Source organism: Perissodus microlepis, chromosome 23, assembly GCF_051167445.1.
Source record: "Perissodus microlepis isolate ML-2025 ecotype Zambia chromosome 23, ASM5116744v1, whole genome shotgun sequence".
Lineage (NCBI taxonomy): Eukaryota > Metazoa > Chordata > Actinopteri > Cichliformes > Cichlidae > Perissodus > Perissodus microlepis.
In genome coordinates this window covers 39,061,062-39,203,047 of record NC_140482.1, presented here as the reverse complement: position 1 = coordinate 39,203,047, position 141,986 = coordinate 39,061,062, and the positions used below count along the sequence as shown (strand labels likewise).

Sequence of the window (141,986 nt, the reverse complement as noted above, 5' to 3'; positions counted from 1 at the left end):
TTCTTGAATTTTGAAACTGGGTTTTTTGGAGACTTGGATCTATCTCTAAAGTACTCCCACTCAACTTCTGTTGTTTAAATGCTAAAGGCTATAAATAAAATACTGACAGTCAACACAAAAAGGTTCAGACTCAACTCATTGGTCTTCATACTGAATCTAAAGGATAGAAATAAAATATTGATCCTGTCTCGCTCGTATCAATCCAGTACCAACACCAGCTTTGGTATTCATGCTATCAATATTTGGATCAATCCGCCCACCTCTACTGATTAGAAAACAAGATGCAGGTGAAGCTAATAGACTGGCAGGTGGGAAAAAGACAGGATGTCAAACAAAAGAAGGCACACAAGAAAAATAATCTTCAAAATAAGACAAACTAAATGCAACAGAAAAACCAAGAACATTTCTTTAAACAGAAATTTTATAAATAAGAAAAAGCACAGCATGCTGCCTTAATTGCAAAACAGATACAATCAGTAAACTAAACATTGCTCTGGAATATTGTGTGTGAGTCTGTGTGTGAGAGAGACCCGGCTCGAATTTGAAGTTCTCTTTATTCTTGCCCGACATTCTTTTATCTTCTACATTTGACATGTGAGCTCACCTGGCTGTGTCATTTGTTGTTGTTTGTTCTGGGAGTTTCTCATTTGGTGCTGTAGATAGTGCATCAAACATACCACGGAGGTCACAAATATATTGAGTAAAACCTTTATTATCTTTGACATAAAGTAAACAAGGACTGAAGTGTGTTGTGTACCCTCTTTTCTGACTTTAATAACTGAGGGTAAGGCTGTTCCAGAAATATATCGAGGAAATGTATTGTTGTTATTTTTGCTCAGAAAATCTTTGTTATTGCATTTGTTTAGCCCATTCCCATGAGATGCAGTCATATCCAACTACAAGCAAATAGTCACACTACTGCCCAGTGATGCGCCGATAATAGTCCAGTTGTTCTTGCTGTTTGTGCACTTGCACTCATTATCACAGGGCTTCTGATGCAATACCCCTGATACACACCCAATCAAGAAGAAATGTCAGCAGGTGGTAGATTTTTCAAGAGAATCACAAGGAATGAAAAACAGCTTGGCAAAACATCTAAAGACCAAAGACATTGCCGTCCGGGGAGTTTGCTGAAACTGTGTGAGATGGTTTAACAAAATAAACAGAAATGACCCATGACGGGCAAAAAAACAAAAAAAACAAAAAAACAAAGCTCGTACCCCTGCAGTGCACTGATAGCCACTGGGTAGCTGGTGATAAAACGGTGTTGTTGCCTTCTTGGCATGCTGGAGACCAAGTATGAGATTCTCAGCCATCATCACATGAAATCAGCTCTCTTACCAAGCATTCAGCTTCAGTGCAGATACTTGGACCAGCAATTTATCACCCCAGTGTTCTCATCAGTTGAACCACAAGGAAGAAAGGCACACTAGCCAATAAAAAGTGATTTATATTGTGAGTTAAAAACGGTTAGATGGTCCCCTATTAACAAACACTTGGAGACAGGGGGGGAGGAAGAACGCCCTTTTAACAGGAAGTGACCTTGACATCTTGAAGATGGGCAGCCCTGTGTGTCATAAGGCCAAACATGCTGTTTTTCAGTATTACAAATTAATTTAATGCACAGAGAATCAGTAGGATCAACAATGTATGATGTGTAGGGTGAGGAAACGTGTGTTTTGTAAGTGCAGAAAGTAACACAGGAAAACCAAAGGGAGACTAAAAAGATGCAGAGCATGGTGGCAGGCAGGCTGGAGAGCAAAGGGTAGAACGAAGTGCCATCGGTAGCTTTGTAGTCTGGGAACACGTGGCCCAGGTGTTCACATCTGGCACTCGTCCATCGAGAGCCTGAAACACACGCAGAGGATAAATGAGAGGATTGTGTCAGGGCATCTGATCCATACGGGCAGATTCATCCACTGTGGTGATTCCTTGAAAAATAAACAACCAGTCCAAAAAGCTTTGTCATCAGTATGGTTCACTGCATTTTCAAAAACAGCCACACAACATCAGCAGACCTTACTGGAATAGGAGTGCTAAAAATCAACCACTGCTTATGTTGTACTGCTTTGCAAACTAGAACAGAAAGATGGGCAAATGGCAGAAAAAAGTGCGCACGGATATCTATGATTGTACAATCCCCATGGTGCATCAATGTGAGCAGAGGGTTATGTCCATGAAGGTTATGTGATAACATTATCTGAAATGTCAAGCAACTCAAAGCCAGAGGTATTAAAAATGAAGTTCTTACTCTATTGACCAAAAACATATCAATAGTCAAGTTTGATATCTCCTCAGTTTGGCATTTTAGAAAACTGACTCTAAAATCAATAAAGTTTCATTAACATTTAAGGTGACACTATAAAGTTGGCTTTTTGAAACAGTACTCATCTTATCAGAATCAGGTCCTCAATATTTAATATTTTGTCTTGTTGACATAATAGCAGGCTAATAGTACACAGTCCCTCACGCACATGCAAACAAGCTACATACATTAGCCCCTTTATGTCATTCATTCATATAGGTAAATGCTTTTAAATGCTGAATTAACTCTCTCCATAGTGAGAAACTTTTTACACTCTATCATCTAACTAATTAAACTTATTAGTTGTTTAATTAGTGTTTTGTTTCTCTTGTTGTTTTTAAATATCAAACATTTTCTTTCCATGAACGACTAAACTTTTTTAAATTTTGTTTCCTGGCATCAATTTCCTGAGCACATATTACTTGAAAAACATTGTTCAGTTTGACCATCTGTTGGTTTTGTAACATTTTAATAAATATAGGCTTTAAATGATTTTCAAATCATTGTTGTTGTTGTTTTTAATTAAAATTTGGTTTCAGAGCACTCTCTTGGAGATTATCCATCACCCTTAGACATTTGAGACAGCTGCTGTAGTGTGGCAGAGCAAAAGTGGCAGATTTATTAAGCCGGGTTGCAAAAGAAATCCATATTCCTCCGTCTGTCGGCTTTATAGGAGCACATGGCCCTCAGCCCTGCCGAGGAAAAGCAAACTAAATCTAAAGGTAATTCTCTCATCACTCTGGTAAATCTGCACCCAGAGACCATGACCAGACGCTGCTGGAGGAGAGGGCAAGGACAGGAAAGGAAGAAAAATGTGGAGGTAATGGAAAAGGTGGGGTAGAGATGAGATGACAAAAAATGGGGTGTAGAAGGTAATGTCACGGTGAAAGCACTGGTGGGTGTTTATAGGTCTCGAAATATTAGCTTTAACAGAGTTCTTCCTATTCGAGAGTGAGAGCTTAATGATGAGATTGATACTCTTACACATAACTCCATGTATACATGGGTATTTCAGTAAATGTATTTGTGCTTATGGGTTGTGGCCTTTCATCCACATGTAAACAGCATTTCAAATCACTGAAAACTCACCTTTGGAAAACTATCAGAGGTGATACATTTACATGTAGACAAAGAAAACCAAGATTTTGTTTTGCATTGTCAGTGGTGTTTGCCTTTCTCTCCTTTTTTGACATCAGACATCCATCAGAAGCTTTTTGCTGTAGCCTTCTGATGGATATCGCTCAGTATGAGCCTTGATTTAATGTGTGTAGCCCTCCTTCTGTGCCTCTTGTTTGAAATGCGCAGTTTGTCTGTGAATCATCCTTGTTGTGGGACGGGAGTGTTCTGCTGAAATAGTCTATAAGGTTGTGCAGTACTCTGTGTCTGGGGTTCTTGCAATTTCCTTGGGCTAGGCCATGTTTAGACATTCACCCCCACTCACACTGTGCACACATTAGTGGTTGTTTTGTTTAGGTACATTAGTTGCCATGGTGTTACTGCTCTGTATTTTGGATTAGTTGCATTTGTTTTTTTCAATTTCTTTTATGGTTAGGACACTTGTGAACTACGTAACACCGCAATTGTGCTTCTGTGGTGCATCTATATAGAGCCTATGATGGCGCCAGTGCTGCTGCCAGCAATATGTCTGCGTTGTTGACTTTGTTGCTACAGCAGAGGTTTTCCAGAAAGGTTTAGGGTATAGATTTAACACAGAAGTGTAAATGCACTCTTAGGTCCGAGTCGCACAGGCTCAGAGATCCGTTGGTGATTGTGTGGCACCATCCAGTCTCAATGGGCGAGATGGTTGGTGGCTGTCACTCTGAAATTGATCACAAAGGGGGTTCTGCTTCAAAAACTTCACTGTGGTCATCTGCAATTTGGATGGAAGACACTAACTAACAACCGAGCGATAGTGAACCATGAAAAAGTGCAACGCACACCTAAACGAATGTTCGCCTCCAAAGTAAAAGTTGAAACCAACAAGATTCAAAAGGTGGCACTTTCACCTTGAAGGTGAATGCTCTCTGTTCCTGGTCTGCATTGAACCTTTTACAGTTTCTTTACCTCTTGGTGGATAGTTGGCAAGTGTTTGCGGACAAGTTGGCATCTTGCATACAAACTACGGGTGACTGCAGCAACCTGCTAGCAATCAAAGTAATCTTTAGTCATTTTTAATCAAAGCAACCACTCGCCAACAGGATGAGGAATATACATTTTCAAGATATTTTTCTGAACCAACTGTTGCATTCTTCAGGCACCGACGGACACAGATGAACCCAGAACATGAAGCCATTTGTTTTTGTTCATGTGTGCATGTGTTCATAAATTTGGGGGACATTAAAATCTTCCAGTTTCAAACAGGCAAATGCTATACTAACAGCAACAGACAATTAGACCAGAGAATACCTACTGAAGCCTGAAATAAACATGCCAAACCTGAAATAGAAACAGTGATTAATTTGTGCAGTGATTCATTTGATTGAGTGCAGACAGGGAAAGACCTTGGGCTCGGATTGCAAGCGCACTGTAAAAAATAGACGGCGTTTATCAAAAAACATGAAGCCGTGCCATGCTATTGTAATCAAAGAAGAAAAATTAGAAACAGCGAGCTTGCAACAAGCACTCTCATCTCCATCACATTCAATCCCCAAATGCAGCTGGAGGTCTGATTTCTATCTGTGCCTCTCTCAGCTCTGTGACCAATCAATACATTTAAGCTCCTCTGCTCTCAGCCCGACGTGAATGAACAAATATACTTGGAGCAAGACGACTTCTCGTTTTCTTGATGAAAGTCATGAAATTGTCCCAGCTGGAGGTAGACAGGGTGGAGTCGTCTGTCTCTCTGTCTACTGGGGCACAGTTCATTAAGCCGCATGCTACTTAAGATGAAGATGAATATTTTTAGATCATTTTAAGCTGCAGTAACGACTTTTTAGTGCATACTAACAGAAAATAATTATAAACAGACCACTAAACTGGATTTTGTCTGTTTTAAGCAGCCAGATGTCAGACTGCCAGCATCACCCAGTCCATGTTACCCCTCAGGTGAGGTGTTTAAGGTGTTTCCAATCGGGACATGTTGTGGTTCGAGACAAGGTGGTTTGGACATCTATTATTAGACTCCTGCCCCCATGACCCTGGACAAGGATAAGAGACAGAATGTAAATGAATCAATGGATAATATGTCTTTTTTGTTCTTACCATGAAGTTTCTGGCTGTTAGTATGAGGTTTGACTCCCTTAATTTTTTTGTGGCATAGATTCAGCAAGGTGCTGGAAACAGTCCGCAGAGATTTTGGTCCAGATCTCGTGAATAAAGAGAGAGCATATTGTGATATTAAAGAATCCTGTTTAAGATTATTTGAGGTTCATTACATTGTGTGTTATCCTACTAGAAGCAGCCATGAGAAGATGGGTACACTGTCATAAAAGGGATAGACATGGTCGTCAGTAATGAGTGTTGGCAGAGTTACTTGAAAAAACTAATTAGTTACTAATTACTGATCCAAAAAAGTAATTGTTTGTGAGACAATAAGTAATCAGTTACTTACTTACTTTTCAAAAAGACGATACACAACCTTAATATATAATAAAGCAATAGACCTTTAATGCATAATCCATTATATAAAATTGAATCAAATGAAAAGCCGCTTTTTAAAATGTGTTTTAATAGTTTTAATTTTATGCACATTGCATTAAGCAAAAATTTAATTATATCCAACAGTGTTTGACTTGAAGAAATTCTTTAACATTTAAACCTATTTTCTGCATATTCCAGCATATAAAATAAAATAATGTTTTGTGTTTACACTCACTCTTTCAAATAGATGCAAGTAAAACACAACAAAAAATAAATAAAATCAAAGATTCAACGGCACTGAGTCCTGTCGCTCTTAAATCTATTGTCACCTATTTAGCAGGAGTGGGGCGGGTGGAGGTTTGCCCGAAAGAAGTTTTCTTCCGACGCAGAGTGTACAGCGGACGCTAATGTTTTTGTCACTTTTTACGGAATAAAACTTAAAGTAATGCAAGTAAGTCGTTGCTTTAAATGCTGCATGGTCGTACTCTCTCCCACACTCCATGTTATCCATTGTTGATCTGCACACGTCTGTTGCTGCTACAGACGTCGCACGCGATTACGTCATTGTCATGAGACACTCTCACAAACAAAATCACGACGGTTCAGTAACGCAGCGTGCTTACAGGAAAGTAACAGTAATCTAATTACTTTTTTGCAATAGTAATCCCTTACATTACTTGTTACTTGAAAAAAGTAACACATTACTGTAATCCGCATTACTCCACATTACTGCCCATCTCTGTCAGTAATACTCGTGTAGACTGTGGGGTTTAAATAATGCTCAAGAGCCCAAAGTGTACCACAAAAATATATCTCCCACACCATTACTCCACCAGCACCAGTTTGAACCGCTGACACGAGTCAGGATGGATCCACGCTTTCATGTTTTTTACGCCAAATTCTGCCCCTACCAGCCAAATATTGCAGGAGAAACTCATCAGACCAGGAAACATTTTTTCAATCTTCTATTATCCAAATTTGGTGAACTTGTGTGAATTGTAGCCTCAGTTTGCTGTTCTCAGCTGACAGGTGTGACACCTGGTCTGGTCTTCTGCTCCTGCTCTAAAGGCGGCAGGGCTTCCTCCATCGCTGCTCCGAGATTCTGGAAAGTCTTCCCTCGTGTATAAAGTCCTCCTCCTCTTTGGAAATCTTCAAATCAAACTTAAAGAAATATTTTCACAGGGTCTTTGGGTCATTTTGGGTCTACTTCAAGGTTCAACATGTTGCTCTTCTGCATACCTTGATTATAACGAGTAGTTATTTTATTAGCGGGCTAAAATAGAAGTTTGTTGAAACAGAAAAGGAAAAAGTTTCTACCAAAGGTTTTGTGCTCTTTAAAAGACGTTTACATTTTTTTATGACGCTTGCTTTGTTTCCCCGTCACAATAGAGGGAACAAATATAAAGGAAATAAATAAAGCAAAAGATCTGCTCCTATCAGTCGAAATGTTATTTTAAATGGTAAAAGATGGAAAGTCAGCCCAGAAAAATGCCATTATCTAATTCATCACACCCAGAAATGAATCTTTGTATTTGCACTTTTTCCATTAAACAATTAGTGCCTATCAGTCTTTTCCCTGCTTGCGTTCAAAATTATAATTTAATTGGATATCTACATATCCATGCATAGCTGTATGGGATGCCTTTATATTGAAATATTTGTCAAATTTATGTTGCTGTCCCTGTGCAAACAGCTTTGCTGATAACAGAAACTTTATTTTACATTTCATGGATGAATGGAAGCTAATTCTCACATGTACCTGTCACACACACACACACACACTGTAACAGAGCGCGAGGTCAGAAGCTACATTTTATTTTTCATTTCTCTCTGAAATGAACTGAAAACATACATGAAACAGACGAGGAGGCTTGGCGTCCTCTGTTATGTAACTCTTAGGCAGGATCAATAGAGAGCAGTCCATCTTACTCTCTGTTCACCTACTGATTATTAGCCGCTGGAACAGGCTCAAGCAGCGCTGTATTAAAGAAAAAATTAAGCTTCCTCTGCTTCTTGTGAAGTTACCATGACATGTACACTTCAGGAACACCCACACAGCGGTGATCATAATTGACTCCTACTGGATGAAACCACGATGAATATGGAGGAGGGATTTTTTTCTTTCATCCTCTTGACAGGAACCCATTGTGCAACTTGAAAGGAGCAATGAGCTTAAAACAGTGCCTCTGGAAATCTGTGGGTGACGTCACAGACTTTACACCTATGATGTTTTAAGAGCTGACACAGAAAAGCATGTCACAGATCTCTGAGATGATCTCATGCTTCTCTTTAGGACAAAAGTCAGGTGAGGTTACGAAAGCACTCCAGGTATGCTGTGGTGGCTTTACTGTAGGATACAGACTGAAAACAGTGTTGTTTATGGTACAGCTGTAACGTGAGTCCATCCAGTTTCATTAGGTTTAGCTGAATACTGGATAAAGTTTCTAACACTGTCAGTCAGGATTTGAAAACAATCGTGAGCTAAGCTCTAAAGATGCAACGTTCAGGTTCAAAAAGTGTTTTGCATAACTTGCAGTGATGCTGCCAAAAGAGTTAAAAGTCCTTTTAAATCCAGACGTCCATTATTCTCCTTCCCTTTTTGGGGCTGATCCACAACAGTTTCACATTTCATATCAATCCTTCTTGAATGAGTTTAAGAAGAAAGCCATGTTTCTGGATATTGGCGGGGGTTTAACTAGAAGTGTACTGACTGCAGTTTCCCAACTGACTACTGACTTCCAGTTTTTTGACATTGTGACAATCCCGATACTGCTTTATTTTATTAAATTTTATTTTTGTAATTAAAGAAATTATTCGACTTTACAATTTCCCCCCAAACTCCACTGAGTTAAGTCAGTAAAATAAAATGCTCTGCTATCAGCAAATAATTAAATGAAAGTGAGTACTTTACACCCACCCACCGTTACGTGACACACTCGCCCGGATAGATTTGAAAACAGCGTTTTTGTCTGAAAACGCTCCGTGTCCACACTAGCGTTTTCTGTTGTTTTCACAGAGTTGTGAGTCCATATTGAAACTGCCAAAAACGCTCACCTTCTAGTACTGTGTATGCCGCTTATTTACTTTCCAGCTCTTTGAAACGTCGCAGCAAAATGTTGAGGAAAAGCACAGAGTTTTTTTTTAATGGACTAACAATAACAAGAAAAGCTATCTGGAGGATGTACAAACTGATATTAATCTTTAATAAGGTTGTCAAAATTGAGAGTAATCAAAACAACTGCTGTATAATGCCCTCCGCTATCTTAGTTTAATTGGTCACATGACTGCATCATATGACTAGCATGCGTCATGTTTTAGAAAGTGTCCGTTTTCGCTGTCCACACTGCAACGCGAAAGCACCGTTTTGAAATGTATGTGTTTTCGACAGCATTTTGCAAAACGCTGCACACACTCTTGTACACAGAGGGAAACAGGAAACTGCACACAGGAGGGAGACACAGCTGAACCTAAGACACTGACCTTCACAATAAAACAGGAAGCTCAACACACATCCAGAGACACGGGCTTTACACGGAGACCTGACTGAACTAGAACAGAGGGAATATGGGAACCAAAACCTAGGAACTAGAAATCTTAGCAGATGACATAACCAAAATAAACTAAAACATAAGATAATATTAATTAACACAAAACACCGAGTCAACAGACTCAGGACCATGACAGGAGGTGTGTTGTGACAAACGTTTTCATAGAGGTCCATCTGGGCTTACCTTGGTGAACTTTGTGCTTAGTCACAGTGAAAATCATCTACACAAAAACATGTTAGCTTTTGGCTGCGAGTGTGCGCATCACTATCTAGCTGTACCGCTGTGCCTGTGTTAATGCATGGATGAAGCAGACTGTCTCGTGAAGCTGAGTCACAGGTTCAGCCTGAGCACTCTGGTCTGGAAATTGTCCAACACCAGTCCTTGGCCAGTCGGTGAGTGCATCCCCAGTTTTAACTTTAAGTCCTGGTTTTCCTCCTTCTTCCTTGTGTAGAGAAATTTCCCCAGTTTGTCTGAGTCTTTCGATGATAGCATGTACCGAGGTGATGAAGCCCGCAATTTTTTGCACATTAAACCCTAATCTTAAATAATTTATTGCTAAATTGTTCAACTATTAGTCAGCACCATCTTTCACAGAGTAGTGAACTCTCATATCTCCATACTTACTCCAGAAAGAGTCAGCCTCTCTGGATGCTTGTTTCAACCCCAGCTACACTATCACCATTGGTAAATTACCTGATAGTCAATCATTGGGATGAAATCTGAGGAGCGATACTCTTGTTACTTTGCTTAAGCTGTTGTCTTTAAGGAATGCAGCCTTGTTGGTAACCTGTACTGTGGGACATGAGTTGCTACAGAAAAAAGTGACACGAGTAGCACATCGCAGCGACTAGTGTTGAGTGCAAGCACAGATGGATAGTTGTAGTCAGCCTTTCTTTGCAAGATCACACACACACGTGCACGCACACACTCGGGACAATGAAGACAATACCGCGGTCACTGTCACTGGGGGTAAATGTGTCAGAGTTACACTGAAGCACCTGTCCGCCTGATGGAGATAATTTAATCTGGAAGGAACTCCCATCTGTCAACAGACAAGTAGGTGTGCGGTTAAGCTGATGATGACTACATCCTTCTTATAACAGCTCAGAGATGACATGCAACGAGGGAGGAGACGCATAACATCCAGGAAATGGTTGACAATGAGTCTCAGCTGTTTTATTCACCCGTTGTTTCTGTGTCATACTGAGTGGGACAATTTTAAATAAATACTTCTGTCCATTTGAGTGTTCACAGCACCCGCCTATGCCAGAAGCCTGTGTCTATGTCCATTTTAATGATACATCGTGTGTATCGTCTGCACATGATTGTGGTATCTCATCCAAAGAATCTATTCAGCATTGCTCCCTCCATTAGGGTCTCTGTCGTGGTCACTTTCATGACCTCCGGGCTTATCTTTAGTTACAAGTTAGTTATGAGATCAAGGAGGTATCAGTGCTGATGTGTAAGATCTTTTTTTGCTTTTCTGGTGATGTCAGTCACAGGAAATCTCAAAATGGAAACCACTTTGTTTCTTTCCTCCGACTCCTCATTTGAAGCCTTGAGTGAAGCTTTTTGTCTGTCACCATGTTGATTTGTTTAAACCGGGCGTCATGAGTGAGGGGTGAATCTCACTGAGAAACTGAGGAAACTGGATGCTCATATGCAGAGTTGGGTGTAACAGCGTTACAAAGAAACACTTCACTGTAATCACTTTACACTTCTCAGCAACATAGCATTGCTTGCATGTTTTTCCAGTGGCGAAAGAAGATGGATCTCCCGCACACAGACGGGCCCTGCCTGAACCCAGGACGCTCTAGCTGTGAGGCAACAGTATCACTGTGTATCATGTGCAGCTGAAGGCGATGTAGCAGATTTTCTACTTAGCTGTCAATCCTACCTGTAGTGTTTCATAGTTTTGACTAGAAACACACACCGTCACTTACCTTCGAAAGTAATGCATTTAAAAACCAACTGAGTGTGAGTCATGACTGCAGCTAGTCTTTAAACACAGTTATTTAAATTCTACAGTGCGCGCAGCACAAGCCACAAAATGCACAAAGGTGTGTGTCTCTTGTTTTTGCTGTGTCAACAGATCGGCTCTTGTTCACTAGCTTGTGTCAACAGTCCCTATCCTTATTTGAACTGCGATAACATCACTAACCTGCACTGCCATGCCAACCACACAGAACAGTTAAAGCAAACACAATAAAACAGTTAACGGCACGCTTCCCAGAAATGTATGCAGACGGGACAGGCGACTGTGGAACAGGCAAAAGGGAAAAGACTGAATGCTGTACAATGGACAAATACTACTCTGTACTCACACTATGCATCTGACACCAACCTCGATGTGCAATGCATCGACTAGTGCTGAGAGTGCCGCTTCCTGCATCTGCAGATACTGCTTATCAATAACAAGTGATTCTGGCAATGCAGTGAAAACAAGTCAGATGCTGAAGAGCCTCTGAAATTGATGTCTGTGTTTTCATTTGTCTGCTTTAATAAAGGTTACATTCTGTATTTTGATTGCTCACTTTGCACATCATTTAACTGGTAGTTGCACTCAAGATATAGAGAGGGGGAAGTTCTGATCCAGACTTCTTCTATTAACAACCTCAATCCACAGGATGGCAACATTAATTTCTATTTTTGGTGCACGAATTAAACAGATTCACAGCTCTGCCTGAGTAAAGAATGATTGTTGTACAAGAGGTTTGGATAGTAAGTGCTGCCTTTTCATTATTTCTGATGTACCACGTTAGCTTCAATAACACTGAAGTGCCATCAAAGGCAGACGTGCAAAAACCACATAAAGGAGCCTTTCAAGCTGTGTGAAACTGTTAACCTGAAACCAGAAAAGCACTTGAGCTTTTAAAAACTCCCCATATTTTTAAAAAGCACTATACTGAACATTATTTTAGAGACAAATACATTCCCGTGTATCGTCCTGATTGTAAAACAGAGCTTTCTACTTTGTCTGGAACACAGAGTGTCTTAATAAGCACCCTTCATGTCGATTTAAAAACCCTCCCTTACTTGCTCATTAAATGAGGTGACAGGCAGAATAAGGGGCACCGATCTGACATTTTCTGCATCACAAGTAATTAATAAGGCAATAATGGAAAAAGTATAAGACAATTATTTGTTCCAGCAGCTGACTTCATTCTCACTGCCTTTAGCTCTTCCTGTTTATCTGCATTAAGAGAAAGCAGAGCGAGTGTGCTCTAACAACTCTGACTGCTAACACCCGCTCACCTGTTGCTCCTGTGCACCTCCCTGCAACTAACACTGGATCAGAGGATGTCATGGTCTGTCAACTCCACCTGACAGAAAAGTCATAAAGTTCAATCAAATACTAACAGTAATAAAAACAATTTCATCAGGGGTGAGATGAGTCGTTTATGTCGAATGTAGTTGAAAATAACACCGAAACAAGTGACGCTATAGTTTTTGTTTTTTTCTCCGTGTTTCTCTGAAGCTGCGCGGTCGACAAACGAATCAACGACTGTGAAGTAAACGGATAAACAAGCTCCTCGTGACATGACTCACAAATTACTCAGGATTCAAGTCAATTAAACGAGGCATTATTAAAGCATCTGAAAGTGAATTATCATAATCAAAAAACAAGTGGAGACCAGGTTCAGGGGGAAATAGACAGAGTAGATAATTATTATTTTAACAAGAAAATTACACACCCTGCAAGCACCGCACTGAAATGGTGCGCCTGATATCCCCATGTTGGTTTTCCTCTACATCACTATATTCATACCCCTCCAGCACCCTCATTGCTACAGACCAATAACACTGTTGTGATGTCATAGCTTGGCTTGTAGGGGTAGACACGTGATGAAGTTGTGGTGGATGAAACACAAAACATTCACCCACATGTAAAGCATGAAACTAAATTCTAATGTTTGGACACTTAATGGGCATTTTCTTATTATACATTTAAATATATAGGTTTAGGCAATTAAAATTACTTGGTGGGTTTTTACAAAAAACTATGTGCGCCTTAGCATATGCTGCTTCCGGTGGGGAAACTCCTGTAGGGCGCTTCGTTTCCGGTGTGATATTTGCTCCTTGTTTACGGTCGAGTTTTCCAAAACAAGTCAACCAAATGGATGAATCAAGCGGCGATTTACATTACTCAAGATGTCTTGGGCATTTACCGAATGTATCTGTAGATGATGTTCATCGACTTGTTGATTTAAACCAAGTTTAGGTGTAGTTTATTTTTGTTGTGCTGACTTTTTACAGTCAGTTACAATAACTCGTACTGCGTACTAGCTAGCATGACGGAGTTTCTATACAGCTGGGTGGGTGCTATGATGTTACTGACAGTGAACTTTGTTTTATTCATAAAGTTAGTAGAGTTGCCAACTGATCCTTAAAAAATGGAATCGTCCCTCATTCAGAGAAAATATTACGCGTTTCGTATTGAGGTGAGAAGGAACACAGTTTGTCCCGTACTTCAGCTAGAACGGAAAAAGACACAAAGCTGGAGTTATTCTGCGTCCTTACGCTGCAGCTGCCTCTTCTCCTCCCATTCTCTCCCCTCCCTCTCTCTCTCCTGTTGCTACTTCAATCATGAAACTCATCAGTGATCAGCTGATCAGCTTTTCTCTCTTGTTTATTTATCGCCCACTTTGCACCAGAAAGAGGAAACCAGCGGATGTCGCGCTAAACAACAGCAGCATGTTTAAGCTTGATCAGCTGTTGTTAGAATTTATTTAATATTAATTTCTAGTATCAGCTGATGTTTGCTGGAGCCACAGCTGTAAAAGCTGCTGGTCATGATATCGGTTTGGATATGTGGTGAGAGGGAAACATGAAGATGAAACCAGGAGATGTCCTTACTGAATCATCAGAGCTGAACAGGTGATGGAGAAGCAGGTTTACCTTTTAGGTGACATGAATGATTTGAAGGGAAGTTATGAACTGTTTCTGAGAGACAAATAACACCAGGATCCTTTTCTAAGCAGCTGACAGCTGGTAACTGTGCAGGGGCGGATCTAGCAAAGTTTTGCCAGGGGGCCAGGTAGGGCATTAACAGGGAAAGGGGGGCACAAAGATATACTTTTCTTTCTTATTCTCATTTAAAATGTCTCGCTTTTAATAAATAATTATCTGAATCTTACAACCAAAGTTTTTATCTGATGTAAAATGTATAGAAATCATACTGTCAAAGGATTTTTGCTTTTAAAGGTTTTATTATTCATATAATAATCAGCTAAGAGTGTTTATATTTCTGTTTGTACTCAACCAGCTGCATAGTTAACCGCTGGCTCTCTGCTCTATAACGGAAACTGTGTGCCGTCATATTATCTGTCAGCAACAGGAAACCGCCACCCAAGAGTAAGAAACGACCTTGTAGAGAACACAACGTTTTGAGAAGTCACACCTGCATGCTTGACTAGATAAGCATAGTATTTCCTTTTATGTATGCTTCATGCTGTGTATAAATAAAGGCAGAGAGCTGCTGCAGGGTGTGAGTCTCCGTTGAGTTCTCACCTGTGCACGTTAAACTGCTGAAGTGTCTGAGTGTTATTTCATTATATCTGAGTGTTTGATAAAAGATTATCTCTAACACATACATATACCAACAGGACAGACATCACTGTCACAACAGCGTTTGTTTTCATTCAAAGGCTTTATGGCTTTTCCTAGAATACCTGGTGGGCCGGTCTCTAGTCAAAATGCCTGGGCCGATTTTTTGTCCCAGTCCAGCCCTGTCCTTTGTGCTAAATGGAGGAACTCTAAGCCTTCTTTCCCTGGCTTTATTAATGATTTGAATTTTTTTTCGTCACTTAAAAAAACAAAGAGCAAATATGCCAAAAGAATTTACCAGGGTATTGCCCATTTATTTTAATGTTTTGTTTCACTGCTCCCTTTTATGCACAATTTAAATGCCTGATTGATATATATATAGATATATATATAGATATATATATATATCTTTTCTGTTTTTTTATTGTATTTTTATTCATTTATTTAATTTTCTTTTATTCCCCTAATGCTGTATTTCTTGTAGTGTTGTACTGTTCCTAACTTTCATTTGTATTATTATCCTCTTTGAGAGTTTGCATTTTGCAATTGCTTAATTAAAAAAAAATATATTGTGGTTTATCTTAAAATCGCCTGTCTTTGTTTTTTTTAACGTTCAAAATGTCAATTTTGAAGCATTCAACACTGTCACAGTCAGTGTAGCTAACCTGAAATGTTTGTGTGGGCTGCCATGACAACACCAGAAGCGCATCTGAGATCGTTATATTGTTTTCCTTTATTTGGTACTCATGTTTGTGTACACTTACAGTGGAAAGAGATAATCTATGCATCCAGTGATAGATTTTTCTTACAAAGAACGTTTCCGTCAAAATGATTGTGAAGTAGTCAATTCCTCCGTGAGTTGCGGGAAACGGAAGAGTAATTTGGGAGAGACGAGACAGAAGGATAACACAGCGTTCTTGGGATCTGCAACTTTTCTGCTGCTGGTTTTACAAGGCGTACATGGTAAAAACATTATGGTGGTTAAATTGTTAAGCACTTGTGCACTTTGTGAAAAGAAATAAGTGTTTGAGATGGATGTCATATGTACTATTGTTATTATTTTACTTGTTTCTACTTTTCACGGTGCTCCATGATTGTGAGAGGAATAAAAAAAAGAATTGCAGACATCAGTGCGAAGCATGGATTCTTTTGACCAGAGTAGATACAGTCAGGCTGCGAAGCTGACTGTGTGGAGCGAGGAGGTGAACCCAAGTGCAGACAATCTAAAACAAAACTCAAACTAGAAAGAAAACATGACACATCCTAAACCCGTTTAAAACAACAAAACAAAAACCTTAAACATGGCTACTTGGCATGATTACATAAAGACGTGGGAACATGGCAGGATAGCAGGCAATCTGACAAAGACTGAATGAACACACGGGAGGTGATCAGGGGAAGTGGAAACACATGGGGAAACAGCTGACACTAATCTGATATAAGGAGACAAAGGAAGCCAAGCCGACTACACTGGCATAGGACACAGACTTTCAAAATAAAACAGGAAACATAAGACGCAGACATGACAATACAAACCTGACAACCTGAATTTACAGACAGAAATACATGAGACTAACCAGAAGACGTAAGTGAAACATAAATAGATTAAACTTGTGGCAACTAAATAATGAACCTAGAACTTAACATTATCTTCAAATTATAACAAAAGAGATCAAAAACCAAATGAAATCGACCTAGCCCCTGACAAAGACGAGCTTCTCTTTTTCCATTCGTGGTTTTTTCCACAAGGTGCAAAGTTACCGCATCAAAAAAATGCCATTTACTCTGTTCCTGTAGCGGTTTTGATCACAACTCCAGTTCTGATCCAGACGTTTCTATAGCTAATAAGCTGCTTTTCAATGGCATCACTTTTTTTCAGCAGAAACGTGAATAGATCAGATGTGGTTCAGAAGCTCCTCTCCATAAAATGTCCTGAGGACCAGATTACGCTTAAATTGATTAGTTTTTTTTGTAAATGCAAAAACCTGCCCTCACTCATCCCTCTCTTCCAGTGCCTGACACCTGTTCATTTGAAAGCTAATTCTCTTTGATTTTATGGAAGCAGCACGCTGATAAAGCACCCAGATAACGCTCTGAATCGCACGGCCATCCTGCTCTTTCCCTGCGTCTCTAATTAAGATCCTGGTGCTGCAGCACTAATGTTAATTCACAGGTGTCTGCTGCCTACCAGTCACCATGGCAACTTCAAGGTATGCCGCCTAATCCGTAACACACACACACACACACACACACACATCATTTTATTCTTTTCCTCTTATCAGAACTGATTAATCTGGACAGCAAACAATGTTCACGGCAGCGTGGGCAACCTACCGCTGATTTCTCCAGAACAGGAAATCGAGGCTGTCTGTTAAAAGACGGATCTTAAAGTGCATTCTGGATGGCAAATAAACCATTAAGATTTGTTCTTGAAAGAACACTAAAGCCTCTCAGCTGCCTAACTCCCCTGGATGTTTACTCAGGCCATGAAGAGTAGATCAACATAACTGCGAGCGCTAAGAGTCTCAGAACGGGCAGCTTAAAAACCTGCTGATGGCAGATCAATGCCCACACCTTCAAAGGAATTCAGGTTTCACTCGTGGCATTTCTGCACTTCATCTCAAAACACCATCCCTTTCTTTCATCACTCAATAGTCTGCAGTCTTTTATAGCATTTCTACTTCCCCTCTGTGCTCTGTCTCAGTAATAGGCCTCCTGCATATCTGCATATTGTTACATCTGGGAGTGTAACTGCACATGTATTCAGTCTGCAGGCGTTTGGTTTAGTATGAAATTTTAACCGTTCTGGAAGCCTTGTGAATTAAATAGAAGCCTACACAAGTTCCAGAGCACTACGGTTTGCTCTTCCAATTCCTGTTTTTACTTTAAGGTCACCTCCTTCGTGTAATGTTTGCACAGGAGTATTATTACAACCTGATGTCTGCGTCTTTCCTGCCTCATTCCGGGAAGAAGAAAGGAGGAGGAGGTGGAGAACACAAAACCACTTTGGAGGAAAAAAAAGGTTGAAGGTGCTCATTGTCATTATCACATTATCATCACAGTACTTCTGTGTTTTTTGCAAAATATGACAGGTTTGTGGTGAAATGTTAACTTCACAAATTACAGGCACGGCGTGATGGCATGGGATTAAGATTGCAGAAAACCTGATAAATTACTAGAGATCCCCAGATAAGAGTAGTCCTGTGTGAAGAGCTTTTATCTCCACATCTCCTCTTGTTTTATTTGTGTGCAGCAGACGTTTGGAGAGATTTGAAGTGTGCTTGCAGCAGTCGATAGATGTTTCTGGGTTGGGCACAGTTTGAATTTTACTGTCACAATTTAGTGGTTTCAAGAAAAATAAAATACAAAAGAAATTCTTATAGAGTGCTGTGCAAAAGTTTTGAGCCACTCCTTATTTCTTTCTTTTTCTGGAGCTCTTTTTCTTTGGACATTGGCTGCTTTTTCACTCATTTTAAGTCCAGTCTTTGCACCTGAACATTTTTATTTTTTGTTTCTTAAGCTACTTAAGACTGACCCATGAATCATTCAAGTATAAAAGAAAAGCACCATCTGCTGTTCACTGAAGCGTCATCAGAAATAATCTCACAGAAAGGTTGCCTGTCAAGTAGTCGTTCCTAAGGAGGGTGTAGCGGTCGCAGGGTAATGTGAAGGGGACCAGAGGGCAAAAAATAACTACACGAGCCCTCAGTCGTTTTTCAGAGCTCTGATTATATTTCTCTTACAGGTACACACGGTTTCACACGCTCAGCAGCAACACATCTAAACATAAAGAACCCAGCCCCCCGCCAAACCCCTCCTCCTTAAATAGGCACCGGTCATACCACCTCCAATAAAATGTAAACAATTTCCCCCAACACACTCCAGCTACAAATAAACATATACAGTCAAACACTACAGTCATTTTAACACACCTCACATACATCTGACTACAAACAAACCCCAGTTAAATAATACACAAACTAACTAAATCAAATCAAACTAAAGATTCACCCCACTCCCACCCTCAGCCCTCATCTGATGGTTTACCCCACTAACAGTGGATAATTAGGGAACTCCTTTCAGGTGAACATCATTAGCCTGTAATCATGGGTGAACTCAATGAATTAGACCTTCAGGAAGTTGACCTCAAAAGAGAGAGAGGACTTCAAAACAAAAGCATAACAAAACCAAAACTTCATGTTAGACATTGCAGGTGTGTGCTTCACCTTAGTGAGGGAGATGCTTCCCAGCACCCTCACACTGGGGAAACTGGGAGAAAAGGCTGGGGTATAACAAATTACAACTGGACTGAAAATCAGTGGCAATGGGATCAAGTAATGAGTTAAAATTTGCATGGAGGAAGTCAGGAGAAAGATACAACAGCCATCTGTAAAATAAGCTGGAGGCTCTGTCACCAGTTTGGGGCCAGTGCTGCTGGGAGTCTTGTCAGACTTGATGAAACGCCAAATTGATGGTACCATCCGGTTTTTAATCGACCATATTTTGTGGAAATTGTCTGACTGGCAGTGGCTTCAGTCATCCTAAACTGTCAGGGATCACAGGTCTAGAGACGCCCAGGGTAAGACTCCAAAAGTCACAGTTGATTGTGTTTATTTACTGTGAAATGTGCAACACAATATGATCAACAGTAGTGACCGTCCCCTCGAGGCAGGGTTTTCCACAGATCCATTTGATTCGACAGACACAAAACAGCTCACTGCTCTCCAGCACATGCTTCGCCTGGGGGATCTGTACACAGCGAAAAGGCTGGTGAGCAGCGACATCACAAAAACAGAAGCTGGACTTTACCAACTGCAGCGATTCAATGATTCAGCAAGGACTGAAGGTCTGAGAAGTGGCAACAACAAGTTTGGAGGCAGAGTCCTGCTTCTGCACTAAAACCGAACCGCACACATACAGACACGCATGAGTCAACCGGTGAGGACAGAGGGACCGTGACACAAACTCACTACCATGGTCTGTGGGAGTGTCTGGGAGGTTTTCCACCTGTGGCAGCTGGTCCTCCCCTTTTTGCATGGGACCTCCAGCACCTCACCTGCACTTCATCTCCAAGCAATCAGCAGGAGAGCTTCTTAAACCTGTGCAACCTCCTTTCCCTTGCCAGTAACTAGGCTGACCTCCTGAAAGTCTTTCTAGTTGTCTTTCTCTGTGTTTCCCTGTGTTCAGAGGTGGTTGCTTCCACGGTTTTAACTCACCTGGATATCTGTTTCGTCTCCCTGCCTGCTTGCCTACCCGTCAGCCTTCCATTAAACCTCGGACTCTTTGAAAATTCCCTGGAACCTCCCCTCCTCAGAGCTTGCAAACCTGGACCTGCAAAGTAAGGATAATCACTCACCAGTAAATGTCTCCTGCAATAACTCCCTCTCCGTCTGTTTCAGAATCCCTCCCGTTGCTCTGTCTCTCGCTGTGACCACTTCAGTGACCCAGTTTGTTTGGACAATCCTTCCCCCGCTCCAGTAGTTGATTCCCTGTGGCCCTTATTAACCTGACTCTCAACCTGTTAAGCATTTTCTGTTATCAAAATAAACTTTCTTGTAAATAGTTATTTTACGTGTGTTGGTGTCTGCATTTTGGTCCATTCCTTGGGTGAACCTTGAGTTCATGACAGGAACACTAACAGATGTGGATTGGGGCTCCAAAGGTACTTGACAGAGAACTGTTGCTCAAGAAGCCTGGAGAACTTTCCCAAAGACTTCTTTAAGAAATTATAAGAAAGCTTGCTTAAGAGAGTTCAAAGTTCAATTCATTGACTTTTAAGTTCGTTTTAAATATACAAACTTTTTCTTTCCCGTTTTCTGAGTAAACTAGAAACAATTGAGGAGTGGCTTGAAACCTTTGCACAGTATTGTTTAATATTATGTTTCCAGAATACTGTGCACATGTAATATCTTTAGAGTAATCAGTTAATTTACACTAAAAACCAGAGCTGGTGTCCCATTGAAAGCAGACAGCCAGTTAAACAGGCGATGAAGCTGAGAGTCTGTATAGACCTGTAGTTTTTCCACAAAGAAAACTGATCTGTTATCCATATACCAATGGACCCATAAGCAGAATAAATAACGACACTGGTATGAGTAATATGTTATCCATTTCCATTCACAGTAAAGGGCAGCATTTTTCCTTCTGCTTCCACTTTCTCTAACTGTAGCATCACTGCAGCAGCAGCACCAATGTCTATGCAGACACCACACAAAGGCCTGCTGCAGCAGTTCTGCAGGGTGACCATCACACACACACACACACACACACACACACACACACACACACACACACACACACACACACAGGTAGGTGGAGTGACCCTGATATTGTTCTGTGCGTTTCCCCTCCAATCATCATTTCCACTTTGTGTCCTACATACCTTCGCTATCTGGCTTTTTTTCATTATCGTGAATACTTAAGTTTGTCTACTTTTACTCCAGTGTTTAAGTTTCCGCCTCGACTCGACTGTTTTATCAGCTTAAAATTAAAGCTTTTTAATATGTACTTTGATGGTTAAGGGATATTTACACAGGAAAAGATAAAGAGTAATGTGGTGACAATGCCATGGAAGGTCAGTGAAATTCAGTGACGTGTAAGAAGTGAGCATAAGGTAAACTTTTCTAGGCTGTGTTTGCCCAACATTCACTCTGCAGTAAATCACAGGTTGGCAGGTCATTATATATCAACTGTACTGACTTCAGCAACCCTACAAAACCTCCATGGATCCCTAGAAGGAATGCTTTTTATTAAACACCCAGGGAGAAAAGCTAAACCCTCAGCGCTGCCACAGTGTTCACTTTTGCAATCTGAAGGAACATTTGGACTCCAAAAACAGCTTTTACATCAGATTTGACAAGCAGATGGACTCTATCACACAATTTAAAAAAAAAACAAAAGCTACCTTTTATCTGGATTGCACAATTTTGTCTGTGCAGCAGCTTTTGTCTTTGAATATTCTGTGCAATCAAATGCGCAAAAGGAGCCTCTTATATCTCAGCTTGTGCGGACATGCACACAGCTTACAGACCGGCCTCAAAGTGTTAATTGGAAAGCTGTCGTTCTACACGGTGAGAAGAAATAGAGGTTTAGAAGAGGATGCATCGTAAAAGGTTGAGGGAACAAGAGTTGCAGAGATGAAACTGTGTAGTGTGCTTTTGTTTCTAAGGACATCGCGTCAGGAAGAGGTGAATAATGTGCTGCTTTATGGGAGAACAAATGCTACAGCACTCCCCTTGATATCATCCTAATATGATGAGAGATTAAGGAGGAAAATAGCCCTCGCCTTGTCTCCAGGGTGTTGATGACTATTTAATGTAACTGCCTTCATTTCCTTCCATCCAGTTCATTGTGTTTTCTTAGTGAAAGGGGAAGCTTCGGCAGTTTTGTTCCCTTAATAAAAATCAATACTGGCTGTCAAAGAGGTGGGCATTTCCTGTCTTTTATGACAAATAAAGGAAGATAAATGCAAACATTGTTTTTCATCACTGCACCACTTTTATCCCCACAGCGATGTTGGTAAATACAGGAGTGGGATGGATGCAGGAATACTGATTGCGCTTTCTTAAAAGTTGTAGCCCTCAATCGTCAGATTTCACACATGCACCTTATTAAGTTTCATAATTTTACGAAACCTAAACATCAACATTAAAAATTCCGTGTCCAGCTTCTCAAATGTGAATATTTAGATTTTTTTTAAACTTGCACCGGACATTTTCCATTTTAAGAATTATTAATAAAAACACTGATTTTTATTTTCTTTATAGATACCAGATGCAAAACCTGCTACTACAAACTAATCACTCACACTGACCGTATGTCAGTGTCGTATGGGTTTTCTCTTGTTCTTTTTTTTTTTTTTGAACAATCTTCATTTCCCTCTCACCTGTGACAAACGCTCCCCGTGTTGCCATGGAAACAGTGACATGGTAGGTTTGGTTTGACAGCACATTTTCTCCAGTTTTCACCCTAACAGAGTGTTCAGCTAAAGTGCCTCTTGAGTTCACGGCTGCTGAGCCACAGCGCTTTTGGATCAGGCTTACCCGATCTCATTGGTTCGGTTCAGAGCGTGCTCGCCGGCAGGGTCAGCGGGGGCCACGCCGACAAAGGAGCAGCAGCTGATCACTAATGCTGCTGGCTGCTCGGTGATAAACAAAGCACAAACACCCTTCGTGGACAGCCTGCCTTTGACTTTATACACTTATGAGACCTTCCCCTCCGTGTGCTTTCTCCCGTTTTCAACAGTCAGTTGACAAAGGCCGGAACTGAACCAGTGCTCAGGTTTAAACTTACCTGGTAAAACAGAACAGAGCAAACTGAGCTGCTATATCTCTACCAAATAATATGACGTTGATAACTTTTGGAGCTATTGCAGGTCTGCATGATCAGTCATTGCTATAAAAAGACATGGTCTGTTGGAGTGAACGAAGATCACATGACTCTTTGTGATTCTGGGTTTTATTGGTTGTAGCTATCTGAAAAATTATGGTTATTTTCACACTTTATAGACAGGTTCTAATCTTTTATCAGCTGTATGACCAGCTTGTAGAACCACCTTTAGCAGAAATAACTAGAAGTCATCAGTCTCTGATATTATTGGGTTGAGGTCTGAATTTGTCCGAGTCCTTGAAAAGCATTCATTCTTTTCCTTTTCAGCCAGTGTTGTAGATTTGCTAGCTTGCTCGGGCTCATTGTGCTGCATGACCACATTTCAGCCAAGCTTTTTTGGTCAAACTGCCAAAACCTCTGCCGTTAAAGAGGTGGTCACGCTTGCTGATGATCAAGTTAATCGAGTGCATTTGATTAGCAGCACCTGTCAGCACCAGTACCTGTACTGGTCCTTGCTCCTAGCTTTTGTTGTTACTGAATTATTATAATTGAACTGATAAAACATGGCAGAATGAGGAGCTTCTTCTTATCCAGCTTTGATTGAATAACAGCTCCAAAATGAGATGGAACAATGTCACAGAGGTAACCTCACTCTGGCTTCTTCTGTCACGGTTGGAGACGTGAGAGTGTGGACCCAAGCGCAGACAAATAGATGGAGGAGAATGTTTAAACTGAAAATGAGACTTTATTTGGTGGCAAATACTTCAAAGCAATGAATGAAGGGAGGAACTGAAAAACACTAACGAAACCTAAACTGGGAGAAGCTAACCAAAAGAACATGAGAAACATAGAAAACATGCAAAAACCTGAAAACCAGGAACGAGGAAGCTGAGACATGGAAACACAGAGGAAACGCAGACGAACTGACAAGGAACAGAGGAAAATACACACAGAGGGAAACGAGGAAATGGTAAACAGGCAGGGAACACAGCTGAACATAATCAGACGAGACGAGACAGTGAGGAAGCAAAACAGAATACACTGACGCAGGGGACTGTCAAAATAAAACAGGAAATACACGAACATGGAAGCCAGGACGCAAGGAACACAAGGTAGGCAGAGTGACAAAACCTAAGGACTGGAAAATCTCTAAAATACTAAAGAATAACTAAGGAAACCATGAAAAACCACTAAATCACAGAACAATAAGAAAACACAACATAAACACAGAGTCACCTGATGCATTTTCAATACCATTTGGATACCTTTGATTTTTCTATCAACAGTTGGTTTGCGTACATGAAGTGTTTTATATTAACCTTTTATTAAATAGAATAAAATTCAATAAAAAAAAAAAAAATCAATCAAGAAAAGAATAAGAAAATATCTAGTAAGGTTAAATGAAGTGCTTGCGCTTGTCTCTATTTCTTATTTTACTTTGCTTAACTGGTTCAGTAACCAGTTCCACCACACCCGTCCAGACAAATAAGCTCACAATGCAAGTAAGTAGTTCAGATTTTAAATGCATGCAGTGTTGTCTGAACTGAGAAACAAAGGCTTTAGTAATACTTGTCTGTGTATTTGGAGTGGGTCTGTCTATCAAATTGATTGATCCATTTTCTAAGCAGAGAAGCCCAGACCTTCCTCTACCCGTCCACCTCCTCCAGCTTATCCAGGGACAGCCACGACATGTAATATCTCCAGCGTGACCTAAGTCTGGCCCGATCACCCAGGAGACGCCCATCTTTGTCAGATGCCCGAATCCTCTCAACCGGTTTCTTTCATCCTTAGGGGGAGAAATAGCTGTTTACTCTGAGCTCCTCGAATGACCTATGTCCATATCTCTGAGAGAGAGACCAGCCAGATGATGATGGTACACATCATGATGTTGGATTAAAAAAAGACGCATGCATTTGTTTTCTCTATTGTGATGATATGAACAATATTTCTTGCTTCGTATGAGACAGTCTGACTGGAGTCTGTGGAAAACATGGAAACATCACCAAGATCTGTCGATCTGCGGTGCCGTATTTGCCCTGAAAGCGATATAACTGCTTCAACCAAGTTTGTTGAGTTAGTTTTTAGAGACCTGTTCTCATTGGCTGCCACTTTTAAATCTAGTTTGAATCAATAAAAGATAAATAAAGAAAAATGTGCACACGCACACACACACACACACACACACACACACACCTATAAACAAGCAGCTAATCAAGACAAAGCAGACTTTTATTACAGATCCACCTACAGTAGTGTTGGTGGATCTGTAATAAAAGTCTGCTTTGTCTTGATTAGCTGCTTGTTTGCTTCCAAGACTTTGTGCCGGTTAAAGAGACGATAAAGGAGCAACGTTAAGGCCAGATTTATTGTGCATACAGTAGCCAACAGTTTGCTCATTCACAGGCCAATCAGGGTAAAGTTGTAAGAGAATCACGGCAACAATCAGTAAGACCTGATAAAGGCTGCGATTTATGATGCAGTTTTACAGCATGATGACTTAAATAACAGAAAGATCCTAATAGCTTTTCACTGGCACATGGTCTAAAAAGAAGCTTTTTTAAAAAAAAATAACTGACTAATAACCAGGCATTTTACTGGAAGTGAGAACTAAATGATACTCAGAACATTTTAAAATAGGATACAGTAATGGGTAACCATACAGAAACTTGGGGGAAATGATGTTAACAGGATTGACATTCTGCAGAAAATCATAGGAGCAATATAATGTTTTTCTATGGTAAAATTGCTGTAATTACACATGTCGGAAGTCGTTTTTGACTTTTGTTTTTCCAAACCAGAATGCCGGTGACGTAGCAGCTCAATCGACTCATCATCCATCACAATTCACAGGTTCCTGTCATGTGAGAAGTACAGGAAAAACAAGTGTTCTTGTCGTTGGCTGGCTGTATTTCACAAACGGCTCACCACCACACTGAGATTTAAATAAACACAGCAGCCAAAAACGCCCCATTTAAGTGCTACTATAAGCACTTTTATTAATTATATCAATAAGTAAAAAGTGCAACTTGATTAATAAAATTCATTTGAAAAAAATCCACAGGTTCTGCTAAAGTTAGAAAACAAGACGAAAGGTAAAAAAAAAAATGCAGCACTGTGTGAAGCACCATTACGATTAGTTTTATGAATACTTGCATTAATCTGTGTACATGAAAAATAAACAGCAAGCCCATTAGCACTAGTGTTTAAAACTACATTTCATAGCATACCTCTGGGGAACATTCAGCCACAAGTTATCAGTTAATCAACTATAACGGCTCATGCAAGAGATGCATTTGTTTGGCTTTTGAGGACAAAATGTAATTTTCCAATGGTACATTTACCGCACACATACAGCTTGGAGGACCGTGTTGAATCAGCTTCCTTCATTTAACAAGACAAAGAGGCCTACTACACCTGGTGCTTCGTCTGTTATTACCTGAACAACCACTAATCCCAGTACTGCTGAACCTCGTAGAAACCTAAGAAATCCCATACACTACATAATGAGAATGAAAATCCCCTGGTAGGTCAAGAAGGCTTATTCAGTTAGAACAAATGAATCTTGTTCACCACCAGATGGAAATGCGAAAAAGCGTGAAAATTTGGGAAATCATCAGCATTGACCGTATTACTGATATTAGCATAACCGTGATAGAAAGGACCCAATCACATCTTCCTAATACTCCCTCCAGCATCCTGATCAATAAGATCTTGATCAGGACTGTCTAACAGGATGTAAGTGTGTGGCGAAGTGATATTTCAAGCTATCACATCATTTGGTATCTTATGGAGTTCTTTCCTCGTCATTTTGTGCATTTAAAATTTATCAAGAATCTCATATTAGCGACTCTGATGTTGCTCAGTGCTTTAGGAACGAGAATTTGTTGTCATGTGTATAAAGATGTGTCAGATGGATGGATGACAGACACCTTATCATGGCATATCTCATGAATCAATAAGTTGTTACAATAAGCTTTTTTCTGATGTATTTGTGAGTTTGAGAGCAAACAAATGCAGTGAGCCTGTAGTGTGATTTAACTTGGGAAACACACGTATAGGCCAGCTGTGTGCAAACTATTCTGTGATGAACTACAACATGTTGCACATCCTGAACGTGTCTCGGTTTTGGAGCTTTAATCCAGTGTTTAGAGGTCATTATTTTGTTGTTGTTGTTGTTTTATGGACCGCTTATGTCTCAGTTTGGTTCTTTAAAATACTAGTAACATAGTTATGTCATTATTATAACCTCTTTTTTTTTTTAGTCCAGTGTGTTTTCTTTTGTATGCCATTCTGTCCTGTCCCCTTGTCTGTCTGGTCTCTGTAGTTAGTCTTGTTTCCCCGGTCTGGTTATCTTCATGTCTGAGTCAAGATCACATCTTAGTTTCTGTTCCTGTGTTTCCTGTTTTATTTTGCAAAGTTTCTTGTCGTGGGTGTGTGATGTTCACTGTTACTCGCTCTGTCTCATTGTCCCTCATTTGTTCCTGTGGTGTTTCCCACCTGTTATTCCTTAGCCTCATCACCAGCTGTGTCTCCCCTTGTTCTCTATCACGTCCTTCTTCTGCCTGTGTGCTTCCTCGTTCCATGTCTTTTCTTAGATTATGATTTGTTTTGGGGTTTTTTTGGCTCCATGACACAGGTCATTTTTGTATTTTATTTCCCCTGAGTGTGCCAGCATTAAAGCTAAAGGTAAAAGGTCTGTTTTCCATGCTCTGCATTTGGGTTCACACTCTGCCTGCCACACAGCAACACACAACAGAGTGGCTGATAAATATTTGTCCTTTACGTTGTACATTCAATATCAGACATAAAGGACATTTTGGAGCAAAGTGTGTAGAGCAGTCGGTCTTGATTACGAGATCAAAAATTACAGCCTTTATTTAAGGTTACTGATTTTTGCACTTTGTCTTAAAATTCTGGGAGTGTCCAGCTATCACTCCCAGAATGAGAACCAGGAGGTGTAAGCATCTCTGCTTAGACTGCTGCACCCAGGAAGTCAAAGACCTTCTCGATGCTCCATCTATCCATCCATTGATGAGGGATCTATTATTATGCCTGCTCATCCTTTACTCTTTAATTATCACTATAATAGCACATTATGTATTGGTGAATGCCTAAGAGTATTTTCCTACAACATGGTCGGATCATATTGCATCCTTACAGCTTTTTTTTTTTTTTTTTTGAGAAATTCTGGAGTTGATTGACGGGTTATGGATTAAATATGAATTACCAGTTTTGTGTCCTGTCACTTTACCTCACACAAGTACTATAGGCCTATGTGAGGTACAATAATTAACAGAAAATAAAGTAAAAAAAATGTCTCTTTTCTCTTTTCCATGTTGCTTATATATTTCTCTTCCTATTTACCTAGAAACCAGTCATAACTCCTAACAGACCCCTCCCTTATCAGATAAAATGGCACAAAGCAGTGTGAGAGCCCTTAATACATTCTGCACATGGTCACAGTAGTTTCCTCATAGTTTTGTCATAATTCTAACAGAGCAGAAACAGGAAGAGTAGGGCAGTTGATGACAACTCGACAGCCTGCAAAAAGGCTTGCAAACAAGCGCTGAGACATAAAAAAATGCTGTTTTCTTTTGCACAGCATAAAACAATGAAACTAAATTTACTGTTAGCCTGAAATCAAGTCTAACAGTAAAAGAAGCAGTACTTACAGGACAGTGCTTTTGTGTTACCTAACAGCACTGGATCTGTGGCCTTTAGTTTATGTTGCTTGTAACTTTTGTAGGCTTGTGCAGTAATCTGAATCTCCACCGAAACCCTACTGTGCATGTGGAAACTGAATCCAAACGAAAAGTTATTTTATCTGCACACAAGCAGCTGCAGAAACCAAGGATAGCATGTTGTTCTCATGATACTTTTTTTTGTAATTCACCTGGAAGAGACAAGCATAGTCGTCGCAGTGTCCTGAGGTGAAGGCCATGCATTCAGGCTCATCACTAAATGGGAAAATCTTCCACAAACCTGTTTAACTGTTGGGCATCATGAGAAGTCATTGGCAGAAGAAATTAATGATCCTTTTTAATTGTGGCTCGTTCAAAAGTCCATATATGACAAACCACAAGGAGGAACACAAAACAGGGATCTGTGACAAAAACAAGGAGCACGAGGGATGCTGGGAAAACACAACCAGACAGAGAAGAGGTTCAACAAACTCTAACCATAAAGTCCAAGTGCTGAGATGAGCCAGTCTGAATTTCCAAGAAGGCTGACCAAAGTTAGTTCAATCAACTCTGAACACCGTCACCTCGAGTTAAAGCCATCATCGGTAGAGCTCCAATACCCCGATCCACCATGGCAACAGGTACATAAAAAGCGGAGCCTCCATTTAATCTAATGGAGCAAGGAATATGAATGTGTGCGCGTTTATCTTTAAAAAATAAAAACAGTGGCGTGGAGAAAAGAGTCATTTCAGTCCGCTCTGTCATTCACAGTATAAGATTTCCTTATTCTGTCTGTGCTCGTCAGTTCATTAGATAAAGCTGTAATCCTAATTTTACACTCGATTTTTAAATGTAATTATTCAGCTGTAACCTGACAGGGTGACAGAAACTGAAGAGAAAATATGGAGAAGCAGATGAGACACGGTTTACTGATGGACCCGTGATATTAGTCAGACCAAGTAAACAACATGAAAACACGGATCCATTCTGCCTTGTATCAAAGGTTCAGGCTGCTGGTGGTGTGATGGTGTGGGGGAAACTTTGGGCCTCTTAGTACAAACTGAGCTTCGTTTAAATGCTACGCTCTACCTGAGGATCAAACTGGCTTCTTGCACGATGAGTTTACTACTCAAACGGCCTCCACGGTCACCAGACCTCCATCCGACGCAGCACTTTTGGGATGTGGTCGTGGAACTGGAGATTTACATCACTGCTGTAGAGTCATAAATCTGCAGAAACTGTGTGTTACCATGTTAACATGTTAAAAAAATGAAGAAAAGGGCGCACAGAAGCTCAAGGAACACGGTTTCATGTTGTTTGGCACTTAAACTACAACATTGTGCAAACAGGTCACAGTGACTTGTGGGGAAATTTATTGCAAAAGAAGTTCTGCTATTTGATTTTTATACTAGAATGACACAATTATAATCATTTTTTAAAAAGTGACCAAAAATGAATAAACTTTAATCTGTTAAATGCCAAAAAACTAACAGCTTTGTTTTGACACAACAACAGAAAAAGGCTAAAAGCATTGGAAACAGCAAATGATGCCAAACCGTCCACTAAAAAGAATAATGTATGTACTAAAGCACAAACAAAAAGATTCAAAAAGCTTTGGTGACCCCACAGTGCTCGAATCCAATATTTAGTTTGATATATCCTTTGAACTGACACTGGAATTTTTTTAAATGCAAATATAGATCACGCATTGTGGATCAAGAGGAACAAATAGTTTTTTGTGTCTGTTGTTAAAAATAAAACAAAATCTGATTTAAATCAGTGAAATTCGGCAGGTTTTTTAAATGTCCTGTGAGTATTTTCTTACTTTCAGACAGGTCCAGCTGTCTTTGTTTTTTCCTTTCATTTAACTGGCCAGGAAATCGATATTTGGGTATAGAAGTGTAATCGCACATCATGCACCTCTTCCAGATACAGAAACTACACAAAAGTAGCCAGACAGACGCAAATTTAAGACTTCACTAAATCTTTCATTTTAATGTGGAAATGAAAAACAGAAATACTAAAATCCCCCCCCCACACACACCCACCCACACCCATTTCATTCCTTCACTCAAAGAGGGCTCTCCTCTGTGGTTGCCATAGTAATCCCAAAGCCAATAACAGCCCTAACCCTTTCCTCCTTCCAGCGAAGAAAGCCAGAGATGAAAATTGCCCCAATCAAATTTGCCCCAGCAAGCGTAGGTTCTCATTTCTGACGCCATGTCACACCCTGAACCTTGCACCCAATCCCAGACCTTTAGCCTGCACTGTGTCTCCGCCATCATACCCCCACCCACCTCCACCCTTATTCAGGAGAGGACAGCATTATAAATCAATTTACAGGCTGGGAGAGACATTGGGCAGACGATGGAAACGAACAATGGCAGATGAAGCATATTGGAAAACATTTTCTTTCCCCTCACTGTGAGCGGGTGAATGCGTTGGTACCACCTCATGTGCAGCTGGCCAAGAGAAACCTAATCGTATTTTTGCGTATGCACGTGCGCTGAATTAGAGGAAGGATGGGAATAATAAGGAGAAAGGAAGGGTTAGTGTGAGTCTGCTGCTTCTGTGGATTTCTGAATAATAAATAGTGGAAATGTGCAATCATAGCTGGCAGAGCTGTTTGCGCTAACTCGATTTCTGAATGAGGTGGTGGAGGAGAGGATACAGAAAGTGCTTACACTTGAGATTCTCCATCAGTCACTCTGACACCAGCTTACATGAGTGGATATGTGTATGTCAGCTTGGTGTGCTGTAGCTTCTGTGAATCTCTCCTGAAATCATGAGCAGATGTTCTAGAGCCGAAAGGAGAGATGCCAAAAATCAGACCTGTGACCACCGAGACGTACCGCTCCACTGATACATGCATGAAGGGATCGACCATTAAACAGTATAAAAGGCGGGCGTAGCCACCATGCGATCACCCACTTATTTTAGACTTTTTGGAAATCACCATGTTTGTTTTTGAGGTGTGAAGTTGGCTTATATGGATAAAAGGGTGCTAATTTATCAGCAAGCTTCATTAGCAAACTGCATTTATAAACCATATGGGTGCAATAGACAGACAGACGTGCTAATTCGTGCTAAGTAAATATAAAGGCAATTTTAGAATTTCACACACCAAAGCCAAACTACAAACATCTGGGATTATCTGCACCGTACAGCAGGATATAATATTATTCCGAGAATCCACTCAAATGTTCCAAAAGGCGCTGACAGCACAAACACAGTGAGGAGGTTTAGTTCGGTGACTCGAAGCAACAGATGAGGCCAGCCCACACTAATCGGCTCCAACTGCCTTTCTGAGGACACCTGTGATTATCCAGGTGGATGATTTAGGTAAAAAAACAAATTCACCAATGGCCAAGGCCAAATCTGTTGGTTAAGACTTTTGTACTGGGCTATAAAAAAAAGTATTTTAATGCTGCAAAATTGTGCATTTTCATATGGGAGACTATGGAGACTTTCTTTTAACCATATTAACATAAAGAACTAAGTAGAAAACTTTGGTTTTTGAAGGCTCTCAGTTGGTCTAAACCAGGGGTGGGCAATTCCAGGCCTCGAGGGCCGGTGTCCTGCAGGTTTTAGATCTCACCTTGGATCAACACACCTGAATCACATGATTAGTTCGTTACCAGGCCTCTGGAGAACTTCAGGACATGTTGATGAGCTAATTTAGCCATTTAAATCAGCTGTGTTGGTTCAAAGACACATCTAAAACCTGCAGGGACACTGGCCCTCGAGGCCTGGAGTTGCCCACCCCTGGTCTAAACCATAACAAGTATAAAAGACGAATGTAGCTTCTGGATCTTAAAAATGAAGCTCCTTAAACCTACATCTTTTAATGACCAGCAGGGAGTCACTCCTTAGCTCCTGTGCTCGGTGACCTCTGTAAACACGCTCCTTGCTCATCAGGTCCAGCTTAAAAACACCAGCATGGTCACAGCGATAATGCTCCGCTCAAGCATTCACAGGGGGACTTTATTAACTGCTGGGTGATGTCACAGTGGCTACATCCTTCTTTTAAACTATGTGTGAGCCAGACTTGAAATGATACATCAAACTGCTGTTTGTGACCTGAACAGGAGCTTTAGTATCACCACAGTAATAAAAAGCAGAAAAATAAACTTTAAACCATTAGTCACAGCTCAATTTAAAGGTAACAGTGATAAGAAAATTGAAATCTAATAGACAAGAGAGAGAGAGAGTAGTTTAGATAGCTGCCATAATCCAGACTTTAGTTTATTTGTCTGTCTGTGCGGTGGAAACACCTCAATCGACAATATTTGCTTGCCACCTCCAGTGTCCAGTTACACTTTTCACACAAACACAACAAGGGTGGCACCTCGGCAGGTAGGCAAACAGCTCAAAACAGAGCATGCAATAAACTGAGATGCCTCAGCATTTCACCACTGAGGCCACGGATGTGCTTCTGGGCTTTTCCTTTCATCTCATATACCTGCCTTGGAAATGCAATGGCAAAAGAGTTTTTAAGAAAACACAAGTGACGGAATAATAAATGACCTACCAGGCAACAGGGTGGCTTTGCTCTAATCCAGTATTATTCAGGGTGATGGGTAACCTTCTTGCAGGTTGTTGTATTTCTATAATGTCTGATCTCCCATAATTATCAGGAGTTAAACTAAAGAAATGCTTCAGTGGCTTTTCTCCATCCTGCACTGTTTGTAAGCCATGTCGGCTAATGTTAGCCATTAGCTAAGCATTGTGTCATAAGGTTGCCAGGTTGGGCGTTTTTTTTTTTTTAAATTAGGCAATATAAATTTGCATTTATTTATTTTTATAAACACTCAGAAATAGCAGTTTATACGTCAGTCAAATTTTTTAAATGACACGAACCTAAACAAATTCATTTAAGTTTATTAAAGTACAAACGTTTCATTGCAGCAATCATTCTCTCACAGCTCTGTGGTAAAGACCTATAACACCTGCACGCTTTTTTCCCCAGTTTTGTAACAGACACTTTGATTTACTGTTAATGCTGAAACCTCTCTGCAATTATTGACTTAATTATAGGAAAGAATTAACAGTTCTTACAGTGCAGACCTCCTTATTTATGGCATCTAGCAGAGTGTGGTGGTTGGAGCACTCCTGCTCTACATCATTAATTACCATGAAAGTTGCCTTGGTCCTCAGAAGATTCGCTGACTTCTTCCTTCAGTTTCTCAGGGTACTTTTGATGATATGTTCTCACTTCACTCATCACATAAGATTCAACCTTTGCTTCACTTTTGCCAACTTTCACCACTTGGGGTGAACAGAAACTTCTAAAACCATCCCGCCAAATGTAAAAAATAAATTAATTAATGACAGAAAACTATTTGTAGAGCTGAGGGCAGCTGTAGATTTGTCTATTGACTCATTCACTTTGGGTTCATCACAACAAGCGACCACTAAGCATGCAGAGGAACACAAATGTGACATTAGCATCACTTATTACCGGCGTACGTAACAGCTCATGTCTCCGAATGTTTCCCACGTGCTTCCTCTCCAAACGAACAAATCCAAGACTGACTCCTCCCCGAGGATAATGAAGATGGAAAGATTGTGCAGTATTTTTACGCTGCAATTACAGACAACACGTTAGAGATAAGAGGTTTAATGTCTCTTTCTATATATACCCTATGCCTTCACATATTGCTCATTCAGAATCATTAAGAAGAGGCAAACAGGGCAAGAACTGAGCAAATAAGGAGGCTTGAACTCAGGGATGTGGGATTTTAAGGAGGAAAATTGGGATTACTTTGAGAAAGCAGGAGAGTTGGGCACATGCCTTTCTGCCAGAGCATTTACTTTGAGGGAAAACTTCAGGACCGTATGGATGCTTTCATTCTTCCAGTCACATGCACCTTGCAAATAAAAGGTCTGTACAAATGTATGAACATTTACTACATCTACTGCAACTAGAGTTGAGGTTTTATTGATCAAGAACCTCAGCCCATGCTCAAATATCACCTGAAGTCGGTGCACTCATTAACATCAAACCAATAAGAAGATAAGAAGGAGAATTCATTGAATTTCACTTTTAATTAAAGTTTTTCACACCCATTAACACAGCAACTGGAGAACATCTGTAAGTGGCTGAAGCATCACAGTATAAAAATCTCTACCTGCACAGGTCCAGAAACACAACAAGAACAACAACTGCACATGGAAACCAACTTCCACCAGAGAAATGAAGGAATTCGATATCAAGTAACGGACCGGCACTTTGCAGCTGCATTTTTCAGAGCAAACCTGTCAAGACAGGAAGACTTGAGAAACACAGTGTATTTAAAATAAAATATATATATACAGCATATTTTTAAAGCAAATCTTAGCAAGAAGTGTGACCAAAGCCAGCGTCAGTATAATATTCAGCTCAGTCTCTCACTCTCTCTCTCTCACACACACACACAGGTATTGACACTTTTCTCAATTCTCATTTTAAATGTCATCAGTCAGGCCTCTCTGGCCTCTGTCTAATTAAACAGCTATTGAGGGCAGAAATATACAGACTGATTTCCACCACAACAGCAGGGTGGATAATGGGAAAGTTAATTGTAGTAAGTTGATTCTGGTAATTCCTCTGCTGATGTAATAAAGGTTAGCTGCACAGGCGCAGTGGCGATTAGAGATGCTGTAGTTTAATACCCTGACAGCTGCTGGGTAAACTGTCGTAACATCTGGTACGTATGATGTGTTCGAGCTTATTACTGTTGTTTTTTTCAAGCTCCATCATCAGCTAGCTCTTTCCTGGTGGTTAACTGCTAAGTTGTGACATCAAGGAAGAATTCAAACAGTGGTCTGACATTTTCCCAGAATGTCAAAGTTAAGATGAATAACTCGAGTCCTGTTGGCCTCATCTCTTGCTGTCTTTAGGGGTCCCCATCGCAGATCATCTGCCTCCATCTCACCTTATCTCTGGCTCTGTCACATCATCTTTCTGCTTCTCCTTTACTACATCCACAAATCTCCTTTGCATCTTCCTCTTTTCCTCCTGCCCAGCAGTTCCATACTCAACATCCATTGTCCACAATATCCACTATCCCTCCTCTGCTCATGTCCAAACTGCTCAACCCTCTGCTATACTCATTACTAATCCTGTCCATTCTGGTTACTCCTAATGAAAATCTTCAACTCTGCCACCTCTGCCGCTTGTCTTTTTGTTAGACCAGACTCGCTACCATCTTATAAACCACTCGTCTCCACCATTTCCACCCCAGCTCCACTCTCTTCTTCCCCTTTCTTGTGCACCGTTCATTGCTTTGGATGACTGACCCCAGGTATTTACACTCATGCACCATCACTACCCCTACTCCTTGCGATTTCAGTTCAAAATATCATCCAAAAGCTGACAAGAAAATGAAGCGAGTCAGATGTGAATAATAAAAGATTCGGGTAAAATATTCTTCAGAAAAACTTTTAAAACTCCAGTTCGTACTTTGGTTTGCATTCATTGTGATAAATTTATTTAAGTTACAAGATGTATGTACTGATGAGGGTCTATCTCACAATTTGCAGAATATGAACCTGTGACATATTAACCGAGAACAGCACAGCCCATCCAAGCAGAAATACCAGATAAAGGCATTGTTTTCAACTCTATTAAAAGATAAACCACATGAAAACAGTTATAAAAATTGAACACACTCAAACACATCCTCCATATATTAGCTTCATTTTTATATACACATTAGTGTCTGCAGGAAATCCTCACCTATAGCACAAGGAGAGCCACAACAGCACAATAAGAATCCACTGAGATTTAGAACTGAAACTACTGGAACATTTTAGGCATGCAAAAGAAACATCGACAACCAAACAATTTGGAAGTTTGAGTAAAAGAAACAACAACAAAGTCTACAAGCAGGCACTGTATGTTGCACACAAGTATGCAGCAGGGATTGCAACAGATCACAGAGTTTCACGCCATAACAAACCACCCAACAGAGTCACTGTATATGAAGCACAACGATAGTGGTGCTACAAGTGAGCTACGAACACCAGGTGAGAGCGGTCCTCGTATAATTAAACGAAGCTTTGGGTGGACGTGTGAGGAACTCTCAGTAATTTGCATCAGTCTGATGTCTCTGACTTATTTTCTTTGTGAAGTCGCTCTCCTCTGCTGGGCACTCGAGGCTGCAATCACTTCCAATTTCTTCTAATTCTTCAGAAGGACGACAGAGAACAGCAACAGAAGACAGGACGGCTGCTCCCGTTAAAGCACACAAGGTTGTTCTCTCGACGTCTCTTTCCTGACACGTCTGCTTCCTCCCCATCGGACTTCATTGAAGATGAAACTGTATATCTGAAAATGTCTGTCATAAGCACTTCTCACTCGCTGGTGCATAATTAGCATTTCACTGACAAGTGTATATACACAATACAAACCCGACATACATCGAAGAGTCGTTTCAAAGCATTCAGTTTACAAAATACGACATAGAAAATTAACAACTCTGGACGAAAAAAGGAAAAAGAAAAGAGATCAGGCTCAAAACACACACACACTCACGTACACCCACAGTGTAAGGCTTTAGGGTTTAATTAATACTTGCACACATCATGCAAAGACCAGCGCCATGTTCACACTGTGCAGCTGGTACTTGCTGTGACACGAGTTTTCTAATCTGCTCAAATGAGACATTGAATAAAGTTACACAATGCACAATGGTATGATCGTTTGTCTACTGCCAACAAGGCAAATGTACAGTACAGTGCAAAAGTCTCAATCCACCCTTCATCTCTTTATTCATTTGCTCCCAAGGAGACAGGCTTTCTTGTCATTTTTAAGGTGGCCTTGAGCAACAGTTTTCCTTCGGCAGCTTTTTCACTCATCTTCAGTCCAGTCCTTGTACCTGACCATTTTCAGAGTCTGTTAAGCCACTGACCTATGTGTCTACACATAAAAGACAATTTAGAAATGAACCGAAGTATATTTTGGTACTTTGTTACTAGCGGCTGATCACACAAACGCATCGTTTGCTCACATCTTTTTTAGTTGAAAGGCATACTGTCCTACTGGGCATGTACGGATACGGGGCTACGTTTTAACTAGGATCTTGTCAAAAATGATGGAAATGTGAACACAGAAAATTACCACTAGGTTTTAATCCACCGTACAGTACTATCTGGAAAGCATCTGATCGTCAAGAGCTTCATTTTTCTACATGACAGTGATCCCAAATACACCAACAATGCAGTAAAAGCATACTCGGGTAGAAAATTAAGCTGTACTATCAGTCATGGGTTGGCCGCTCCAGAGCCCAGATCAGAATTATTGAAGCAGAGTGGGATCAGTCAACATCCAAAGAAGAGCTTTGAATGTCCTGGAGAACTATTCCTGAAGAACTATTCCTGAAGACCACTTAAAGAAATTACCAGAAAGCTTGCCTTTGAGAGTTCCAGCTGTGTTGATGAATATAAAGTGTTCATAGCAAATATTGACTTTTAAGCTCCTTAGAATTGCACACACTCAGTTTTTGCCTCGTATACTGTTTTTCCACGTATGTTTGCACATTTTAACAAATCGCTGCACTTATTTCCCATTTTCCTTAAAAGGATAAAGAAATGAGGGGTGACTATTGGACAGTACTGTGTTGTTGCATAAATTTAAAAATTAAAAAGTCGACTTTCTTGTCCTGCTGCAAACAGTAAATCAGCACTTTGTCCAGTGTAAACCTTACACTCACTTGTAATAATCAAACTAGAAAATGTCCTTTACATGCTACTATATTTAAAACGAGTACTTTTTTTCATATCTGTTGAGATTTGGAGTAAACAATGAAGAGTGAAGCGACCTGGAATGAAATTTTAAATGAGGGAAAGACCATTTGAGTATTTGCCTGCGTTTTTATCTTGTAGTTCAGAATAGGGTTTTATCAACTGGCCTTGGAGTCGATGTCGATGTTTAATCAAGGTGCCCACACTGGACTTGACTGCATGTTGACGGGCTGTTATTAACTGGAGTGCCCACACTGCTATTTCATCACAGTATAAGGATTTCATCAACCAGATAAATATGTATATCAAATATACTGCAACCAGTTTCCCTTGCTGCTCCACTTTCATTAACTCATAGCTGTGTTTCATACCGTTACAGACATGACTGGGGGCTATTAAAAATATTAAAATCCAAAAACATTACTGCTCACTAATGAAAATCTCATTTTAACAAGTCATTTCTGTCTATAATTAAGCTTTAGGAATATTTTAAGGTGAAGAAATCTGCTTCTAACATAAGATTTTTTTTCATGAATAGTGTCCGAATGTTGCTCTGCAATCAAAGTAGATGAGAAATGATTTGTTTACACCTAGGCTATTTTTCATATTTTGCATGCTTGTAAGAATACAGGTGGTTTTGCTCTGTTTTGTTCAATGACGTGTCAAAAAGACAGCGACAAATGCTTTCTTTAAAATGTTTGATGCTGAAGGAAAGGATTAAACACGGGTGGTTATAAACTCTACAGACATCGTTTCTCCACATTTGTAAATGTTCTGTAATGTTCAGTTATCCTTAATTGTATCGTTATAACATAGACTTTAGTGTTTCTTACAAGATCAATCGTGTTATAATTGTACTTTTTGATGGGCATGTAAATGTGGGCTGCTCTGGCAACTGGGATCAAAGGGTCATTTGCACATCAGGCTCTAGTGCCACTTCAAAGCTCCCACCGTTTCACAAAAGCATCTCTGTGCCCGTGCAGCACATGGCGAGATGGGGAATCGCATCCAGTGCTGCTGCGGATTTCTGCCACATTACAATAATAAAACCGTGGCACGCACAGATGAGCGCAGTGAAGCACAGGTGTCCTCCAACCTTTGAACCGGAGCTGGCTGGGAGACCCGGCCAGAAAGAAAACCTTTCATGTGTCAAATTCAACCGTTGCTGTTCAGCCCAGCTTGGTTTAATGAGTGTTCATTAATGGGAGAGGGAGTTAGGCAGAGCTTAGGGATGATAAATCCTTGAGGTGTCCACATATAGGCTACATCTGGGTTATTTAGTGCTCTTAGTGTTTATTTAGATTTATTAAAGCTGATGTTCCTTATGGGATTGGTTTTCATTCTTGGAGGTCCTTCCCTGTCGTCTCCCTTTGTCTTTATGGTCACTGTTAGAATAAATAAAACATAGAAACCAGTGCAAACATCTAATTTAAGTTTAATCTGTATCCTCGCTCTTTGCCCCCCTTTGACCTTCAGTTCCTGGAGCTTTAAACCCCTGAGAGCAACTTCCCCAGAGGCACCTCTCGCTCTCCCAGCAATGTGTCCCTCTTGAGGCTGGTGCCTTTGTTCACCACCTTGAACTTCACGGAGAGGCTCTTCACCTGAGTCGAACTTATGGAGTCGAAGAAGAAGTCCTCGTTAAAGACCGGGTTGCGGCTGTTCTTGATGATGTTGCTCCTTTGCTTCTGCAGCTTGCCGGGGTTCAGGTAGACAGACACGCAGCAGTTGATGCTCTTCATGTCGAAGTGCTTGTCGTACAGACTCTCCGCCGCCAGGACGCGGATGAGAAGGCGGGAGGTGCTGGAGTCGTAGTTGACGCTGATCCGCACTGTCCCGCCTTTGTGCAGGTTGATGGTGTGCTCCTGATGGACGCCGTGGTCCGAAGCTCCAGCGCCGCCGTGATAGGTGGGGACGTGGAGCCGTCGCTGGACGTTGGGGCTGGGCTCGGCCGAGCTGCACTCGTCGGTGGAGAGGGAGCTGTGGCGCGCGAAAGTCCGCTTGGCTTTCACCACTTTGGCCTGCGTCTCATGGGTGAAGATCTTGAGCAGGGACGCGGAGCGAGAGAGCAGAGGGGAGCTGAAAGGGGAGGACTCCGCTGAGGAGCAGGTGTCGCTCTCTCCGCCGCTGAAGTATCGGTAGGGATTCATGTGAGAGGTGTTAAAGTCAGCTGGATTCAGGTGGTTTCCCGTGTCGCTGCTTCTGCCCGGAGTCTTCCTCTGCGTATTTGGGGAGGTGATGGGGCTGGTGAGCTCACAGTGGAAAAGCGACTCTTTACGGCGCGTGTGGGGGCTTTCCTTCAAGGTAGCAAACCCGTAGGACGTCTGGGTCTTGGGGACATAAGGCAGAGACATTGCAGTCTGCGACTGGGGGTCTGCGTTAGTGTCTCCAGCCACCACATCATCAGCACTCTCTATCTGTATAATGTGGCGGTTTGCAGCTCTCAGCAAGTTCTTGGTGTCTCCTGCAATCTTGGCTACCAGACGTGGGCTTCTCGGACTGCTGATCTTCCCACTACCGATGGTGTGCTCAGAAGTGGACGGGTGCAGGCCTTCTTTGGGCTTTACGGCGGGAATCTCGGGCTCTGGGGGGCAGCTCACCAACTTCGGAGGAATGAAAAAATCTGGGATCCTGTCGGGGGTGAGGACGTTGCTGTAGGTCGGGGTGCCACCCTTCTTGTCCCCGTTCTCCCCCTGTCGCAGAACACCACTCTCCACCGACCCGCGGATCTTATCCAGAACCCACATGGTCCCCACTGGAAAGTGGGATGTGTGGAGTAGGTGCAGTCAGGTGTGTCTGCAATTAATAACACACATGGGTGGGCGGGGAGAGGGAGAAGGGGGGCGGGGGTTAAACGATCAGAGCGTCACTCCACGGGGAGAAGAGGGATAAAAATATCACCTGAGTGCTTTCGCGCTGAAACGCAGTCTGTGATTAGGACCGCAGGCGTTTACAGGAATAAGACTTGAGTAAACAGGAAATATTATAGCGTTATCACACTGAACCTGAGCTTAACTTTCTGTTTAGTGTCGAACATACGGACAAACCCTTCTTTAAAAAGGTTTTCTAGGCTTATAAACAATAGGAGAGAATCCTTTGAACGGACAAATGACAGAGCATTACTAAAAAAATAAAATAAATCCAGCTACATTAAATCTCCAACACATGAAATAAAGTCTTTGTGTAGTTTTTAGATAACAGAGTGTCTTTACGGACTAACGCAATCAGTCTGCGGATAAATCAGCAACAAAGGATTTACTTCTCGACTTCCGATCGCACGGTCACGTTTTAATGAGCAAAATTTAAAAGTGCATTCTTTGATTTAGAAACTCTTCCTAATGATGTAACTGGAAACTTTTAATTTGCACTTATGCTTTAATCTAATTTAATTTCAGTTCCGGGAAGACGACACATTGGCGAAAAAGAAAAGCTCACAAATATAAATTATTTTACCAAATGCATTAATAACGCTCCTGCATATAGATATTCGATACGTTTCGACATTGAACGATCACATCAACGCGTTTTTTTAAGAGAAAAACTCAGTAATGAAAAGACAGTTCAACAGGTGCCTGCATGTTTCCTCTGGTCTGCTTCGAAAAGCTCAATAATGTTGATATCTGCGCTATGTAATAAAATTATGATACTTACAGCAATACAGAGGAAGACGCAGTCCTCTTTTTTTCACTTTGCTTTCGTTTCTTCAGTAACAGGTGTGCTTTTTTCCCCTCTCTCTCACACACACCTCGGATAAGTCTGTGCGCTCCGTGGCGCTACTCTGCGCCCTCAGACGGTCTCGGCTCCGGAGCGCCTGTGGTGCGTTTTATAGATGGCACACAGATGCAGCTGACCAATAAGATCAAACTATGCGTTTCCGCAGAACCAGCTAGAAAGAACACCAGTTGCTCCTGTGAGGAAAGGAATCATACAGGTTGGGTTTACATGAGTCCCCAAGAGTCACTGCAGTTAACTGCCGGGGTTTTCTTTTTAACCTTTGCGCACAGCACTGAGGTTTTATGTTCCAATCATTCATTCTCTCTCTCTCTCTGCATATATCCAAATCTATCTCTATATCTATAGAGATAGATATGCACATGGGGCTGTTTGACCAGAAAAAAGCACAAGCAGACAATGGAACGTGGAGCATATGCAACTGTGTGCTGGTCCAATTAACTTTAGACTGACCTTTTTTTTAACTCTTCTTTTTTGTGTGTGTCTCTCTCTCTTCGCGTTTAACCCGACCTATTGGTCTCCCTGGAAACTTTGCTATGGCAACAAATACATTTGTCTAAAATAGGGCTGACTTCATTGATCTGCAGCACAAAAGGCACTTTATTTGTCCAGATTGCCTGGTTTTGAGTCAAGTGCCATACAGCCCGTGGACTGAGAGGGCTACGGCTGCTGCTGCTTTATCAGAGATCAGTAAATAGGCAGCAACACTAGACTGGCTCGCCAACTTAGAAATGTGCAGATGGAGAGTGTCCGTGTCTGGTGACTCTGACAACCGCTTTGCAAACAAGTGATTAGCCAACATTTACCGCGCGCAGACCTGGAATAGGTGTCAGCATCTCTGCCTGTCTGTGCCTCAGGCGCATGGAAAACGAGCTTGATTGCTATGGGTCGTGTTGCCCTTCTTGTCATAACTAATTGGGAGCTCACTGAGGGGAAACAGGCGCTCTACAGTAAACTAACAGCTATATTTGAACTCCGCGCTGAGTTCAAAGTGCATAAAAGGTTCTCCGTAGCCTGTCATGGGTACATTATTTCTCTTCAACAAACTCAGAAAAAGGAATAATAATAATAATAATAATAATTAGACTAAATTCTCTTGCAATGTTGGTTCTTATTGTGCTGATGAGAAGCAGCCAAACATTAGCATGTCAACAAGTTCACGGTGACACTGAGGACACAACAGCAGATGCTTTGCAGACCGAGTTCAGCAGATATGAAGTAAAATGGATCTTACTAGCCGTCGAAGCGCTTCCTCAAATTGCAGGTCATTTTTACCTGGTGTAATATAGTATAGGTATAGTTGAGGGTGACGGCAATCAATAGTTTAGTAAACAACGGATACAATAAAAAAAACATGCAACCTTTGCATGGCAGCTGATAAAAGGCCGAGGGCATCATCAGATATTGTATTGAATCGTTTTGGAGTGGATGACGCACATTAATCCCCCTGCAAGGATTCAATGCCTCATAAAATGTGTGTAATCGGAGTTGTGCAGGTGTTTTTGTTTTAAAATCAGAATTGATTTAAAAAAAAAAAAAAAAAAAAACTCAACATGTCGTGACATTTGAATTCAAATATTGCGGAATCCTTTTGAAACACGGGTGCAAGAAACCGCCTTTCCTACTCCAGTGGCGGAGTGGACATAATTATACATCTCGTCTTAGGAGGTCCAGCCAGGGGTCACCGGCTGATGCAATCTGGAGGGGGCACTTACCATATAGATTGCAAAGACACATTTGAACCCTCATCCACTGCCTGCCAGAGCTGCCTGATCACCATAGAGACACTTGATGCCTCTTTAAGCAAAGCCCGTATTACAGTGGGAGGCTGTCAGTTTAGTAGGTGCGTAACGGAGAGCGTCAGAGCCTTAAACTACTTTCGATTTATTTTCTTTCTAAGAACTCATGTCTGTTTATAAACCAAACTACATGTCTGCACCATCTGGCTTCAGAGTTTATTTAAATGATTAACCAATTATCACATTTTCTGTCCACATTCTAATCAGGTAACCAAGGTTTGGACACTACAACATGAATTAAAATGTGAATATATTACTTTAAAAATGTAATAGAAAACGAGGCTCATTAAAACTGAAACTACCTCTTCTGAACGTGCTACTATACTCTGTGCACAACTCCAGCCTCACACTGCGAACAGCTTCCTCTACAAAATAATGAGATCAATACACCAGCGGCGGAGAATCTACTGAGAAAAGGTTAATGTGTCTGTTCTGCTCTCATTAAGGGGCTGAACCCTACAACTCTGTCAGAAAACACTGAAGCTATTACAAACCTGACTGTACCAAAGTGGCCTGCCCCACTGAATAATACAGAGCTGAGTCAGTGTGATCGTGTTTGCTTGTTCTCTCTGCGGCTGGACAGATGTACCGCCGAGGCTGTGACTAAAGGACAAACCCCCGAGTGTGTTTCAACACTGTGGCATCCTCTCTGCTGACGCTCGACTGGCTTCCTAGAAAGACGGGAGGGAGAAGTTGGAGCTGGTACACAGAAAGCTGCACCAAAGCTCTGCAGGAGGTTCAGTGCTCCTCCTCGTAGACTCGCTTGTTCCGTCATCGCTTTAAGTGTGTGTTTACTCTTAGCATGTATGGCAACCCATTAGTGTCATGCTGGCCAAGCAACACCACAGCAGACACGCAATAGTGCGGTATGCTTCATCGCTGTTCTTTGCGTGAAAAGGTTGCACAGACCTCCTTTTCACTGAAGAAGAAAAACAGCCATTCCCCGTTATTAATTCATAAAAGCTCTGCTGTAAAAGCTTTCAAGCCATCTCTCATACTATGTAAATCAGGATCGAGAAGATTAACATAAGATGCTGCACTACCTTCAGTAGAACTGGCTTCAGATACCATAGATTAGATTTGTTATTTCCTCTGTGAGATTTTAGCATTTCTTAATGTTGTTTTAATACTTGTTTTTGTTATTGTCCTCTTCTTCCTGCTAATCACGTTCTTGTTATGGTTTCTGGTCGCAGGTCTCTCTTGTAACAGAAATAAGATTAAGCGGCCCACTCTTTATTGTCGTCATCCATCTTTCTTCCCTCCTGCCAGCCTCTTTCCACCCTACAGACAGCTTCTGCCGCCTTATGCACAGACATAGCATCCCAATAACCAACTCTCTATCCTCTCCCTCTCATCTCACATTTCGTCACCTCCTCCAGGCTGTCCATCTTTCTGCAGGTCACAGACGGCTCGAGCTCAGATGCCTGCCAGTTGGAGCAGAGCAACTGAGTAACGCACGTGGCTCGGGGTCACAGCGTGAAACCAGAGCCACTGTTCATGGCATCCAGCTCCTGCTCAGCAGCCTGGTTTTAAGCACAGCGTTATCCTTCGAGACCAACATCCATGTGCAGAGCATGAAGGAAACCACAGACTGAGAAGCAATTCTGAAAATGCCAGGACCATTTGGGTGTCTTGCTTTTTCTGGTCCACTGAACTGGCATTTTGATTGGGTGGACGCAGGGCAAAAGGTCATACCCGTCGCCACAGGAAACACATCTGATCGGCTCGGCAGAAAAAATGGTGTATCACCGTCAGAGGACATCTCGCGATCTAGGAGCATGGGAGAGCGTTAGCACATAAATGGGGAAAGTATACTCCTGTGTGCACTACTCTATTATTGATCGACATTTTTGTCAGCTGAAAGCTCCCGCATGGCATTTCAGATTCATGATTTTCATTTTCAAGCAGCATATTACAGACAGCCAAATGTGGGTCAACTCTACCAGAAAGCATAGCGTGGAGATAATAAACCATATAACTCAAGCGTAGGAAGAGAATATAAGGGTAGAGCATGTCAGCTACACAGTCCATTTCAACAGGCGCGCTGGTTGATGAGAAAAAGGGAAAGGACCAGATGATGTATGAAATATTGAATATGGCACAGATTACTCTCAAGGATGCAAAGTGCCTCCAAGAAAGGTAGAAAAAACATGTCAAAAGATAAGAAGAACAAGAAGGAAAAAGACCAAAAAAATCAGTTATTTAAAAACAAAAATCTCCCTCAGGTTTGCGCAGACCACTGAAACGGCTCAAAGCTCACAAGAAGCAAGCTGATGCTGCCCCCTAGAGGTATTAAACAGAAACAAACTGAATTCATGGTGGAAAAAATATTGTTCAGATCTGCAAGTGCAGATCTTTATTCTCCCCCATTTGAACATGTGCAACTAAAACAGAAAACCAATGCAGGCTTGAGAGAAGTACATCCACCACCATAGGCATCACTGAATGTCAGGGTGTTATTGCCCCACAATGAAATAAAACACCAGAAATAGAGCAAGACGTACTAACAGGAAGCCAGGAAGTAATTGCACTCTGGAGCAGGCACAATTACTGCACCACATACAACTTTCTTACCTCAGTTTACTTGCAGATTTCTATTCTAGATTAAATTGATTTTTTGGCAAGTTTTCCAAAAACATGGATATGTCATGGATAGGGATATCAGGCAGTGTTTCATTCAGAAAGGAGACAAATAATTAAACATTTAAGGTTTATTAAAGGGTGTTAAAGTCACTTCCCTGTCTGCACAAAGACTTTAAAAAACTGAATAAGGCTATTTTATAAAGAAACAATCCATATATAGATGCATTTTTACCCTTTTTCATTGACCATAACTTGGAAAAATATCAGCTTGATTTATATTATACTTGTCCTGGATATTTACAACAGCAAACCCCAGAAAAGCATGAACTTCTTCATTAGTGAAATCACCTGCCTGATTTGTCTCTAACTTGATGATAACACGTGAGTGATTATCAAACACCATTCAGGTACGTGATGCAGTATAATACTGTGATCGGTTTATAAATTAGAAACGTCATCACTGAACTCCTCCAGCTCAGGAGCAAGTCAGAATACTTTTATTTCTGGGTTTTGGTTATTTGCACACCTTTTTTACTGACAGACCAAAGTCCTTGGTCTGAACACTGAATTATTCTCTTTCAGTACGACTGCAGATCACAGTAAACTTTTGAATACAAAGATTATAACATCTACTCTCAACTCTGCCAGTAAAGATTCTGCAAATCACCCACACATGCTTCATATGACCACGGCATGAAAGGATAAAGAGGCACAGCCCTGATATTCCTGAAAGGTTTTAACACAAAAAAGTCAAACCGATTTTAGCCAAAGGCTGAAAAATTACCCTCAAGAAATGTCTTATGTCACTCAAGTGTCCTCGTCTTGAAGAGAGTGGCGTCTTTTCCTATTAAAAATGACAAATGATCTCAGTCAGTCCCAGAATTTATCAGGTTACCAGAACAGTATGGAAACATTTTTTACACTGGTTAAAAAAAAAATTAAAGGAACATTTTGAAAGCACATTAGATTTCAATTGAATTTCCATCAGTTCCAATGATGAAGAACTAAAAAGAATCCACAGATATCCTCCTCACCCTGTGAGGCAGGTGTAGAGCTGAGAGAAAAAGAAGAAGAAATGGGACAGAGAAAAGGAATTAATGGTTCACTGCAGAACTTGTTTGTTTGATGGAAATGAAAGCAATTCAAACATACCCCAAAAATTACAGTAAAAAAATTGACGTGAAAGGCTAGTCCATTTTGCTGAAATGTCACTGCAGTAACTCAGAATGGTACTTACTAATTTGTATGGCCTCAACATGGCTTGTATACATGCCCATAATGAGATGATGGATGGTGTCCTGGAGGCTCTCCTCCCAGATCTGGACCAGGGCATCACGGAGCTGCTGGACAGCTGAGGTGCGACCTGGCAGCATTGGATGAATCGAGACGTGGTGTTCCACAGGTGTTCTTTTGGATTTAGCTCAGGTGTAGGGGGTCAGTGACTGGTATCAAACCTTTCATCCTCCAGGAACTGCCTCCTTACTCTCGCCACATGAGGTTGTACTAGGAGGAAACCAGGACCCAGTGGGGCCAAGGATTTTATCCGGCGCACAGATCTGTGGAAAGCTGTGCGCCCCTCCATGGGTATGCCTCCCCAGACCATCACTGGCCCACCAACAAACCAGTCATGCTGCACAATGTTACAGGCAACATAATGTTCGCTACACTTTCGTTCAACGTAAACCTGCTCTCATCTGTGAAAAATCACAGGGTGCCAGTGGTTGCCAACTCTGGTATTATATGGCAAATGCCAATCTGGCTCAGCAGTGCCAGGCAATGAAAATAGGGCCCACAGCCCACACTCACCAAGTCTAATTGTTTGGTCAGAAACATTCACACCAGTAACCAGCTGGGGGTCATTTTGTAGGGTTCTGGCAGTTCCTCCTTGCACAAAGGAGCAAATACCGGTCCTGCTGTTGGGTTAAGGACCTTCTACGCTCCTCTCCAACTCTCCTAGAGCAACTGCCCGTCACTGGAATTTCCACCATGCTCTTGAGACTGTGCTGGGAGACACAGCAAGCCTTCTGGCAATGGTATGTATTGATGTGCCATCCTGAAGGAGCTGGACTACCTGCACAACCTCTGTAGGGTCCAGGTATCACCAAATGCAAGACTAGTGAAAAAAAAACTGTCAGAAAAAAGAAAAGAAAAAAAAAAAAAATGAGGAGTGAAAAATATTGGTGACTTCCACTTGCAAAACCATTCCTGTTCGGGGATTGTGTCATTGTTGTTCCTGTATTGCACCTATTGTTAATTTCATTAACATCAAAGAAGCTGAAACTGGTCGCGCTTGCTCATTACCCAAAAATACCAAATCAATTGTTTCATGCATAATCTTGATCTTTCATGCATAATCTTGATCTTTCATGCAACACTGAGCAAAGCTTAAACACAAGTCACAGAGCATGCAGCTGGACTCTTACCTCAGTTGGGCCAAGATCCAAAAGGTCCTACACAGAAGAAATAAATGAAAAAGAAAATGCGTCCACTTAGAGGAGACGAAGCTGAAACTCACGTTTGTAACACAAAAACACAGAAAGCATCAGGAAATCCTTTAAAAGTCTCCACCACCCTCTGAGTGTAGCAGGGTGACTACGGGGTACACGCCTCATCACGTGCTTTCCTTACACTTCAACTCAAACAGAAGTTTTAAAATGAATTAAGAAAGGAAACAGGTCTTACCTCTGCAAGACAAGTCTGAGTTTCCCTCAAATGGTATTCACTATCATCATTTCAGTGACTGCAAGACGACACAGAAAATGCAGAAACCAATGAGACCTTAAAAATCTCCAACGCACGTGCACACACGCACACACACGCACACACACTCACAAATAAAATAAAATCAGCCAATATCTAATAAAGAGCTTTATTCAGATTTTAAATAGATTTACAAACCATAAGAAAAAAAAGAAAAGAAAAACGAGGAAAAAAAAATATATCAAGTGATCGTCAAAATATCCACATGTGCATATCAAGGTAGATTGTAAACAGTCCTTTGAAGCCAAAAAGTGAGACTGCCAGGGGTCAGGTTCACTCAGCTGGAAAAGGGTTTGTTTATTGGTGGTTGTTTTGTTTTTTTTCCTGAGGTTCTTGTTGTTTTCTTAACTGCTGGGTTTCCCTCAGTGAGGCTGCCACCAACCAGAGCTCAGAGTGTGGGGAGCAAGGACGATAAAACAGTAGTTTGACCCAAAAAAAAAAAAAAATCCCATTCTCACAAACCATTACAATAGAGAGGCAGGGGTTCATTCATAAACTATGTAACAAACACTGATCAATTATACAGTAATGACAACTCTGTGGCGTAAACAGTAGCGGGTAACGATCCCTGCATGGTGTGCCGACTCAGTTTGGCTCTGTTCAACTTTTCCGTTTCATATCTGTGTAACTGGTTCATATCTTTACTCAGTCTTATATGAACAACAAAAGGGCTTTTAACAATAAAGTCAATACATATAAGAGAAAACATTGCAGCCTTTACCACAAATTTAAAAGAAAAAAAACAACAACCCTGAAAACAGAAAAGCAGCCCCCTCCCCTCCAAATGCAGCTCAGATAAAATTGAGTTAAGAGGACATTTTTCCTTGGACACAATCCCAACCCTTATAGCAGGTCTAAAACCACAAACACATCATAACAGCATGCTAGTGAAGAACCACATTCTCCTGTTCATGCTTAAAGATAAACCCCATCCCAGTACCTTCCCATTTTTGCTTTTCTTTTCCGCACATTTCAGCTCATCTAAAAAAATAAAATAATAAAAAACCCATCAGCCAGTATTCTCACTCACACACACACACACGATTACAGTCAGGATTTCATCAGAAATACTGTTGGGTGATGGTAACGGGGGTGTAACAGAGCACTCTTGGCAGTTAGGAGAGGGTCTGATGGTGTACAGTAGACTGAAAACAAGACGCCCACCCCCCCCCCTTCCCCCACCTGTCTCCATTTTTAATTCTTCTGAATCACGTCCTGCATCAAGCTGCCACCCGTTTGCCTTTGAGGTAACAGGATTCATTGATACTGATGAGTCAAAATGGCTGGCGCAAAGAAATATGCCAGTACACACAGCCGCCAGCAGGGGGTGAGCTCTGTGAAGGGCAGTGAACAACGCAACTCTTCAGCTCTGGAGACTTGTGCTACTCAGGAGTTGGGATCCCAAACCACAGACCGACACAGCTTCACATGTCCGTCTCTGACCAAGGACACGTGGCTGGCTTGTGAGACTCGAGCTGGAGTTTGGGACACGCTGCAAAGCTCAGCTTTACTGCCACGCTTAAAGCACTGCATATTGAGTAAGTTCAAGCACTGACTGCATAGGTTTGTTAAATACAGTACGTTAGATTTCACGAGCAGCAGTGAGCTGGGCTGGCGGTTTCTTAATGCATCCGAGCCACTAGTAGCGTGTGCTTGTACGACGAAGGCCGTGTGGCAGTCGGTAGAGGACGTTTCTGGGGTTCTGGTCTACATGCCATTCTTTAGTTCAGCTGTTCGATCTTACCTTCCTCACTCACACCTCGGACAAATCTGACAGGTGCCGCTATAAATAAGTTCCCTCCATCAGGAGGGCGCCATTTACACAATATCGCCACCTGAGAATTAAAAGAGCAGGGATAAGGGAGAAGGGGGGGGCTGACTGACTCCTTATGCCACTTTCCTCTTGCCTGGCTGACTGGGGTTTGCCATGACTCATGGATCCCATTGGTCAGTCACATGTGGAATATTAGGGAGTGAGGGAAGGCACAAGAGAGTGTGAATGGCAGACGACTTTCATGTGTGGAGCAGCACAAGCCTTGCGGCTTAAAAGGTCAGAGGTGAGGCATGGCAGGGCTTTGAACAGCCTGCAAACTAGAGTAGAGTCACACACACATCCGGGGCTCAGAGGCGGAAACGACTCCGCTTTAGAAAAAGAAAAAAAACAAAACAAAACAACAACTCGCGCAGACACACATACGCACAGCAGGCCAATTATCCTACGTTAGCTTTCTTCACAAATCTTGCTTTACTCTGACCTGAACCTGTCTCCTGATGACTGTGATTAAGAGCAGGTGTGACCATTCTGCACCAAAATTAACTCAGACATCAGATTTGTTCCACTCAAAGCCTGCAGAAGAAACAGGACTCGAAGCTAAAAGGCTAAGCTAATTTTTAGTAAGTGCAGATCAACAGGAGGTGAGGAAACCAAAACTATTACTTTGAAGATTTCCTGCTGAGTGTGCATATTGTGTGTAACCTTTACTCAGAACAGACAAATAAAATAAAACATGTAAGAAACAAGCAGAAAAAAAAACTCTGTAGCCTTCTTTTCTTCAATGCATCGGGTTTTAGTGCGCACTCTGTGACTGCACATGTGACAGAAGGTGGACGGGGGCTGTGCTAAGTGAGTACTGGGGAAGAAGGGGGGAGAGGGGGATTCAAAGTTCAGTTCATGACAGAAGAGGGCGGTCAGCGGTGGGATGGGGGTGTTGAGAACAAGAACAGCGAGCAGGGGGACGATGTCGCAGGGCGGGCGAGGTCAGGAGTCCTCAGTGCCCGAGTCGTCCTCATCATAGCAACAGTCATCATCATCCTCGTCATCATCATCATCATCATCCAGCTCCTCGTCATCGTAGTAGTCATCGTATAAGAGGTTGGAGCCATCGTCTGTGGGTGGGACTTGGGTTCGGACGCAGTACTCGTCCAACGTGACAGGAACCTTGACACCGTCCCGCTCTGCATCCGCTTTGGTAGCCACCACCTGCTTTCTGTAAGACGCAAGGAAGAAACAGAAGAGGTGAAAAAAATAAATAAAGATGAGGCTATGAGCAAGTTCAGTTGTGGCGCTCTGTTTCTACTGTACAGACAAGCAAACGTTTGAAGTGAGGAGACAGTCGAGTGCGTTTTTCTTCCTTCCTGTACCTGATGATCTCGATGTATTCTCTGTCCTTGCCCTTGCTGTCCCTCCACTTTCGGTACATGACGGAGGCGTCCACGTTGGCGGGGGAGAACGTGTTGGGTTCATTCAGCAGAGAGATCACACTGAGCAGGATGGTCCTGAGAGAGAGGTCGACAGTGGAACGAGTGATTAAAATAGTTGAAGGCAATACAGGATGAGGAGAAGGAAACAGGGCGGAGAGTAGCAAAGATGGAGGTAAGACGAGACAAGAGACACTGAGTGCAGGAAGCAGAAGTGTACAGAAATGGAAAGACAGACATACACAGACAAAAAGAGGGAGAGAGGGTGAGGGAGGGAAGGAGGGAGATGAAGGTCAGGGTCAGACGAGCAGCCTGTTAACCTTCTGATCATCTGTCTCTGCTGCTGCGTTTGACTTTATTGGCCTAAAACACAGCTCTGATTAAGAGACCAGTCACACAAACATGGGTGGGCAGTTTGTTTTATCCTCCAAAACATTTTTACACACTCTCCTCTTGTAAATAATATTAAGCTGCTTTTGTATCTGTCGCTTCTGTCTGCAGCAGTCGGAGGATCCTTTATGAAAGACACATCCGTAGTGGATTTTGTCTACGCTGAGCACAGAAAAAAAAAAAAAAAAAGACAACTGAGAATCTGGAGGGACCAAGTAATTCAATCTGTGTCACGCAAATATCAGAAATAAAAAGCCGTATGAATTAAACATCATGTTTGGGTGTTTGCTGCATTTAAACTGCAGCAAGCTGAGAAAAGGCCTCAAACAATCATCCTGTTTTCATGCTACAGGATCTGGACTCAGCCGTCTACATTTTCTGCTCTGTAGGCAAAAATGCAGCACTGCTATTGTAATATTCAGCTCTGAGGCTTCATTACTCTGGACAAAATTGCAGTAAAGAAATTCATTTCCCAAAGTACATAATGTAGCTGCTGTCTTGCCACCACACTTGAGTAATGGTGAAGCTGTTTAGAGGCTCACAAATGTACCCATAGAGCTGGTATTACATCCAGTAGCAAGGAAAGACAACAATGCCGCCCGAATGTAAGAAAATGTCTCTGCCTGGCTACAAACATTGTCTAGCTCCTCCCCTAATCCTCCATGATCAGTATGACTGGCCACGGCCAATGACCTTCTTTAGCAGGTGCACAGCCAGTGCATCTCCAGATCTGTTCAAACGTTCCCACTGTATGATGAAAGCAAAATCCCGACAGACACAAAATGCATTATGCATCTAAATGAATCAATTAAAAATTCATTATGGTCTCGCTACAAGCCAGAAAAAAGAAAAAAAAAACTCTGCAGATCATCATCTTTTTTTTTTTTTCTTGAGTTGTTCCAGAGCCTGACGTGTACCTGACGTTCTGCGTGGGGTTCCACCTCTCCGATGGCAGCTCACCGCTCTGTGGGTCGTCCACTGGTGGATGAAGGATGGAGATGCACACATCCCCGTTCTAGGGACATGAGATAGTAAACAAGCATGTTCAGACAAGCAGTCACCTTTAAGAAGCGCGAAAAGATTCAAATATTAGGCCTACATGTTGGGGAAAAAAAAAAAATCTACTTGGAATCACAAAAATGTCAACGTTTGACAGTCTTTTTTTTTTTTTTTTTTTTTTTTTTTTTTTAAATTGTTCAGATTTACCTCGTAGATGTTCGGGTGCCACATTTTGGTGAGAAAGCGGAAAGCTGGTGGAGAGTACGGGTAGTCGATGGGAAACTTGATCCGAGCCTTGGGGTGAGAAAAGACACCTATTAGCAGCGTACTGACAGGACGAGCGTTTACCCCTCTCTCTCTCGTGAACAGACAAGTTGTGACCAATTTCCTTTGGTAACCATTTCAACTGATTAGTACAACCGAGCAACAAGATGATTGCTTTACCCACAGTTAGGCATTTAATTAAAGACAGTCTTGGTGCCATTTGCTTACATTGTGTAATGGATCTACGCACACGCACGGTCAGAAACAATTGCAAGAACACACTGCAAGTCTGAATGATTCTGCAGAAGAAATAAAAGCATGCATGTGTGTGGCTCTCTGTCGGGGTATTCACTGACATAATGCACGCCCTAGGCGTTACTTTAACCATCAAAACCCAACCTAACATGTGCCCCAAACAGTCCTGTGTCAGATAAGCCAAGCCATAATGTTCTCTCTTCCAAGGTCTAAAACTCTGAAGTGGTCCTCAAAAAGATAACCACACAAGTACAGACACAGCTGCCAAGGAGAGAGGGCTTTATTTTGACTGCTTCTCTTCACAAGGCCCTACACTGCAGCGCTGGTGCCAACGCGCAGCAGCTGATTGAAGACCTCCACAATCACGCTGATCAGCGTCAGTCGTGATTGAAAGAAACCTCTAAATAGTAGCTACAGGGTCAGTGCAAAACATAGCTAATGACAGTGTAATGTAATACGGTGTGGAGGAAGGGAGGGATGGAGGCTTGCAGTCCGTTCAGCTGCAAAGCGCGTGGAGCTTAGAGAAACACCGGAGGCTGAGGGGGGTGGTGGTAATGGTGCTGGTATAAAGACATTGTGTTTGTCCTCTCCAGCTGTCACTGCAACCCAAGACAATCCACTACTCACACTCATGTTCTGCCATTATGTGTCCTCACACTGAAAACAACCACACAGACACACACTGTAAATCCTGTGTGGAAGACCACTCCTCCGTTTTCCATAAAGCGTGCCATGGGAGAGACGGTGACGGCGCACACACACCAACAGGACTTATTATACACAAACGCATCACTCACAGCATGAAACCTTCTGACCCCCCCCCGCCAAAGTCTCTCTCACACACACCCGTGTACATTTGCTGATTCGGCATGGTCAGCTGGTCCTCGCCACAGTGAACCAACTAACAGGAGAGGGAGTGAATTGGCAGCAGGGGTGGTGGAGGAGCAGTAGTGGGAGGAGGTCGAGGGGGATTTCATTTGAACTAAAGGGGGTTGGGCTCTATATAATTTTATAAGCTTTGAGCCTTCTTTGACCGCTTTGCCTAATTTAACCCTCGTGCATGCAGCCAAATGTTTTATCTGTGCAAAACACTGAGTGACTTGTTGATAGTCACAGAATACTCTGCATTTAAGACTCTTTGTCATGAAGGAGTGTGTTTGTACATCCCGACTAACAACACAAGATAAATTCAGTCAAGACGACAAACGCACGCAACCTGCTTATCCTAACCTGCGCTCTCCATATCATAGCAGGGCAGAGAGGAAGTGTTGACAACCCTGAGAGAAGAGGGCCTAAAAAAAATAAAACCCCTGAGTTTGACCGGCCTTGCCAGATAACTGGCGACCCATCAGAGTGCAGAGTTCAAGCCAACATTGTACACATTACAGCCTAGCAGCAGTGCAACACATAGCAGCTAGCCAGGAGGGTGGAGGAAGGGGGAGGAGGCCATACAGCAACAGTGATTGCTTAGTTTTTAGTCCAAAACAATATAAGCAGTAAGATCATATCAGTCCCCTGGCTGGAAATGGGGCAAAGGAGACATTAGTTTGTATATTTTGGAAAGCTGGCCCTCCGTTGCTCCCTCTTTCCACAGCATGTCCATAGATAGACAAATATCTGCTGTAATTTAGAGCTCAATAAATAAGCTGACAGTGACAGCATTTACCGGTAAGGATGTTTTAAATAAACCACACTAATCATCAGCAGCCATTCAACAACACTTTCGGTCACAGTGAGAAAGTTCTGGGTTTGAATCTCCTGGTCAGGTGGGCCTTTTGCGAGTCAGCTTTGCATATTCAGCATCCACAGCCAAAATGCAAAGACTAAAGCACAGTATGAACGTATGGGGAAATCTAGCTTGTAGCCTAAAGCACTTTCAGTGGTAACGTAGACAAAAGTGTTATGTAAATGCTCCTTCATTTCCATCTGGTCCGACTCAACAGATAATACAAGGACTGGTTTTGGCCGAGTGTGCCAAAACATCCTTCCAGTGCCTGTTTTTCCCCAAACAAACAGTGAATGAGTCTCTAACATGCTTCTTTAAGATGGATGCAACTACTTCACAGGACATATCATGGATTAAAACTAGAATTACTCCCCAAACCACCATTAAAATTTGTTTTACACCTCTGGCATAGAGCCTTCCATCTAAGCAGTTTCATCCAAATCTATTCAAAGCCACCGAGAAACCAAAAGGTGATCAGATGTGGAAGAAATCCTATACTCTATCCAACTGTGGGGAAGTTCAAAAGAAGAACACAGCTCTGTGGTGAGACAAACTCACCCTGCCCGTCAAGAAATAGCCAAATCTGTACGTCTGAATAAATAAGTTGAATCAATATCTCAGTTTTTAACCTCGGGCTGAGAGACCCATGTGGCAACCCTTCCCATAAAATAGTCCCATTCATCATAACCCTGCGAGCCTGAGCGCAAATAAGAAAGCAGGAAGGTAGGGATATGCATTAACAATAACCATGAGCAAAAAGGAAAGAGTGCGATTTCACATTGAAGCTTAGCAAGAGGCTTCAGACTGTTTTCCTGTTCTAAAACAGCTCCTTGACCTACCTTACATATGACTACCTATTATACAGCTGATGGCTGCAGATGGATGTGGATAGAGGAGATAATGCATAGATGAGGTAAAGAAGTGGCCCAAGCAAAGACAGGCTGCTTGGTTGGCTTATTTGCTCTGCAGCTGTGAGCCGCTTCAGCTCCAAACAGACAGAAGATAAGAAACACGGGAGGAGAAGGAGCGAGGACACTGCAGCAGGGTCTTCGATGCCCAATATCAGCGTTCTCTTTTCAAATGCATCTACGGTCCTGCTCTGAGTCTTTACCTCAGTCTCTTCCCATACAGCTGCTCAACCAAGACGTTTACCCAAAACAGAGTGCTATTCTTAGAGTATCTGTTGAAATATGCTGGTTTGCATGTCATGCCTGATAATTGGCCCGAGCAGCCAATTAACATCCTTAATTCTCAGAAGGAGATTCACTTTGAACATCTCATCTGAGAAGCTGACAGGAAGTGCAGCTGATTTTTCTTTTGCCAGGCAAAACCCCCCCAAAAACTTATAAAACAGTCCCCTTGTTATTGTCGCATCATAGACAGTGAAGATCAGTTTCCTCTTTCTATGAAAATCTTTGACTGTGACCTGAAAAGCTGCCTTGAGGAAGGAACGAGTCAGAGAAAGAGCACGCCCACCCTGCGGATAATGACAAGCGAGGCGAAGTAAATCAGGTCAATGCAAAGACCCTGAACAGAACAAATCATTCTGTTCTCCCTGTGCACCTCTTCACCGTCCCCACAGACCTTATCCTCTCTCACACATATGCAGGACAAGGAAAACGGCCCCGGCACCGAGCAGATTCCACACAGCACGTGCAGATCTGTGAGACTAACAGGTTCAGATCCAACCGACTCCCCTTCCTCTTCAATTGTTTTTAATTCTCGTCCTTCTGGTTGTTGCAAACTGTAATACAGTTATATTTCAAACAACTCTTAGGTGATCTTAGCACAAGGACATTTCAAGAAGCCCACCGAGCCACGTCTCAGAGACGAGATTATTGCACCAGTGGCCCAAACAGGAAGAGGAAGAGAACACACTGCCAGGGCTTCAGGGGATGGTTATAACCGTCTACCAGAGCCTCACACTCACCTCTGCTCACAGCAGGCTGCGCTTTCAAAGCCGGGGGGGCATTGCAAGGAAAAGGGCTGTGCCTGCTCTTGATCTGGCCCCTCCAATATTCCCTGTTTTTTGGAGGGGTTTTTTTCCTCCCCTCTACCCTGCTCTTGTTTCTCTGTGACACAGCCAGAGGGGGAAACATGATTCCAGCAGCTCAGCCAGGCACACTGCAGTCAGGTTAGGTTTTTTTACCCTCTCTTCTATTGCTACTGCAAGGCTAACAGAGAACATGTACAAATTCTGTAGCATATTAGGAAGGTGCAACTACAAAGTCAGCTTCTTAATCGCAAACAGTGTCTGTCATCTGACTGTCAAGTGCTTTAGAACAAAAACAAAAACAGATAGGCCCGAGCAAAAACCAAAGGGCAGCTCTCCTCTTTCATAACAGCTGTGAACATGGGGTCTGTCAGTCGAGAAAAACGCTTGACTGAAAGATTAAAGGTATTTTCTTTTAGAGTATTAGCTGCAGATCCCTCATTTACACTATGACCTCAAGTAAGAAAGCTGACACAGCCCCTCCACCCAACCTTCAAAAGACCTGTGCCACTTGACACATAGTGAGAGATCTACAAGTCACCACAGGAAACTTTCCTGCGAAGCATAATTAGATGACGGTATCTGTGGACATAAATAGTGAATGCTGCATCTTTTGCTGCTTCTGAAGTGGAGGGCAAAAAACAAAAACCTCCACCTGGAGAGTACAGAGCTACGATCAGTGCAATGCTTGAGGTTATTCCAACACAGAGGTATTAAAAGCAGTACAAATATACAGAAATGTAGCAAATGGTGAACAAACTATTTTGTTTCAGGCAAAGTAAAAATGTCTCTCTGTCATACGACTTGGTGACCTGGCCGACCCCGCCTCATGTCAGTGTGTTCTAGAAAATGTTTGGCAAAATTTAAAATGTCTGGGCTGTTTCACTTGTGGCTAATGGTTACGGTTTTCGGAAGACATTAAATGTACTGCCGACAGCAAAATTAAACCCACAGCTTTAAATACACTTGTGGAAGTGCTGCACTTTGTGATGCAAACTGTAGTGTTTGCACGTGTTCAGGGTGGGACACTAGCTTAAAGTCCTTACAGAAGCAATTCTTGCCACACTAGCCATCTTAAAAACACTGATTGTTAAAGCCTGAACTTCAGTGCTCACCTGCACATAAAACATTGCACTTTTATATTTGAACCACCAGTCAAAGGTGAATACAACTAATTCCATCTGTCTTCTTGCATCAATTCGGGACTATATGAGTGCAGTGCCTCTTTCATGACGTCTCTGACTGTCACAGCTGTTAAACTTTGATGAATTTGTATTGTGTCCATGTTCTGTAACTAATTTTAAAGGACTCAAACTGCAATTCAAGTTCAAATCATCAACAAGTCGCTGCTCACTAGATAAATCTGTGAATACGCAAACATCTAAAGTTCTGCAGCAGTCACACTCGATACGTGATACTATGCTTCCTATGATTTGGGCTGGTGAGTAAGCTGTTAAAGCCGTGGAGTGTTTTTAACTGTGTGACTCAAATCTTATCCCCGGGGACAAACAGATGTGAGGAGAAAGAAGAAGAAGAAGAAGAAGAAGAAGCAGAGTGAGAGAGTCAAACACTCATTACACTCAGTGTAATCTACACACAGTTTCCTGCACTGAGAATATTTTTAAACTCTCTGCAAGTTTTCATATTTAAGCCTCACGATGCAATATTATCACAATACTTCACTCATGATACAATATTAATGCAACTTTTAACATTTTGCAAGGTGTTAAAAACACAGCAACATTTATCACCTTTTTTTCTAACTGCAAATTACATCCTCAAACTTTGTCAGTTTGAAATAAGATAACACTATCTTGCTTTAGTTTATCTTTTGCTGCGAAATGAGATCGTCAATGCTGCTATCAGTCTGTGGTTGAATGGGGTCAAGTTGCCAATAAGATGCAATCAGTTTCTGATAACACAGCAATTATTGTGATAAATTGTCAAAAAAAAAAAAAAAAAAAAAAAAAAAAAAAAAAAAAATCACACACATATAATTCCATTTGCGCTTAGATGTTGGCAGTTTGCCTGCATTCATAAATTAGACATCAATTATTTTCAAATCTTCGACAAGCTCTCTGAGACTGATTGCCGTCAGTACAACTCAGACTGCAAACATTTGCAGAAAGAGTGCCTCCTTTAACCTGTGCAATCACCTCGCCACCAAAACTGGTCGTGAGTGTGCAACGTCATGAGGGTCGGGGCAGCCTAGTCGCCAATTAATCGGTTGCAGAATGTACAAAAAAATTCAATCACCAGACAGCCACCGTTTTTATGCTTTGATTTGTAGTTGCAAGAAGGTTGCTGTCCTATTTCTACTCCTGTGACTGAGCCATTAGCTTAATTAGGAGATAATTAAGTGTGTCCAGTGTTGGATGGTTTTTCAGCTGAGCTGATTTAATGCAAGTTTCCTCAGCTAACATTATCACAGGATGGTGGAGCATGAGATGTGCCCTCTTGTTTCCAGTATTCCCAAAATATTTGATACCATTTAAGAAAATATCAATATTTGGTGTCCCTGTATCACTTCAATACTGCCACAAAAAATACTGATACCATGCTGTATTGATTCTTTTCCCCCACCACTACTAATTATCAGTCCTTTTCAGGTAGTGTTGTTAAATCCCCAAGCACACCTTGACCTGTCTCAGCACTTAGTATGGGAACCACTGCTCTGGCCAACTCAGCTGTTCATGTCCCAAGACCACAGCTTACTACAGGCCAAAGTCAGTAAACGTCAGAGTCTCAGAGCCTAAATGGATTCCTCACATGAATACACAGAAATGTCAGAGTCAGCAAATGGGTGTTAGCACCAGCGAGTATATGAAAGTCACAGGTCATGGGTCAGCTTATCATTATAAAGGCACTGTGTGTTTACTTCTGCACTGTGTGTTTACTAAAGCAACCAGGACAGTTATCTAATCCTGTGTGAGTGACACTTCAATACGTCTCGGTCCACTCTGTGCGTGCCTGCCTGCATGCATAATGTGTTCGTCATGGTGTGCCTTTTTCAAAGAAACACCCATGTGAAATAAACGCCTGAGTCAGCCAGGTTGCACGTGACGTCAGTATCAGCCCCGCTTCAGATGAACAGGCCTCACAGCGAGTCATAACTCTTTGTTTGTTTTGGGAACACCAAAAAGAGGTGGTTCTTTCCCTCTCCTCTTTTTTCCCCCTCCCTTCTCTCTTCTGAATATTGCAAACTGGTCGGATAGAAACCCAGCACAGAACAATGAGTCACAGCCATGCGGCAGATTTCACAGCCAAGCTGTGCATTCCTGGCCCAACAAAGGAATCCTGTACACGGCAACCACACAGACCCACTGAACACCGTCTACGGGAGCCTGGTCGGGCCCCTCCGTTTGCGCTTACAGGCTTTAAAAAGAGCAGAGGCAAAATGAAGACTGTTTCTTAGGAACTGGAACTACAAAAAAAAAACCTCAGGATAGCTGAAGGGACAGTGTGCAAGAAGGGTGGTGTTACATGAGGTCTACAACAATATTAATCATTTACAGCTTAACAACTGTTGTATGGATACAACACAGGCTTAGCATTGTGAGGAAATAAAACAAAGTCACTGTAAAGCAATCGTGCAGAATTTGTTACTTTGCTTTTCTGCAAATTAAATTCGGGTTTCAAGAAAACATTATTGTGCCACGTCAATAAAAGGCTTGTCATCTGTTTGTTTGTTTTTTATACACAGTAAAAAAAAATTAAATTAAATGAAAACAAAAAAAAATCTAGGGCAAGTCTGAAGCACAGCTACTTGGGGCTTTATTGCACTAAACATAAACAAAGTAATGAATCCAATCGCCCTCCAGGATGAGCATCACAGCACCAAAAACAATGACTCCAGTGAGTTGCAACGTTTGAACGTTAGAATTAGAAAACATGACATGCCAATATAAATACTTGTACTAGAACTTTAAAACACTACTCAATGGTCAGTACTCAGGGGGTTAAAGGGCAGAGAAATGGCACACTCAAACATCAGCCGCAGAAATCTTCTGAAGACGGAAATACGATGGTGGCGGTTTATAATCAGCACAAATTCTGCTAAACAGGAACAAAACCAACGCATCTTTACTCTCAAGGGAGGAAGTAGACGAGAAAACAAATTATGAGTCACTACACAAGTTAGACAAGTTAAGGCTGGAAGCCATTTAACATTTCAAAAGCAAGGTTAGTACCATGCATGTATGTATGGTACATTTGAATAACCAACAAAAAAAAAAAAAGTACTCAAGCCAGGGCTGCTGAATTGTAATGATGAACACAAAGAAAAGGATTGAATTAGCGAGATAGATGATGAGCTTAACTATCAAGGTAGTGCTGGAGGCGGTTATGCTCAACAACCTTTTGTTTCAAGCCAACAAAAAAGTAACTCGGACACATGTAAGATCTGTAAGAGACCTAATCTGTGTTTTGATGAAAAAATATGCCCAAGCAACAAAGTTCTCACGGAGTCTTGTTGGTTTAAAGTTAAACAAAGAAGTATTTGTCACAATAACGCTAAACAGGGGGCAATTAGCCAAGTTAACATTATTAACTATTACCTGCTGCTGGTGGAAACGGTTACATGAAGGGCGAGGTTGGTCGCTTGGTTGCCCTGTATGATCAAATTACTGAAATATACAGTAAAACTAACCAGTTAAAGAACAATAGACGGACTGCTAGCTAACATTAGCCACTCACCTTAAAATAACCACCCTCGTAGTGTGTATTCGGGGGTCCGAATATCGCTACTTCCCAGATGTACAGGTCCGACTCGTCCACCAAAGTTATTTTGAACCCTTCGACCGGCTCATCTTGGAGACTTTTCATCTCCAGCATTAATGCTTTTTGGGAACTGGCTACATGATGTCTATTCTGAGCCATATTCCACGGCGATTTTTATATAAAAAAAAAAATATCAGCGACCCACCACAGCTGTGACTGCGAAGGACAAAGCTAGCTCGTTACAAACAACAGCTAACAGTAGAAGAACGGAGCTCGTCACGCAGGAACGGTTGGTTTCCGTTTGTGTGCGGTGCCAAAACGCGTCTGGGCTTTATTTGGCCGGAGCTGGTGCGCCTTCCTCTCTGTTGTTGTGAACAATCCAACGGAGCCCCAGTTATTAACGACCATGAACCTACCGTTATCAAGTCGAAGGCATTACTTGCCTTATTTCCGGTAACATTCTTTAAAATAAAACTCTAAAGTACCAGTAGCCCATATGACAGCTGTGAACCCCCTTTCCTGAATTCTTATTTTTTGCTAATTTTTCAAACTTGTCTGTTTGAGATCGTCAAACAAATTTGTGATATTATGTCATTAATAAAAGTATATTATATTTATCATAGTTTAACCCATATAAATACAAAACAAAGTTTTTAAAAGATGCTTTTATTTTTCAAATCACAGGAGCAGTCGCCTCAAGGCACTTTATTCTGTAAGATAAAGACCCTACAATAGTACAGAGAAAACTGTAACAATCAAACCACCCCCTGTGAGCAAGCACTTGGTGACAGTGGGAAGGAAAAAAACCCCTTACAACAGGAAGAAACCTCAGGCAGGGGTATCCATCGAGTGGTTGGGGGTGAGAGAAGGAAAACAGAAGAACACAAACATTTGTGTTTGTGCCAGAGATTAATAATAACTACTGATTAAATGCAGAGTGGGGTGTAAACACATAGTGAGTGAATAAGGTAAGTGAAGAAGAAACATTCAGTGCATCACAGGAAGCCCCCAACAGACTATTGGCCTGTTGCAGCATAATTAAGGGAGGATTCAGGGTCAACTGATCCAGCCCCAACTAAATGCTTTATCAAAAGTTTTAAACCTTGAAAATAGAAAGGGTCTTGGTCTACCGAATCCAATCTGGGAAATGGAATTGACAAGTCCTCCAGGAGGTCACAAAATAACCCAGAACAAAGTCTTAAGAACTGCAGTCCTCGCTTACCTCAGCTAAGGCCAGTGTTCATCATTCAATAAAAAGAAAGAGACTGGGCAAAAATAGCATCCATGGGAGAGTTCCAAGGCAAAAACCACCATCACATAATTTCCTAAGGGATTCTTGAAGTATTCAAATTCTTAACAAGTCTTGTCTCACATTTGCCAAAAGCATCTTCATGATCCCCAAGACTGTTGGAAAAATGCTCTATAGACTGATGAGACAAAAGGTTAACTTTTTAGAAAGTTAGAATCCTAAAACTAACACAGCATTTCATAAAAAGGGCATCACACCCACAATCAAATATGGCACTGATAGTGTGAAGGTCTGTGACTGCTTTGTTGCTTCAGGACCTGGGCGACTTGCTGTAAATGATAGACCCATGAATTCTGCTGTCTGCCAGAAAATCCTGAAGGAGAATATCTCACCAAGTCCACCTTTGAAAGGAAAATTAAAGTTTTGATTTTGTGGTTGCCTAATCAAAGTCCAGGTCTGATAAACTTACTTTCTCATGACCAAAATTCCTCCACAGCAGTGTGAAAGACTCATTGCCAGTTTTCACAAATGCTTGATTGCAGATCTCACTGGCTGGCACAAACAGTTATTAGGTTACTAGCTCTTTCACACAGGGCAGGTTTGGATAGCTTTTCTCCTTTAATAAATGAAACCATCATTTAAAACTGCATTTTGCATTTGTTTAGCTTGCCTAACATTTCTTTAAACTGAAACATGTTAGTGAGACAAATATGCAAAAAATAAAAAAATAAAAAAATCAGGAAGGGGGCAAATACTTTCTCACAGCACTGCACAATTTACCCCTCTCTCTTTTGACCTTTACCCTAGTTGCACTCTCTCAGGTAAACAACTTATTAAGACCTTACAGTCAGGATGTTCATTGTTTATGATGAAGGTAGAGTCTTTATTTTTAGGTTTTGTGTCGTTTAATGTACTTCTAGTTAAACATACATAAGTGTCCATTTTTGCTTGCTCTTAGAGAAAAATACAGTTCGAATCGCGAGCTTTGTTTTGAAAGTCTATACCGGAAATTCATTTTGATCTCGGTTATCTTTGCTACCGAAAGCTTGTCAGCCTCCTCTTTTTATCGGGTGCCTTAAGGAGGAAAAGGATGTTGGCCAAGCGGCATTTTCGATAAAACAATCAATTTTTTCATAAAACTTCAATCTGAGGCTTTGTCTGCTCAACTTTTCTCAACTCAGCTGCTCGCTGTCAGTCAGTAGGGGTCTCGATTACTTCTGCTGCTAGGCTTTCTGGGAATTGAAGTTCAAAGCAGCACATCTTGCTTTATTGATAAAGAGACAGGTATTAATTTGCCAAGAACAAATCTTCATCTACACGTACACACTCCAGGTTTCTATCATTTCATTCAAAACTAGTTTTTTGTATGCTTATTGGCTCACTTTAACACACACACACACACACACACACACACACACACACACACACACACACACACACACACAAAAGGACTACAACATCTTTTTACAGCTTTTATTTTTTATTTTTATTTTTTTGTTGAGTGGAATTTCTTTGAAGGGAATGTAATTTATGTTGTCCCCTTCTGAATATGACATTGTAGAGTTGACTATGAAGAAATAAAAAGACAGGACCTTCAAAAATCTGTCATATGAGAGTATATTTCAATGTCACAAGCCAAACTTGGTAGAATAAGTCACTACAGCTGAACCAACAGAGCATTAAGACAGAGCGGGTTTGCCTCTCAGTACACTGCTTCACGTAACCTGTTCTACTGTTATTGTGAGCCCCATGTCCTCAGTGGTGCGACACCAAACAGAACCCCCTTCCTTCCCCTGTGACTAATAATTTAAAAACATTCAATGGTATCACTTCTTTTAATTGTCTGCACTTAGAATAGATAAAAACACAATACCATCAAAAATAGAGAATGGTCAAGAAAACCTCATTAAAAAAAAAAAAAAAAAAAAAAAAAAAAAGTAGGAAAAACAAAGGAGAAAATGGAATGACATCTTTGTCTGTGTAAGCATGTCCATGGGAAAGAAACAAGGAAAATAAAAGTGTACATTCCTAATCATGCAATATACAAATTTTAATCTAACAGTATGCACAGAATGATCAGTATTAGGACAGCGTGTGATTAGAGAAGTTGTTTCTCAGATTCATGGATATCGTTTTCAGGAACAGGGAGCACGTACATAATTATTTTCTACTGACGTTCCTGAAAAACAGCTGATCACCTCTGATTTCAGACTCTACTACTGAAAATCTAGTGGAATGGCTGACTTGACCTTCAGGCCAGACATCATTATCATATTTCTTATCTACAATAGCAGACAAATGCAAGAGAGGAGGGCCTTACCAGTATATATGAACAGAGACGCTACCAAGTCTTTTTTTCCCTTTCACTCTTGCTACTACAAGGATTAGTTGAAGTGGACGGGGTGGTTGCTTTAAACATGAATGATCCAAATGAAGACATCAAACAGAGTTCAGCAGGAAGTCGGGTGTTGTGTTTTCTTTAAAGACTCTCCTAACACACACATACACACAAAGTAGCAAGGCAGTTTCTGGAGGGAAAAAGAAACATGGGGGGGATTTATATGGGTGGGTCAGCTGGTCTTTTCTGTGATGCATGAGAGGGAGACGGGCACAAATATTTCACATGAGGACAGACAAAAACCACACAACTGCTGCTGCTGACAGAGACGATGCTTCCTTACTGTGGAAGCCGTGTTGATTAATACTGACTCACAGGGCGCTTCAAGCCACTGACCAGTTAACAGCGTCCGCTTAGTAGTAAATGACTTTTAGCAATCTCGTATGCAGACCAGCAGTTTTAAAAGAAACAGTACAGGTAGGTTGAGAGTATAAGTGTGGTGTCCTTTAACTTGTCACAGGTTGTCTTTTTCCCCCCCCACAGAGGACAGTGATGTCAGCTCTTTACGTCAGATTATTCCGTGAACACGTTGGCCAAGTGACGACCTGCTTTCAGACAAATAACAGCATCCTGCTTTACAATATTATTACATCTTCTATACAATAACTAAACCATCCATGCGTGGTAGAACACAGGTGGCTTTGTCAGGTGTAATAGAAACCTCACATTGCACTGGATTTGCAAAAGGAATGATATGTTCAAAGTCCTTGGGGAGGGTCAATCTGCAGTTTAGCACTGTTAGATCAGTGCACTCAGGGGAGAGGTGGGGGCTCTACAAGACTTATGAAGTGCCGGAGTAGGGCAGACTGCAGGGCTAAGGCACAGAGCAAAACTACTGAACTACTGTACAATCACCCGTAGAGACACAAGGATTCGGTTCAACTAAACACCAGCAGATCTGCTCTGAGCCTGGCCAAGAGGCAAGTAGGGCAAAAGCACCCTGATACAAGCTTAAAACCCATGCCTTATTTGTAGCTTTGGTTTCACCTCTGCTCTCCTCTCACTGCACTTGCCCAGTGTCTGGTCTTCTCCAGGCACCAGGTCAGTGGTGGGTGAGCAGGTTATAGCGCCCATCTAGTCCGAAAAAAAAGAGTCAATCACCTGATTTGTCTTTTTTCAAGGCCTACACAGATGAGCAGCACACACAGATTTTAGTGAGCAGTAAAGAAGGGGATTAGATGAAGGCGCAGTCAGGTTTCAGACAAAGATAAAGAAAAGGAAAAGACAAAACAACAAAACAAACCAAAGACAAAAACGTCAAAACAGTAAAAATACAATTCAACCATTAACAGCAAAAGTCCAGTTGTCAACATTACATGACGCGACCGTCACAGATTGAATTCCCGACAGAGTGGAGGGCGGAAAGAGACGCAGGAACAGGAGCTCAGTCAGAGTCAGGGTGCAACAGGGCGGCTGTTCGAAAACTAGGAAGTAAAAATGAAAATTACACTGCAGAGAAGATGAAGCATGTACACAATGAGTCTGTAAAGCAACATCAAGTGTGAGGGAGTGACCACAGAGTGCAAAGAGGGGCAAAGTGTGGGGCGCTGGAGAAGCTGAGAAGGGGAAAGAAATCTTGCAAATCTGCGGACTAATAAATAGGGCGATACTGGAAGTGCCAGTCGCAGTGTTTCGTAACATGATTATGTTGTGTTTCAGTGAGGGAGGGGCGGGATGGAGCGGTAGGGTGGAGGGTGGGGTGGGGGTGGGGCACCCTTCGGCTGTCAGACACAATCAGCACTGAGAGAAGGTCTGCTTGATCTCATCCAGCACATTCCCAAGCAGCGTTGGCTCGTCACATTTAGCGTCAATGGACACAGTCTGACCAGACTGGGAGAGAGGGGGAGAGAAGTGGGGGACAATGTCAGCATCACCACCTGAAAACTCTTTTCATCTTCGGTTTTAACTCAGATTTATGTTATTGTCGCTTACAGTTTTGACCAGCAGACAGACATGGTGACCCTGGATAGACCTGCTGTACATGGAGGCACAGGAGTCGATCCTCTCCACAACTAATCAAAGACGAGAAAGAAGCACAATCACACAAATGCAGCGCATCAGGATTAATGTCAAAATTACCCAGCATTAATATACTTTTCAAACATTCCCCTCTGATGATTGTAATTTCCTGCATGTGAAGTAGCACAGGCTTCAGGTCCCCCCAAAAACGTGATAATGTAAAGGTACCAGAAAAGTGGTGGTGGAAGCAGATCCTGGCCAGAAGGTGATGGAAGGGCATGTTAACTCCCTCCAGTCTGACAGAGCTGCTCTTCAGATCTCCCGACTCCAGCAACTTTGCAAACGCATCACTGAGAGAGCAAAAGAACAAAAAGAAGTCAGTTTTAGATTTCTCCATTACTAAAATCTAACGAGGATTCAACAGATCTAACAGATTTTAATGATTCCCAGAGCGTGGTTCTTGATCTTTTAAATTTAAAATTTCACACAAGCTCTATCTTAAAACAAGTGCAAGTGAAATTTACTGATATTTATTCTTCCTCAAAGATGGCCATTTTCTACTGCCACGCTTAAACCACAGTCTCACCACTCAGTCTACAAACTCTCCCACTCCAAAGATTTCTACCTGGAAACACTTTGAGAGGAGTTTCAACAGCTTCTTTAAAAAGTTTAAATGACTCACTGAAACTCTGATATGAATGGAGGAGTGGCATAACCAACCTGTAACAAGGAGTAGTGATCAGGTAGGAGGTGCAGGTAAAGTGCAGTTTGAAGTCCAGTTTCTCATGAGTGGAGGAGTCCTCGTTCTGTGGGAATGGAGCAAAACGGCATATTAAAAACACCTGTTTGATTCCTTCATAGGTCTCGGAATTAACTCATCTGCTACTACGCCAACTCTAGTATTACAAATAGAAAAGATTAATTAATTAAGCCACAGGTTTAATAATAACATATGAAAAATCCCGTCAATCTTGTTTGTGTTTCATTTGGATTTCAGATTTTTCATTAAATTTTGTTTTCTTTTTAGTATACACGGCACTTCTTTGCTTTTCCTACGAACCTTTACGATAAAGGTGAGGGTTCCTTTCAGCTTCTGCGGCATTACGATGCTCTGCACAGTGAAGACAAATCGTGCTTCATTGGACACTCCTACAAGAAAAAACAGAAGCTCTCAGCATCAAATTATGGAACTCAACAACTTTAAAAACACATATAATACAATTTTTTTAAGTTGCTGCTTGAATCATCTGTAACCCAGTAAAAAGGATGGACATTTATTCTGAAAAGCCCCACTACAATTACCAGGAAAATGCTTGTTTTATTTTATTTTTTTAGTAAGCCAATATTATAGCAAAGGATAAGTATGATGCCCATTTCCAACCCCATATTTTCCATCTTGGGTTATGCTAGACTAGCGTTACATGGTTTAAGTTTAAGTAATACTTATCCTGGGCCTCAGATAATAATCTGCCTGAACAAAAGAAACAAACAAACTCTTTCAGCTCAATTCAACCTCAGTTTAAGCTAACTTACTTCTGATTGGATGCCCCTCCAAAATATGAATACTAAAGATTTGAGGGGGGCTATGGGCTTTTAATTCACAGTCATGGATGGATGGATTCATACACGATTTTTCTTTAGACAATAACTGACCAGGGGGAAGCTGGAAGGGGACGGTGAGGCCATCATGTGGACCTGACCCTTCTGGCCTCTGCAGCTTGGAGTTCAGAGAGTCCAGCACATTGAACTCCATGGATTTGAGGAAGCTGTCACTCTTATTTTCAAAGATGACAGACACCACCACCTGACTGCCATCCTGTAGGTTCCCCTGGATGTCACACACCTTACGGGGAAGAGGGAAAACAAGGAAAGTGCTAAACGTGGATTTTGGAACAGTGAATTACGGTCTCATCTTTCCTCTTTTTAGACAGTGTTAACAAGGCAAATCAGAGTCATTACCCAGATCCAGAGCACACATCACCATTTCCAAGAAGTGAACACAAGGAGATAATCACAAGGACAGAATCATTCTCAGAAACTGAGCGCTGCTGCGCTAGAGAAACATAAATTAGTCTGCCCAAGGAGGAAGGCCTGTAAAGAGCAACGAGACCAGAGAGAAACACATCTAGGACAAAACTTTAACCAATACCTGATCAGCATCCTCCATCATCTTTAAAGAGAGGAAGAGAAAAAGAAATCTATATATGATAGGTTTTTTTTGTTGTTTTTTTTTTTACTCTAATTACTCCACATGCTGGATCTTGGAAACAACAACGTTTCTCTTTCTCAGCATCTAGAAAGAAATGTGTGCTATAATGTAGCAAGAAAATGATTTTATTTATTGTCTTACTAAAGTAAACAGAAGAACCCAACATGTCGAAATAAAGCAGAATATTTATCACAATCTGGTTCACTTGGTGCATTTTAATTAACAATGCAAACTATTAGATTGGAGAAGGCATGAGCAGCTTTGGATGCTAAAAATTAAATTCGAAAATTAAATGTTTTCACGGCCAAAATGAGACCGGAATTACAAATTTCCAAAGCCTGGCATCGCAGTCACCATCACTCACCATCTTGATGTAGGAGTTCTCAGCCAGCAGGCAGTAATTGGACATGGGCTGAAAGGAGAGAAGAGCTCAGGTCAGAGGACGCATTCTCAGCCACTAAGCATGCTAACTAGGCAACAGGAGCTCCTACCTAGCTGCTATATAACAAGGAAGGCAGTGTGTGCTGGCAGCAGTAAGTGGGTTTACCCAGTGGAGCTCAGATGAATGATGAGAAATTATACTGCCTACATGCGGCTTTGAGTTATTCGTGTCTTTGAGGTCAGTAAGCTTTTGTTTGTCTGTTTTTAATCGAAGAGGAATGACACAAAGATGCCAATTTAATTTTTACTTCACTCATATCATCTCTACTTTAACATCCACCAAATGCTAAAACCAAAGAGTGCTGTACATAATGTTTTGTTGTACGTATCAATATGGTATTGTACATACCTATACATCTATATCATCAATTCCTCATGTATATACTGTATAGTAACCAGTTATCCATCCCCAGCTTGGTAAATGTTTTATTCCAAGATCTTCGCACATTTAAATATGCTATACAAATTGCTATTGTCTGTGTCGTGCTTTTATCAGTAATGTTTCTTATCTATTCTGTTAAGTAAATTGAGAGCAACGAAGAAAACGAATGAGCCCAATTCTTTGTACGTGTACATTTTGCTGTACCGATACTGATTTAGGAAACATAACCCATAGTTTACAAATTAAAAATAATGATCAGTTAAGTTTAATGTTGTGGTTGTTCGACACTGACCGGCAGAGGCTCCTCCTCCTCCTCGACGGTGCCATTCTGCACAGACTCCTCTCCACCTCCATCGCTGTGGTGGTGATGGTGATGATGCTTCTTTTTCTTTTTCTTCTCCTTCTCTTCCTTCTCTTTTTTTTGCTTCTTCTTCTTGTGTTTGGAGGACTTCTATAAAGAAAAACCCAAAGAAGGAGAAGGAGATAAATTTCCTGAAGTGATGTTTAATCGCCATTGAGTGTTAATGCTAATGAAAATAAAACACAAAGTGGCAGAATTACTCCCCCAGAGCCCACAGAAACTGGCAGGTCTGCGACATATCGTTCACACAAATGTATCAGAATTACAGTTGCCAATTCCCCGAGTCCAGTCGGGGTTATTGTAAACTGGAATCTCGAGCAGTGCTGTCAAACTTTGTTCCTTCCAACTATTGCCTCGTCTGCGTTAACTCACACTCTCCTCCGTCTCGGTGTCTTTGGACTCATCGGGCTCAGAGTCGGCCGCTGTGCCAGCAGGCGCCTCGGGCGCTGGGGCTGCTTCTGCTGATTCTGCTGCTGCTACTGTTGCTGCTTCCTGTTCAGATACACCAGCACGCCACCAAATAAACACACAAACAAGAACAACCACAGCGTTTAACACGTGCAAAACTTTCTACCACTTTTGTGTTGACACAGGTAAGTGAGGTTAGTGAGTTCACTCAGTCATTCATAAGAGAAGTCATTCATGATCACCTGCAACCTACTGAGCTGAGTGACACCACAAACAAACATCAGGTACAATGAGCCAAGAGTGTTGCATGGAAGAATGCTAAACATGAGCATATCATGTTTGTATGGACCTCTACACCTACAGTGGTTTTGCTGTACAACTGCTGGATCCACTGCACTAACCAGCTACACTGGGTGCTGCTCGAAACTGAAGCAGGCTGACTGACAGGCTAAATATATGCAACAGTATGATCTGGGACGCTGGTGTGACAGCCAGAACAAAAACAAGCGTTCCACGAAGACATCGATGCATATTACTGGGGTAGCTTTAATTCTTGGGCTGACAGTTCAAATGATTAATAACAGAAATGCCCAAAGGGAAAGTTAAAAGGCCTGACAGATCTGAGCGTACAGTCATGACGGAGCCAAACAAAATCTTTGCTCTCATCTGGGTTACATGTATAGCTAAGGAAACAGTGCGCCTGTTATTCAGTCTTTTCATGGAACAGTCAGGATGAAATAGTGGAGCAACTGGATAGCTTAGCTTATTTAAACAAGCTGGAAATGGTGTGAGAGCGCTGTCCTGGTATGACCACAGGCCACATAGATTTAATTTAAAACTGAGAAAGTAATTTTCCTATTTTTTTTTTAATGAAAGAAAACAGTCATCAAAAAGTCTATTAGTAAAGGTGAAGTTTAGCAGCTGATTTGGGAAATTCTACTTGTTTTCAAACAGAAACAAAGATAAGTATGGCCCCACACTGCTATTATGGAAGAAAGGATAATGGAGAGTGGATATTGTGCTCATACAGTGGTGACGTAAGAGGAAAGGACTCTGGGCCAATTTCTGGGGAGCCGTTTACCCCTCTTCCACCACTGCGGTGCTGGTGTCCAACCTAGAACCATGAAAGGCTATCCCAGCAATAACTGTTAGCTGAAGCTCACATATCCTGTCTACCACTAAAATGACTCCAGCTTCTGTTTGGAGCTTTTTTGTGTGTGTGTGTGTGTGTGTGTGTGTGTGTGTGTGTGTGTGTGTGTGTACCAGGACCACACTGGTTCAAAGACCTATTAGTGACATTTGGTCCATTGTCACTTCTTCAAAAATAAAGAAATCAATAAATAAAGATCACAAAAAACAAAAACAAAACAATAAAAGTAACAGCACCCGCTCTGACATCATGACTGACACAACACAAGGCAAGAAGAAGTGCGAGACAAATACAGATACATACTGTGTACACACACATGCTAGAAAGCAGAAGGGTGCTGGAAAATGAGAGAATAGTGTTGTGAGCCCTGTGAAAGAGAGGCAGTGTCAAAAGATGCGGAGGGGAGGGGAAAAAAAGGAACAACTCAAGGGCAGCAGAGACAGAATGTATGGTTACACCAATGTCTGAGGCAGGTTGATTGAAAACTGTGTCATGAAACTGAACAGATGTGGACAGGACAGGGTGAGAGAGACAGAAAGAGAGAGAGAGAGAGAAAGAGGGGCGTGACTCAACCTGGGTGTTAGAGGGCACTGGAGCATTTGAGAGCCAGAAATCCAGGTCCGAAACCTAAAAGAGGAAGGGAGGGAGAGGAGCGCGAGGAGGTGAGAGGGGTGAGGGCCAAACAGGTTCTGTGTCTTACTACTATTCATGAAAATGGATACAGAGAATACACTGTCCTGTTTCATGAATAAATCAAGTATTTGGCAAGAGACTGCACAGTCGGCTACGAGGAAACTGATACTTGATCGCTATAGCAGATTGAAAGACAGGCTGGGAAAAAGCAATGGAAGCGCCGAGTTAATGAACATGATAAAATGTGTCTGCTTGCATTTAACCATTTGACAGAATTTGTGGAGCACTCCTTAAGGCAGACCTTCCCAAAGTGTGGGGCCCGCCCCCTAGGAGGGGCGCAGAGCCATTGCACGAGGGGCGCGGTATGAAAAGGAGAAACAAAACAAAAAAAACAACGCTTGGACACTGCTAGCACGGGGCGCCTCCACAAACACAAATCAGGAGATCATTCTAAGCCAAAGACTAGAAAATCTGGTGAAGCATATCTTCCCTTTGGTTTCACCTGCAGAAGTGCCGAGGTAGGTCTCCCCGCATAATTGGTTTTCCCTTCGTCGGGACCAGCGCTGGGTTCTTCAAATCACGGACAAACAGTATCCCACATTCTTGATTTTTAGTTCACAAACACTTGTTGTAATGACTAACTACTGCTGACATTTTGGAGATGTTAGCTCTTTATACAGTAAAGTTACAGTGGGATACAAATAATATCAGGCTCATCCTGCCACGATTTGTTCCCCCTGTCTAAATCACAGACAAACAGTATCTCACAGCTGTTTATGTTTTTGAACCCATTTTGCAGAGGGATTGAAAAATGTATTGACAGCAATGTTGAATATTATTATACAGGAAAAAGACAACTACATGTAAAATAATCACACCGTGACGCCTCTGCCTTTCTAAATAGAGGGACAGTAACCGCGTGCGTATGTAAGCGTGTAAAACCTGCAGATAGTCAGATTAACAGTATTTTGTCTCTATCTGATATTCTGCAATTCATCTCATGTAAACATTATCGTGGCACACAGCGTGACGTGAAAAAAGGCACATACCTTTGACGTTGCGTGACGAACTCTGTATTCCTCGTCCACACGGAAACGCAAAAAAAAATCGCAGTTTTCGGTGATTCGAAACGCCGTTTCCGTGTGGACGAAACAGCTGCGTTTTCAAAAATACCCGTGTAGGTGCAGACGTAGCATAAAAGAGTTAGTAGTTTATTTTCTTACTACCTGTAATTTATTGCAGATTACTTGTATTTGCTTAGTTGTTTACTAAATGTTTGAGGTGTGAAATAAACCGCAATGGAGCAAAATATGGGTGTGTGTGGTTGGAGGATGTGTTCGTGCGTGTGTGCGCGCGCGGGGGGCGAACATTTTTCTTGTAAAACAAAGGGGGGCCCAGCAAAAAAAGTTTGGGAACCACTGCCTTAAGGTATCCTTTAAGCCATTTTAATTATAATTTTATAGATCTGGTAATTAAAACCAGTGTTTGGATGTTAGATACAAACTGCGGCGCCGCGTAGGAAACATCCTCGGTCCAACATGTTATAAAGGCGTACCTCAGCACTAGTTGAAGTGGGCTGTGCTTCCACCTCCTTCGTTTCTTCCGATTGGACCACGGGCTCTTCTGCTTGACCTCCAAGAAGATCCTCCTCCTTTTCTTCATGTTTGTGTTTTTTCTTCTTCTTCTCTTCTTTGCTCCTCTGTGAAAACAGGAGAATATATTCCAGTCGGTGTCAGTCAGGTTAAGAAATGCAAACACTGAGTCATCAAATTGTGACGGCGCAGTTGACAGCGCACTGCTGTTCTCCCCTCGCTCGGAGTGCTCCGTGAATCTGATTTATGACCAGAAGGTGGGAAATGTTTCCAGCATCTTAACCTCACCTTCCTATCCCTCTCTTTATCTTTCTTCTTGTCCCTCTTTTCTTTGCTGCTCTTCTTCTTGGGTTCCTGTGGCGTGGCATTTTCTGCCTCTCCATCCTCAGCCGAGCTTTTTGGAGCCCCTGCTGCACGATGTGACCTGACCGGTAGCTTCTCGCTGTCTGCAAGCGGCCTGCACAAACAAAACATACAGATACATATTTTAACTCTGCACAGATAAGGACTTGGGAGGTGATTTTGATCCTCCTGGGCTACATCATCTGAAAGATGCATTCCTTGAGTATTAATTGTTAAAGGTGAACAAGGCATGTAGGGTGCAGCAATCCACCATTCTCAAGCACATGTTCTGCACTGTGAAGCAGCCAGGTCTCATTCAAAGCACAAGACATTCCTCTAGCAGAGCTCCACACGGTCGATCGATCCTAATAACGTCCTCCATACTGAAGTGATAAGAGCTGGTAAACTTATGTCCTAAAAGCTGGAAATTAGGAGTTAGTAGCGTGCACTATAGCCCCCAGTTGGAAAATCTTTATATATAATATAAAATCTAATATAGATATTATATAAAACCATGCTGTGTCATCAGTCTCCAATTTAAGTAAATTTTCTTTTTTGGTTTTATTCTTTCAGCTTTAAATTCCTAGAATTAAGTAACCTTGCTTTTGTGGTGTCATTTTTCTTTTAGAATTACAATCCAAAAGAAAGACTTCCACATGTGTTTTTGTAAGTAAACATTAATTTATAAGACCAAAACTGTTTACAGCTTGTCCTTCATGATCTCATCAACACATTATTCAAACGATCCACATTCTATCCTTGGCTTAAGGCCACATCTTTTTCCACTGAGGGCAGGCAAAGCGTATCCACTTAAAAACAGCTGGAGACAGTCTGGGGGCATGCCAAGTCTACTAAACTCAGCTGAGCAGATCTAAGAGAAAAGAATTACACTATAGCGTCGAACCCCTGGGATAGGTTTCTAAAAGCATGTTGATGCCGATTGCCCAGTACAAGAAAAAGAAGAGCCAACATGCTTTTAGGAAACTATTCTGGGAATTTAAAGGGTGAAAGATTAAGTCCTGAGAACATCAGCAGCCAGTTCTTATTTTCTTTCTTTCTAGGAAATCATTTTGTTTCCTTTTCTTTAAGGACAGATAAATCAGAACTGCTTGTTCAGAAATAGAGATGCTGATATTTTCAAGAACATTAAAAAAAAATAAAAAAGAAGAAGAAGCAGTTTTAAGAGAGGCGGGATACTACAATATCGTTATGCATCAGTAGGTCAAATGCTACAACTAAAGAACAGATCGAAGGGAAGAAGAGCAAAAAGAGAAAGTGGACATTACAAGCTTCAGATAGGTAAGGAACAGACAGCTATATTAGTTGAAAAGAGCAGGACAGCTACTTGGAAAGCAAGACAGAGAGAAAGACAAAGGTGACCTGTGCACAGTCAGAGGTCAGGCCCTATGGCTGGGCTGCTACTCACCTGCGCGCAGTTGTTTCCAATAAGCTGCCCACACAAAGAGGCAGTAATGGGTGTGTGTAGGCACAGAAAAGAGGAAGCAGAAAGCAGAACGCCATGAGGAGGAGTGCGAGGAGGGAGAGGGCCGGTCACACTGGCTTTAATGCTGTGACTGGAAAGCTTCAGGAATAAATGCTAAAACTACACTTTCATGAAATGTTTGGAGAGCAACAGTTTTTATCTCTCTGCCTCAGTACACCAAAACAACAGGTTTGAAACGAAAGGATTAAAATGCAACTTTTAGGTTAAATTTGGAGGATTTAAGAAAAATATTAGCATTGACCACAGTGGTCATTTTTATACAAAGTCCTCCATTTTCATCAACTCAAATATAATTGGACTACTTGACATAATTGCAGAGAATCAAAGTTTATGGCTTATTATTTTTTTTAAAGACGTTTTTGGCTAATCATGCGTCTACATTGTGGAGATTAGTGTCTTGCCTAGATGCTGTGATGTGTTTTTTCTTTACCATGGAAAGCATCCTGCGATCATCCACCACTGCTGACTTAAATCATGGCTTAGGCCTTTTCATGTTCACAGGTGCTTCATTTTTTTCTGAATGTTCCAAAATGCTGATTTGGCCACTTCTTATGTTCCCACAGTCCCTCTAATAAATTTGTTTTATTTGTGCATGCTAGATTTGGCTCGATTCATTTGAAATAAGATCCCCTTTGAGAACGGCATTTGCATTTGAATGAACTGCTTCCAAATGCAAACGCTACACTTGGAATCGACTGCAAACCTTTTACATGCTTAATTCAAAAAACAGCCTAAATCTGTCCACAAAACAGCCCCAGATGACACAGGACTGTAAATAAGCTACATCTGGTTGTTGATACAATATCTTTGTTCAACCACTTGAATTTAACCTAAAGTCTGCTTTTCAATTTGACTTTGATAGATTCCTTTCAAACAGCTCTCTGTTGAAGTCACTATTCAGTTATTTTCTGACATAGCTGGATTTCAAACTAGAAATCCTCCAGCTTTAAAACAAGGTACACAACACAAACAACAACTTTGGGCGGAAAATCTTAAATTTCAATGCCTGGCAGACTAGTTTAGATATAAAAATGATGACTTCAGCATCTTAAAAAGCAGCAGTTAAAGTGATGAAGGTCACACATGTAAAATAAAACTCACTTGTCCAGGTCGATGTCCAGGGCTTTGTGAGGGTCATTGGGGTCTTTGTCATCGTCATCGCTGGGTAAGGCATTCTGTAGGACAAAACACAAGAGATTAGCTGAGCTACTGACTTCCAGTGATCTTTGTGATGATACAGTAAAAATATATTCATAAAAAACTGAGTGAAATTGATTTTCCTTGAACACGTCAGTGTAAAATATTTCACATTAACTAAATTAAATAATAAAGTAATAAATTTTCAACACTACATAGAAAGAAGGACCAGGCGGAAAAAGAAGGTTTCAACAACAACTTACAGAATGTTTTAAATTTAGTATTTGTATAAAGTCTTCTTCCATTGATGTCACCACGTGCCTACCTCTGGCATCTCCTCTGTAACAATGTCGACCACATGTGCAGGTGTGATGTCCTCCTCGCTCTCTGGGCCTGAGTCGTGTTTCTTCCCTCGCCCACTGCGTTTTTCTTTCCTCTTCTTCTTCTCCTTCTTCTTTTTCTCTGCTCTCTCTTTCTGCCGACGCTCCTCCTCTAGTTTAACGTATTGGTCAGACATAGGCAGACCTGTGGGGTGGGAGGGCAAGTTGTAGCTAAGGGTAACGTTGATAATTTTCAGAATACGAATAGAAAAATTGTGACACAACAGTATGTTTGCAAGTAAGGCTGCACTTAGATTCAGGTGAAGTTATGATAGTTATATTGGGGTTCCTTTTTTTAGTTTTTGTAGTAATATAAGGATTGCGTGTCCCACCTGGGACTTTGAGAGGCACGCTGAGATCAATCTGCACGACTGGGATGTGTTCCACTCCTGGAGCTTCCTGGTACACCTACACATAAAAGAATTCATTTCAAAAAGGTTTTTGCCATACATGAGCGTAACTACTTTTACTAAATACCCTGTGCAGTGAAAATGACTACCAACACAAAGTAATTACTGAAGACGGTGAGCATACCTTCTGAGAAGATGGAGAGGCCTTGATGTAGAATGGGTTGTTGGCTTGCTCCTGCTTTCTGGCTTCTCTCCTCTTGTAGTGGAAACAATAAATATAATATGAATTCATGAACAGCCTACGTCACTTATAGCATGAGCTGGGATCCAAGGGGGAAGCCAGATTTACTAACTGTGAGTCTGAGGAGGTTAATATTGATTCTGAGTCAATGGCAACATTAATAAACAGTCACAGACCATTTTATCACATATGTTCCTGTTCATTTAAAAATAAATAAATAAATAAATAAATAATCAATGATGAAAAAACCTGAAGGCTTTGGCATATAACAACATTTAAAGTAATGTCCCGAAACAATAAATAATTCATATCCAAGACTAGAAACAGTGCTGGCAGCATCGTCGGTCTGTCACTTTCTAAAACTAAGATCAAACATTACATTGTACAATTCTGCTTCAAAGTCTTGATGCGCGTCTGTGACTGCTACAGATCAGAAGAAGTGCACACGATGGGATTTCCTACTGTTGGAATTAGTGCTTACAGGACCGGATTCGTCCAATCTGCAGACAGTTTCCTCCCCAACCTCAAACCTCTGTCTTAGGTGGCAGAAGAGCCATAGAGCAACACTCGGAACAAAATTAATTCAGACACGAAAAGTTCTTTCAGAGGGGAAGATGGAAAACCAAATATCAATTTCCCCTGATAAAGAAAACACAAGTCCAACTGGTTTTAAGGCTTTTAAGGGAAAACCATCTGCTGAGGTGGCATTAACATGTAGTGACTGCAGGGCCAACATCTCGGTTCCTCTTTTCCTCCATGATCACTTTAAACCATACTCTACTCTTTCTATTAGTCAGCACTTTGTAAAAGAAAATGGTATTCAAAAAAACAAACAAAACACCAAAAATGATGAGACTTTTACTAATCCTGTCTGTTAAAACAACAACAAAAAAGTCAGAGTTGTGTACTGTTTTTGTTCTATGTTCCATCAGTTAAAATTGAGAAGTTGCTTTGAAACTATTTCTTACTCATGGTGGCAATTTTTACAGCTGACATTATAAAAATTTCAGTAACAACACAAAAAGGTCAAACATTTCAAGCCTCAAATGTTACAAGCTAAAACAAAAAACACATTTGGACTTAGAGTCCTGGATCATAACTGCTCTTTGCAGTTTATCAATGATACAAAGACCAACCTACGCACCCTTGCCAGCTCTTTCTCGTCCACCTCTGTGTGACGGGGGCGTGAGTGTTTGGGCTCCTCCTTGGTAAAAATAGCCTTGGGTTGCTCATCCTCAGACTCGCTTTCAGAAGGAGGCTCATTGATCCAAGCATCCAGGTCCAGCCTACACACACAAACATGGTTGTTGTATTCCATTATGAAAAACTCAAAAGCAGACACATGCAACATAAATGCCGAAACATTTTAGTTACTCTTGCTGCTACGCCTCAAAGGTGAGAAACAAAAACACTGCATTTTAAGCAAAAAGATTATAAACTGTAAAAATATGTGATATTGCAGTTTTGTTTTGTTTATCTCATGTGCTGAGCCAACGTACCCTTCGGGAACAGGCACTTTCTTCTGTGCCTTCGGAGCTACAGGATTGAGTTCTCCAGCAAACAACGCGCTGACTTCTTCTGCTACTTCTACATCCTTCTGCTGCAGTTTCTGGATGTACTTAACTAGCTGCAGGATGCAGGACGCCTGAGGAAAAAGGAGAGGAACTGTAGGTTGCAGGTATTTATCCGATTTGTATGCAGTAGGTAACCTTGTAATCTGTGAAGCATTAAAGGTCAGGTTCTGTAAGGACTCTGGCTCTTTCAGTCCTCATTTATCTTACCCTCTCCTGCACCTCGAGGTTAGCGCTCTGGACAAACAGTGGTAGCCTGTCTATCATCAGCTGGCTGGTTTCCTGTGCAGCTGTGCTGTCTGTGGTACCCTCTTGGTTCTTCAGGATGGTGGCAAACAGCTTGGCTGCATTCTGCACATATACAGCCTGGATGTGACCGGGTAGGGTCGCGACCTTAGGACGCAGCATGGCCTCCAAAGTCTGCACGGGATTCTCCAGGTGTCTAAAACGAGGGGAAGATTTCTGTTATTTCAGGTTTGGTACTCTCAACCCTCAGAAAGGTTCCCAAACAGATACAGCAGTACGGTGTTTGGGTTACACACATTTGTGACTGTGCAAAATAAATACACACAACACACTACATGTTATATGACTGCATTAACTCTGTCCTGACTCATCTGTTCTTACAGAGTAAAACAGTATTTGCTCTGCCCTGAGGAGCTGCAGAAACTAATGTGAAGACACACATGGTCGGATGCATCAGTCTCTTCTGTTTGCCAAACCTTTAGCGTCAGGCAGAGAGTTTAAATATATCAACTATACTGACTACTTCTAATGACCTACTCTGAGAATTCCCCACAGATCCAGGCTGCAGCATACAACACTTCACAGATGCCGTTTCTCTGCATGTTGCCTGTCAGCAGGTGGGCGTTGTCCAGCAGGGTAGCCATCTGGGCAACAGCAAAGACCCGGATGGCTTTGACTCGTATGGCCACATCCAGCATCTGAGAGGCAATGAGGTGGCCGTGCCGTGTGCCCTCTAGTCGGGTCAGCTCTACTAGGATACTAATGTACCTGTTGGGCAGACATGGAGAGGGCGTGTATATAACTACAACAAATAGCAAATGTAAAGCAAACTGACACACCTCAGAGTGAAACACAGGACAATGCTGCTGGTAAACTAACCATTCAAAGTTGGTGATATACTGGTAGTTGCTCTGACTGCAGATGTCAATGATCTTTGTGAGCAGTTCATCTCTGTAGGTGGTTCCTTCGGCTTTGTCTACATGTATCATCAGCTTCTTTACGATCTCCATCAAGTTCTTCTTGGACACCTGCAAAGAGCAGAAGCCACAAGTGACTAGATCTAGATCAAACAGCACCATTTGCAGAGTTTTATAGTTGGCAGTAACAGCTTAAGGTATCTATTGTACTTGACACTTTAGTGTGTGAGTGCTAGCAAAGCCGTTTTATTATACCGAGCTACAGCAAAGTAGTTACAGCGAAAGTTCTGTTTTTTGTATTGCATTGCACCGTATTCTTTAGAATAGACTGAAACAAGCATAATCTGGATCTAAAAATATTCAACATTAGTTTTCGTGAACACTGAATAAAACAAAAGTCAAAAGTTTGGCTGCATACCATGCCATAGAGCAAGTCCAGAGCTCTCAGACGGATGGACTCATCCTTGTCATCCAGACACTGGAGAATGAGGTCTTTATGAGACTGCACTGACTTGGGGTGGGTCTTCAGGATCTTTGACATCGCCAGCAGGCCCAAATACTTCACTACAGAAATACGCAAAAACACGCTACCTTAGTGTAGTTAAAAAAGGACACACAACAACCCTTGAAATCTCCACACGTCACCAAGTATATTTTGTTCACCTTGCTATATGCCATCACTCTTAAACCTGATTAGCTTTACATTACTGTGACTGCAGTAATAATCATATGTATGTAATAACTATAATACACTATGAACTCTTTCTATGCTCATCTTCACTTCGCTAATCTATAAAAAATATAAATCACACAGCAAAAACAAAAATAAATTAAAACAGGAAATAAACACAAAACACACAAAAAGATGGAAAGGACATACAAACACACACACGGGACAACACACACTGGGACACAGTCTTGTTTTGCTTTATCCTTTCTCATACCCCTGGCAGCTCATTCCCCCCGCCCCCCTCTCAGGTTCTGTGATCAATAAAAAGGTGTTATACTGACCTTGGATTGGCCTTGGATCAGTGAAGCTGATCACTGCAGTGCTTAGATTAGAGAAGTGACCACTGATGTGGACTTGTAGAAGTTCAGTGATGTGTTGAACAAGAAAAGGCTACACACATTTTTGAAACATATTTCTTTTAACCTATGGTTTTAATTGTGACCGTGTTGGTTGCTAGCATGTTGCCATGGTCGCCCTTATTTTGCATGGAAGAGGCAGAAGAAGAGGGTAAAACACAACTTTTACTTTGAAGGTGAAAATTCCCCATTTTCAGCTGGCATTGCATTTTTGAAGACTCATTTAAGCTCAGCAAGTATTTATCAATAATATTCATAATTAATATTAATAACTATTATCATTATTATTATTACTATTATTAATGCTGCCAACCCTGACTGGTTGGAAATAATAACTCAATAATAATACATGCCTAAATGTGACTGAACCCTTCGTTACCTGCACTCCATCTAATGGCATCATCACCAAAAAGTATGTGACCTGACTTTTACTCAGTCCTAATTCAACAAGTGTTCTACATGAATTTACTCAGGGCTTTTAAGTGGGCCCTGAGATTAAATACTTTACCAGTTAAGCATCGTCACAAGGGAATCGCTACATATTTACGGCTTTACTCACTGATGTTTTGGAAAGTTTTATACCCAAGTATAACTGTGAAACCAAACAGGGGCATAGCAGTGATCAATGAAAGGATAAAACATTGAACCACAGGTTCACAGTCTACTCTATTAAGGCCATGTCCACACTAATAAGTTTTCCTTTTAAAAAAACATGACTTTATGCCTTTGAGTACTCACTATTACAGTGATTTAGGACTGATATGGGAAACATTTTAGAGTGGATGTAGCCTATGACCAGGAGTCTACAATTTATTTTACACACGCACAGTTATCTACGTTTTACGATCCAGACAACTCGAATACCCGAATGTAGAAATCTAAGCTCCAAATGGCTGTGTGCAAAGAGAATGTAATAACAACTTATAGTATAACAAACTTAAGCCCCTCTAGAGTGAAGCAAAGAAAATATAAAAAAAAATTAAAATTGGGTAATTTTTTGTATATATTCTGTTGGAAACCGGGTGGATGTGACTTAAGTGCAATGGTATTCCAAGCAGGACGCCCAATTGAGAGTGAAAAGGTAGTAATGTTCGAGTTATCCAGAGTCAGGAGGTCTATGTTATTGTCGTCTAAAAGGGTGGACTGTTCCATAGTCAAAAACACGCAGACAATGAGAAAATGACACACTGCAGGCATTGACAGAGGGCTCACAGTTCTGGTCCGAGTCTTCTATCAGGATTCGCAGTTTCTGCACACAGAGCTGTGGGAGAGACAAAAAACAGAGAGGGAGAGGGGCAGATCTGTTATCACCACGGAAAACCTTTCCACACCAGGAGCTTTGTGAGACTTTCTGGCCTGTCTGATGGCTGCTGTGTTTCTGCTTAAGCTATGTTGGATCAGACGGCATGCACTGTGATTCAACTGGAGTGGAAAGGGTTAAAAATCTGCAACTAAACACGTGAATATGTTGATGAAAGAGAGGAACTGAGGAGATTACCTGGATACTAGCACTGTGGTTAGGCATCCCCGAGGACAAAGAAATCAACACTGTAATGTAGCACAAGGAAACAATTACATCTGAATGAGAATGATTTTTTATGAGCAAGTTTAAAAAAACCAAAACAAATAAAGATCAGAACACGTGAGGATAAAGACCTCTGCTAAATCTCAAGGACGTTTAAGCGGCAGTATACAAGTTAAAATTTAACTTGTACAAATTCCACTTATTCATTCAAGCAAAGCTAAGAAAATGTTGTTTTAGCACGTAGGAGGACTGAAAAGCGCAAATACAGATAAGACACTACACTGTATTTTTTGAAGTTCAATGTATAAGCTTATTTCTCAACACAGATGCAAAAATATACTGAAACGATGAAATAAACATGGGGCTGGGGCCACTAAGCTAAGTGAGATTTGATGTGACCCACAGAACAGCTGTACTGACCTGCAATCACAGTGTTGACACATTCATACAGCAGAGACATGGCAGAGGTACTGTGAGAGAAAAACATCAGGACGGTGAGAAAGTTTAGAATTATTATTGAGCTGTTTATCAGATTAGACTGTTGTACCGTCTACGGGAAATATAATAAAAGAGAATTTCCTCTCACCTGTGGATTAGATTTGTTAGAGGTTCAATCAATTTCTTCCCCAACCGTGGCTCCAACGGTGTGAGTGCACCAAACTACAAGATACACAGAATTTATGGATTTTGTTTGTCCACAATCACCTTTCAGAAGCTGGTACACTAAATATATAAATGTATATATTTAAATCTATTCAGTTACTAACTACTAAAATGTAAATGTAAAGTCTTACCAGCTTTATGATCTTAATGAGAACCCAGTTGTTAGTAGAGGAAGTCATGAGTTTGAAGAAAAGCGGGGCCAATGACAGGTAGTTCTTGGGATTTCTCCTGGCCAGCTCACATATGACATTTACTGCTGCTGACTGGACGCCTAAAAGGAGAGAATATAACATCAGGAAACAAGTACTGAAAACTACAAAAGCTTAATTTCTTTAAAAGAACATTGAAAAACTATGTAGTGTGTTATTAAAGAAAAAAAATGTAATGCAAAGAGTCCAATGACTGCAGTCCAACATACAAAACAAAGCATGTAATAATAAAAGAATGGAATTTGTACTGTCGTCATAACTGGATAAAAAAGTGAGATATCAAATAGAGTAGAGTAGTAGGTATGAAACCATCTAAAACCAGAAGAGAGTCAGCAGTATTGTCTTGCAGTCTTGGAAGTCCTGGCTCAGTACCATACCCGAGCCTTCTTTAATCACATATTCGTTGCTGCTGAATCATTTATGGGGTTCAGTTAGGGGATCTGATGTCTTATATTGTGGACAGTCTTAATTTGTAATGCTTTCTGGAGTATATTTTATTGTAAAAGTTCTGGTGTTGCTAACCATTAGCTGCTTCTCCACTGAGTCTTTCGACCCCTGAAAGTCCAACTGTAGTGTCTTGGACTGCAGCTGGTGACTGTATTGCTTGCTTTTAGACATCTTAGTGGAGTGACTCACAAAACCACTTCTTCATCTGGTGCAAGGCTCTACTTGCAGCTGCTGTCCAGTTTGCAGCAGATAACAATACAAGGACTAACATTCCCAGCTGGAGTCTGTTGGAAGGATGTGAGACTCACAGAAGCGGTAGCTGAACGACGCGGTGAAGTCCACCTGAATAGCTACTGTTGGTACGGAAACATAAGACGAGCAGGCCAACTTTGGCAAATTTACCAAAAAGCAGCAACCTGATAATCTAGAATTCAAAGCCAACACAGAAGGGCTAAAAAAGCCAAGGCTCCATCTGCTGTGGTGTACCCTTGTGAATTTAGCTAAAATGATGCTTCAGCAGTGATAACACCTTGGTCGTCCACTAGCAGCCCATGGACAGCCTGTCTGCTTGGAGACAGCGTCTGCTGTGGATAGGGGCACTGCACAACATGTTACAACCAGTATGTGGGCGACTCTTGCTTGTTCTGTCAGCCAGCCGCTGAGAAAAGCAAAGTTATGACATACTAAATGATGAAGTGAAACCAAGTGTTACAAACAATGAGAAGTATCCACTGTAGCCACAATCTGTACTTTTCATGCTGTATTTTTGGATCTTTAAATTTTTTTTCCAAGCTCTTTCCATTCCCAGTGAACTCTGCCATCGATCCCTTCCCTGTTCTGGCCCATTTATATACAATCAGCATTTGACCAACACGGAGCGTCATCCATGTCAAGTACAGTGAAGTTGGCCTGAAAACCCCTTTCGGAACGCCGTCCGTAGGGAAATAAATATGCCAGTATTTGACACAACTGCGTTAAATTAATTACACATAAACCTGAAAGAAGCTTTATTGTCTTGTTAAAGTATCCAAAAAAAAAAAAAAAAAAGTGCTTCAGTGGTGGTGAGTCAAATTCTAGTGTTTTCTTCAGCAGCCAACAAACAGCTAATCTTGGGTTAAAATGTGACATCAAGGTGGCTTAATCCACCATTTATATACAATCTACAGTTACTAACAACTGCACTTAAATAAAAAAATACTTAAAAATAATAACACTGCAAATTTTTCTGTACCTTCTGTAAATTTTTCCAAATGAACTTAGGAAAAGCTTGATTGGCTCACGATATGATTAGTAAACGAAAGACAGTCATCGCCCAAATCTGAGAGTATGATTTTAACCAGAAAAATATCATGTGGCGCTCGGTTCATGTACACAGAGGCCACAAAAGTTCCAGCTGTGTCTCTTAAAGCTCAGTGAAAACAAAAGGTTTGTGGACATGGGGCACAAATCGAAATGTACTAGAAAAACCAGAAAATGATCTCTCTTTTTAATGACCGGAAATTGAGAAACAAACGTTCCCTAGCAGACTGGATAAATACTGTGTTTTCTGATACCTGGGTCTGGGTCCTCGAGTTTCTCCTTGAGCCTGGGAAAAGCTGGGCGCAGGGACTCAGGATACTTGAGAAACACCTTATACATGATCAACACAGCTTTTTTTCTGATGTAAGGTTTAGTGTGGGACATCTGCAGTAGAAGACAGTAAAGACAAATTTTTAAAGATTAAAAAAAACAACAACCCTGGAATGACAGCTTATTTGACTGAGGTAAATGGTAACGAGGAAAAAAAGAAAAAGAGAAAAGAGCAGAAGTCATGTGGGTACAGCTCTGGACTTACTCACCAAAGTCATGATGTCATTAGCTAGGTCCCGAGCTAAGTCAGGGGTCACAAAACAAGACAGGCCAGTGAGGGCAACACCTGTGTCATACTGGTTGGGGCTGCTGAGATCCTGGGAGAAGTAGATAAAAAAAATAGGAAGAAAAACAAAAAAGAAAGAAAACATTAGCTGAGGGAAAACTAACAGTAAGATATTTACAGAGTTCACAAAACATGTGCATCGCTGACCTTTCGAATTTGATTGGTTGTCAGCATGATGACGTCTGTGTTCTCATGAAAGCACTGTGAGGCTGCCAGGTAGCCAATCCTCTGTAGGAAAGCAAGCAAGCATAAAGAACATACTGCTATTATATTACATTACTACAAACATTCGTCAGCCTGTTGCAGCACCACAGAGATCCACTTATACAGCTCACTCAGCTGTGACTACATCACTTTGTAAATTCTGGGTGTGCATCTTCCTTTCCATTTGTATTACTCTGTCCTGCACTTCCACGACCAATCCTGACATCCCAGACTTACCTTGTACGTGAACTTTGAGGAACTCATGACTTCAACGATGTTGAAAGCAGCCCAGCTGACGTCATAGCCCAGCATTTGAAGCTGCAACATAGAGGAGACAGACATAGATTGTGACTAAAAGGAAGAGGGGGAGCTCTAAGCTGCTCCGGCGAGGTACAGAGAGAGAATAATTGATTTGGGCTGAAAGCTCTCAAAGTGAATACTGATGCCGGCCACAACAAGACATCTAAATCTAAATGTGTACCTTGACTATAAATAGACAGAGCAATTTCATTTCAACGGGAATTGGACAATGTTCTCAGTAAGTGCCACTTGCTCGACGTTTGGCGGTGAAGTGACTAATCTTAACAAAAACAAGAAACACACACTCAGCCTTGAATGTGTTTTTGTAAAAATGCACTACTTTACTTTGCGAAATAGTAGCACTTCTATTTGATCTGATGAAAGTGTAAGAGGAAATAAGGCTTTATTTGACTCAGCTTGTTTCTGTTTGGGTAGAAAAGATACTAACCACAGATTTTTGTGTGGTTTTCATCTATAGTGTCACAGCAAGTCGCAATTTTCCATTGTGTGCATGTCAACAAAATATGTCACAATATGCTAGTGGAGCTGATTTAGGACAGATGAAGGATTCATTTGTGAATTAAAATATATGCCAAGTATTCTTGCACTACAACTACATGTTGATGGTATATATAATAGTTGTTATAAACAGAGTCTCGTCTTTTTCATTGTGTTTTAAAGTTTTTTTCTTTGTTAATTTTAGGTGTGCTGTAAAGAAAAGTACAGCAGCATAACTTGCTACTAAGCTATAGCCCAATGAAGCCACATGGTGGGCTTATGTTGACAGGTGTATACAATAGCTCATATATATATATATGTGTGTGTGTGTGTGTGTGTGTGTGTGTGTGTGTGAGATTAGTTTTGACAGACAAAGTCGGTGAATGAGTGGAGGGTGAGAGGTCTTACGTAGGTGAGCTTGCACACAGCATTGGCTTTGACAGCGATGTTGTCCTGCTTGAGCTCCTGTTTGATCTCATCGATGCACGTGGAGATGTACTTGGCCTGGGGGCAGACAAAGGAGAGGGCAAACAACAGACACCAGATCAGATTAGGTGGACTGATATCCGGAGAGGGAGGCTGTGAGCAGGCTGGAAAATTCTGATCTTTCTGCTGTCACTTTCCAAGACACTAACCAATAACTGAATGAGTGTTTTGCCCAAGTTTAACTGCTTCTTTCTTTCTACCACTAACCTACAAGATTGTCACATGCGGCTTGATGTATGTAGGTATTTACAGGGCCAGATATAAATATATTTTGATAAACAGTTCTGAAAATACATTCATCTTGAGCACAAAGCTCACACTCAGACTTGTGATGAATAGAGAGTTGCCATTAATTTGGGACGTCACACAGCAAATTAAACCCTTACACTGGAGCTGTTTGCCGTGTGGATTTATCCATTTTCAAATCTGCTAGATGTGTTTTCGGTCCACCACCCATACTAATGAACAATGAGGTGTGCTCAGCTCTCTCTTCCACAAAAACATTATCTCAGTTATAATGACCAACAATTAAAATTAATTAAATTAAAAAAAAAAATCCTACTCAGCGTAAAAACATTAATAATAACAGCCATTTTTATATATCATTATTACTACAATTACACAGTTAAAGAGAGCTTCAATTGTATTTATTATGTTGTAGGATGCTAGCATCAGTAGCACCATCATCTATATATCTGTTTATCAATGCATCCATCCATCTATCCACTTATCTTTAAATAAATTCATTTTTTCCCAGAAAACCATTTCTGGGAAAATGAATAACAATGAAATCTCAACTCTCATTAATGACAGCTAAATCACATCAGTTCTCCTAAAATACTGGGAGCACATTTCATTCAATGGTGCAGAACAAACTGGGGTCAATTTTTTTTTTTTTTTTTAATTCCAGCAACTGGTTAACCATTATAGAAAGGACCAACCTTGCTAAACAAACACATACACATATAGCTCTGTAGTGTGTGAGAGTGTGCTGGTCATGTGTGTGCAGTCATGAGACAGCACAGTGACAGGAGGTGCTGTTAGAGGGGGGACACTACGCTCTGCTACTCCTGCTCCTGGAGAAATTGTAGCTATCAAGAGTGAAGGCTTGAACACACCATCAGCAAACAGACATACGCATATACAGAGTGCTTCTCCATCACAATCTTCTTCAGTTATCCATCCAGAACCAATTTAAATAACTGAAATAGTTGACATAAGGCCAACACAGACAACCTTCCTGCCAGTAACACATACTGGGGTGGAGATATATTTGAAGGCGTGCACTCTCCAAGAAACAAATGACTGGGCTTAGATGAAACTAACTAGTGCTATATTTTTTTTAAAAATCTGATCACTATCACAAAGACGAGTAAAATTCATACTTCCAATCCTCACACCTTAATTCAATACAGATGCTGTTCCAAAGACGTGGGAGAGACAGTGAATGAATGAACTATGCAGAAACTTTGCACAAACTCTGCACACATGTGTAAAACAAACAGAGAAACTGTGGGATATTCGGCACACACTTCAGAGTACACACACAGAGGCGTATTAATATTTTAGCAGACTGCCCACTGTTGACTGGGTAACCACCACCTTATCTAGGCTGCCTGGGTTGGGTTTCCACTGGTGAAAAGCTCAGACTATACAGTGAAGCAAGAGATCAAACGCTAACGTCCTGGAACGACAAAACTGACCCACATGCTTGTTTTTCCATTTCCAAAAACTCAAATATAGACACAGACAGCATTTGTATCTTAATACAAGTAATATAATGTAAAAGTAAAGCATCTATGAAGCCGGTTTAGTGCTTCTAGCTGAACAATACTGAGAAGAAATCAAATCTCAAAGTAGTCTTGAGGTCAGACGTTCCACCTTGACATTTGGCATCTTCCCTACAGCAACGATGCAGGTGCGCACACACAGCAGTACAGCTTTAAGCAATCAGGGATCGTGCTTCACAGTAAAAGCTACTTTCAACTGCTCCATTGTTCAAAATGGTTCGCTGTGCATGTTTGATTTGGCAGATTTTAGGTGAATAATTCACCTAATAACGGAGCCAAAGCCAATGTAGTTTTTAAGGAAGTTAAACAAAACCCCCAAACATATATAGTGTGTAACAAACATATATGATATGGTATATATGGTATGGTATGATATACTGTATTCTGGCCAGAATGTATATGGTATGTTAGAGTTATAGATAAAATAGGGATATGATGTGCTTATTGTTTGTTTATGAATTTTACAAACTAGTTAACAAGTTAAGAAAAGATCTGGCTGCTGGACCCAGGATGGCAGCCTTCCCATGCACTGGTGGAAACTTGGACACAGGCTGACATTCATAAATATGCTGCAGACAGTCCTGAGAGTTTTGTAAACAACAGAATTGGAGCATTTTGCTTGATAAACTGTGTGATGACTATTTCCGAATTACTCCAAACATCTTGTCTGAGACGGGCCAATATCAGTATCTGGCTCTACTCCATACCCACCCTGCCTTACTACCTGACATAGCATTTCACAGCATCAATATGTTTAGATGCAGCCAACGCAGAGCTTATAGGAGAGATAGGATGATGTGACAGATGTTAACAGATGGCTAACCCCCACACACACCCTCTGACTGCTCCTTCAAAGCAAGATGCTTTGATGAGCCAGTCATCACCCACAGAGCTGTGGCAGGGATGAGGAGCCGTTTCACGGGAGATGTTGGATGACTCATTTCGAGATTATATAAAGGCTCAGATTTAATCTGCGAATCCAGAATAGTTACAACTAGAATTTTTAGGCTAACCCTCGAAACATTAGGCCTCTCTTCACCAACTCATCACAGCATTCATTCAGAGGCCAAGTGGCTGCAAAGTCAACTCAAATAAGTGACTGCATATACTCCTCACCAAACGGGCCTGACAGTAAAAAGCCTTTAGCTCACAATATAAATGACAAGAGCCTAAATATCTGCATATCTGGTGTGCTCTCAGTGAGTAATCTACTGGTAAACTTTAATGATCTAGCGAGATGCTTCCTCTAACTGCCTGTTAGCTAGACTAGCTAGCTGTCAGTAACGTTGGCAGCATTTTTCTATTAAAACCCGAAAAGTTGTGTTTCTACCGACTCAGTAACAGGTCGCAACCAATAACATGTTAGTAAGCAAAGGACAGTTTACCACCCAGCCAGCAAGGCAGCGGCGTTAGCCGCTGACGATAACGCTAGCTTTCCAGCCTACCTAACGTTAACTTACCCAGCGCTAGCCCGCTGGTCAGCGATAACGGTAACGGCACAGTGTGTGTGCTGGACTTATAAAAAACGTTAATGAACGTAAAGCTTAAAACACCCCGGTGTCACTGTTTGCTCGTTTTACCTCATCTTCCTTGTGATTCCTGATGCCACGTACTAAATCCTGGAGATTTTTATCGAACATCCGATCGATGCTCCCTTTGACAATCTTCAAAGCCATGACTGTCTGCGACTTTGTACCGCTTCTGTCCTGCGGGGCCGAGCGCCTTGCAGAGATCTAGTGGGTGCCGACCGACGCGCTACACCGTGTCTCATCCACCCGGGTACCGTGATGTGCTGCGGGGTCCGCTGCTGTTTACCGAGCCCGGGCAGATGAAGTTGAGGCCAGACGGGGCCGTCCTGTGCTGTGCAGAGACGCTGGCAGTGGATCGGTGTAGGAAATGGCTGACAAAATGGCGTCTAAAGTCAGCTGACTTAGAGTATTATGCGAGATTCTCATGTGGGAATCAGTTGAGTTAAAGGGCTCGTCCTCCCCACCCACCCCGTCCTCCCCACTTAGCGTCTGTTATGAGCCAGAAGGTTTATTCTCTTAATCCTAAAAAAGTTAAACAACTCCACTGATATTTCAACCACTTACCAGAACACAATCAGTGTAGCATGTGAGAATAATGACTGCATGGAAGAGCCCCGACTGTCAATGTGGCAGGTCAAAACACCAAAAAATGTAGTAGAACCAAAACCATGCTGATATTTTTATTCAAGTCTAGTGATAGAAATACTTTACCAATTTACATAGCACTAAAAACACCGGCTGTATGCACATGACAGAAAAAAAACATGTCAAAAAAAAAAAGGCTGCAGCTACATGAGATCTCATTAGCTTTTAAGGGCAGTTTTTGTTTTTAATGTGTGCGTTATTCCATTTATTAAGCAGACACTAGGGGAGAGGAGAGTACAAGGTGTTTAACTCCACATAGATTATTATTTTTAGACAAAACCGTATCTATCTGAAAACGAGGCTATAAAAACAGTAGGTGGACCTCAACCAGAAAACAGTTTTAAGTGACTCTTTACATTTCAGACTGGATTCACTGGATCAAGACCAGAGAATTAAAAAAAAAAATACTTAACATAAAAGACAAGTAGCATTTTACCCCTCCCACTATGGCAAACACAGATAGGAGGCCTTTGTGATGTTTTATAGGCTTTATAAAAAAAAGAAAAAGAAAGAAGCCAACAGATGTAAGAGCTACACACACACACAAAAACACAACTCATTTCTTCCCATTTTCTTCATCAGATTCAGTTTCATCTCATATTACCCTGCTCTATATAGAAGAGCTAAAAATGTAATCATTTGACATACACACAGTATGAAAGACCAAAGTTCAGATTTTAGAAAGAAGAAAGCAGCCAGGAGCTGGCGGGAGTTTGGAGTGAGGATCCAGGACGGGCAGAGTGTCGTAGAAAAGAAAAAGTACATCTCGGAAACCAAAGAGTGTTGCGTGGTGCCGTTATCTAGCTCACTAATAAGCATGTCGTTTCTGATGTGATGAACAAATGGACTAAAAATGGGCCTTTTCTGGTTTGGTATGGTTAGAGTACAAAAATGTCTAAAACATGAACAATTAAGTAACATAAGGTAGGAAATGCTGGGTGTGTGTTGCAATGTTGTTGGGCCAGCAGCACTGCGTCATGTTAAACAGAGGCCACCATCTTTTAGCACTTGGTCCACTGCAGTGGTCGGCGAGGGATGCTTTCAGCTCTCGACGGCAGGTTGTTCCGTCTCCGCAGAGATCGAGTTGTCCTCTTCTTCGTACGTGTGCGTTTGCTGTTCGGCCGAGCTGTCCGGGCTTCGCCTGAAGAGGATCGCAGAGTCGTAACAATACACGTAAAACAAGATTACGCCCAATAATGTTTATTTAGTAAATGTCATGCATCCAACAATCCAGGTGCCTCTTTAGGAGTTTCCCTACACCTGACAGCACCATAAGACGTCTTACCGAAGGTGTCTTTAAATACTTTGTGTAGCGTGCTTTTCAAAACCCTTTCATACAATTTTATTTACTTTATATAGCAGGCACATAGTGAACGAGTGAGTAGGTTTCATGTGTGTCTAACCAAATGTATCGAGTTTTATTGTTAGACGTTGCCTGACACATGTTTACCTTCCCTTATTTGTCTTTCTAGGCTCTGATTATTCTGACAGGATGTGTTCTTATTTATTTATAAACTGTTTGTCCTGTATGAGATATGGTTCTGATTGGATATTATTCCCATTGGTTGTGGTCCTGTGACCAATCACAGGCAATTTAAGATGGTACGCCCCTCCCTATGTTTAATTGTCTAACGAAGAGCAAGTATGCTTGAAAACATCATACATGACATCATCTGATTATGGCAAACGAGACACATTTTTCCTAATGTGACCCAAATGTGACTTTTATCCCAAGCTCGCATCCTGTCACAGGTGGGTTTACGTGTGACGCTCACCTGTTTGGACTTGAAGCCGTATCAACGTTGTTCTCGTCTTGTACGGGTGACTTTGGCTTTTCCTCTCCCTCTGTGTCATTTTTTTTCTGCTCCGATTCCCCATTCACAGGTGTGGAATCTGCTCACGGCAAAATCAGATTTAAATAAGCGAGCAGATAAATCCAAAGAAAGTGCACTAGAAAATGTAGAAAACAGTAGAATCCAGATTTTAGTAAATGCCAAACGAGTGCTTTTACCTGTGTTTTCTGTCTCTTTCTCCTCATCATTCTCTGGCTCCTTGTTCTCAGTTTTAGGTTTAGCTGCCACCTCCGCCTTGCCCACAAAACGCAGTTTTAACTTGTTGTAGACGTCGCTAGCTTTTTCCATGACTGCAGTGCTGGCTTTATACCGCCGGATCTAAAATGAACACAAACATGTCAAATAAGTCCGGTAACATTTTTTATATGAATTTGTTCAAATAAAAAAACAGGTAGATTGCTAAACATACGCTTGCTGAACATTTTATTAGGTACATTGTTCAACTGCTCATTAAAGCAAATATCTAATTAGCCAATCGCATGGTAGCAACTCGGTGCATTGAGGCATGCAGACACGGTCAAGATGACCTGCTGAAGTTCAAACTGAGCATCAGAAGAAGGGAGACTTAAGTGACTTTAGTTTTTTTTAATTGTTACTGTATGGAGGGCATCTACTAGCAGCAAGATTTAGGAAAATCAGTACAAGTATTCCAACAAAAATAGTGAACTTTTTGAAAGCAGCTGACTCTCAGTCTCGTAGATGTCCAAAGTCTCAATAAACATGACCATTAAACCCTGATGAGGCTTTAATGGTCTAACAAAAACTAAACGTAAGGATATTTTCTCTGTTTTCATTTTATTTTTGTTTTCCAAATTCTCAATAATTTCAGTTTTAATCTTTCCAAAAATCCAGTTTTTATTTTTAACTACAATGTTTTTCCCCCATATACAGTTTCTCCATATTTAGTACAGTTTTAGTTAACTATAGTAACTTTGGGTACTGAATGAATTTGCCTAAGTATTTCAGAAACAGCGGATCCTACACATCTATCTCTATGGTTTACAGAGAAAACACACAATGTGGCTGCTGAACATGTCTGTCGCTTGATGACCGGGCTGTACCCATCTTCTGAGTTCACAGTCATCAAAAGTCACCACATTTCAATTAGGGGTGGGTTTTTATAATCGATTTATCGATTAAAATCGATTCTGGCTTGGATAACGTAAAATCGATTCATTAAAATCCTGAATCGATTTTTTAATATAAATTTATTTTGCCCGAAATGCCAGAATCTCTGGTGAAATCTCACAAAATTTCAACCACCACCAAACAGCTAAGACAGTAAATGAGAGCAGGAACACGGATTCTGCACAAAGACTTAAACACACAGCGCAACCCGCGGATCAGAACCAGTGAGATGTCGCCTTTCTCACGGTCGGGGCTGAAAGCCGACAGCTCGCTGATTCTGATCTGTCGGCGGGTCCGCGCTTTGTGTTCACGCCCTTTATGCGCTGATTCTAAAGCTGTTAGTTTGATGTCTCTCCAAACAATATTGACCGAACCAGCAGCAAAAGAAGATCCAAACTACACTTCACATAAACATCGTCATGAATTCACTCTGACTTTTACTGTTTTGCTTCGACCACGATGCACAGCTCTCTCTCTCTCTCTCTCTGTACTTCAAGAACAGTTTCCCGTCTAAAAATCTGTTTTCTTCATTATTTGCTTGCTTGTTACGCACAAGTCTACCGTTGTTTACAGCGCTGTCGGCCGACGTTTTTTTTTCTTTCGTTTTATATACTTCCGAAAAGAAAACCCAATTTCTGCCGTTCAATACTGAACAAATTTAAACTTTTTAAAATTATGCAAAATGCAAAACACTTAGCCGTGTCTCTAATAAAACCGCTGTAACTTCAGAGGTAATGTTCATGTGTTGATTAATGGTTTTCTTTCGTTTTTGATGTACTGCAGAATATTTTTATAAAATCCCAGGCCAGGAAAACCTTCATGTTTTTCTGTGTTTTATCTTTAGCTACTTTGACACAAAGGCATCTGCTGTGATGCTTACACCTTTGATAAAGTCTTGCGTGTGTCAGCTTCCTTTTTATAGATACAAAAATATGTAAATGTACTGATCTGAATTATAATATTTCTGACTGTCAAAATTTCCCAGATTCAAATCGAATTGAATCGAATTAAATCGATTCTAGAAATCAGTGACGATACCCAGCCCTTATTTCAATCCATTTGAGCACATCTCCTGAGGATTTGCATTACAGATGTTCAGCAACTGTGTGATGCCATCGTGTGCTGCACCTTCAAGTTCAAGTTCAAATTTTATTCGCCACATGCAGGTTGCCCTGCAGTGAAATGAACCCGCCCCCCGACCTTGTCGTATCCATAGCAACAACTTCACCAATTTCCACTTGAGCTGTGACTTAACCAATTAACCAATTAACCAATACCAACCTGTTATACGTCAGCTGGTTTACCTGTGAAGGTGTGATTGGTTCATTTGAAAACATTTTTCCCCTTTTTTCTGTTTCCTGTCCTTTATTTAAACACAAATTGGTTTCTTTGTTATTATGACCCTGATGAAAGCCACAAGCCGAAACACGCTGGTCAGTTAATAAAGTTGTTCCTCTTTACCTTAAAGTGTTGCTGGAGTTCCTGCCTTGTTGTATCTATGCCATGTAGAAGTAAGGCGGTTTAGAAAGCAGAAGAGTCTCCAGCACTGTCACAGCAAGTTGGAACTAACAAAGTGGCCAATGAGTCTCCCAAAAAAGACTCGTGCCTTTCCTTTTATTATTTCCCTGTCATGTACATACTTTTACAGAGATGATACACATGAACAATTGATCAAACTTCAAACAATTGATGTCAGCGTGTGTGTAAGTAATCCCAACGAGCCAAAGCTTCACACTGCTCAAAGTTAGCCAATCAAATATTTAAAAACTGGCTTAAAGGCAGAGGAACCAAAATGCCCTGTTTTGGACAGGCTGCATCAAAGCCCAGTGTCAAATAAATAAGTATTATTTTGAACGGTGACTTAGCAAAGTTACTCTACAAGTGTTTAAGAATAAAAACACAAGGGCAAAACAGTTACTGCTCAACCAACCTTGTGTTTACTTGAGTAAATTTTAGCACAGGTTTTCCAGCTTAAACACCAAAAGGAGCTGTGGACCTAGAAGTAAAGAACAGTGGAGCAATACAAAACAAATTCACCTTTTTTAGTGTGGCAATAACTTCAGCGTTCTTATGTAGGATCTGGCTGGTGACAGGAACAGCCTCGAGCTCTTCCAGTGCTTGTAGACATCGCTCTATGTCCTGAAAACCACACAAACCGAATTTTCATGCCAGAATAAAAAGAAACCCAAAACATTTATGTGACCATATTAATCATCGTCTTAAGTGTTACGCACTGGGTTGTCCACTTTAAGTGCAAACTTTATATCTGTATGAAGCTTCTGTAGCCTTTCTCCAGGTGACGGCTCTGCAAATAAACACACAAAGTACTAAATTATCGCTTCATCCGTTCTTGACAATGAAAACAAAACTGAACTTGTCTCTCGCTCTTATATAAATGACACTGCATGTTTTCAGCCAACAGCGAGAGTCACTGACCCTTTTTCTTTTCCACCTTCTTCTCCGGCAGCTTCTCTGGTTTGCGTTTCAGCTTTTCAGGCTTAGACCTAAGACAGAGAGGAATCTCTGTGATCCGTGTACATTAATGTTTGATCAGCTTCTCCTGATGAGGTGTGCATGCAGTCGTCTGTTCCCCATTGGGCACTCACCTCGCTCTGGACCTCTCCTCTGACCGTCTGGCTTTCTTCTCTTTCAGCTCTCTCTCTTTTCGTTCTTTCCTCTCCTTTTCTTTCTTTATTTTTGCTTTCTTCTGGTTGTCTAGCTTTTTGGGTGGCTTCTTTACCTTTTGATGGGAAAGTATCACGTATAATCCCATTTCTTTAACAAAAGCAAAAACATTACTTTATGTTAACAGACGTACCTCAGCTGGTGGCGGAGAATCAGAGTCTGAGGGCGCAGGGATAGGTGGTGGGGGGGGTTTCTTGGACTTCTTCAACGGGTGATCGTCTATACCTTCATCTGAGCTACTGCTGCTGTCACTGTCACTCTCTTTTTTACCCTTATCTTTGTCTTTTTTCTTCTTCTCCTCCTCCTCTTTCTCTCGCTCACGTAGCCGGCGGAGCTCTTCGGCTTCCTCCTTTTTTCGCCGCTCCTCCAGCTCTCTTCTGCGTTCTTCATCTCGTTTCTTCCATTCACTGATGCGGTCGGGTTCACTATCACTGCGAGAGGTGGGAGGGCAAGGTAACCTTAATTATGCCAAGCTAATGTATGGAGTAGAATTTCTCTTACTGTATTAACCTGTGGTGCATAAATCGTTAAGAAGAAATCCTGGGAGCAGCCTGACCTTTCGCTGTCGGAGGACGATGAAGGCGCTCGTTTTGCCGGCGCAGGTTTGGATTTCCGTGCTCGAGGCTTTGGCGCCGGCTTCTCTGTGAATCAGAAAGACACAAGCACAGACTTTGAAAAACTCTGCACTAACTCACGAGCAAAGAATGGCTTCTAAACATCCTTCTAAACATCTATCTGCATCGCTACGATTGTAGATGAAACTGTAGTAAATAAAAGAGCAAAACTAAACTCGCACCTTTCTTGCGAGCCTGTGGGCCCTTCCGCGGGGGAGGATCTGATTCCGATTCAGACTTTGAGCCAGACTGGGATTCTGAGCCAGACAGAGCCGGTCGAGGCTTCTCGTCCTCCGAGTCGCTGTCTGCTACTTTCTTCTCCGATGCCGATCCCGAGTCTGAATCGGAGTCGGACGAAGCCTTCTGCAAGGTCACAGAGAAAAAGTAACGAAAGCTGGAAACGCAAAGAGAAGACACCAAGTTTTGTGACAGGTAATTCTTTCTGTGACGGGGCCTTCTGGTTCACCTTTTTCTTCCCTCTGCCTCCTGCTTTCTTCACACCTCGTCCACCAGATTTCTTCTCTGGAGTAAAATCCTGTTGAAGAAAAACAAACATCAAATGATTCGCAGCTGAGACGTTATAAGAGAGAGACACGAAAGAAATACACAACAGCGGTTTGTCTCCTCCCTGCCCTGAAAAAGCCAATCAAAAGCCATATTGGAAAATGGGAAGAAAATTGGGAAATTAATTGGAATAAAGCTGTAATTTACTGCACCTTGCACCTAAAAAAAAAAGCTTTAAAACCTTACTTTGAGGCAAAACCCACCAAACTCCGACTGGTCGTTCTGTATGTGCAGTTTTTATGCCACCATGACCAAAGAAATTAATTTCATCCATCCATCCATTCGCTTCCGCTTATCCTTTCAAGGGTCGCGGGGGGCGCTGGAGCCTATCCCAGCTGTCATAGGGCGAGAGGCGGGGTACACCCTGGACAGGTCGCCAGTCCGTCGCAGGACCAACACACAGGGACAGACAACCATCCGCACTCACATTCACTCACACATTCACACCTAGTGGCAATTTGGATTATCCAATTAAGCTATCCCCACAAGCTGCATGTCTTTGGACGGTGGGAGGAAGCCGGAGTACCCGGAGGGAACCCACCCACGGGGAGAACATGCAAACTCCACACAGAAAGACCCCGGCCTGATGGTGGAATTGAACTCAGGACCTTCTTGCTGTGCGGCAACAGTGCTAACCACCGTGCCGCCCGTGAATGCACCGTGAATTAATTTCATTTCATTTGTAAATAGCGACTACAGAGGTGCTACCAAGTTGGCACTGAGTGGTGAGACTTGTGTCAGGAAGGGCATCCAACATAAATAAATCTACCAAATCAAACACGCAGCTATTGCAACCCATTTGTGAATGAGAGGCAACCAAAAGTGGCTTTGAGCGTCAGACTCCTCCACAATCACGCGCGTACGCACATGTTATTACCTGATCACTGTTTTTTCCAGAGTCAGACTCCGAAGGTGTGGGTTCTGATTCAGAAGGAGATCCACTCTCTTCTTCATCTCGGTCGCTCGATGAGCCTCGTGCCTTTTTTGGAGGAGGAGGCCGCTGAAACAAAAAAAAAAAAAAGTACTTGTGAGAAAACAGAAAATTTGAACAGGTCACTTGAGATATAAAAATAATCTCACTGCTCAAATATTCAAGTCATGCAGACAAATCCCTTTATTTCTGGCTCATTAAGCTTTCGTCACTGCTGCGACAACATCGGCTATAACAAAAAAAAGCCACCAGAAAATGTGTGCTCTTCTTCCACCTCTTCAAATTCTCGGTAACTATTCATGAATGACAAATTGTTACAGTAACTTGGCTGCTGCTGATGGTAGTTGGTCATGTATGGTGCCAGAAAAACCTCCTTTGTGGCCCAAACTGTGACCAAGGAAACCATTAATTTTAATCAAGCTCAACATCAAAAACAACAGGAGTGAATCTTAAATCAAATCACTGGACAATGACACACATCCACTAACAATATAATCCTCGTATAATTACCTTAGGAGCCTGTGGCTTTCGCTTCATTCCTCCTCCTCCTCCGCCCCCTCCTCCTCCTCCGCCCCCCCTTCCTCTGTCTTCACTCCCAGAATCTGAATCAACCTCACTTCCTGTGTGTGCTTTCCGAGGAACCGGGGCGTCCTCCTCATCGTCATCCTCGTCGCTTCCTCCTCCTGCATTTTCAGCCTCGCTGTCAGATGAGCTAGCTGGCTGCAGACAAAACACAATAAAATACAATAATAAAAAATATCTGAACAGGGCGACAAAAAGGGGAGAAGCAGCAAAGATCCTGGTGAAGAACAGTAGCTGCTTTGGTAAAGGTCACACAGGCCACAGTCTCTCCAAGTCTGAACAAGGAATTTTTCATGAAAAGGAAAAGTAGATTCATTTGAATCAAACCAGTCGCTACCAAGTACATCCTGCAGATTCTAAATCTATGATCACAAAAATCACCCAAATGAGGGTTATGAAAAAACAAATACGCTTCCAGTATCTTTTACATTTCATGCTGAATTATGCGTGCTTCAGGATTTGGGGAAGATGACGGAGACTTACTACAGGTGGGGCGCTGTAGGAGGCATGTGGATTGTTCTGGATCTCCCATAAGCCTTCATTGAATCCCTTCCTTTTGTTGGGTTTCCCATATCGTTCTCTGTACTTTTCATAGGCAAAAAGGTCCTTTGGTGCGAGGAATGCTCTTTGAAAACAGAGAAAATAAAGAAAACGTGAAGCAAACTGACGGGAAACAATCTGATGTCCCAGGCTTTCAGTAATGAACAGGATGTTTATACTTGTGTTTAGGAAGGCTGGTGTTCCACTCCAGACTTTGAAGCAGATCACTGTGCCACCTAGTGACAGATTAAAATACTGCAGGTGCCATCTTGTCAAACAGATGGTGTGTCTCACCAGTTCAAATATGTCAACACATCTTGTGGAAACATACTGCGCACTAAGACTGACTCAAATTAACAGTAGTTTCACATCAAAGTAGTTATATGCGCCAACGTCACTCTACCAAAGGGGATTTATAAAAAACAGGTGAGCCAGAGCCTAAATTCAAAACTGGAACTACCAAATTTAACCAGAAAAAGTAAACATGGCTAATGAATGTCAGCCAATATGCAGGTTTACAACACCTGCATCCACCCAAGATTAAACAGTTCTGCAAATACACTTAACTCTAGTCTCTGTGTACTTACGTTTCATGTGTCCCAAAGAAGAAAATGGGGATTTTATTAGGAGGTGGTTTCACTGCTCCATCAGCCACATCTTCAATCTGTTTAAAAAAAATAATCATAATTTTTAAAAGCATGATTTTCAGTGAAGAGAGCAAACAGATGACATGTCCCACATTCACTGCAGACACAGGACTGAACACACAACTGTGGCTCGGAAAGTTGTTTCTGCTCATCAGAATCCCCGTAAATGTGCCACTTCAACGGTCAGCCCCTTGGCCATTTGTGCAATTAGCAGTTAAAACAACAACAAACGCAACCTGATAGTCGTTTTATCCATTTTAATGAGCAGGGAAATATGCTCTACAATATCAGCAAGTTTTTAAAAAGGGGAGGGGGGAAAAATCCACAATTTTTTTAAACGTCATCTCCATAAAAACAACGTTAGCTGGGGTGGTGAACGTCTCCGTGTAGGTTAGGCCACGAGCATCTCATGCAAATTTTGCCGCTCATACGCTGACAGTGGGCCTGTGCACACCTGCAGCCTGTCAGCCCTGCAGAGGTAAGCCTACGCTTTCTGTTTGTCTGTATCCATAAACGTAGTGGAGAACATCTACAGAGAACCTTCTACAGCGTCCCGTGCAGAGCAGCCCACCCCCTCCTCCGCCTCTCAGACTGCTGCTGCTGTTAACGTTGCTTGCTTGCTTGCTTACCCTGGCTGGCCAATGGGGGTATCCCTTCATCTTAGCAAAGACGAGGTCTCCGGGCTGGAAGTTGTGTGGCATTGTTCTTCTCTTCTCACAGCCTGGGTTTAAAAAGGTTTAAGATACGCAGTCTTTCTGTGTCTCTCTTGGTTTGATGTTTTCAGGTCGACACGAAACCTGGAAACGGTGGTGTTAGCTACCAAGCTAACAGTATACTAACGTTACCGCGAGAAGCTGCGTGAAGCCAGACGCTACGTACTAACCGTTTCCGCTCCAGGGTGCCAAGTTAGACTTCAAAAGAAAAGACTTTAAAAAAACGACTCAATTAAACAGTAAATTATCTTTTCCTTCATATAAACATTTTTTGGTCGCGATTAAACAAATTCTAGTTTTCCACCAAAGAAAAATCACGAAAATATCTTTTTAAGAGTGTAGCTTAAATTTACACAAACTAAATACATATATGCAAAATTATACAGTTCAGTTCCACATGTTTACATACTCAGACATACTATAGACATATAGTTATGACTATGTTATTTGCATATTTCATGGTCTGTAAACGTGCAATATCCTTGAATACATACATGCATTTACATACATATGTGGGGAAGTATGTATCGCTCCATTTTCTTCTGCTTATCCAATCTCCCAGCTGTCATAGGAAGTAAGGCATGGTACATCCTGGACAGATAGACACAGAAAACTATTTACGCACACATTCAGTGTTCAGTTTAGATGCACCTCTTTGGACTGTCGAGCAAAGCCAGTGTACCAGGATAGAACATGCAAACTCAACACAGGAAAGCCCCAGATGTGTGAAATGATTTGAACTTGGGAACTTTCTGCTGTGAGATTATAGTACTAAACACTGCATCACTATTTAAACCTGTGAATATGTGTATGCGTATACATGTCAGTATATTTGGCTGTTACTGAAATTTTGTGCACCATGTAAGGGCGGTGTAGCTGCATTTTCGTTATGCTTGTATAATGACAATAAAGAGTCTTTATAATTTGTGCTTTTCAAATAGTAAAACACAGAAACGTGAAGTAAGACAGACATTCTTAAAAGTAAAAATATAAGCACATCAATCCCAACAAGCTTCACACATACCCAATATCACTTATTTCACAACAAAATGTATTTAAAAGTCGTCTTCAGGTTTGATTAAACGCTCAATTTTAAATGACTGAATTATTTAAATTCTTGACTTTTATTCTTTTAAGTCAAACAGACTTCCCTGTCGCACCGGAAATAGAGTTGTGGGATGTTTGGAAAGCTTCATTAATCCGGATGAAGCTGTCTCTTCGTTTTCTCTTGATACGACAGCCACAGCGGAAATCCCGCCTTTCTTGCCTCGCGATTGGCTGACCGCCGATCAGTTTCCTGATCACCCAATGACATATTACAATGTGGAAAGCGACGTTGACCTCCCCCCGAAATCACCTCTAATGAGAAGCCATGTTTCGGTCTTTAGGACGCGTTCAGCAGTTTAACTGCAACTTCCTGACTCTGCAGAGGCTCAGCGCTACCTCTAAACTCCACATCTGCACGTCCAGAATGGCCAGCTCGGACTACAGGATTGAACGGGACACGTTTGGGGAGCTCAAGGTCCCGGCCGACAAATACTACGGGGCCCAAACTGTCAGATCGACCATGAACTTCAAGATAGGGGGACCAAGTGAGAGAATGCCCATCCAAGTGATCAAGGCCTTTGGTGTCCTGAAGAAAGCAGCTGCTCAGGTGAACAAGGAGTACGGCCTGGATCCAAAAATAGCTGAGGCAATCGTCCAAGCTGCAGATGAGGTTTCAGCCGGTAAGCTCGATGATCATTTCCCTCTGGTGGTATGGCAGACTGGCTCTGGAACTCAGACTAACATGAATGTCAATGAGGTGATCAGCAACAGGGCTATTGAGATCCTGGGAGGGAAACTGGGCTCCAAGGATCCAGTTCACCCCAATGACCATGTCAACAAGAGTCAGAGCTCCAATGACACCTTCCCCACGGCCATGCACATTGCAGTAGCCACTGAGGTCCACCAGGTCCTGCTACCCGGCCTGCAGACTCTGCACGACGCACTTGCTTCAAAGGCTGAAGAGTTCAAAGACATCATCAAAATTGGACGCACACATACTCAGGACGCTGTGCCGCTCTCGCTGGGCCAGGAGTTCAGCGGTTACGTCCAGCAGGTGAAATACAGCATTGAGAGGGTGAAGGCAGCCATGCCCAGGGTGTATGAGCTGGCAGCTGGAGGCACGGCTGTAGGAACGGGACTTAACACCCGCATTGGGTTTGCTGAGAAGGTAGCCTCCACCGTTGCTTCTCTCACAGGCCTGCCGTTTGTAACCGCTCCCAACAAATTTGAAGCCCTGGCAGCTCACGACGCCCTGGTAGAGCTGAGCGGGGCTCTCAACACTGTGGCCGTCAGCATGATGAAGATCGCCAATGACGTCCGCTTCTTGGGGTCAGGACCTCGCTCAGGCCTTGGAGAGCTCATCCTACCAGAGAATGAGCCAGGAAGCAGCATCATGCCGGGCAAGGTGAACCCAACCCAGTGTGAGGCCATGACCATGGTGGCAGCCCAGGTGATGGGGAACCACGTGGCCGTCACCGTCGGAGGCAGCAACGGACACTTTGAACTCAACGTCTTCAAGCCGATGATGGTGAAGAATGTGCTGAACTCCGCACAGCTGCTCGGCGACGCCTCCGTCTCCTTCACCAACAACTGCGTGGTGGGCATCCAGGCCAACACGGAGAGGATCAACAAGCTCATGAACGAGTCCCTCATGCTGGTCACAGCGCTTAACCCACACATCGGGTACGACAAGGCGGCCACCATCGCTAAAACGGCTCACAAGAAAGGCTCGACCCTGAAGGCTGTGGCCGTGGAGCTGGGCTATCTGACCGAAGAGCAGTTCGACCAGTGGGTGAAGCCAAGTGACATGCTGGGGCCAAAGTAAACTGACAACCCAAGGAAAAGAAAAACAAACAAAAACTCTTTTACACAAAAGAAAAGAGTATTTAAGTAAATCAGATGTGGAACTGAGTAAGCATTTTTTTTGGAAACTGAACTTTTCATCTCTCAACAAAAAATCTGGCATACTGTTGTATGACGCAACTTGCGTAATATCTGGCATACTGGTAGAGTTCAAAGTGCACTGTGTCATGGTCCTTTGGTATGGATGAAACAGCTGATGCAGCTCTACACACCTTTATCTTTGTGTCTTAACAGGGAATGTTTTAAGAAGTAGCAGCAGTAAAGCTTCGTCATCAATATGACTTAATTTTGTACATGTAAACATGTAAAGTCCTTTTTTTTTTTTTCTCCTTCCAGAGTCAGAATACTTTTAACTCCTCCTCAGCTTGTAGTCGATACCATCGCAGCTTGGAGTGCCATTGTGGTTGCTTCAAAACACTACATAACATTGTACCTCGTGTGTTTTGGTTTACACGATGTGTGCCATTTATGCCATGTGTCCGTTAAATGAAATGCATTTATTAAAATAAATACAGTCTTATTTCAATTTTTTTCTTGCTTACATGCACGCACATTAGCATGATTGGTTAAACATCTGCTGTATAAACACCAGGGATTACAACAGCCAAAGTATGAAGGTGAAATCAAATGAATTTTAATTGTAAACAACAAATATACATTTCAAAAAACGTGGTGCAGAAACAGTTTGTACAAGTGATGAAACAAGAGTGAACATTTGCTCCGGTTTTATTTGGTCCAGCTGACTTTGGGGATGTCATAATGCTCTGTCAGGTTGTCCAGGTGACGGTTAAAATCCTGATAAACAACAACATAATGTCACAAACTGTTTCTATTAAGAAATATGCAATTTTGATATTAAGTTTTATGTAAATGTTGTCTTAAATCTATCTCTCTGAAAGGCCGAGTTAAGGAAGCTCTTACCTCGACTCTGTGTTTGTGGGTCTTTGATGCCTTGTTCAAAATCCGCTCCATTTGCTGTTAAAAAGAAATGGAGAGAAATTTAATGCCAAACAATTTACATTAGAACTTTCGTTTTACACATTCACAATCTTTAAATCTCTGTCAGAGGGGAGAAAAAAAAAGCCAAAACACTTAACACAGACTACTGGATTTAGTGGGAGTAAGATTGATACACACACACAGACAAAATAAGAATTTATTTCAGATTACATAACAAGTCAAGATTTGGATGCTTCTTTGTTCACAAGTGGTCACCGCAGCAGGTAGCACCAAAGTTGATTTGGCAGATTTTCACACTGGATGCCATTCCCAAAGGGATTTGGGTCTCTTTTCAGAAATGAACTGGGAATTTGCTTATTAGGCAAATGTGTATTTCAAAACTATACTAGTTTGGAATTATTGTACAGTGCTAAGACTGTTGGCTGTCTCTTAGAGGTAATATTATCAATACCTTAGTGAAACATCATTACCAATTGATGTTTTTCCACTGGCAGACCTGGTGCAGATTTGTTATTGAAACCCTGCTATAATTTATGATACTGACAATAAAGATGGCTTTAGGAAATATTGCCCCAAACAACAAAAGAGATTCTGAGTTTAGATAATTTACTTCAGAGAATAATAGATTTGGCTGCAGTTTTCAAGTAGCTCAAGTTTGTTTTTCCAGTCCTGAAAAGTGCCAAATTTGAACCCAACCTTACAAATAATTCCCTTCTAAACAGAAACTTCTACAATCTATTAATACTTATGTTAGCTTTGTTTCCCCTCACAATTCAATCACTTGAACGCTGGAGAAAAAGAACTCACCCGTTTCTCTTGCATCTTGTCAAAAGCAATCTGTGCCGGTGTCCTTTTGTCAAGATATACTTTCTTGGTTTTCACCTCCTCATCGCTTTGGCTGGTAACGACCTGCTCCATGCGATGCTTGCTCTCCTTGTTCTTCTTCTTCTTCCTAAAAAATAAGAGAAACACCATTATTATACCTCATAATTTATTACCAATTCTGTGCAAGAAAATGTACATGCAGGACAGTACTGTGCAAAGGTCTTGAGCCACTCCTCTTTTTCAAAAATGTTTTGCCAGAAAAATTGGAACTAGCTGCAGCAATGTTTTTTAATCGAGTACACCAATGGTGACTACTAATGTTTAACTGTGTGTTTGGGATCAAAAATGAAACCATTTTTAACTTCTCTCCTGAATTCTTCCACACATGTTAACAACAATTTGGACCAAAAATTTCACATTTTACTCCATAAGACCTGGTGCCACTGATTTTGTTCCACTTCTTGAGTAATTTGATGTACTTCAGCCTTTCCCCCCCTCATTTCCCTTCTTTGAGAATGGTTACTTGACAGCCACCCTTTCACTGAGTACAATTCTGATGAAGCTTCAGCAAACAGTAGATGGATCCACCGAAGGGCCATCTCTCAGGTTCTGTATCAGGTCTTTTTGGGATGTTCTTAAGGACAACACTTTCAAATACTATTCATCCACTGTAGATGAATTTTCTTTTTTCAACTTCTTCTTTTCTATTTGCCTTATTTTTAAGGTGAGATAAAAACGTTTGAAATGCCTTCATACCGCCTGGCCAACTATTTTATCAACACAACTAAAAAACAATTACGGCAAAATAAAAATAAAAACAAAGAAATGAGAGGTGCCACAAGACTTGCACAGTACTGCACATACCATTCAAGTTTTTTTTGAGTATGTTAGTCAAATACCACTAAAAACAGGTTTCATTTGAATACACAAAGATCCTGTAAGCACTTAAGGCCTGCACAGTCCCACAACTACAGCAGTAATCATGTATTACGTAACACACATCTGTCTTTAGCGTTCAAAACCTTGTGTCTCCTGTTTTCTGAACAACTAACTATTCAGCTGGTTTTGTGTATTTTAGATTTTAACATTTATAAGGGATGTGTGTCCAGTGTCGTACAAAAGAAAGTATATATTAGTCGGTCGTTTTGTTTTTGCCAAGCTAGCTAGCTACCCCTTCTATTACAGTCCATAATTCTACTATCAACAGCTCTGAGGCCACGAAGCATGCGTTTAAATGTTATTTTCATATTTGTTGGCCTCTTCAAATATTACGTAATATTACTCATATCCACACACGTTCAGTGAACAAAGAGGTTTGTTTTCCTACTAGCAAAAGGGCTAACCATAGCCTGGTACGAACACAACCACATAATTTGAAGTATTTCATCGACTTAACAGAGATGTCTTTTTCGTACATTTTCTTCTAAGCGCTGATACTACTAAGACTTACTTTTTCCCAGCCGAAATATCTCCCACACCCTTTAATTTCAGGGCACTTTTCTGGACTGTAGCGTACTCAGACATGTTCGAGAAGCTGTTTGTCGTCTTCTTCTGCTTTCTGCTCTGACAGAGACGGATCAGTGCTGCCACCTATCGGAAGGTGAAAGGAAGCGACCCAAGTATGCGTGAAAATGTCCTGCGGTGTTTCTTCCCAGCCACGGGGGGTGCTGTACTCTACTTCTAACGAGCCAAATACGAGGCAGAAAGCGGAAGTTGAGGCAAAACTGAATGTCAAATTGTAGCATGGTGGAGTTCGTTTTTAAAATAAAGTGAAAATGTTACGGTACAGTTTATTACGGATAGCACCGGTAGCGCAGTGCCTCAGCGGAAACAACACATCGTTTCTGTGCAGGGTGAGCATATTAAACAGAGGACAGACATGTGGATATGCTAAGAAAGTTGGTGAGTAAAGAGGACATCTGTGTGCCAAGCTTGTTTACTTTACTGTGTGCGATTATATAAAAACAAAAAGGGGAGATGTCGATGCATGTGTCATTTAGATCACATTAAATTAAAAATGTGTGGCTATTTTTTTTTTTCATTCCACATGAGTCTAATTTAACGCATGTGTCACAAATCTCTTCCTCCATCTTTTAGCGGCTAAGGGAAAGGGTAAAGGCATGATGAAAGAGGAACTGAAAGGTCCAGAAGTGTGTAAAGACCCTGTCAGACTCACATCTCATGCAGTAGGGGTCAACATCTTCAAACAAGGGGAAGACCCCAAGCTGAAGCCTCCCGAGGAGTACCCTGAATGGTGAGAGTGCACGTTATGTTAAGTTTTTATTTAATGTTTTCCCTCGTTGTGTCATCATCGTACACACATCCAGTGGAAGTTTCACCCATTTACTGAACAAATAAATGGTGTGATGTTCTGGGAAAAGTAAGTCCACATCTGGCTCCAGCAGCTGGTTGTGCCTCCTTAGCTTAAATTAATTAATAGGCATTTTTCAAAAGTCTACTGGTTTTCAAAAAATTTCCAAAACTGATATAAAACTTAGGAAACTTGTGATTCCTGAAACAAATCTGTCTGCAGGTGCGATTTCCATTTAGTCCAAATGTATAGACCTGCTCCTGAAATGACTGTGAACACCAGATCTTTATAAAGATCGAAACACAAAGTGGAAGATCAGTGATTAAATTAAAAGCAGAAACACAGCTGCAGCAGTGATCGAGAGGTACAGAATGAGACATCGTGCCACTAATCAGAGCCACGGTGCGATCCTCTGAAAATGATGGCAGTGAATGGGGAACTACTTACACCAGTATCTCTGAATAAAAGACATGCATTGCTTTATCAAGTAAAATATGAGTTCCTCTTGCAGCTCACAGACTGTAATAAGAATACATCTGTTCAGCAGTTATACCACAGTACATTTATTCTTAATAGTGAAGCACAGAGTTGGGACTATGACTATATGTCTTTATTGTATTTCGTTTTTTCTCCAGGGAACTTTTTCTAAGTTTTTCTTTGGACATTGGCTGTCCCCCCTGCCCCATTTTTTTTGTTAAGCCACTTAACAGAGACTCATGAACCATTCAAGCATGACAAAAAGCAGCTTAGGCAAGGGATTAACTATTATATGCTGCATTTGTTCCCATGTCTTTAGCTGAATCTACAAAAAAATGCCAAAGATAATGCGCTGAGAGGCATAAAATTGTATTTTTGGACCAACATTGGGATTCCCAAAGAGGTATTAGCTAAACTACCTGGACCAGCTGAACATCTATAGCATATTTCAACACGCTGTGCTCTGTGTCCATGAAAGTATATGAAGACACTCGACAAGTGGTTCCAGGTTCAGTGAGTGTTCACAGCCATTTGTAAACTATGGGTTAGCAGCTAGCTAACAGATGAGACCTTTTATTGCATGCAATGCAATAAAAGCATATCTGGATTGAAAAATGCAGTTATGGATTGTCCTCCCTAGAGCCCATAACTCAACATTATTAAAACAGTGTGGGATCATCTTGACAGAGAATGCAACAAAAGCCAGCCAAGATCCAAAGAAGAGCTTTGAATGTCCTTCAAGAAGCCCGGAGAACTATTCCTGAAATTCCTGAAGACCGTTTAAAGAAATCTAGAGAAAATAAGCCTGTATTTTTAATATAGATAATATAAAATGCATTTCTACTCATAAGTCACCTCAAGCTGCTTTAAACTAAAAGATAAAGGCCTTTCAAGGTCTTTATTGCAGAGGAAACCTCAACAATCAGACGATACCGTATGAACAGCACTTGGCGAGAGCAGGAAGGGAGAACTCCCTTTAAACAGGACGAAACCAGTAGAGCCAGGTTTGAGGAGAGGCAGCCATCTAACTGTGACCAGCTAGAGAATGAAGGAAAAGAGAAGAGGGGAAAAAAGGAGAGCTTAGCGAGATCAAGGACAAAACATAAAATGTGTGCAGTGTTTTTCAAAATTTGAGCTTGGTGGATGTTTCGTTTTACAGCAAAAAGTCTGCAATCGGCCAGAACTTGTTAGGAGAAGCTGGCAGTTGTGTGAAATCTGTGCCATTTGTAGGTAATTTTCTTTATATTGAATTAACTTTTACATCTATTTTTAAACTCAAAGGCCTCCACAGCCTTTCTACCTGCAGTGATTATGAATGCTGGCCATTTCCAAAACATGAGTGCTTTTGGTTTTTATATTAGTTGATATTGTATCATAGACATATCGACTCACTGCTTAAGTAATCGGGGAACTTCTTTGTGAGTTGTTGTTGTAGTTGTGATATTTCATTTCTTTTTTTTCTTTTCTTTCACTCAGGTTGTTCCAGTTAAACCTGGGAGCGGCCAAAAAGCTGAACGAGCTCGAGTCGGACTCTTGGGAGTATTGGAAACGTCTGAGAAAGGAAAACATTTGGCGTTTCAACAGACTACATAAAGGGAAGAAGTTGTAGGGTTTCACTGGACTTACCGAGGGCAACAGCAGTGTTTTACACCCTGGACTGAATTATCATGACAGAAACGGACTTCTGGATCAGTCTATCCCACCTGACAGCTGAGAGACTTTTGTCTCTTCATCGCTGGTTCTGTTTGATGCAAATGTTCTCTTGTGTTAAACAAAGGTGGTGATATAACAGCGTGAACTGCAAAGGAGTCCTTCAAGAAGGCAAAAACTGAACATCATATGAACCTAATAAAGTTATTGTCTCACTTCAGACAAACTCTTCATTAAATCAAATTTGACCAGTTTTCATGAAGTCGTAGTAACAATTTTCAACATTTCTGTTGTATACTAGAACGCTCTGGAGTAGTTACTTTGTGGCAAAAAGTAGAAAAAAAGGATTTCATTGTGTTTAACTTGGATTAAAGCATTTGAACATGTGTTTATGGTGTTTTGTTTTCTTTTTGCAAATCACTTTGCCTGTTTGTGAATGTGCAGACTGTCTATAAATAAAAATGAAATTATATTCAAAAGTTGAGTTTGTCCCATTGCTTTAATTGATATTAGGTATCCAGATGTGGCACCACTTTAGGTTGTAATGTAGAGCTGTGTTCACGGTTGGTAAGTCGGTGCTTTTCAGCCCAACCCCAAGTCAGGAAAAGCTCTGGGTCGCAGTTTGTAATAGTTATTGCGCTGATCTTTAAATACTAGCTACAGTGGTGGTGTTGCCATAAAAAACGCTTCATGCAAATGACTGCGCGCAGCAGGGGTTGCAGAAACGAGGAACCGAAATGAGAAGCGACTCATCTGGGGAACAAATCATGCAAGATTGGAAGAGTGATTGTATCACGATGCATCATCTATCTCGTTAATGTAAAAGTAACTCTGTTCCTCTTTCTATGTATCTGAGATTTGAACACCGGTTTGTTGTAAATCTGGTAAGTCCAGCGCTTATTTAACGGCTTAAAATCCCCCCAAAAACTAAAGTTTTAGTAGCGCTAAATAGCGGAAGCGGCACTTGGCGCAGCTATTAATGGACGTCTTGATAGTCTGGTATGAGTTCAACTCAGTTCAATTTCGGGGGGTTTCGTTGTTAAGTCTTCATCCTGCTTCCCGGCGGTGCTATGATCCGCGGGCGTGTGCAGTTATAGGCGGCTTTTCATAAAGTAAGAAACGGGAAAACCCGAGGCTGTGTTTACAACCCGTAGGTTAATGGCATTTCGGCTCCGTAGGCGAATAAGTAGTGCATTCATTCAACAATCAAAGCAATGTTGTAGATCACCGCTGTCAGTCACACCTCGAGGTAGAAGCGTTAGAGGAACCGCGACTGCGCAGTCACTCGGCGATTTTAGCTCCTAAAGTTTAAATTCGATGTCCTGCTTTGTTAGTAGTGAAGAATTACGAAGATGGAGGAGTGGAAAAGGAGCATCGGTACTCTCAGCGACGAAATCCTAATTAAGCTGGCAAAGATGTTGGACAACTCCACCTGTGGATGGAGGCAGCTAGCTAACGCGGTGTCCGAGCAGCCGAAATTCCGCTGCAGGTGAGACCTTGAAGGCATCACGTGAAGGTGGTAGCTTTACGCTTTATTCACAGTTTCTAAAACTTAAGCTGTGTCTCTACTGTAAGGTGTGTGGTTATGGGGGGTTATGGATCCCCCTCAAGACTGACTATGCCACCATCTGCTAACATCACACACTGCCCTGTCTCCTGCAGTGAGCGGGAGCTGACCAGCTGTTCTCTCCAGGTGCTGACTGCTGCAGGCAGCCCAGCACGCACCTTGCTGGCATTACTGGCTGAGCGTTCCTGCTCCCTGGACTTCCTGCTCCACTGCCTGAGGAAGATGGAGCACCAGGAAGCTGTGCAGTTCCTCACCACTGCAGGTAAAGGAGAAGTCACTGGGCTGTTATATATGCAAAGTCTGTTTCTTACTGCTACTGTTACCTACTGTTTCCTTATAAACAGGAGGAAGACATAGTCCTGTTTAGACCATGTAAAACACACATTCACAAGCCGCTTTATTAGGTACACCTCACTAGTACTTCCTTTTGCCTTCAAAACTACCTTAATTCTAATGACTGTGACTGTCATCTCAATCATGTGACTGTGGAGGCCATTTGACTACAGTAAACCCACTGACCCGCATTTACTAACAGGGCATACACACAAATCTATGCATAAATGAATACTGAAATACTACTATTACGAATAATAAGGCTAACCCTAACCCTGATAATTACAGACAGTTTTCCAGAACCCCATAAGCCACAAAATCCCCCAAAATACATCAACATTTAAAAATAAAATTACTTGTAAAGAAAACAGAATGCTTAATGGTAAAGTATAGGCTTTAACCTTTACATTTAAACACATTTAAATGTAAAAGATACATTCCAGTATCTCTTATCTCATCCTATCTTTAATTAAACATGACTTCTGGCTATACTGGATTCGTCACTTACAGTCCAGTTTCATAGAGTAAGTTTATCATCTGCGGCTGACAGATCACATGCTCCTTTTCCTCTACCTGTTTTCTTATTTTTCTTATACCCTGCTAGTCTTCTCATATCAAGTTTAACCTTTAGTGAGCATCTCAAGGGAAAAGTAATTCGGCACCCTCGTTATTTCAGCCAGTAATTGGAGTAATCACGCCTGTGTAACCTCTTTGGAAAGCTGCCCCTTTTCTGGCTGCCTCCTCAGACTTCAGACACCATTATTTAAGTTTCCCCAGTCGCATTTTTTCCTTCTTTTTTGCCTCGGCGATGTATGCTTCTCTCTTACAACATCACAACTCTTTCCACTTCATCTTCAGGTAAACTGTTTCCCCTATATAAAGAAATGGGGGGTGTGTCCGTATTCAGGTAGTATGCAGATTGTAAACAGCAAGCACGAGCCCACTGATTTACAATGAGTCTGATTTACTCACATATGCACAGCAGTATTGGTTGTTTTGCACGTGTCATAAATCTGATGATTTGCTCATGTTGTGTGTTTGTGTGGTAGTGGCAGAGCAGATTCAGATCACAGTGCAGCCGCAGTCCCAGGAAGCCGCACCTGGCAGCAATGTGGTATTGACCTGCAGGGCCTCTGGTCCCCCCGGACTCGGCTACCAGTGGTTCAAAGGCAAACAGGAGGTCACTGAAATTTTTGTGATTAATGGATTATAAAAAGAAGGAAAAAGATTCCTGCATGAACCCGCAGAGGCAATGAGATAGCTTGCCATCTTAATATCTTAATACAGTTTCAGCTATGAACTCTCATGCATATTGATATTTTTTTTCTTTTGTCTTATAGATTTTGGGGGAATCAGGAAATTCCTCAGAACTGGTTCTTTGCCCTTTAAGCCCCACCCACCAGGGTCACTATATCTGCAGGATAAGCCATGGAGAGAAATTTGTTTTCTCCAAGTGGGCTCAAGTTCGCTTGATCTGCTCTGCAGGTTCTTCTTCCTTCTGCTTCTCTGACGTTGTTTTAATTTATCTTTCAGCATGTGATGTAATGTTTTGGTGAATTTTCTCAGGCTGCAGCAGCAGTCTGTTTCCAGGTTCAGTGAGCGGGTTGCATATCATCCAGCGCCCGCAGTCCCAGGCAGCCTCTGAGGGGGACACTCTAGTCCTGGAGTGCACTGCAGAGGGAAACCCACCTGCACAGTATGAGTGGTACCACAACAAAGTGCCCATGCCACAACAAAAGACGAGCTCACTCAGGGTAAGTAAGCAGTAAGCTGCACAGAGCTGCTTCTCTACTGGATATGAAAACCACTGAATTATATTCACTTAAAGAGCACGGTAGATTTACATGTGACGTCATGCGCACTGGATATGATATATTCACCATTTGCGATGGAAAGATGGGCATTTTTGTGCATGTGGATATAGTTGGGATGGAAAACAACTATTTGGCAATGTGTCCTGGAGCTGTGTGGGGAATGAAATTTGTTGCAGAGAGAGTACCGTATTCACCTAAAAGCAGAAGTTATGACTCAACATCACAGATTAACTGCACAATGCTTGTAGACACATCTGTCATGTCCATCCAAGCAATTTTTTATCAACCAGATAAGGAAAATACATTTTTCCCTAGTGGCAAGTGGTTCCTGGGGGTTCACTGACTGGTCTGTGTGACCTGGGCTTTAGTAATAATTTCACGAGCAACTGATATCAACCTCCACCGGTGCTTACTGGATGGGTGGCGACTGTGTGACCTCTGTGACTGGAACCTCGTTCACTTGATCCTAAATTGGGTGGCTCAGGAGATAGAGCAAGTATTCTAGTTTATCTACTAATCGGAACGTTGCTAGTTCGATCTCTGTCTGCTCCAGTCTGCATGCCATAGTTTCTTTGGGCAAGATACTGAACCCTGAGATTCATTCCTTGGTGAGTGTTGGATAGAAAGAACATATGCGTAGGAAAAAAAGACGTCTTCTACTCAAGTAAAGTATAAATATAAGAATCAGTCCATTTAACATTTGTAAGAAAATGTCACATGTCTGCAACACCTTAATTTTTTTTTAAACTTTCACATTAAAATGCAGCTGATTGTTATATCGGTTATAGACTGTATATAAAAGATGGAGATTGGCACGTGAGCATCATTTATTGGTTTCTGGGTTCTGCTTTTTAAAACCTAAATATTTACATTTTGGCTGTCACGTGATGGCTTTTTGGTCCCCCACGAGGGATGTGAGTATCAGTAAGGATCCAAATCACTCCATGTACCGGGAGTCACTTTTGTGCCCATACTCACTTGGCAGTTACAAGTTTATAGCACTCCCACATTCATTTTCCGTCTCTGGAGGTTGTAGCTTGATGTCAGCTTGATGCTCTATGTGGCGTATGTTTTGTATCTGTGCAGATCCCATGTGTGACCACAGCACACAGAGGAGAGTACACGTGCAAGGTGTTCAATTTGTATCATGAGGTGTGGAGCAGCACGGCAACAGTCACCATCGGTGAGCCATTGTTTGTATTTTCTAAATTAGGAATGTAAACATAAATGAGAAAATTTAGTAAGCTCTTAATGTTAAAATGTTTATATATTTGCATGAAGTAAATAAGTAAAAGCACATTACAATAACTCTGACACTTCACATTTGTATAGTTACAAAATCGCAGTACCGTGCTGTGGTAACTGTTCTTGTTTTCGACTTTCATGCAGGCCCCAGTTCTGTCACTGACGCCTCCTGGGTACAGGTTGACCGCGGTCTAGGTACTCTTTAATTTCTGGTAGAATATTTAGAGGAACTACCATAGTATTGTAATTCCTATGTCCTGTCTGACTTTGATTCCTCTTTTTAAATATAACAAGTAATTAAAAAGTGGTATTTATAGATAGTGTGCATGTGTATTCTGTAACCAAAAACAGCTACTGATAGCTGTGGTTAATTGGGTTAATGTGAAGTACACAGTAAGTCTGGTTACCATGCTTTACAGAAGTGAAAACGAGATGTTAAACAAACTGTTAGTTATCAGATAACACAGCATGTTTTTTCTTTTGGTGTTCTCAGAGTCACAGGAAGTCCACAAAACCTACAGAGCAGGAATACATCCGCTTCAACAGATAGCCAGTTCGTCCCCATCTGCCAAGGACGTTTATGGTGAATTTACGCGAGCAAACAGACAAATACCGAGTCTTACTTTTGTCGATTTGTGGGTGTTTCACTGCTCATTCTCTTCCTGTCCACAGCCACAGACAAAGTCGCTCTTCTGATTGGTAACATGAACTACATTTACCACACGCAGCTGTGTGCTCCCATTTCTGACGTCCACGAGTTGACCAACCTTCTTCGACAGTTGGACTTCAAGGTGGTTTCCTTGCTCGACCTCAACTGGCAGGAGATGCACAGCGCTGTTACTGAGTTCCTGTTGCTGCTTGACAAAGGAGTCTACGGTACGTCTGCTGCATACGTCTGTCCACTTTGAGCGACTGTACGGCGCTTTACTGATAAAATAAATGCAGCACTGTGTTTGTAAAATCTACTTTTAATTAAAAAAAAAAAAGAAAAATACAACTAGGATAAATAATTGCATCTGTTTTTCTTTACTTCTGAAGGTTTGCTATATTTTGCTGGTCATGGCTATGAGAACTATGGAAACAGCTTCATGGTTCCCATTGACGCGCCGGTCTCCTACACATCAGAGCACTGCTTGTGTGTACAGAATATACTCACAAAGATGCAGGAGAAGAAGACCGGTCTTAATGTATTCCTGCTGGACATGTGTCGCAAAAGGTATGTTTTGTTTTGTTTTTATTTAATGACATTATAATTAGAGCAGACCCTCTGAATCTGTTCGTGCGTTTTCTTTTTCAGAAACCCACACGATGATGTCATCGTGCAGCCTGGACTGCTGAAGGTCACAGCAAATATAGTGTTTGGTTATGCCACGTAAGTTCCCAGTCCTAAATGCGGTTCAGTTTTGAATTTCTTTAGTATCGGGTGTTGTTTTCTAGCACTTATTGTGTATTTCTACTTCAGGCTACAAGGTCAAACTCATGTGAAAGTTGCTGTCTTTTAGATGCGTAGACGCTGAAGCGTATGAGGTGAAGAGGGAAGACGTGTCAAATGGCATCTTCATAAGCTTCCTCAAACGGCGAGTTTGTGAAGACGAGAAGGTCACCGTTATGCTCGACAGAGTGGCTGAAGGTAGAGCGCTCAACAATCTGTCGGAAAAAAAATGTAAAAAAATGTAAAAAACATATCTGATTTCAGTTTGGCTTCACGTTCAGAGTAGACTGCTCTGGCAGTGCCGCACTGCTCCCGGAGATTTTCTTAAGTCCTTAGGACAAGACTCAGCTGCACACCTGCACCTAAAGGATAAAGGTCACTCTTTCGAGGATGCCAGTGTTCACATTTTGGAACTCAAAGACAGAAGATTTGAAAGAGGAGTAAAAGGGGCCATCTGTGTCCACTGTGAATAACAATCATCGAACAGAGTGGCTGGGTACTGACACCAGCTGTTGGCCACCTACAGTGCAGTCTTGAGATCCTTTGCAAGCTCCCCCAAAATATTGCGTCAGTTTACTATAATAGGTCACATGATAGGATGAGGCAAGGTGTCACTGACACATGTCTTGGCTAATGTGATAAAGCGCAATTAATAGTGGGTCAACGACCCTTTTAAGGGATAACCCCCAACAGGGTTTAAACACCTCCGACTCCGACAGTTTTAGAAGTGAAGATGTCTCTTGGATGCGCCGTGAAACGTCTTCACAAAACTTACAGAAGTCCATTCGCTTTTCTTTTCAAGTTATTTCAACTGTGAAAACAGTTCAACATCCTTCATTTTGCAGGAATTCTGCAAAGTCGTGTGAGGAGTGAGAAATGATTATTCCTGACACTTACTGAAATGCTGGGATAAATTTGCATATCCATCTCCTACTTTGTGAGCATCAACAACAAACTGATTCCTTTTGTTTTTGGCACGATGCTCGAACCCTTGGTGAAGCTTTGTAATGTGTGTAAACTGTGAGCACTGTTATTAAAGCCACTTTTATGTTTTTAAAATGCATGTGACCCGGAAATGGCTCATAGAACGAAGGTAAATTTTTCATGGCTTCATTGTAATCTATCAAAGTTATTGGAGGAAGAAAAGCTGATTCCAGGGGGGTCAGTGGGGAGATACTCACTGATTTTTCATGTAAGTACTTATCATGCGTGTTGACTCATTGGCAACATTTACCAGACTTAGATGGATTGAGTCAAGGTGTAGCAATATGCCAACGTGGATATGAAGAGAAACCTGAAAGCCCACTAAATGCTGTTTAACAAGGAGGATGTTGCAGGTCTGGTCATATCCCACTTATACATGCTGTAGCATGAAAAAACTGAGAACTCTTTGGGGTAACCCACGCTGAATGGTGCAAACTATAGCTGCAAACTGAGTGCATCATTTCTATTTTAAATATCTTTACAATTATTTGTTGATTTTATGGCCTGTTTAGTCTTATGACAGATTTAAGATCTAGTGGCACAGCCTGCAAGAAAAACTATTAAATTGATTTCTTCCAGTTATTTAAAGCTATAAGATCATCTATGACACTTTTTAAAATGCATATTAGTCCTATTATTAAAGTGTTTTAAACTAAAATAATGTCCTGCAACAGAAAAATAGACACGTCACATCTGTGCTCCCAATATTAAAGCTTGGTTTTTCTTCTCAGACATGGGTCGCTGTGTAATCACACGAGGGCGGCAGGCACTGGAGCTCCGCAGTAATCTCTCTGAAAGACGCTCCCTCACTGACAGGATACAGGTTTCTGAGTGTTCTGCATCCTCTTCAGCTCGAAACCTGCAGTGGGCTATTGCACATGGTAAAAAAAAAGTATTAACTGAAATGATGAAATATTTCAAAAGGCACATTTCTACTCGTATTTATTTATTTATTTATTTCACAGTTCTCCCTGAAAGCCGTTACCTCCAGTTTGACTGTGGAGTGAAGGTTCAGCTTGGATTTGCTGCAGAATTCTCCAACGTCATGGTCATCTACACTCGGATACTTGACAAACCCGATGAAATAGTCTCCTGCTCGGCTCAGCTTACCGATTTCCCTGAGGTGTGTGACACATTATTTCACTTAGATTTAAAAAGCTTGTGATTCAATACAGAACAGACAAAATTTTACCCAGGACTAAATTTGCTGCTGCAGCTCCTTAAAGCACAAGCATCTAATTGAAAATGCACTGAGCTTTACAGAGTTTTCGTATCACTTTTGCAGGATGTGGACATTGATTTGAAGAAGAGCAATCAGGAGTCTCTACTGGAAGCTGGCTGTTTATTATTGATAAAAGAGGAGCTTCCTTCACCAGAAGCCCACAGTCTCTACACGCACATCCGCAGCCTGCAGAGACTCAAGGTCTGTCATTTTTCCCTATTTTTACAATAAGTTCTTCTATTTATGACCTCAGAGCAGTCGTTTCCAATGCCAAGCCTGCTGCAGCTCACTTAAAAAACAGGAAATCCCGTCAAAGGGTCAAAGTAATGAGTAATGTCACAAAGTAACCTCCTCTTATTACCAGTTTTAATGTAGTTTTTATAGAAATAAATACATTTATATAAATATGTGAATAGATAAGTTTAAACAGAATTTTTGTTTTGCTGTGGCCCCCAGGGGGCCTCGACCCACACTTTGGGAATCACTGCCTTAAAGAAACTTTAAAAAAATTATATATGCCATCTAAAGGCAGTTTAATCATATACATTGAAGACTGAAGCCGATACTTTTTCATAACTGCTAAAAAAAAACCAAAATAAATTGTGCTTTTTACTGTCTTTATAGAGGGAGCTCACATTCACAATATGCCTTCATTACACCTACTCCAACATGGATGAGGAAGTACAAGAAAGGCAGCAAGTAACAGTCGGCAAACCACTGGTCTCCAAACTCAATCTCCACGAACCCCGAGCAGCTCACGTCAGCTCTGCCTCCTCGTCCTTCAGCCTCGACTCTTTTAACGTTCCCGGATGCTCCTCCTTTGGTGAAGACTTGTCCCTGACTGGTACAGCCTCAAACACATGGTCACATCATGCACAAAGTGCCAGTGTGTCTTTCACCGGTGGCTCCCCGACATCACCCAGGAGTGCCAATGTGCCAGAGGAGACTGACAGTCCTGAAATACTAGATAACCCTCGACCTCTTGTTGTCAGCAAAAGTTTGCCCCACAGTAAAGTAAATGACTCAAACTACAAGTTCAGTGACATGTACAATTTTCATTCTTTCTGAGACTGAGATTCAGCCTTTACCCACTAATAAATCGGCAGTACAAAATCATGAATGTGTGGAAAGCTTGACAGACAAGTCCTGTTAATATGGCATTTCTTTAAATTCGGCCCGGACTGTATGGGGGCCGTTTAAGCTCTGATCTTTGTTTTAACTATGCATTAAGTTGTGTAATGTTTTTTTTTTTTTATTATGGATTTGTAACAATGTTATGCAACCCAAAGACTGCCTTCAAAACAGGAGAATAAAGCATAAACTTTATACCTTTAACCTTTTTGTAACATGCATTAGAAAAAAATGTATGAAGACAGTAAGACAGTGGTGAGGTGCAGCTGGAGGGACATATGGGTTTAAGTTGGGGGTGGGATTACATCTGAGATCATTCTTGCTTGCAGAGATGGACTATGACGTTCAAAGATGACACGAATAGGAAGAAGGTGGAAGATGGCCTGGAGAGGTGCAAGTATGCACTGGAGAGAAAAGGAATAAAAGTCAGCAGTGTGTGAATGAGAGGGAGACAGGTGTAACAGTGAAGGAGGAAGAGTTTTAATACTTGGGGTCAACCATCCAAAGCAGCGGACAGTGCACAAGACATGTGAAAAAGAGTGCAGGTAGGGTGGAGCGAGTGGATATGGTTGGTGTAACAGAGGAGGATGTAAGAGGTAGGGTAGGAAGGATGAAGATGATGGGAGCAGAAAAGAAGAACTCCTAACTAAAATAGCGGTCTGTGTGCTTTTATCGTGTTTTAACGCTTGCATAAATAACAGCAGCTGCTTACTTTACTATACTCTGCGCTCTCCCGGCCATCAGATCCTTGTTGCTGGTTGGTGCCAGTCGCCGCACTATCGCTGCACTGCGCCTGCGCTGTGTCGTCACCACCTTTGCTTGCAGCATCCGCCATTTTGCAGTAGTTTAGTAATCCCGCTGCTTCCATTCGTTGTACGGCGCCAGTAAACACGGCTCTTGGAAGGAATATTATTATTACTATTGCAAGCTGAAGAGATATTTTCCCGTGTCTTGCGATGGCTGACCCATCAGCAGATGTGGAGGTGCCGGATGGTGCAGAAGTGCGCAAACTGTCGGAGCTGCGGGTCATAGACCTGAAGGCCGAGCTGAAGAAACGAAACCTGGACACGACGGGCGTGAAGAGCGTGCTATCAGAGCGTCTTAAAAAGGTCTGAATTTTACAGTCCCTTAAGCAGCCAGTCGCTGAATAACAATGCTTAAAATGCACAGAAAGGCCTGCATTATAGAAGTTTAGTTTGACGCTCACACAGCCGCAAAATTTCGAGCGTACTACGCTACGAGGCCGTTGACCCTAAATGTATGCTAAGTGCTAGCATACGCTTGTACCAAATAACTCGCTAATGCCGCTAATTTGCGTGCATTCACCTATTTGACATGTTTTTATTTCAACTGTTGCTTAAATGTACAATCTGTAAAGCGTTTTTGCCGTGCTCTTGACAAACAGGCAATCGAGGAGGAGGGTGGGAATCCCGACGAGATTATCGTCGCTCCGGAGTTGACCACCAAAAAGGCCAACGTCACACCTAAACGCGCTGCCAGAGGTAAGATTTGCAGCAAGCTCTTAAAACAGCATGTTTTCCGTTTGTTTCTGTGTCCGAGAGGCTTCTGCAAGGCAGGTGACACGTAATATGTCATGTCGTTGTATTTCGTGCTTGTGCAGCATTCGTGAACAATTACGGTATTTCGTTATAAAAGAAGAGTATAGCAAGAGCAAGGATAACAGAATATGCGTGGGAGAGATTTAGACACCTGTCAAAATCAGGCGAAGATTAAACTAAAGTGTATTTTCTTTAGATACCAAGCAGGAGAACGATGAACCGGAGGATGGCACTATGGAGGAGGATTCCCGCGATGGCCATGTAAGTTTATTGATAGGATTATCTTGCTTTTCCTCCAGTTTGGATGCTACGGCTGACGTATTAAAAACGTCTTTGTCTCATCAGGAGGATAATCAGGAGGATGAGCATGAACATGAGAACATGCAGGACATGGACATCCTTGACATGAACATTCTGGATGAGACTGACAATGACAACGGAATACCGGCAGAAGATGACGAGTATGGAAGCGAGAACTTTTACAGAGAGGACGACTCGGGGATGAATGAAGAAAATGACTACAGGGCACTCGAGTCAGAAGAAGACACGAGAGGTCCAGAGGTGAGAGATAATACTAGAAACCTGTCTGCTAAATCTTTACTTGTAACTCTGTTTTAATGTTAGTTTATTTGAATATATTTTAACAGATGGATGAATTTGAGATGCTGGATAAGGATGAAGATGCAACATTTTCAGCAGCCAATGTGGTAGGTTTACTGACAAGTATTTCTTACACCTGCAGAGCCTGTTAAAACACGATAACGTTTTGAACGAGACATAATTTTCTGTGTTAAAGGCTCAGGATCCAGAGGCTGACGACACAAAAGAAGAAACAGGTACTGTAAAAAAAATTGGCTCATCATAAGGTTGAGGTGTAGATGTGCAGTGTTAAGCTTGAAAATGCAAACACTTTGTTTAGTTTCAACCAACAAGAGAGACTGGAAGCCCAAAGGGAATTGCTGACTTGGTGTTGAAATTTGTTTAGCCACATATGATCTTTTCTTTGTTCATTTGTAAATATCGGTCAAGTTACCATATATCTTCTCACACACTCACGTGACTGTGGTTAACAAGTTGATTCACACTGCCAGCAATTCAGTTTCAAGGTGAGGGAGGTTTAAGCTGTGCAGGTGATTGTAGTGTTTCTAGGTTGCCACGTGAAGGTCAAGGCAAAGAAGATGCATCAAGATTTGTCAACTCTTACGACTTTTTAAAGACGGTGAATCATAAATCAGCTGGATAAGAAACTGCTGGACTTGAGCTGAAGGTCTGCTTACTACCAATGGACGCTGGAAAAGTCTCAAAGGCTGAAAGAAGATGGAGTTCAGCGAGCCTCCAGTGTACTGCTGATGTTGTGGCTCTCTTCAGCACTCTACTCTTTGTCTGTCTTGGATCAGGTGAAAAGAGTGAAGTGGTTGAGCTTGAGAAATGAGTTTAGCCCCTTTAGTTGCTCGGTTGTCCCAACAGCCTTTGGGCCCTTTTCCAGTCTCTCTTTAGGGTCATCGTTTTAATACATAGTTCTAAGAGCACAGGCCAGTGGTCATGACGTTCCTAATCCAGGCCTTGCCAGTTCCTCGTTAACCATTGATGTGTTTCAGAAGTGATTAAACTATGTGCCATTCTATTCCTGTTAAATCCGTAGAAAATGACAAAGTAGCCGGGTCTTGTTTATCTGAGCCGCATAACGAAGATCAACACCACGAGACGAGCCCTGAAGAAGACCAAGGAGCCACCGTCGGAGGGGAAGAAAGTGTGTCCGACACAGGTGCCCAGTCCAACGTGACTGCCGCTGGAGATGCGGAGGGCAGCGGGGATGTTGTGGGGACTGATCCCAAAGAGGTTGGGGAGGAACAGAACGCCCCAGAAGAGACACTTGACGGTGAAAACAAAATGTCGCAGGCTGTTAGTGTAAGCAAACAGGGCGGCGAGGTTGAAACTGTTGATTCAGAAACGGGGGCTAAGAAGGTTGAGGAGGATGAGAAGACAGAAGAGAAAGCTGCTGCGGATTCAGCCTCGACACTGAAAGAGTCCTCTTCTGTAGAGGGCGATGATCAGAAAAAGAGGTTTGTTGCTTTCTGTATACTAGAAACCAAAAATGGTTATCTCTGTTGCTTTGGCCCCTTTGTGCTAGCAAAATTTGGATGCTCTTTTGGAGGTAAAAACGTTTTGTACATTTGTTTTGTTTTGTTTCCCCCATTTTTCATTCCTTGCACTCACCTGTCCCACTTTATTATCCATTAAAAACCTAACTATTCGGATTGCCAGAGGATATAACTCCATTTATTCGCCAGTACATCACTGCACTATGGTACATGTTGGGTTGATCGCTGTAGGCAATGAGAGATGCTATATAACAGAAATACAAACATGTGTGCCAGAAGATCGTGGATGTCCTCGCCAACATCCTCACCGTTGTAGGTTGATGGCTTTTTTCCCCTTCTTCTCTAGCTCTGAGGAGAAAGATGGCAAGACCGAGTCGAAGGATGAAAAGGGTGAGTAAATCAAATGGCTTCTTTGTCTTGGTGGTCTTGTTTTCAGTGGCTGTGTGCTCATTAATTTTATGGTGCACATGTGTAGGTGCTGGAGCTGGGGCCGCAGCAAGCAGCAGCAGGAATCTGTGGGTCAGTGGTCTCTCTTCCACTACCAGAGCGACTGATCTGAAGACGCTTTTCAGCAAATATGGCAAGGTTAGTCGATTGAAAACGGTCTCTCACCAGTGTCGCCAGACACTTACTTTCTGCATGGACGCAACAGGAAATATTTATGGGCTTTATAAATGTCCTGCAGGTTGTCGGAGCTAAGGTGGTGACCAATGCCAAAAGTCCCGGGGCTCGCTGCTACGGGTTTGTCACCATGTCATCCACAGAGGAAGCAACCAAGTGTATCAGCCACCTTCACAGGACCGAGTTGCATGGCAGGATGATCTCTGTGGAGCGGGTGAGTGTGGGGAGAAGGACGGCTGATTTTAGTATTTATTCTACAGTAACTAACATTTCATCTGACAGTCTGATCATTTGGAAGCAGCAGTCTATTTTCTGTTTAGTTGTATTGCAATGCCTAAAACTTTGTTAAACTGATGGTTGTATTCAGATCAAAGTGTTAGCTCTAAATAAAAAAACATGCAGTAAATAAAATGGTTAGAAATGGCAAAGATTAGAAATGATCTGAAGTAATTAGAAAGCTATAGAGAAGGCAGTAGTATTTGTTTCTTTAAACACACTGATGTTGAGCTTGGTCTTGTGAATAAACGTGTTCCCGTTTAAACATTGCAGGCTAAAAATGAACCTGCAGGGAAGAAGCCAGCTGACAAGAACGACCCCAAGAGGTCTAGCACTGACAGGAGACACTCCACTGACTCCAAGTAAGACTGCCAGACTGTTTACTTGTGTTTGAGTGATATCGCTAAAAGTGCCTCTTCTGCTGGGAAAATTTGGCCCAGTGAGGTTTTAAATATCACAGGTGTATTTATATTTTTAGCATGCCATGTGTCTGGGTAGTTTGTCAGACATTTAGCCCTTTGTATGAACCAAGATAAGGATCAGGTTAACTGTTCAATGATTTCTGACAATATGGATGTTTCTGCAGGTCTGATGGAAAGGATGAGAAGTCTGAGGGAGAAGGAAAAGATGGCAAAGGTGTGAGATGTGTTAGAATTTCCACCTGGACATGATTTAAAAAAGAAAACCCCTTTATTACATACTTGACATTAATAATTTTGATTGTTTGACAGGACGAAATGAGAGGACTGTAGTTATGGACAAGTCCAAGGGAGAGCCTGTTATCAGTGTCAAAACCAAAAGCAAAAGCAAGGAGAGGGTAAGTAATGATTAATGACCCTGTAACTGCCATCTCCCTCTTAATCAGTGTTGTTTTGTTGATGCATGAAGTGGTTAGATCATGCCCGTCTTCACACTCTTCTGCTCTTTCTTCAGAGCACCAAGAGTCGGGACCGAACTTCTTCGAGTAAGGAGAGGAAAGACATCTTGTCATTTGATCAGATTAAGGAGCAAAGGGAGAGGGAGAGACAAAGGCAGAGGGAGAGGGAGATCAGGGAGGTCGAGAGACGCAGATTCACGTAAGGATCATGAATACAGAAATAACACTTAGCCCATCATGGAGCTTAACAATACACAATGTATTCATAAAGACACTTATATATATTAGCAGTTAGGTGAGGTTTTGAGGTTTTGATCGGATAATAAATAGCAGCTGATCTTTGCTGTTTTCATTCAGTGACCGCAATCGGGAATTCCGACCTGACCGAGAGCGTGAGCGCATCCGTCTCTTCCGAGAGAGGGAGGAGCGAAACCACTTGATGAGGAAGAGACACTGGTTGGAGGTACCGTCACATGACTCCTCTCTGCCTCCAAATATGCGTCCTTTGGTACAACTCTCAATCCGATGCACTCTGCACATAATCACTACATTTGCTTTCATTCCTCCCATATAAACACTTCTCACCTTAATCCCTGTTAGTTCTAAAAATGTATGAATTAACTGTAATCAAATGATTTCATTTGCAGGCTGAGAAGCAGCGCCTCGACGCAGATCGCATGGAGCGTCAGTTCCTGGAGCGTGAAAGGCTACGCATTGAGTACGAAAGGCGGCGAGAGCAGGAAAGGATCCTCAGGGAGCGCGAGGAGCTGAGACGGCAGCAGGAGCAGCTGCGCTATGAACAGGAGCGGCGCCCCGTTAAGAGGCCTTACGACATGGACGGCAGGTACAGTGACGTGTGTGTGACACTGATGCATGCTGCGTTTATCTGCTGGATACAGCTCTGCTCACTGGTCGATCCTCGTGGTCTTTCTGGTTCCTTTTTAGGAAAGATGACTGGCCTGATAAGCGTATGGCCATGGATGACCGTTACGGCCGCTCAGACTTCGGTCGCTATCAGGATTTTGATCACAGAGAAAGGGGACGTTACCAAGACGACATGATGATGGACAGGCGGGACAACACCCGTAATATGGGTGCTGACAGAGATGGTCAGGTAAGAACCCTGCATCCTCCCCCCAGATATTATTCTGTTAGGAAAAGAAACGCCATGAGTTACAAAAACCACAAATATTTATTGTTGGCACCACACTGACTCCTAAATTCTGCATGTTGAAGTCTAGATGTGGAACATGCACACCGGCAAAGCCACTTAAGTTAAATAAAACACAGTTGGGCTGAGCACTGCAGCTTCACAAGCTTGGCGTGTGGATATCAAACACGAGTGCTCTTTAAAGTGAGCTCCCACAGTATTGATATGTTGTTGTGGTTCAGAGCTTTAACTAACAGCAAAAGCCACTAAACGCTGAACTTTTAGTGTGTAGAATATGTAGCGTCTGCATGTGAGAATATGAAAATTTCAGCTGTCTTGTGTCCTTTTGTAGCACTTCTCAGAAAGACACAGCAGAGACGGAAGAGACTCCTGGGGTGGAGGCTATGACAAGCGCATGAATCCCAGGTGAATATCACTCTATGTTGGCTTCTTTTCAAGCGCAATAAGCAACTTTTATAGTCCACTAATGTCGTTTTCCTGTCTTTTATTAGGGAGGGCGGTCGTGACTGGGATTCTAACCGTAAGATGGATGGAGACAGACCCTGGCAAGGTAGGTCAACCTGCACTTTTAGGTATTAGCTATAAAAGCACTGCTGTCTTAACTTGGATCTTTCTTCTTCTTTTTTAAATTCCAGGTCGGGATGGAGCCATTCCAGGACAGAGCCATATGGCTCGGGGAGGAATGGCTGGGTGAGTAGCTTCTGCATTCAGTCTTGTTTTGTTTGCAGCTAGCCTTGCTGGTTTCACAACAGAGCTGATGTCGGTGCGTCTTTGATTTCAGAGGCCGTGGTGGCTACATGAACACGGGAACATCTCAGTCTCTCTCCGGAGCGCTTAACAGACAGAACCAGCTGATGCAGGGCAGCGGGCTGCAGGGCGGAGCTTTCGGTCGCCGTTACTGATGCCTGTCTGGAGACAGTTGTGTAATGATGTGGTTATGTTGTTTTTGTAAAAAAAAAAAAAAAAAGAAGAAGAAAAGAGAAAAAATCATTTTTTTAAAATCAGGATTATTTTTTTTCCTTTTTTGGCACAATTCCCATCGATTTTCGATGGAAGTGTGTTTATCCTTTTGTGATACAGTGATAGTGTATTTATCATACAGCCCTACCTTGTTTGTACATCACAGCTGTTATGCATTCGCAAGTTGGCATGAGTGTGTGTGTGCGTGCGTGTAAAATAAATTCAGATGTTTATTAAACCCTTTTCAGACATGTGATATGTAATATTGCTGGCTTCAATAATACATGGATGTTTCTAGGTTTGACCTAGACAGATTTCCACATTTTAATTTTTTGTCTTTTAAGGACGAGTGATCAGGATGCTGATACGTTGTTGCTGTCAGTTTAATGAAGAAGAGCGCATGTCTGAAAGAGGCTTTAGACGCCTGAGTTCATGGACCTAACCTCAAGCCTTTCTGTATCCAAGCCCTTAGGTTTTTTTTTCTTCTTGTTGTTGTTTTGTTTTTTGATGAAACTTTATTGAAAATAATTTGAGAGTTTCAGGTTCTCGTCATTTTTAAAAAGATGCTCAGTGAAAGTTTCTTGCAGATGAAAGCGTTTTAAAATTAAATGTCACACTTTGATTCTCCTTGCTTGTAACGTTTTTGTTTTTCTAGTTTTCCTTTTAGACTTGTGAAAAATTCTAGAATTAAATGTGTGGTCGTGATTCAAATGTCTTTCTAGTTTTGTGGATGTTTTTAAAACATTTTCTGCGCCGCTCGGTGGCACAGAAGCTCGGGCCACGGGTATAAAACTGCACAATGCACATGCGCATTGTTTTTGTCAGATTTTTAAAGATATTGTGGCATCGGTGGTACTCGCTTATTTAGCTTTTGCAAATAAAATTGCACCAACAGTTACTGGACATGGCAGTGAAAATGTCCTGTCCTAGTTTATGAAACAGTCCTCGTGGCTCTCAGAAATGAAGCGGTATGAGGCCTGATTATTATTAAAGAAGTTTATGAATGGAAATTAATACAGATATGTGGTCAGAAAAATTATGTCATAAAACAAGCTCTGACGCCCGGCTAAAATGTGCATTTCCCAACTTGTTAGGTGAAACCTGTCGACCTGAGCAATCAGAAGTTTTCAGAGCAGCACTGTACGCTTTGCAATCATTTTAGCCACCACCAAGTAGGAGGACACTCAGGTCTGAGTAACTGGGTCCTTCGCTAGCAAACAGAACAGTTTTACTGTTGAAATTAATTATTTTTACAGGAGGAAATCCAAGTTTTTGGCTGTTTTATTATTGACTGGATTCATACATATAACCTAAATGGATAGTGGTATAAATCATAAACTATCAATTCAATTCAATTTTATTTATACAGCGCCAAATCACAACAACAGTCGCCTCAAGGCGCTTTATATTGTACAGTAGACCCTACAATAATACATACAGATATAAACCCAACAATCATATGATCCCCTATGAGCAAGCACTTTGGCGACAGTGGGAAGGAAAAACTCCCTTTTAACAGGAAGAAACCTCCTGCAGAACCAGACTCAGGGAGGGGCGGGGCCATCTGCTGCAACCGGTTGGGGTGAGAGAAGGAAGACAGGATAAAGACATGCTGTGGAAGAGAGACAGAGATTAATAACAGATATGATTCAATGCAGAGAGGTCTATTAAAGTGTATCAGAAGTGTATAGTCAGATCTGGTGTTGCATTCTGTATGTTTGCACTCCAGCCAGGCTCTCTGCAGACATTGCAGTAAGTTCAGTAAACAATTATATGTTGCGCTGTCTTTTCAGATCTGCACTTTTTTAAAACACTAATTTGTGATTACACAGGTGACTAAATACAGGGGTGATGGGAGTTTCGGGAGCGCAAAATAAAAACAAGGGCTTTGCATATTTAGTGTGAAATGTTAAGTACTCACAAGTTGTTTAAAGTAATAATATAAAGCTGTAAACTAAGAGTGTATGACTCGTTTTGGAGCTGGTTCACTTTAAAAGAACGAACACGCTGGGATGACCTTAAACACCAGTTTGTATCATGCTATATGACACATGATCTGCTGAGCCTTGATGAAGTGAAGTAAAAGTTAAAATACAGGAACTCAATTTCAGGAATAAAGAACTAACATAGAAAGGTTACAAGTAGCTTTATTTTGTTGAAATGTAAAATAAAAAGGAAGGAGCTATACGTGGAGCTGTGACAGCTGTGTGTGCTCATCTCTGTGGGTGTTATGAACAGAGGTCAAAATGATGTCTCACAGTGATATATAATCCTTTCCTGTTGTATGTTTGCAAAGCCTTTAACGTGTCGATATTTCTGGACAAGCAAAAAGATAAAAACAAACAAATTGGAGAAAAATATTAAGCGTGGTCATTTATTTATTGATGTAAATATAACAATGTTAAATATGAGTCCTAGGATCCTGTTGTTAAGTGTTAAGGGTGACACATACAGTGATTCAGAAAAGTAAAAAAGAAATAAAAGATGCTGATCTACTGGGATTTTCCCACTACGATCATCTCAGAGAATGGTCTGAAAAAGAGAAATATCCACTGAGCGTAGATCTCTGGGGGAAAGTTGGCCTCTTGATACTGGGGGTCAGGGGAGAATTGCCAGACAGCTTAAGCTGATAGGAAAGGCCACAAGGTATGCAGAAGAGCATCTCTGAACACACGACACATTGAACCTCGAAGCAGAAGAAGACAACACTGGGTGCCACTCCTGTCAGCTAAGAACCGGAAACTGAGGCCACAATTTGGGTTTGCCAAAATTAAAATGTTGCCCTGTCTGATAGGACTTAATTTGTACTGAGTTTGAATGGCATTTTGAATGGTAGGCTCAGAATCTGATGTAAACAACATGAAAGCATGGATGCCACAGCCTCCCCATCCATCCATCCATCCATCCTCTCCCTTCTCCTTTTTCAGGGTCGCGGAGGGCGCTGGAGCCTATCCCAGCTGTCTTAGGACGAGAGGTAGGGGACACCCTGGACAGGTCGCCAGTCTGTCGCAGGGCTCACAGCCTACCCAAGTATTGCTATTCATTATGTTCATCCCTTTGCGGCCACATAAAGTGTACCCATCGTCTGATGGCTGCTTCAAGGAACAAAATATGTCATGCCATGAAGCTGAAATCATAACAAGCTGATTTCTTGGTTCACTGAACTCAAACGGCCTCCAAAGTCACCAGATCTCAACCCACTAGAGCACTTTGGGGGTGCAGTGGAATGAGTGCTTCATATCACGGATGTGCAGCCAACTAATCTGTAGCAACTGTGTGACATTAACATCTCAATATGGATCAAAATCTTTTGGCAAGGTCTCAGGAACTTATTGGATCTGTAAATATGTTAGTTAACAAGGCACAAAGTGGGTCCAACACAGTATTAGTGATGTGTACCTAATAAAGTGACCATTGACAGTAAGCCTAGATATCTTACTCTTAAAATGCAGAGACTATATTAGAATTAGCAAATAAACTTGGGGGGAAAATTATTGAGGGCTACTTCTTAATTACAATGTCATTAAGACTATTTCAATCATAAAAAAAGCCCCTAAATCTTCCAGATTTTCCTCTTTCTTTTCCCTGTGCTCCACCAGAGGGCATCCTATAGTCGTAAATAGAAACAGACTGGTAATATCTAGCTTTTAGGTCAGTTTGTTATGCGTGGCAGTCATTGCAAGTGTAAAAATTCATAGTATATATTTTTTTAATGATTGTTTAATTTATGTTCTATGTGCAAAAGCAAAACAAACAAGCAAACAGAAAAAAATCCCCAAATGACAGGTGTAAGAAAAAAAAAAAAGGACGACAGGGGCACAGAGGTTGTGTGAGCGAGGTTAAAATCAGGACATACATAACGGCTCTCTGACACCCTGACTGGCCACTCCTTAAGAACAAACAGTCCGCCAGATGTCGAATGTCCCGCTTAAATCAACATCACTGACTGCTGAGAGGAGGAAAACAACGTGAGAGCCTGGACGTAGCTGCAGACACTTCACAGACACAAGGCAGAAATATGGTTTGCAAGAACCCGTGCACACACTCACACAGAGGTCACTACACGAGGAATGCACTCAGACACCCACTGATGCTCAACATCGACCCCCATGCTGTGAAACATCATTTACCCAGATTCTTGGCCTTTGGAAAATTACATTTTTTCTAATGTCTGGGCTGTCTCTGTGGCGTCTCTCTTTTGTATTTCTTTGAAAAAAAAACCCACTAGATCTATTTTACAGAAGTTTTAAAGTTTAAAGATTTTCAAAACATTAATTACTTTTTAATTTTTTGAAACGGAAGGTTGAATGCAACGTGTGTTTCTTACATCTTCAGAGAGGCTCTATGAGCTTCGGAGCTGAAGACTGATTGATGTGTATAATGTTTGGGTCTCGACAAGCTTTACTCTGCATCTTTGATTTTACAGACATGGTTGTCTCTCCTTCCTTGATCATACAGTTTCTTTGCACAAAGACAGCTTTTTTGTGTAATTGTGCCTTTGTGCACCACCTCAGAAGATTTCAAATCAATCTAAATGTGACTGAAGTGCAGACCTTCAGCTTTTTTTTTAGCTGTCATGCCCAGATGTGTCCTGCTCCCTTGGTACTCCATTACAAATTAAACAGATAAAATATTTGCAGCTAATTCCACTTGTATTTGGTGACTACTGTTATAACAAAGATATTAAAAACTTTTGGGGAGGGTTGAATCTACAAGCTGGTACATTCTTAAAAACAATGGATGCACTGACTCATCGATACCAAAATGCCTGAAAGACCACAGAAGACAAAAAATGCATGATGACAGAATTATTTCAGTAGTTAAGAAAAATAATTTCACGCGTCTCTCGAGGAGACACGTGCATCACATTCTGCAATCTTAACGAATGCAAACCACTGAGTACCCTCACTAACAGCAAGGTCAGACTAGACTTAGCCAGAAAACACCTAAAACAACCTGCACAGTTCTGAAAACAATTCTTTGGTGAGATGGAATTAATTTGGTTAAGAGAACCAAAATGATGGCGAGAGAAAAGACCTTATGACATGAAGAATACCACATCATCTGCAAAGGGTTTTAAAATCCTTATATCTACAATGATGTTATGAGCCTCTAAAAATAGGAGACTTTCCATAAAAATGGCTGTAATTCCTAAACCCAAATACTTTTGATAAACCCTTTGAATTAAAGCTTGATTTAAAATCCACTGTGCAGACAGAAATAAGCATCATGGTAAATGGCCTGTATTTGTATAGTGCTTTACTAGTCCCTAAGGACCCCAAAGCACTTTACACATCCAGTCATCCACCCATTCCACTGGTGATGGCAGCTACATTGTAGCCACAGCTGCCCTGGGGCGCACTGACAGAGGCGAGGCTGCCAGACACTGGCGCCACCGGGCCCTCTGACCACCAATAGTAGGCAACGGGTGAAGTGTCTTGCCCTCGGACACAACGACCGAGACTGTCCAAGCCGGGGCTCGAACCAGCAACCTTCCGATTACAAGACGAACTGCCAACTCTTGAGCCACGATCGCCCCATCGATCAAAAACCAATGGATCTCATTGCATGTTGGAGAGAGACAAACCCACAAGAGAGAAAAACACTGTGGAATTCACATCACATTACACAGCAGGCTTCCAGTGAGCTCATATGCAGCATTTGCTGTGATAGGTTCTTGACTCTGAAGTGTTACATGTGTGATAACACGATGGGAGGGGTTGTAATGTAATGCAATGCTCTCCTATATGTTGGTCTGATAGGCCAGACCCAAGATCATCACAGGGAGATCCACCGGGAGCTTCTTTGTACAGTTGAGGGAAAACAAAGCTGAGAAAACATCCTTGTCATGTTTTAACAAACCTAAAACTCGAAACAAGAGCGTAACCTGGAAAATTAGACGATTAGACTTCCTCTCTACTTAAGTTTAAAATGTTCTTTTTAATGTTGAATCTTATTTACGGCTCAGTCAGATGATTCTGAACCTTGCCTTGGTTGCCACTATCCCATTAGTTTTGTCTCCTCTCTCATAGTTTTTGCTTTGTCCTGGTTGTTTTTTCTGTATGTTTTTCTTTCATCACTTTTCTTTGCCCTATTCTGATGACCGCCTTCCTACAAGATGCTGGTGCTTTATGAATAAAACCGATTAAAACCAAAATAAAGTAGCTGATACTATGAAGGACACATCAAAGCTTGATCAGAGATCTTTAAATAAGGACTAAAATTACTGCAGAAGAACCAGTTGTGTTTTTTCATTCCTTTCTTTTACCTGCCAAACCTGGTGCCTTTTTTTATTCACAGTGCAAGTACAGCCCTGATTTTAATCCAATATTCAGATTTTATTAGCATTTGTAGCCTTGAGCTGTTTGCACAGATGAGGTAGAAAAGGTGGGACCTCACTTCTTTCTAACTCAGCACCTTCAGAATGCAAGTCCTCGTCCTCTGCGTGAGGTCAGCTCTGCATGATGTTGAAACAACATAAAAATCGCACATGCGCAGACATGCAGTGAAGCAAATTATGTCTCCTGGCTCCCAAACTCTGAAACTCTGTAACCACATTTAGAAGAAACCAAGTGAAGACCTAAGCCTGATTTGTTCCCTGATGAAGCTGCAGAAGAGGAACACCGTGAAGAAAATCAGCCAGTAATAACAACCCAGTAGATCAGGTGATTAAATGCTTTTAGAGAAAAAAAAACTTTAAACTTAGTTGGTATAAATTTCAACACGACAAAATGAGAAGTCTGAAGACCAACAACTATATGCCTGTTTGTTCATGCAGCCTTGTCTCACCTCTGCCTCCCAGACGGTGGTATCCTCTGGAGGAGATGAAATCCAATAATTATGAAACATATTCTCCCTCCTGAGTTGGGACATCTGCGACTTGAGAAACCCCAGTCAGATCAGGCTGTACTCACAGCTCCTCACATGTCCTTTAAACCCAATGAACAGCAGCACGAGCAGCTGTTGTCATAGATGAAACACACGTCCCATTCAGGATTCTCATCTGCTGCATTCCACTCATATAATATGGATGAACCACCCACAGGTGCAAAATTAAGCAATCCATACGCATGGAATCGGCCCTTTTAGTGAGCACGCAGCACTGTACATGTACATGTGCATCTGCATCATGTGCATACATTCATGACTAAAATGTAAGCTTCAGATGTTTATCAGCTGCAGATGTAGAGCTTGCAAGCCTAAAGTATGATCAGCACTGTAGTTGTCCACTTTACTGGTCATGCACAGATCTATAAGATCTACCATACTTTGGAAATTATTACCAGTTACTCTTTTGTGATTTGTTAATATAAGAATACGCCAATGGGTCACTCCGAGAGAATGACTGTATCACCTCCTAATAAGCATTCATTGGCAGGTTATAATAATAGATTGCATTTATATAGCGCTTTTCGGGACCCACTATTCATTCACTCTCACATTCATACACATACACTGGTGAAGGCAAGCTACAGTTGTAGCCACAGCTGCCCTGGGGCAGACTGACAGAGGCGAGGCTGCCATATTGTGCCATCGGCCCCTCTGGCCATCACCAGTAGGCGGTAGGTGAAGTGTCTTGCCCAAGGACACAACGACCGAGACTGTCCGAGCCGGGGCTCGAACCGGCAACCTTCCAATTACAAGACGAACACCCAACTCTTGAGCCACGATCGCCCCAATTGAGGGAAAAGTCTTAGTGAATGGCCTAGGTGTTTTAAAATATGCTTTCTTTTGGAATCAGGCATTCGTTAATGTTTTATGACTAAAAAGAGAAAAAATGTGACTAATATTAGTAAGTAACAAGTTAGCGGAGTGGTATGTTTACTTTAACCCTTTAAGACCTACCATAGAACCAAGGCCACCAGAGCTTACTATTTTTACATGCTGTAGTGCCATTTTTGGGAGCATTTCAAGTTGCTATACATCAACACAACTGTTATAGCCCATATTTTAATAATATGTATGCATTAAGTCCATAGTAACTACATAAATTGCAAAAAAGTGCAATAAACTACAAAAAAATTGAAAATCGTTTTTGTTTTTTTTACATATATTTCTACTTGGAGAAATTTAAGAGGTTTATCCCTCAAAACTTTAAATACAAAAAAGTTGCAAAAAATAGTTTTCAACAACAGGAAATTTATTTTGAGTGTCTTCATAGTTTTATTTTTGAGATACACCAATTTTTATATACTGCAGGAAAAACGAAAAAGAATTCTATGATGCAAATTTGCAAAGAAAACAACATGTGCATCAAAATAAACTATTTCCAGCAGTGCAATTTGAGTTCTAAGCATCCCAGAAACTATTCAGAAAAGCATAAAGTCAAACATGACTTATAAAAACACCAGCATAGGCTTTTAAGGCCTACAAGTAAAAAACTACATTTTCCGCGAAAATGACGTCACTTCCGGTTTCGGGCAGGTAATGGCGGACATGCCATCGTTTGCGCTCACGTCTGTTTCAATGTGAAAGTGTTACGAACAGCTGATCGGATCGGCAAAGCGTGTTCCTGGAATATTATGTTTTTGTTCCTGCAAGCGCTTTTTATGCAATATTTGCAAAGCTATATGTGGAAGGAAACTGTGACCGAGGACAAGCTGATGGCATAAGATGTAAGTACAACTCCTCCGGTTTCATATGCAAAAAAAAATTATTGCGCCAGCTTATGCGTTCTGGTTCTACAGGGTTCTGGTTCTACAGGGTTCTGGTTCTACAGGGTTCTGGTTCTACAGGGGTTTAAGGGATTTACAGGGATTTAAAAATAGTTATGCAAAAGGAAGCGTGCCTGCTCCTACCGGCTTTAAAGGGTTAAATATAAATCAGTAAAGCTAAAAGAGAAAGTTGATGTTTCTGCTGATACTTTTGCTCCACCACTGCAGGACTTCACTGTCACTGGGTTTGATCGAGCAAAAACCTCTCTGTAAATGAAAAAAAAAGGTTACAGCTGGACAAAAAATGTCTGTCTGTTTGTGAACGATATATTCTTTAAAATAAGCATTAGTACCATTTAGGCAGAACCTGCTTGCACAGAAATGGTAGATTAATTTTATCAGTGGTGGCTCACCTGCTAGGTGTTAGGAGACCTGGGTCAAGTCTGCGTCTCTGTGTTATGTTTCCTGTTTTACTTTGAAAGTCCGTGTCTCATGTTAATGTATCTGGGATTGCTTCCCTTGTCTCCTTAGCCCTGATTTGCCCCAGCTGTGTTTCCCTCCTGTTTCCCATTCCCTGATTGCTCCCTCAGTGTATTTAAGCCCTGTGTTTTGTTTTGTCTGTGTCCATCATCCTGCGCTGTGTGTTCTGGCCATCTGTCTGCCAGTTAGTTATCTGTAGTCTCAGTTTGTTTAGTTTCTGTTCTGCGTTGCCATCTAGCAATAAAGCTGGGTTTGAGTTCACGTTTGCCTCTGAATGCCTGCACTTTGGGTCCTCCATACCACCACTCCTGCCTGCACACTGCCTTCACATGACACCGCACAAAAAATGTTTATCCTATGCAATGACCATGCGCTTATACATGTGGCCAAACACCCACATTTCGCACATCAAGCAGTTTTCCTCATTAAACTGCCAGCACGAGTGCTCGATGCAGCCTTTTCATGTCACAGAAGAATAAAAAACAGCCTTCCTCACATAAACAATTCTCTCCCTCGACTCTTTCTGTGGCTCTTTTATGACCTTAATGGGTCTTTAGCGAGCAACTCGTAAAAGGCTCGACTCCTACTGAGTGGGCTTTCTTACTTTTCAATGCTGCACAGCAAATCTGGCTTTTCTAATGGATTTACGGTTTAGGGCAATTACGGTTCAAGTGAACTGTGGTATTAACCGAATACTGCTTCCTCCTATGTTTTAAAGTTTTAAAGTACACTGTAAATAAAACTGGTGGCATTGTTGAGACTGTAGGTGTTTCAATCTCCTGTTGAGTCTAAAAACATATGGCAATGAAAGCAAGTGGAAACATTTGGATAAGAGGAGAACACAATGCGAAGATGCACTGAAAACAATAAGAGGATGGCCTTGGCCTTATTGCAAATGTGCTCTGCATCCAGGAAGGAAGTTTAACATCAAATATTCACTCACACTGTGACACGTAGGCATGAGCATCTGCTCTTGACCCTTTAACAGATAAGAGCTGGACAATAAAAAGGAAAATGCATGCAGTTTGCTGTTAAGGAAACACCCCTTGTAATGAGTAGCAGCCATCTACTGTACACACATAGTGTAACCTCTCTGAAACACAGGCCCCCCACAAATTTCTTCACCAAGAATATTTACGTTGCGTGGTCTCATGAAACCACATCCCTGTTTTTGCCTTCTCAGTGAGTCGTCAAAATGATCGTTTATACTCAGGGTTAATTCAGGGTCTGTGCGTGTTAGACTGCTGGTTAAACATATGTTTATGAGGTTTATGCTTTACTTCTACTGACTTTAAAATCTGTGACATGCTGTATGTTGGTATAATAAAGGCTTGAGTTGTACGTGTAAATACACCTGCAGAGCGGCGGTGTTTCTACAGCGCTCTTTAAAACCCTGTAAACACATGTAAGTACTGCGGGAAGGAAAACAAGACAAATAAGGCAACTAATGAAGCCACTAATTTAAATCTTTGCAATTTGTCCTGAAACACCACACAGAGCCCAGGCATGATTTGTGGATTAAGTACTGCAGTTTCTGCACTCTTGTGTACTTTCAAATGCTACAGCCTGCATAATCTTTCAGACGTGCAAACAGAGCCAGCCGAGGAATGTGAAACAAATGTGCAGATGAAAAAGCTGCAAGAGAGAAGTGAAGAAATTCCTCACTGGCAGGAAATCTATGTTCTCTCAGCAGTGATCTTTTAATTTCCTCAGCAGTCAAAACCAGACTAATTGGAGCTTAGAGAGGCAGAAGATCTGTATACAAACTAAAAAAATACTGGTAATTTGTTTCCTCTGCTTTTTATAAGTAATTATCATTGACTTTTTGTTCTCCTCCCTCTCTCTCTGTCCATCTACAGCACTTCCTCTTCTGACTTTTATCAATCTCCAAGCTGCGAAAAATAAAATCTTGTTTCCACGATCTTAAACATCATTTCACTGAGGTTTGTTCTGGATTATCTCATCTAGGATACTTATTTCTTTCTGGCCCTGTCATTTATCTGCATGTGTCTCCCCTTGGGGCAAGGTACTGTAACCACACTAGAAGCAGAGATCGAGGCTGATCAAAGGCTGAAGGATAGGCGTCGCTCTTCTGTCTAATCGCTGGGTTGGGCTTGTTGGTCAGGCCATAAGCATCACCTTCCTGGCATTCACTGACACACACACAAGCTTTCACACACATACACAAACAAAAGGATTATATTTAGATAAAGAAAAACAGAGCAGGGGTGATTTATTTTTTATTCCTTGTAAACACATGTGCAGAGGAAGG

The 141,986-nt window shown here is 41.6% G+C and overlaps 9 protein-coding genes across 12 annotated transcripts; 4 read left to right on the top strand and 5 right to left on the bottom strand.

The window, feature by feature from the left end:
• Positions 1-35,017: 35,017 nt before the first annotated feature.
• Positions 35,018-49,583, bottom strand: LOC146362131 (C2 calcium-dependent domain-containing protein 4C). Its single transcript, XM_084921139.1, has 4 exons — positions 48,063-49,583; positions 47,610-47,879; positions 42,363-42,619; positions 35,018-41,507 (listed from the first exon to the last, which is right to left on the bottom strand). Exon 4 carries the CDS (start codon positions 41,456-41,458, stop codon positions 40,202-40,204), a length of 1,257 nt encoding a protein of 418 aa, XP_084777265.1. The 5' UTR covers positions 41,459-41,507; positions 42,363-42,619; positions 47,610-47,879; positions 48,063-49,583; the 3' UTR covers positions 35,018-40,201.
• A 97-nt stretch (positions 49,584-49,680) lies between these two features.
• cdc34a (cell division cycle 34 homolog (S. cerevisiae) a) lies at positions 49,681-63,563 on the bottom strand. Its single transcript, XM_084921140.1, has 5 exons — positions 63,106-63,563; positions 54,380-54,466; positions 54,091-54,188; positions 52,727-52,861; positions 49,681-52,572 (listed from the first exon to the last, which is right to left on the bottom strand). Exons 1-5 carry the CDS (start codon positions 63,286-63,288, stop codon positions 52,344-52,346), a joined length of 732 nt encoding a protein of 243 aa, XP_084777266.1. The 5' UTR covers positions 63,289-63,563; the 3' UTR covers positions 49,681-52,343.
• Positions 63,564-65,837: 2,274 nt separating this feature from the next.
• Positions 65,838-93,642, bottom strand: ap3d1 (adaptor related protein complex 3 subunit delta 1). 3 transcript variants are annotated; one of them, XM_084922088.1, is made up of 34 exons: positions 93,303-93,642; positions 89,855-89,950; positions 88,886-88,966; positions 88,592-88,672; positions 88,368-88,475; positions 88,083-88,212; positions 86,005-86,144; positions 85,797-85,870; positions 85,631-85,680; positions 85,184-85,233; positions 84,898-84,946; positions 83,018-83,163; positions 82,562-82,710; positions 82,220-82,450; positions 81,647-81,878; positions 81,365-81,510; positions 81,010-81,151; positions 79,809-79,880; positions 79,607-79,682; positions 79,220-79,419; positions 78,859-78,932; positions 77,680-77,703; positions 76,200-76,368; positions 75,875-76,018; positions 74,260-74,313; positions 72,501-72,620; positions 72,060-72,218; positions 71,309-71,356; positions 70,389-70,578; positions 69,796-69,884; positions 69,456-69,541; positions 68,964-69,085; positions 68,709-68,788; positions 65,838-68,606 (listed from the first exon to the last, which is right to left on the bottom strand). In XM_084922088.1, exons 1-34 carry the CDS (start codon positions 93,396-93,398, stop codon positions 68,511-68,513), a joined length of 3,804 nt encoding a protein of 1,267 aa, XP_084778214.1. In that variant the 5' UTR covers positions 93,399-93,642; the 3' UTR covers positions 65,838-68,510. The 3 variants fall into 3 exon arrangements, with proteins under 3 accessions (XP_084778214.1, XP_084778216.1, XP_084778215.1); XM_084922090.1 differs by lacking the exon at positions 74,260-74,313 and having other exon boundaries at positions 93,303-93,641; XM_084922089.1 differs by lacking the exon at positions 77,680-77,703 and having other exon boundaries at positions 93,303-93,641.
• A 275-nt stretch (positions 93,643-93,917) lies between these two features.
• Positions 93,918-104,319, bottom strand: hdgfl2 (HDGF like 2). Its single transcript, XM_084922094.1, has 16 exons — positions 104,070-104,319; positions 103,381-103,457; positions 102,737-102,878; positions 102,182-102,391; positions 101,618-101,740; positions 100,643-100,711; positions 100,359-100,539; positions 100,119-100,203; positions 99,696-99,993; positions 99,484-99,617; positions 99,314-99,381; positions 99,112-99,182; positions 98,915-99,016; positions 95,908-96,067; positions 95,672-95,789; positions 93,918-95,037 (listed from the first exon to the last, which is right to left on the bottom strand). Exons 1-16 carry the CDS (start codon positions 104,139-104,141, stop codon positions 94,938-94,940), a joined length of 2,010 nt encoding a protein of 669 aa, XP_084778220.1. The 5' UTR covers positions 104,142-104,319; the 3' UTR covers positions 93,918-94,937.
• Positions 104,320-105,442: 1,123 nt separating this feature from the next.
• On the top strand, positions 105,443-107,583 carry fh (fumarate hydratase). Its single transcript, XM_084922095.1, has one exon. It carries the CDS (start codon positions 105,526-105,528, stop codon positions 107,023-107,025), a length of 1,500 nt encoding a protein of 499 aa, XP_084778221.1. The 5' UTR covers positions 105,443-105,525; the 3' UTR covers positions 107,026-107,583.
• A 92-nt stretch (positions 107,584-107,675) lies between these two features.
• fam32a (family with sequence similarity 32 member A) lies at positions 107,676-110,427 on the bottom strand. Its single transcript, XM_084922097.1, has 4 exons — positions 110,299-110,427; positions 108,831-108,975; positions 107,985-108,038; positions 107,676-107,858 (listed from the first exon to the last, which is right to left on the bottom strand). The coding sequence occupies exons 1-4, from the start codon at positions 110,370-110,372 to the stop codon at positions 107,790-107,792; spliced, it is 342 nt and encodes a 113-aa protein (XP_084778223.1). The 5' UTR covers positions 110,373-110,427; the 3' UTR covers positions 107,676-107,789.
• A 64-nt stretch (positions 110,428-110,491) lies between these two features.
• mrpl54 (mitochondrial ribosomal protein L54) lies at positions 110,492-113,674 on the top strand. Its single transcript, XM_084922096.1, has 3 exons — positions 110,492-110,750; positions 110,946-111,102; positions 113,113-113,674. Exons 1-3 carry the CDS (start codon positions 110,624-110,626, stop codon positions 113,243-113,245), a joined length of 417 nt encoding a protein of 138 aa, XP_084778222.1. The 5' UTR covers positions 110,492-110,623; the 3' UTR covers positions 113,246-113,674.
• A 183-nt stretch (positions 113,675-113,857) lies between these two features.
• Positions 113,858-123,209, top strand: malt2 (MALT paracaspase 2). Its single transcript, XM_084922093.1, has 17 exons — positions 113,858-114,170; positions 114,621-114,775; positions 114,949-115,115; positions 116,236-116,366; positions 116,527-116,671; positions 116,753-116,940; positions 118,087-118,183; positions 118,390-118,440; positions 118,739-118,828; positions 118,918-119,121; positions 119,284-119,461; positions 119,543-119,617; positions 119,748-119,875; positions 121,393-121,542; positions 121,627-121,784; positions 121,947-122,084; positions 122,508-123,209. The coding sequence occupies exons 2-17, from the start codon at positions 114,639-114,641 to the stop codon at positions 122,949-122,951; spliced, it is 2,481 nt and encodes an 826-aa protein (XP_084778219.1). The 5' UTR covers positions 113,858-114,170; positions 114,621-114,638; the 3' UTR covers positions 122,952-123,209.
• A 595-nt stretch (positions 123,210-123,804) lies between these two features.
• Positions 123,805-131,295, top strand: safb (scaffold attachment factor B). Of its 2 annotated transcripts, none has more exons than XM_084922091.1 (21): positions 123,805-124,123; positions 124,420-124,516; positions 124,770-124,834; positions 124,919-125,134; positions 125,221-125,280; positions 125,370-125,409; positions 126,216-126,636; positions 127,022-127,065; positions 127,151-127,260; positions 127,361-127,510; positions 127,846-127,934; positions 128,159-128,208; positions 128,304-128,389; positions 128,506-128,648; positions 128,807-128,957; positions 129,097-129,293; positions 129,395-129,563; positions 129,952-130,025; positions 130,112-130,170; positions 130,256-130,310; positions 130,402-131,295. In XM_084922091.1, the coding sequence occupies exons 1-21, from the start codon at positions 123,971-123,973 to the stop codon at positions 130,520-130,522; spliced, it is 2,550 nt and encodes an 849-aa protein (XP_084778217.1). In that variant the 5' UTR covers positions 123,805-123,970; the 3' UTR covers positions 130,523-131,295. The 2 variants fall into 2 exon arrangements, with proteins under 2 accessions (XP_084778217.1, XP_084778218.1); XM_084922092.1 differs by having other exon boundaries at positions 123,809-124,123; positions 128,807-128,912.
• The last annotated feature ends 10,691 nt before the right edge of the window (positions 131,296-141,986 follow it).

What these genes read in the sequence shown, in the direction of transcription:
- malt2 (XM_084922093.1), top strand. Translation starts at nt 114,639, where the DNA reads ATGGAGGAGTGGAAAAGGAGCATCGGTACTCTCAGCGACGAAATCCTA. An exon ending in CACGGCAACAGTCACCATCG is followed by an intron (nt 118,184 to 118,389) that starts GTGAGCCATTGT and finishes ACTTTCATGCAG; the next exon opens with GCCCCAGTTCTGTCACTGAC. An exon ending in ATCTGCCAAGGACGTTTATG is followed by an intron (nt 118,829 to 118,917) that starts GTGAATTTACGC and finishes TCCTGTCCACAG; the next exon opens with CCACAGACAAAGTCGCTCTT.
- fam32a (XM_084922097.1), bottom strand. Translation starts at nt 110,372, where the DNA reads ATGTCTGAGTACGCTACAGTCCAGAAAAGTGCCCTGAAATTAAAGGGT. An exon ending in GATATTTCGGCTGGGAAAAA is followed by an intron (nt 108,976 to 110,298) that starts GTAAGTCTTAGT and finishes CTTATTTTTTAG; the next exon opens with GAAGAAGAAGAAGAACAAGG. An exon ending in ACAAGATGCAAGAGAAACGG is followed by an intron (nt 108,039 to 108,830) that starts GTGAGTTCTTTT and finishes TCTTTTTAACAG; the next exon opens with CAAATGGAGCGGATTTTGAA.
- mrpl54 (XM_084922096.1), top strand. Translation starts at nt 110,624, where the DNA reads ATGTTACGGTACAGTTTATTACGGATAGCACCGGTAGCGCAGTGCCTC. An exon ending in TGGATATGCTAAGAAAGTTG is followed by an intron (nt 110,751 to 110,945) that starts GTGAGTAAAGAG and finishes TCCATCTTTTAG; the next exon opens with CGGCTAAGGGAAAGGGTAAA. An exon ending in CCCGAGGAGTACCCTGAATG is followed by an intron (nt 111,103 to 113,112) that starts GTGAGAGTGCAC and finishes TCTTTCACTCAG; the next exon opens with GTTGTTCCAGTTAAACCTGG.
- safb (XM_084922091.1), top strand. Translation starts at nt 123,971, where the DNA reads ATGGCTGACCCATCAGCAGATGTGGAGGTGCCGGATGGTGCAGAAGTG. An exon ending in GTCGAGAGACGCAGATTCAC is followed by an intron (nt 128,649 to 128,806) that starts GTAAGGATCATG and finishes GTTTTCATTCAG; the next exon opens with TGACCGCAATCGGGAATTCC. An exon ending in CTCCAAATATGCGTCCTTTG is followed by an intron (nt 128,958 to 129,096) that starts GTACAACTCTCA and finishes TTTCATTTGCAG; the next exon opens with GCTGAGAAGCAGCGCCTCGA.
- cdc34a (XM_084921140.1), bottom strand. Translation starts at nt 63,288, where the DNA reads ATGGCTCAGAATAGACATCATGTAGCCAGTTCCCAAAAAGCATTAATG. An exon ending in ACGAGGGTGGTTATTTTAAG is followed by an intron (nt 54,467 to 63,105) that starts GTGAGTGGCTAA and finishes TCTCACCCCAAG; the next exon opens with GCTCGGATCAAGTTTCCCAT. An exon ending in GAATACATCGAGATCATCAG is followed by an intron (nt 52,573 to 52,726) that starts GTACAGGAAGGA and finishes TGCGTCTTACAG; the next exon opens with AAAGCAGGTGGTGGCTACCA.
- hdgfl2 (XM_084922094.1), bottom strand. Translation starts at nt 104,141, where the DNA reads ATGCCACACAACTTCCAGCCCGGAGACCTCGTCTTTGCTAAGATGAAG. An exon ending in ACCCCCATTGGCCAGCCAGG is followed by an intron (nt 103,458 to 104,069) that starts GTAAGCAAGCAA and finishes TTTTTTAAACAG; the next exon opens with ATTGAAGATGTGGCTGATGG. An exon ending in GAGGCAGAGGGAAGAAAAAG is followed by an intron (nt 100,540 to 100,642) that starts GTGAACCAGAAG and finishes GTGACCTTGCAG; the next exon opens with AAGGCTTCGTCCGACTCCGA.
- ap3d1 (XM_084922088.1), bottom strand. Translation starts at nt 93,398, where the DNA reads ATGGCTTTGAAGATTGTCAAAGGGAGCATCGATCGGATGTTCGATAAA. An exon ending in CCTCAAAGTTCACGTACAAG is followed by an intron (nt 88,673 to 88,885) that starts GTAAGTCTGGGA and finishes GCTTTCCTACAG; the next exon opens with AGGATTGGCTACCTGGCAGC. An exon ending in AAAGTGCCTGTTCCCGAAGG is followed by an intron (nt 81,152 to 81,364) that starts GTACGTTGGCTC and finishes TTGTGTGTGTAG; the next exon opens with GCTGGACCTGGATGCTTGGA.
- LOC146362131 (XM_084921139.1), bottom strand. Translation starts at nt 41,458, where the DNA reads ATGTGGGTTCTGGATAAGATCCGCGGGTCGGTGGAGAGTGGTGTTCTG.
- fh (XM_084922095.1), top strand. Translation starts at nt 105,526, where the DNA reads ATGTTTCGGTCTTTAGGACGCGTTCAGCAGTTTAACTGCAACTTCCTG.